This window comes from Dipodomys spectabilis, unplaced genomic scaffold (genome assembly GCF_019054845.1).
Source record: "Dipodomys spectabilis isolate Male_0828 unplaced genomic scaffold, ASM1905484v1 ptg000053l, whole genome shotgun sequence".
NCBI lineage: Eukaryota > Metazoa > Chordata > Mammalia > Rodentia > Heteromyidae > Dipodomys > Dipodomys spectabilis.
In genome coordinates, this window is record NW_024870730.1 from 16,053,630 (window position 1) to 16,197,808 (window position 144,179).

At 40.5% G+C, this 144,179-nt stretch overlaps 1 protein-coding gene, 1 long non-coding RNA gene and 1 pseudogene across 2 annotated transcripts; 2 read left to right on the forward strand and 1 right to left on the reverse strand.

Annotated features, from left to right (window-relative positions):
- Window positions 1–37,926: 37,926 nt before the first annotated feature.
- Window positions 37,927–56,363, forward strand: LOC122107757 (annotated as a pseudogene).
- Window positions 50,049–56,947, forward strand: LOC122107758. Its single transcript, XR_006147411.1, has 3 exons — window positions 50,049–50,061; window positions 54,250–54,254; window positions 56,596–56,947. It is a non-coding gene; the product is annotated as an uncharacterized LOC122107758 (long non-coding RNA).
- A 6,102-nt stretch (window positions 56,948–63,049) lies between these two features.
- LOC122107737 lies at window positions 63,050–85,297 on the reverse strand. The gene is made up of 3 exons (XM_042679540.1): window positions 85,159–85,297; window positions 69,646–69,701; window positions 63,050–63,541 (listed from the first exon to the last, which is right to left on the reverse strand). Exons 1-3 carry the CDS (start codon window positions 85,295–85,297, stop codon window positions 63,095–63,097), a joined length of 642 nt encoding a protein of 213 aa, XP_042535474.1. The 3' UTR covers window positions 63,050–63,094.
- Between the last annotated feature and the right edge of the window lie 58,882 nt (window positions 85,298–144,179).

Consider the following 144,179-nt stretch of genomic DNA (forward strand, 5'->3'; position numbering starts at 1 on the left):
TTTTTTTGAGAGGGTAAAACCTAGGGCGTCCCATGTGCTACACATATGCCCCTCAACACTAATTTTAAAAAATAAGATAAAATAAATACAATTTTGAGATTCTTTCTCATCCCAGTAAGAATGGCTATCATCAAGAATATGAACAACAAATGCTGGCAGGGATGTGGAGATAAAGGAACCCTATTACCCTGTTGGTGGGAATGTAAATGAGCAATCACTATGGAAGGCAGTTTGGAGATGCTTCAGACTAGACATAGAACTACCTTATAATCCAATGATATAAAAAAATTACAGAAGGTTCCGGGAAGATGGCGGAGGAGAAGCTGGAATCTGAACAAGCTCTCGCATAGAAAGCAGTTTTAGAGTTCCAGTGAACAGTCCTAAGCCAGAGAATCACACCAAGTGTGCCATCACAGGACAGAGAGTTAGACAAGAGAGGGGAAGCCAAGACAAGGAGACACATCTGACCGCCTGCCAGCAGCCGCGGCGGCGGCGGCAGGGTCGCAGCGGCTACCGCAGCCGCGGCCATACCTGAGCGCTCACACAGAGAGTCCGGGACGAAGGAGCCAGACGCAGAGGGCGAGAGGATTCTACTCAACACCAGCAAGAACCGACAAGGAGCGGACAACTTCATCCTGCACTTTGCAGACCAGAGACGACCCAGGATCCAAGACTCGGCGTGAGTAGCCCCACTTCCTCACTCCTTCTCAGGGAGCAGAGGAGGGAAGGCCACCCCTCCCCCCCCAGCACCGGTGATCTCCATCTTGGATACCGACAAAGCTCAGAGGAGCTGCTAGCTCCAACTCAGGCCTTGGAATAAAACGAGTCATTTAACAGGTCACAAGAACTTAACGGCGAAGTGACCTGCCAGACTCAGCTCCATCCAGGGAAAAGTCACCCAGCTCAGGCACCAGCCATTGGAGTGGCTTTCCTCACTGGGTAACCAGAGCCAGAGGCTGCCCCTCCCTCTAGCAGCCTCCACAATCAATTGAAAAACAGAAACCCTGAGAATGGCTCCAGGGTGGGCTCTGTGAATTTTTCACAAAATAGCCCCAGGGAAAAGCTACTGTTTGTTGAAAGGCCTCAACTCTACCAGAACTTAGCCTCATCACCCCTCTTTTGTGATTCTCAAAGCAGATCACCCTCCCATTAAACTAACCTGGGAGGGGGATCTCAAAATCTTGGGTAAAGCAGAGCATTTTTCTGCCTGTTCGAACAAACTGACTTAAGAAACCAATCAAGCCACGGGACCTCAAGCTGACCAGAGACTCCAACAAGAGGCTGGTAACAGACAAAAGGGAGATACAGGATTCTTCCCACCCCTCCCAAAAAAAAATCAAAAAAAAAAAATCAAAGAACTTTTTTTTTCTTCTTTTCTTTTTTCTTTTTTTTTTTTTTTTTTTTTTTGGTACCTTATATATATAAAAATTTTTTTTCCTTTTCTAAAACTTTTATTAATCTTTAATTTTTGCCTTTTTTGAAAAAATAATTGTTTTCCAGTAACTTTTTTTTCCTCTTATAATTTTTATTTTAGGAATACGTGAATGTACGTTTTCCTTTCTTTTCTTGTCTTCTCTCTTTTTATTTCTTTCTTTCTTAATTATCTTTTTTGTTTTTTGTCTAGCTCTACTGAACTTCTGATCTTTTTTTTTCTCCCTTTCTTATCCTTTTCACCTTTTCCTTTCTTTTGTTCTTCTGTATGTGCCTTAACTCTTGTCCTGCACATCCTGATAAACCCATAGTTAACTAGTAGACCCTATCCCCCATTGTGTACACACTTAATCCACAAATTTATTACTCAATCCAAAACCTCTGAGACTTAAATTCCTTAATAGCAGTACTACCTCTTTATACCTATATAATATTTTAAGCATTTTTTAAGTTTTTCACATCTCCTCTATCTCCCTCCTGTTTTCTCATTATATTCACATTCCTCTCTAAATAGATGGTCTTTCAATCTCCATAACTATATTAATTTTTACGTTTCTAATTTTTTTTCTGGTCTCTTTTCATTTCCCTTTACCTTTCTTCTTTTTCTCTCCCTCTCTACTTGCATCCTACCCAACCTATTTCCTGCATTGAGATTAGGACATAGTTAACTCTCCCTGTGCCTCCCCACACCAATCTATTCCTAATTTTTACCCACATCTCTCCCTAACCCTAAAAATTTCTGGTTTCCCAAATTCTTCTCTGCGGTTCGAAGCCCATTAACATATAGTTGTTTGATGTTGAATAGATGTATCTGTTGAACTAGATTGTATCTGTAGACTATTGACTGTATAAATGCAAACGTTGGTTGATGGTTGCCTTAAGATAGTGTTCTAGCACAAAACTGGTGCTATTTTCATCTCAAATGGGCAGAGTAAGCCGAAAAAACACAAGAAAAATGGCAAATCCAGGTATCTCAATTCCCAATCTTGATAATCAGGGGTCAGATCAGATAATGAACAATCCAGAGGAGAGTTCCCAAATAGCTCTACAAACACTGGTGGCAAATATGATAAATGAGAAGTTTGACAACTTACAAAGGACTCTGTATGAGCGTGATAGGGAGAGAGAGGAGGCATCCCAAAAGTTTATGCAGGAATATCATAAGCGTGAGGAAGCTACTCAAAAAATGATACAGGATTTGCGTGAACAACTTGAGAATACTCAAAGAGAAAGGGAGGAATGGCGTGAGCAGGCTGAGAACACTCAAAGAGAACTGCAGGAATCCCAGGAACGGGAGGAAAGAGAACTGCAGGAATCCCACAAACGGGAGGAAGATAATCAAAGAGTAATTCAGGAATTGAGAGACCAGGTAGAGAACACACAAAGATCAGTAAAGGCATTCATGGAATCCATTAACAAAGAGCTGAAGGAAGTCAGGGAGACCACAAAGGGAATGCTGAATGGAACCCAACAGAAGGAATGGGAGTCCAAAGAAATCATAACCAATCAACTAAGTGATTTGAGAACAAACACTGAACACCAAATTAAGGAAGTAAAGAAATTCATACAAGACCTAAAACAGAGCTTCAACAAAGAACTTGAAGCCATCAAAGCTGACCAATTAGAAGGAAAAGAGATAAAAAACAAAGTAGAGAGTCTTGACAGCAGGTTAGACCATGCAGAAGATCGAATCTCAGGGATTGAAGACAGCCTAGATATTATAGAGAAAGAACATACAACCATCCAAGACAAGTCCAAGAAGTATGATAGATCTATTCAACACCTAGAAGACACCATCAGAAGGCCTAATCTAAGGATAATGGGTGTAGAGGAGCACCTAGAAACAGAAGTTAATGGTCTAGGAAATTTGTTTAACAGGATCCTAGCAGAGAACTTCCCAAACATACAAAAAGATAGGCCTATTCAGATACAAGAAGCTTTTAGAACCCCAAATAGACCAGACCAGAATAGGACATCCCACCGTCACATTATAATCCACACAGGATCAACTCAGACCAAGGAAAAGATCCTTAAAGCTGTCAAGGAGAAAAGGGTAATCACCTATAAAGGGAAACCAATTAGAATCACCTCAGATTTCTCAGCAGAGACAATCAAAGCAAGAAGAGCCTGGAATGATGTATGCCATGCCCTAAAAACAAACAACTATCAACCAAGAATACTGTACCCAGCTAAACTCTCCTTCATAACTGAAGGCCAAATAAAAACCTTCCATAGCAAAGAAAAATTGAAACAATACATCTCCACCAAACCAGCCCTACAAAAGATTCTTAAAGATGTCCTACACATAGAAAACCAACAAGACCGCAACAAAGGCCAAGAAACTGCACCCAAACTGAGAATCCAAGAACCATAGGAAGAACCTAGTTTTCGCAGCCCCCAAGAAGGTGGATAACATGGCAGGAACTCCCAAATACCTCTCAGTCCTATCTCTTAATGTTAACGGACTGAACTCTCCAATTAAGCGACATAGACTGTCTAGTTGGATTAAAAAACAAGACCCTTCTATCTGCTGCCTGCAGGAGTCACATCTTGCCCGTAAAAACAAACACATTTTCAATGTTAAAGGCTGGAACAAAATCTACCAAGCAAACGGCCCCCATAAACAGGCGGGAGTTGCAATCTTAATATCAGATAAAATAGACTTCAAATTAAAATTCGTGAGAAGAGATAAAGAAGGTCGCTACATACTAATTAAAGGATCTCTCCTTCAGGAGGATATTACAATTCTAAATATCTATTCGCCAAACAATGGAGCACCCAAATTTATCAAAGAAACACTACTTTCCCTCAAATCCCATATAGATCCAAAGACATTAATTGTTGGGGATTTTAACACACCACTCTCCCCACTAGATAGATCAACTCGGCAAAAACTCAACAGAGAAACCGCAGATCTAAACAGCTGCATAGATCAACTAGACTTAACAGACATCTACCGAACATTTCACCCAGCAGCATCAGAATACACGTTTTTCTCAGCAGCACATGGAACGTTTTCTAAAATAGACCACATTTTAGGCCACAAAGCAAACTTGTCTAAATTCAGAAACATTGAAGTTATACCTTGCATTCTCTCTGACCACAAGGGAATAAAATTAGAACTCAACACCAAAAGCCACCAAAGAAAGTCCAGTATCACATGGAGGCTGAACAACACACTGCTGAATCAAGAGTGGGTCATGGAAGAGATTAGAAAGGAAATTCAAATGTTCATGCTATTCAACAAAAATGAACACACAAATTACCAGCTCCTCTGGGACACAGCAAAGGCAGTACTCAGAGGCAAGTTTATAGCTCTGAGCTCCCATATCAACAAATTGGAGAAATCTGAAACTAGCAATTTAATGACACATCTAAACCTCCTTGAAAAAGAGCAGCAAGATAAAGCCCAATCCAGTAGACGGAAAGAAATAATCAAAATTAAATCAGAATTAAATGAATTAGAATCCAAAAAAACTATAGAAAGAATCAACAAAACAAAGAGTTGGTTCTTCGAAAAACTTAACAAAATTGACAGACCCTTAGCAAATCTTATCAGAAAAAGAAGAGAACACACCCAAATTAATAAACTCAGAGATGAAAATGGAGACATCACCACGGAAACAACCAAGATTCAGAACATTATAAGGGAATACTTCTCAAAACTTTATGCTAATAAGTTTGAGAACTTGACAGAAATGGACCTTTTCCTAGCAAATATTGACATGCCAAAACTAAACCAAGATGAGTTAAACCAGCTTAACAGGCCCATATCAAGCATTGAAATAGAAACAGCAATAAGAGACCTCCCAGCTAAGAAAAGTCCAGGACCAGATGGTTTTACAGCGGAATTTTACAAGGCCTTCAAAGCAGAGCTCACACCAATACTCCTCCAACTCTTCAATGAAATTGAAAGAGAAAGCTCACTACCGAACACATTCTATGAAGCCATCATAACCCTCATCCCAAAACCAGGCAGGGACTCATCAAAGAAAGAGAACTATAGACCCATTTCTTTGATGAACATTGATGCAAAACTTCTCAACAAAATTTTGGCCAATCGACTTCAACAATTCATCCAAAAAATCATACACCACGATCAAACAGGATTCATTTCAGGAATGCAAAGCTGGTTCAATATACGCAAATCAATTAATATTATTCATCACATCAACAGGAGCAAGAATAAGAACCACATGGTTATCTCAATAGATGCAGAAAAAGCATTCGACAAGATCCAACACCCCTTTATGATGAAGGTTTTGGAAAAATTAGGAATCCATGGAACATTCCTCAATACGATAAAGGCTGTATATGACAAACCTACAGCCAGCATTATACTCAATGGTGAAAAACTAAAGCCATTTCCTCTTAACTCAGGAACAAGACAAGGATGCCCACTCTCTCCACTTCTCTTCAATCTAGTATTAGAATGCCTAGCTACAGCAATAAGACAAGATGCAGGCATAAAGGGGATCCAAATAGGGAAAGAAGAAATAAAACTCTCCCTCTTTGCAGATGACATGATCTTGTATTTAAAGAATCCCATAGACTCCACTCCCAAATTACTCAAGCTGATTCAAAACTTCGGCAAAGTAGCAGGTTATAAAATTAACCCCCAAAAATCAATGGCTTTTCTGTATGCCAACAATGAGAAAAGTGTGGCTGAAATTAGGAAAGCAACTCCATTTGTAATAGCCCCACAAAAAATAAAATACCTAGGAATTAACTTAACTAAAGAAGTGAAGGACCTCTATGATGAAAACTTTAAAATCTTGAAAAAGGAAATCAACACAGAACTTAAAAAATGGCAAAACCTCCCATGCTCCTGGATTGGAAAGATTAACATCGTGAAAATGGCAATACTTCCCAAGGCTATTTACAAATTCAACGCAATACCTATCAAAATTCCACCCTCATTCTTCAAGGAAATAGAAGAGGCAATCCAAAAATTCATATGGAACAATAAAAGACCCCGAATAGCAAAAACGCTCCTGAATGGAAAGAACACTGCTGGAGGAATATCAATACCAAACTTCAAACTCTACTATAAAGCCATAGTAATCAAAACAGCTTGGTATTGGCATAAGAACAGACCTCAGGACCAATGGAATAGAATTGAAAACCCAGAAATGAACCCACAGACCTATAGCCATCTAATCTTCGATAAGGGAGCTAAAACAATAGAATGGAAGAAGGACAACCTCTTCAGTAAATGGTGCTGGCAAAATTGGTTAACTACATGTAGAAAACTTAAGCTAGATCCTTATATATCACCCTGCACCAGAATCAACTCCAAATGGATCAAAGACCTTGAACTCAAAGCAGACACTCTGAAAACATTACAGGATGGAATAGGAGAAACCCTAGGTCTCCTTGGCTCAGGCCGAAATTTTCTGAATAGAGACCTGGAAACACAACAAATCAAAGAAAGATTGGACAAATGGGATTGCATAAAGTTGCAGAGCTTCTGCAGGGCAAATGACATAGCTAGCAAGATCAATAGAAAGCCCACGGATTGGGAGAAGATCTTTACTAGCCATACAACGGACAAGGGTCTCATATCTAAAATATACTTGGAACTCAAAAAATTAAACCCCCCAACAACAAATCCTCAAAGAAACAACTGCCCAATAAATAAGTGGGCGAAAGACTTAAAGAGAAACTTCTCTGAAGAAGAAAGAAGGATGGCCAATAGACACATGAAGAAATGTTCAACATCCCTAGCCATAAAAGAAATGCAAATCAAAACAACATTGAGATATCACCTCACTCCAGTGAGAACGGCAAAAATCAAGAACTCTAACAACAACAGATGCTGGAGGGGATGTGGACAGAAAGGAACCTTAATTCATTGTTGGTGGGAATGTAAACTTGTTCAACCACTTTGGAAAGCAGTATGGAGGTTCCTCAAAAGACTCCACATAGAGCTCCCCTATGACCCAGCAATCCCACTTTTGGGCATTTACCCTAATGTTTACAAACAAGACCACACTAAAGCTACCAGCACAACTATGTTTATTGCAGCATTATTTACCATAGCTAAGATATGGAACCAACCCAGATGCCCCTCAGTAGATGAATGGATCAAGAAAATGTGGTATATATACACAATGGAATTCTATGCCTCCATCAGAAAGAATGACATTGCCCCATTTGTTAGGAAATGGAAAAACTTGGAAAAAATTATATTAAGTGAAGTAAGCCAGGCCCAAAGAAACGTAGGTCCCATGGTTTCCCTTATTTGTAATATCTAGTATATGTATGAGTCAAGCGGAAAAGGTCAGATAATGTGATGTCAGGAAAATGAACCCTTAGATGTGTATTTTAATGTTTTTTTCTTTCATGCATGTGTTTCTAACACATTTATAAGATTATCTCTTTGTTGCTTTGTATGTCCCTCCCCCACAGTATAACCCTTGCTTTCACTATATTTGATGTCAGTATAACTTGTGGAGGAGATGGGGAAAAACCAGTTGTTTAAGGATACAGGTGGACCTGTTGCAACAATGAGAAGTACAAGTTGTCATGTCCAAAACGAACTTTACAATGTTGGTGGGGGGGGGGGGGCTGGGGGGAGGGAGGAAGGAGAAGGATTGGGATTAGGGGGGGAGGGGGGAGGCTGGGAAGGGATGTGAAGGATAAACAAAGGAGGAGGCTGCAATGCTTGGTAAGAAATGTACACATTATCCTGCCCATGTAACTGTAACTCCTCTGTACAGTATGTTCACAAATAAAATTAAATTAAATTTAAAAAAAAAAAAAATTACAAATCAGGATATGGTAAAGACATTTACACAACCATGTTCACTGCTGCACCATTCACCATATTCAAGTTACTGAAACAACCCAGGTCTACTGCAATCCCACTTTTGGGCAGTTACCCAAATGATCACAAACAAGATCATACTAGAGCTACAAGCACAACTATGTTTATTGCATCATTATTTACCATAGCTAAGATAGGAAAACAACCCAGATGCCCCTCAGTAGATGAATGGATCGAGAAAATGTGGTATATATACACAATGCAATTCTATGCCTCCATCAGAAAGAATGGACATCACTCCACATGTTAGGAAATGGAAAGACTTGAAGAAAATTATATTAAGTGAAGTAAGCCAGGCAGGCCCAAAGAAACATAGGTCCCATGGTTTTCCTTATTTGCAATAACTAGTATATGTCTGGGACAAGCAGAAAAGGTCAGATAAGATGATGTTAAGCAAAATGAGTCCCAAGATAGGGACATGAGTGGTTTTTTCTTTCTTGCTATTGTTTCTAACGTATTTATAAGGTACCCAGTGATTTTTTTGTTGCTTTGCATGTCCCTCCCCTATGGTATAACCCCTGTTTTCACTGTATTTGATGTTGGTATAATTTGGGGAGTGGAAGGGAAAAAGCAAATTGTTTAAATAAGGATACAGATTGACCCATTGCAACAATGAGATGTACAAGATGCAATGTTGAAAAAAAACTTTACAATTTAGGTGGTGGTGGGGGATGGGGGTGTAGCTGAGGAAGTGGGAGAGAAGGGATGGTAGGGAAAAAACAAAGGAGAAGGCAACAATGCTGGATAAGAAATGTACTCATTACCTTGCTCATGTAACTGTAACCCCTCTGTACAGTATTTTCACAATAAAAAACTTAATTAAAAAAGATAATGTGGTCTATCTTCATTTATATCTATCTATATCAATATATCTACTGATACAGATCGATATCAAGAAGAATAATACATCATTTATAGGGAAATGGAAGGACCTGGAAACATTATGTTATGTGAAGTAAGGCTTAGAGAGACAAATGACACATTGTTTCATATGTAGAAGGTAGATCTAAATTGTAATCATATATAAAAACACATATATGTTCATATGCATGTATACATGAACAAATAGACTCAGTAGGACTTCAATGGTATAACTCCTTTGAACAATAACATACAGTTCAGCACAAGTCTATGTTTTGCTAACATACAGGGGGTCAGATGAGTGGAGAGAGGAAGTGTCATGTGTAATTTTGGAGTTGTGGGTTAATAAAATAATTTACATAGACAATGCTGGATGTTGTTGGCTCATGTCTATAATTTTACCTACTTAGGAGGCTGGGATCTGAAGATCACAGTTGAAAGTTAGCATCAGCGGCAAATTAACTAGCCAAAAGTTAGACATGAAGCTGTGGCTCAAATTATAGAGTACCAGCCTTGAGCAAAAAAGCTGAGGGATGGAGTCTACGCTTAGGGGCTTGCCCCAAGACCAGCAAAAAAAAAAAAAACAAAACAGGAAGGAAGGAAGGAAGGAGGAAGGAAAGAAGGAAAGAAGGAAGGGAGGGAGGGAGGGAGGGAAGATAGAAGAAAAAAAAAAGAAAGAAGGAAGGAAAAAAACTAAAGGATTGAAAATAATTTATCTAGACAGGAGAAAAGGAGAAATTGAAGTAAGGAGGTCAGTTCTGGCTGGCGCCATATTGGCCACATGGTGGATGGCAGGGTCTGGCATCTTGCCTTCATGCTGGGGGAAAGAAATGCCCCTGCCTCCCAGGTGATGGGCGTGCCTGGATCCCTGGAGGCAGGGGTGAGCACTTGGCTGATAGGTTTCTGAATCTGTCAGTCCTATGCCTAGGACTGGGAATTTCCTGTGGATCTGCCCCCTGCACTGACCTATTTAGGCCAGGACCAGCACAGGGGCCAGAATGCCATGCCACGTGTGTCTCTGTGATCCTGTCCTGTGTCCTGTTTCCTGGCTCGTCTCCTGTCATCATGGCATCCCAATTCAGCTCTCCATAGAAGCTGAATTGGTTTGTTGGTATTGTTTGTGTTCTTTCTTTCCTCTCTGGTGTGTTTTCTAACCATGTTATATGTATTTGGGGGCTGCAGGCCTTTGTAACAACTTGCTGTCTGTGGCCTGTTGTATAATAAAGATTCTAATATTCCATCTTCCAAAATGTGGCTTCTGGGATAATTCACCGTACAATCCAACAAAGGTTTATTAGAAAGCTGATACAAGAGACATAGAAAGCAGCTAGGCAAAAGAGCATAGTGCTGCTGACTAATATATAGGATTGGAGAGAAGATTTTAAAACGTAGGGATGTTGCTGATTGGTGCTCTCTTTTTTTGTGGACCCTATTGATTGGCTGTCTCCATTTATTTATTTATTTATTTATTTATTTATTTATTTATTTATTTTTAGGTCTGGTCGTGGGGCCTGAATTCTGGGTCTAGGCACTGTCCTTCAGCTCTTCAGCTCAAGGCTAGCACTCTACCATTTGAGTCACAGCCACTTCTGGCTTTTTTCTTTTTGCTTATGTGGTGCTGAGGAATTGAACCCAGGGCCTCAGGCATGCAAGGCAAGCATTCTTACCACTGAGCCACCTTCCCAGCCCCTGTCTCCTTTTTTTAAGACCATAATTTGAATTTTGCATGTGTAGAAACATCTCCGGAACTCAGTTTTTACATCTGAATTTCATCTGACCCATTTTGCTCTTGACTCATTTCTGCATCCAATTTAGTCTGTTTCCAGCACTTGGCTCACCTCCACATTCCACTCAGATCATGGTATTTCTCAAGTCTGAATCCTTAATTAGTCCATCTTCCACTCAGACCTTGAGATTTCTCAAGTCTGCATTCTTAATTGGGTCCATCTCCACAAAGGGTTGGTTTGTAAATGCTTCACCTGAGGCTTCCTGGTTTGGGGGTCTGAAAATTCTGTTCTTTGGAGTTAGCTATTAACTTGTGTACAAATAGAGAATCTATAGCATTTTTTATATGGCTTTATATTTGTGAGTAATATTGATAGGCGATTATAGTTCACCATTGTCAGGCCGCTGGAGGGCAGAGGCAGCTGAGGAAAGCCACTGTCCCAATCGGGGACACTGGCTTGAAACTGCTCAAACTTGCAAAACAAGTTATGTGCTAAAAGTTCCTGCTGACACTGGCCATATAAACCCTGCTACAACCAGACTCTGTGCCACCTCTCCGATCCCGACCAGGGAGTTTGCCTGGGAGCGTACCCTAGTAAAGTTTCCTTTTATTCACCTTTACCTCCTCCTGCTGGTTCTTTCCTCACTTAAAACCTTATTTACATCTTGTACTGAACCAGGGAAGGTTGTAGTGCTTTGTTTCATTCTAGGGTGACTGACAGACACTGCTCCATTGGGAGCACAGAGCCTGCTGAGCTTCCTTTGGGCTAAACAGCCACCTGCAAAGACCTGGTGGCCTTTGCCTCCATAAGCGGTGCATATCCTGTGGATGGTCGCCCAGTGATTATTGGTTATCTGTGTAAACCCAGCAGAGACCTCCCCCTACCCCACCTCTCTCCATAAAACCAGGACCTCAGCCTGGCCTGTGCATCCACCACATTCAGATTGGCTGAGTCTCCACCCTTTGTCCCAGGGTGTCCTGGCTTGCTCTCCAGGAACTCAGTTCCTTCCGTTTCTGTCCGTAAAAGTCAGGAGCGCTTGTGTCCGAGTCTCCCTCCAGCCTTTGGCCTCTGTGCTGAGAATGATGAGGGATGCATGGTCTTCTCTGCCACCCCTGTTTTTATTTGGTAACTCTTTGGCTAAGACAGGGATGCCTTCATCAGCCTTAGTTTTACCCCGGGCTGCCTGGGCACCAAGGGAAACCAAAATTCCAAACTGGACCCACATACTCCTCTCGATTGGTTATTGGCTTAATCTCAAACCTCGAGGCCTAAGACCTGACCTTAATCTTCCTCTGGAACAGGGAATGGCCTATGCACCAGCTCCATAACCGGTGGCGCTGGCCTGAAAAATGGGACTTTCAATTTTAACACATTGACAGACCCCTGCAATTTCTTTCTTTTTTTTTTTTCAATAATGTTTTAAATCGCCGAGGTTCTGAGTGCTCTATATAGTTTTTTTTTTTTTTTGTCGGTCGTGGGGCTTGAACTCTGGGCCTGGGCGCTGTCCTTCAGCTCTTCAACTCAAGGCGAGCGCTCTACCGCTTGAGCTACAGCGCCACTTCCATATCCCTGCAATTTCTGTGGGCTGAAATTCCTTATGTCCTGGGATTCTTCTATTTATGCTCCCATCCCTCCCTCTGTTTCTCCTGCCCCCATCTCAAATCTTTTTTTTTTTTTTTTTGTCGGTCATGGTACCTGAACTCTGGCCCAGGGCGCTGTCCCTGAGTTCTTTAACTCAAGGCTAGTGCTCTACCACTCGAGCCACAGTGCCACTTTTGGCTTTTTTTCTGCTTATGTGGTGCTGAGGAATCAAATCCAGGACCTCATGTATGCGCTATACCACTGAGCCACCTTTTCATTCCCCCATCTCAAATCTTGCTCATGCAGCAAGATCTCTCCCCAAACTCTCCTCTTCTCTCTTTCTCTCCTGACCCTCTGGACTCTCAGTTATCTTCTCCACCTGTGGCACCCCGCCTTATATGCCACCTAACTGTAAGATCCGCTCCTTGAGCAGACTCCGCCTTCCTATCAGCCAAGTCTATGCCTAGTACCTGCATTACGTAGGCAACTGGCACACCTGGAAGAGGTTGCATCCACTGAGGTCACATCTGGATTGGATGTGGCCACACCTTTCTCCCACGTGATCCCACCTCCCTTTACCTGACCACACCTTCCCCCACTCCTACCCTAGATAAGGCATGGCCGGGGGTGAGACGCCCTCTTTGCCAGCCATGTGGACTGCCAACCTGGTCTGGTGCCAGCTGGTCTACTGATTAAACCTACCTACTCCTTACCTGAATACCACATGCATGGTGTTGTTCTTACTTGCCAGCCTCTTTAAAAACCTAACACTAACCCCATGTTGGGGCTTGTTCCCGATTCACAACCCCCTGCCCCTGCCCCTGTCCCAACCTCTGCCTTAGATTTCCCTTTCTATGTTGCTCGCCATACTGGTGCCCAAACTAAGCCTCCAGAACATTTGCTTCCCCTGCATGAGGTGGCTGGGGCAGAGGGCTTGGTGTGAGTCCACATTCCCTTTTGATTAGGGGACCTATCTCAGACTCACTTGGAGTCTTTCTCCATTGACCCATCCACCTTTATCAGGGAATTTTGTTATCTGACCCAGGCTTACCATCTTACCTGGCATGACCTCCATGTTACACTCTCCTCCACTCTTACTATAGAGGAGAGTGAGCGAGTCTATCAGGCTGCCCAGGCTTATGGGGAGGAGATCCAGTTTACAGATACAACCCCACCCCTCACTGGCTATATCAGACAGACATAGTTGAAGGTGGCAATGGCTGCTTGCATAGAGATAAAATAATTCAGTGCTTTTTGGGCTGGATTACAGGTGGCCTCCCATAGGTTATTAGCTTTGACAAACTGTGGGAAATGACTCAACTATGGGATAAGAACCCTGCTGCCTTTCTAGCTAGACTTACTGAGGCCCTGACTAAGTCCACCCTCTTGGACCCCACCTCTCCGGCTGGGGCAAGCTTTTTGGCCTCTGATTTTATTTCTCAGTCAGCCCCATACATAAAGAAAACACTTAAAAAATGCTGAGGATGGGCCTCAAACACCAATCTGTGACCTGGTGAACATGACCTTTAAAGTTTTCCATGCCCGGGAGGAACAGGAAAAGGCAGATAGGAAAGCCCGCTCTTACCAATAGGTGGCCTACCAAGCCCAAGCTCTGCTCACTGCTCTAAGACCCTCTACAATGTGCAGCTCTGGAGGAAAGCACCAACCACCTGTACCCTGCTTCAAGTGCAGCCAGGAGGGGCACTGGGCAAGCCATGCCCTAAACCCTGGCCTCCCCAGACACCATGTCCACTATGCAATCAAAAGGGACACTCACTGAAGACCCACTGCCCCTCTGGGCCTAGCTGCGGAGGTACAGTTCTTCCCTCCCCTGACTTGCCACTTTCAGTCCTGGGCCTGGTCCCTGAAGACTGAGGAGGTCCTGCGTCACTGACCCCGATCACCCTCCTCCAGCCTAGGGTAATAATCCAGGCAGTGGGTAAGGCCATTTCCTTTTTGGACAATACGGGGCTACCTATTCAGTGCTCCCTTCCTACTCAGGCCCCTTAATTTCTTCCCAGGTCTTGGTTATGGGGGTTGATGGACTTCCCTCCCAGCCACCAGGGATGGGCCCTCTTAGGTGCCTTATGCAATGGAAGTAGTAAGAGGAAGGAGACGCAGCCCTGCTCTTAGCCTTACAATCTAGTAAACTTCACCTAAGCAGTACCTTGAAGCAGTTCTGAGATAACCCAGTTCCACAAGACAAAGGGGAAAAAAGGGAGGTTTTAAACTCTAGCCACAAAGAAGCTCAAGAAACTGTAAAGAGGGTAGTAAAGAAAGCCTTGGGAAAGGAATTCAAGGAATTGTAAATAAGGTAGTAAAGAAAGTCTTGGGAAAGGAATTGGGAAGAAATGGTTTCCTCTAGATAAGAAAGTGTTTGAAAAGGAAGGGACTCCTGTTGTCAACTAACTCTCCTTATAATACCCCTATTTTGCCTATCGGCATCCGGATGGCTCCTGTACAGGACCTTCCTCTCATTAATGAGGCTGCAGCACCCATACATCCTGTAGTTCCCAACCCATCTACCCGCCTTTTCCTTATCTCCCCTTCTAATATCCATTTTTCTGTATTGGATCTTAAGGATGCTTTCTTTACCATTCTCTTGGACCTGGCACATTGGAATCTATTTGTCTTTATGTGGGAGGATCCAAACACTTCTCAGGCCAGTCAGCTGACCTGGCTGTTGCTTCCTAGGGTTTTGAAGACAGTCTCCATTTTATTGACAGTCTCCCAGATTTGACTCCTCAGTATTCTCCATCTGAAAAAAACTCTTCTCTATGAGAAGGGTGACACTCATGGAGAACAAGGATGGATCCTTGTGGGAAATAAGTTGGCCTTGCCTCGGGCCCAGGCTAAAACCCTCATCCAGCAGGTTCATGCCTCACTTCATATTGGGCCCAAGGCACTGTTTCAGTTTTTAAGCCCCTCTTCTATTACCTTCAGCTTTCCACCATAGTTGAGTCTGTCTCTCAGGCATGTTTTACATGCTCTACAGCCACCCCTGAAGGGGGACTTAGGCCAGCCTTTACAACCCAGCCTCTACAACCCAGGCTATTTGCTTGGCCAAGACTGGCAGGTTGATTTCACCCATATGCCTACCCTCCAAAGGATGAGGTACTTTCTCATCCTGGAAGACACCCTCACATTGTGGGCTGAGCCCTTTCCAACTCCCAAAGAGATGGAAGGAGTTGTAACTTCATTTTTACTTTCAGAAATTATTCGTCAAATTGGCCTCGCCTCCTCCTTTCAATCTGATAATGGTCCAGCCTTATTTTCCCAAGTGGTTCAACAGGTTTCTTCAGCCCTAGGACATAGCCTAGTCTCAGGTCAGGAATTATCAGATAAACTCCAGGTGGCCATGGAATCCACCTCAATATCTCTAGCCTCACTCAAGCACCAACTTTACTCCTTGGGACAGGTTGCTCTTTAAAACCACTGAGTCTTAGACCTCCTAATGGCTGAAAAAAGTGGGACCTGCCCATTCTTTCAGGAACAATGTTGTTATTATATTAATGAGTCAAGTTTGGTAGGACAAAGTATCGAGGCCCTAAATAAGCTAAAAGAGGAACTCAAACATCAACAATCCAGGGGGCCTATTCTGGACTTTTTCCATAGCCTCCTTGCTGGGTGGTTGCTGCCCTTAGTAGGCCCATTAATTTTAATTTGTCTTTTCTTTTTATTTGCCTCATGCCTCTTGAGGTTCATTCAGAGCCCCATCTAAGAAATGACCAGAGGGACGGTTAATCAGGTTCTTCTTCTCCACCCATATACTCACCTGCTGACCACCCATCTGGTGTCCTAGACAACTAGCATACAGCCCTATGAAGCCCCTATCCAGCAAGAAGTAGCCAGATGACTATCATCGCCCTGTTACCAAACCAAAAATGCGGAATGTCAGGCTGCTGGAGGGCAGAGGCAGCTGAGAAAAGCCACTTCCTTATACATCACCTGTCCCAATCATTCTTGGGGGGGGGGGGGGGCACTGGCCTGAGACCACTCAAACTTGCAAAACAAGTTACATGGTAAAAGTTCCCACTGACCCTAGCCATATAAACCCTGCTGCAACCAGACTCTCTGATCCAGACCAGGGAGTGTAGCCCAGTAAAGTTTTCTTTTATTCACCTTTACCTCCTCCTACGTGTTCTTTCCTTGCTTAAAACCTTATAACCATAATCAAGACAGAAAGAAAAAAAAAAGGAAGCAAAGAAGGAAAGGAGGGAGCAAAAAAGGAAGGAAAGAAAGAAAAGAGAAAAAGGAAGGAATAGAAAGGAAAGATAGAAAGAAGGAAGGGAGGCTTCAATCAGAAGTCATTTCAAAGGTTTAATCCTGAGCAAGTTTTTTTTTTTCTTTCTCTCAAGGCTAGTACTCTACCACTTGAGCCACAACTCCACTAATAGCTTTTTGGTGGTTAATTGCCCCACCTGGCTTCAAACCATGATCCTCAAATCTCAGCCTTCTGGGTAGTTAAGGTTACAGGTGTGAAGCACCAGCTCTCAGCCTGAACAAACTCTTTAACATTTAATTTTCCTTCAGAATATTCATTTATGAAGACTGTTGGTTTGTACTGAGCTGTGTGTTTTGATAGTATATAAAACTTTCCTAGAATTACTCACATATTTTAAAGTTTTCCCTTCCATAGCACAAGGACCTGTGCTCTGGTCAAATCTTAATGCATTCTTAAAGACTGTGAGTGAGAATCTCTGCTTTAATTTAAGGTGTTAAAGATATTGCATAACAATAGCACTGGAATTACTAAGCTTCAGCAAGCAACTCTGGATTTTGTTTATTAGTCAATTTTAGACTAATCTTATAATTATTAATATAGAAAAATGTAAATTGTAGAGTGTTATCCTACCAAGAAGTTGCTGTGTAAATTTTGTAGCCTGATTAGAAACATGGTAGGTTGGCATTGAAATTATTTTTCTCTACTTTTACCACCCATGCTGTTTGGGAAAAGTTCTTCTAGTTTTAGTCTTCCTGGTGGAGAGACAAAGAGTAGCTGTTTAGAATCAGGAGATGTTTGTTCCACACTGTGGTCCTCTTGGAGCTATGGCTATGTGGAAACATATGGTCACTGTGTTTGTGGGAAGAAAGGAAACATGGTGGAAACATGGATGGAATGATTTAGTCAGGTAGTGCAACAAGGATGTGGGCTGTTTGAGTAATCCATTCCTCATCTCTCTTCACTGGGAAAACTTGAGGAATTACAAGTTGTTTTTGCAGCCTGACAGCTGACTTAACATTTAAACTTGTACAAATTACTGTTCATTTTATAAAGAATCTGTGAGAAATAGTTCAGAAAGGCTTGGTGACAGCCATTAGTACTTGCATTCCCCATTGCCCTCTGGAACAATTCTCAAGTATTTCTAGTTTCTCAAATGTAACCAAAACATCCATGATCTCTATCCTGGAACATCTGGAACTATGGTATAGAAATAAACAGGTGTAACTTTTCATGATTTACTTTGAGATTTAGCCAGTTTTTGGTAATATTTATTTTCTGACTCATTCAATACTAACAATTGTTGCTGAACACTAATAGCAGAGAGTATGGATGCCCCATCCTTGAGTTTATGCACAGCAAAGAACTCTAGTGCACACTGGCAGCTTCCTACTCTATGTTGTCCATGGCTGTCTGTTTCTCTCCATGCAACCAAAGGGCTGGAATTGCCGGCAGCTAGTGCTTTTGGAAGAAGGGACCTTTGACCAATGAAGAGTGAGAATTAATGAATAAATACTGCAAGCTTATTCATCTCCTTGTGTGAAGTTCTGAAAGCTGCTTCTCAGAGGGCCCTCCGTGTAGGGAGGGGGGGGACTAAGTTCTGGCAATCACCTTATTGATCCACATTATTGGAATTCCTTCCCTTCCATTGGCATTTCCTGGAAACTTCATTCTGAAAGAACTACCTATTCAAGAGCTGCCTTAGGATTTCCTTAAAAAAGAAACAATCACATAAACAAACAAACAACAACAACAACAACAAAACAACCCAGAGGCAGCAGACAAGTACATATTGTGACTACAGCACCACATGGGACTAGAGCAATATAGATGGAGAGAAAGTGCGGTATAAACAGCTCACAGCAAATACAGGAGATATTCCTTTATATACTTCCCTTAAGATTAAGGGAACAAAATCATTTAGGGAACAATGTAACAGGAGAACTTAAGGAAACTGAGGCTTGCTGAAGGAATCCTTCACATCCATCCCAGGGGACCACATTATAAGGTTTATTAGAGGAACCATATTTCCCAAGAGAGGGAGCACATGATGCCTGTCCCTGTTCAGGTAGCAGGAGGGCCTGGGGGCAGGAAGTGAGGTAGGCATGTGCTCAGGTGGGTCTGGGTGGAGAGAAGGAGTGGCCAGCTTTATGGTGGGAATTCCAGGGCTGGGAGGAGCTAAGGTATGGGTGGAACTGAGGACCAAAGGTGGGCATAATGCTAATATTTCCCCACTTTGTTGTGCAATATAAATAGGGGTACCAGGCTGGGGGTATGGATGGGGGTCATTTCTATTGGAGCTACTTCCTGCTGTAAAGGGGTGAAGTAGTCAGGGGTTCCTGCTTTGTTGCTTGGTCAGGTATTGTCCAAGAAGCATCTGCTTGACAGTTTGGTTGGTAAAGGTCCCCATCTTTTCCATGACAATAGTTATCTAAAATGCAAGATACAAATAATAAGAGGCAAAAATTGCTGTTAGTAGCCCAAGAGAGGAATATGCCATGGAGGGACTGATTCCTAGAAGGGGCTATCAAAGACCTGAGGTTGACTTTTCTGTCTTGGATTGGAATCATAGCATGGAACCTGACTCCCAGCATCCTGGAGTGGGGAGGATCACAGAAACCTGAGGTGGGGGTAGCAGAGATATTTAAAGGTACCAGAGCCAACGGGTATCATGGGTTCTTTTGACTACTTCCTGCTGGCCGGGGCGGGGGCAATCAAGGAGTCCCTTGAGCTGGGGTTTTTAGGATCCAGGTCTGCACTGGGCAAAAGTAGGTGATGTCTCCAGTTGCATGTGACAGGATGACCTTGACTTGTTCCCAGGTGGTGTCCTGGGGGGGTGGGGGGAGGAGGTTAATCCAGTTATGAGACTTCTGGAATGGTCAGTTAACATGAATGACATAGGAGAACACACATTGGCTGTGGGCAGAAAAGTTCCATTTGGAGAATAAGCCCAGTTGTGGTCCATTACAGGGAAGGAGGAATAACTGGACTCGGGGCAGGAAGGGGGCGTTTAGGGTCTTTTTGGCAATTGGGTAGGGGAGAGCACAATGGACTGGTTGGGAGTAACTGGTCAGAGGCTACTATAAATACAAATAGCAAATAACAAAGAAAAGACTGTAACTTTCTGCCCAGTTAGAAGGTGGACAGGTATGGACATCAGGTGGGCAAGCAACTATTTCTCTTGATCTCCTGGCTCTGATTAATTTTGAAAGGGTGAATATAAAGTGACTTTATTTAGGATGTTACATCCTCTTACTCCTCTCCATGGTTTTCCATTGTCAGGACTGACTTGTCACGGGAGGGGGTCTCAGCGTTTGTTGCTGGGATAGCTTGTCCCTGTTGGCATTCACAGGGTATGAACGCAAGTCTTGGGCACTGTCCCTGAGCACTTATACTCGAGGTTAGTGCCTACCACTTAGGAGTTACAATGCCATTTTCAGCCTTCAGCTGGATACTTGGAGGTGAGAGTCTTGAGCCATACCTCCAGCCTGGCTTTTTGTTGATTAGCTGGGAGATGGAGTTTTAGAGGGTTATTTTGTGCCTGGGATGGTTTTGAACTGTGGCAAAAGGAGTCTTGGTCACAAAAGCGCTTTCTAATTCCAATTCAAGCAACAAGGAGATCAATGGAGATAGAGATTACCTATAACTTGTTAACAACTGACTAACAATTACTTGCCAGAGTTTTGTAATAACAAAATGCAGTAGATGTTTTTAAATTGCAACTGATGGGCACTCTAAGTAGTGCTCATTGTACAGACCTTTTCTTGGACTATAGCAGCATAGCCTGTTTAATACTCTGGTTCGTAAAAGCATTTTTCCAGCTTGCTGAGGAACCTGATCTCTAGTGACCTCAACAATGTCTACCTGTGTAGGCCTTTAGACAGATCTCAATAGGGACATAATCTCAGGTCGAACACTTCCTTTTCTTAACAGATGAATTTATGTGGCTGTGCCAGCTCAAAAGTCACTGCCAATTAGGACTTCAAGCAGATACAAGACATTTAGGATTTTAAATTATCCCTCACATTTTACAACCTTAGCTTTTACTACCCACTGTCACAGTTATGAAGTAGACAGACATGGGTATTTGGCATGCTTACAACTATCTTCCCATGACCTCCTGGCTCTGATCAATTTAAGAAGGGCCAAGCACAGGTGACTCCAGGATCTGACACCATTTTTGCCATCCAAGCAGTTGCTTGTAATTGCCTCCTTGTAAATGCAATGTTCCAACATTGCCAGCATATAGGAGTGTCTTTATGCTGGGATAAATGCATCTTTGGCATTCTCCTTGGTTGGTGGCTGGACTTGAACTCAGGGTTTGAGCATGGTCCCTCAACTCTATGGCTCAAGGCTAGCACTCTGCCACTTTGAGCTCCAAAGCAACTCTGCTTTTGAGCACTCTGCTGGCAGATTAGAGATGACAATCTCACAGGTACTTTTGTCTGCCCGGGCTGGCTTTGAACCAGTTTTCAGACCAATGAGTCTTTACTTATGGCCACTTTTACTCCAATTAAAAGCAGCAAAGATGGTCATTGGAAGTAGTTTATAAGCATGGTCTTACCTGGAATTTATTAAGGGCCAAAGTTACATACAACAAACTTGTCCTCTGTCCTTTACTGTGGGCCTGCTGGAAAATGTTACCAAAAAAACTACAAGGGCAAACTGGAATAAACAATCATTTTGGTAATCCTAATTTATCTTTTTTTCACTTTGAAATAAACATTTAGGACAATTTCACCTTTACAATTTTTCTTTCTCTGGGAGGCCAGCCACTCCCCATAACTTCCCAAATTTTTACAAAGGAGATGCCATTTGTAACCCTTTTTTTCCTAGTCACTTTAATTTGCTATTAAATGCCCCATTGAAATGCTGGGCAACACCCATCACCTCTTGGCCTAAGGTATAAACTGGCCACTTTTTTCTGCAATCTGAGTTACCTTTAGGGAATTAAGTTTTTCTTAATGTAAGAATTACAAGCACTAGCACTGTACCAAGAATCTAGACTTAGCATCTTTTGCTTTTTAAACAATACATCCAATTACAAAATAGCATAGAAGTCAAATTACATTCCTGGCTCCTATATCCCTTATGGTCTAACTTGTGGGGATTAACATTACTGAAAGGTGGAAGGAAAGGGAAACAAATATCTGAAGTGGCTTGTATTTTTTACCTTGAACTAGCAGGCTTTGGTCATATGTGATGGACCAGAGCCAGGGTCTGGGAGAGGCTGTGGCAGCTCCAATGATGTATGGATGACCACCTCCTGATGGTCATTTGCAAAAATTCTACATATACTGGTTAAAGACCTGATTCACGCTGGCTTCATTCAGGCTGGTGCCACTGGTTTAGGCAGCTGTGACAACTTTGTTCTGTTTCCTAGGCATTTCCCCTGAAGGGGAGCAAACTGCATCTTGAGTCACTTTTAGCATACATAGACATTAGGAATGACCTAAATCAGAGCCAACTTAATTACCAACTTCCTTTACTTTGCAAAGGAATTCATCTCTTCTAACCCTTTTCCTAAGGCCTTTTAAAACTGCCTGTTTTTTCCTTTAGCTTGTAGTCAGGTCTCAAAATTTTTTAAAGCAACTCAGATTAAATCACAGCTTCCATTGACAACAACTTTTTAACAAGCAGAATATTTGGCAACCTTGAAACCATGACTATTTTACACACAGACAAATAGACACATTTGTGCAAAGATCATAGAGCATGCTTAGATTTTTAAAAATTGGCTGTTTAAGGTGTTTTTTGTTTAATTTTAGTGGTATTATTTTGCCTAATTATGATGGAACCACGTGCTCAGTTGAAAACACAAAACTTTGCCAACAACAAGAAATTTTTCAGTAAACAGGAGACAAGACGCCAACACAGACAGGTGGCATGGCATAATGGTGCTTGGGCTGGTCAGATCAGGGGTGAGGGTCACAGAATCAAGTCAAGTTGGTGGGAAATTGAGTTGGCATAAAACAGCAGCTGAGCTACCAAGATGCCAAGACAGCACATCCGCCATGTGGTCAATGCTAGAAAGAACTCAAGATCTAATAGAAGTTAACAATCTCCATGCTTAACAAGAACAGAAAACCTTTCAGCTGAACTTCATCTTTAAAACAATGAACTATTTTTTTTTACACTTTGGGTAATATCCAGTCTTGCTGACTTTTCTTGGGAGTTTAAATTTAAACTCATCTATTTTTTTTCCCACATAATGATGACAGTTTTATCTTAACAAGTTTAATACATATAATATTATTGTGCATGAAGATCTTAAAGTGTGCAAATCAAATACCAGCCTACATTTTCCTGAATTTTAGTGGCAAGAGATATTTTTGCCACTCTTACTAAGACACACTTTTAAACAAATTACTCTGGCTGGCCAAAATTTTTTCCAAGGCTTGCTTGCTAGCAGATATATTATATATATTATATATTATATATATTATATACCTTTTGTTGAAGAATGTGGGAGTTAAATTCATCTCACCTAGTACCTTTAGTTGGAAGAAAGGAGAGGTTATCTGAAGCTAATTTTAGCCCTAATATGCAGGGTGGCAGAGTTTAAGGGGTGAAGGAGAGAGAGTTTTATCTGACTGAGTACTCACAGAAGTGGAGTTTTAAATTTTGGGCCAAATTTGATTGCAAAGAAAGTTAGTTGTGTCCTTTCCATGGTAAGTGATCTGGAACCAAATTCTTGCTGTGGAGCATCCTCAGCAAGGCAATTTGGCTGGTAAAAGAGGGGACCCACCAGTGGGAAATGTCTTTACCTTTCTGCACAGGGGCCCTTGGCCATGATAGGTCCGTCCTTGTAGTGAGTTTCGGGTACATGGCCAAGATTTTGCTCAGATGGAGGCTTGGTAGCCCACCAAGACCCAGGTGGCCTTATTACAGAAATACGAAATCTGGGTCCCCAGTCAACTGGTCACTTACCTGGGGGTGGGAATTAATTAGCTGGTATTGGACAGGCAGCAGGTAGAGTTCTTGGTCAGGAGAAAGTTACCTTGGTGGTCTTCTGGTGACAGGAGTATAGGATTGCAGGCTAGGTAGGGGGCAGCTGGTCGGAGCCCCATCCGAAGTGGAGAGGGGAGCTAATTCACTGGGGAACCTATCCCGGGTTTCAGCACCAAATGAAAGGAATCCTTCACATCTATCCCAGGGGACCACATGGAGGCAAGCAGGCACAGGAGAAAGATTATTATAAGGTTTATTAGAGGGGCCATATTTCCTAGGAGAGGGAGCACAGGGCACCTGTCCCTATTCAGATAGCTGGAGGGTCTGGGGGCAGGAAGTGAGGTAGGTGTGTGCTCAGGTGGGTCTGTGTGGAGAGAGGGAGTGGCCAGCTTTATGGTGGGAATTCCAGGGCTGGGAGGAGCTAAGGTATGGGTGGAGCTGAGGAGCAAAGGTGTGCATAATGCAAACACCTGCTGAAGGCAGCTTAGAAATATGGTATTTAGAAACACAGAAGCATCATCTTTGCTTCAGGGAGAACAAAGGATGCATTCCTTCCTGAGGGATGCATTCCTCACCCCAAGAATGAACACTTGTCTGACAGGCTGTATTTCTTCCTGAGAAAAATGCTTCTTTAAACTCAACTCCTGCCCCAAAATGCAGATAGCAGGCCACCTCCTTATCTCAAGGATAAGGGTCTGTTTTATGGCAGAAGGCACTTTTACCTGGAAACTCATTAAGTAAAGGGAAGCTTCACTAAACCTCATCTCTGTCTAGCGACAGTCCTATGTGTAGTTAAACTTTGTCTTCCAGTATGATCTTAGCCTAGTAGCAGAAAAGAGCAATGATGGTTATGCAATTAGAGAACAATTAGAGTAATTTCTCCACTAGGGTTGTAGTTGATCTGGTTACAAGGGATGCAATAATCCCAGCAGCTATGTGGGAGGTTGAGTTAGGAGGATCATGGGAAGCATAGATAGCAGGGCAAAACTACAAGACTATCTGGAAAATTACTAAAGAAAAAAAAAAGAGCTGGAGATGTGGCTTATGTGGTAGAACACCTGCCCAGCTAGTAAGATGCTCTGAGTTCAAATGCTCTATTATGAAGGAGAGAGGAAAGTGCTGCATATTGTTAAGTAGATCTGAATTGCTAAGCTTTTTACCATAATTCAGAAGCTACCAGGAAAAGAAAAAAATCATGAAGGAAAGAAATAAATATTAAATAAGAATAAAAGCTAGAGACCTCTCTATTGCAATTGGGAATTGTAAGCTTCATTAGGTTTTCAAATTATTTGCTTGCTTTTAAATGGGCTTAAATCCTGAGAATAATTTGTCTAGAGACGTCACAATTCAAAGAATACTACCTAATTAAAAATAAAAGATGCTAGGTGCTGGTGGCTCATGCCTGTAATCCTAGCTACTCAGGAGGCTGAGATCTGAGGATCGTGGTTCAAAATCAGCCCAGGCAGGAAGGTCTATGAGACTCTTATCTCCAAGTCACCACCTGAAAAACAGAAGTGGAGCTGTGGCTCAAAGTGGAAGAGCAAAAAATCTCAGGGACAGTGCTCAGGCCTTGAATTCAAGCCCCATGACTGATTATAAATAAAATTTAAATGACTTGAAGGAGCAAGAACCCTAAGAGGTATTCTATACTTCCAAATTTTAAAGAAACCTAGGTTGGGTTGGGTTAGGCATTAGGTAGGAGGCACATGCCACCTTCATTCAGTGCCATGTTTATTCCCAAAGACTGTTCCTGACAGTCTATAGGCATTAAACACACATTCATTGAATTTGATTAAATTGATTTCATAGCTTTTATTTTGTGCATATTTGTGAAGATGAAAGAGTAATAGAGCAAACAGAGAACAACGCATACCTCATTTGCTAATGGGTAAACCAAGCTCACTTATGATATTTCTCATATAGAAACATAACTGTCTCCAGAAGGGTGTTATTTAAGGGTCACTGTTACTCACCTACAAGTTTTATCTTCATGGAGAAATGAGGAATGACTGTAAAATGTGAAATCAGAGACAGAACAAAGTTATTGATTATTAAAAATAGAACAAAGCATTTAAGGCAGAACCTCTTTGTAGAGAGAATCTCCAGGTTAAACATCAACTTACTGAAATGTGGTAAATAACATCAGAATTCAGGAAAAGCCTGGAAATCTGGAAGGTGGTTTGGCTTTAGACTTGGCAAACAAGAAGCTTAGGATGTGTGAAATGTGTTTTAGCAAACAAGGAGTTTAGGATGTGTGAAATGTGTTTGAAATGTATTTTTTTGTAAATAGGAAGCTTGGGATGTGTTTTGGTAAATATCAGTTAAACCCCTAAAAAGGAAAAATCTGGAATGTGATCTTTGCTTCCAACTTACTGGTTTGTTTACTGGAAACTGCTGTTTGTAATTTTTGACTGTTTCTGTCATGTACAATGCCACCTATGTGTGGCTCTGTCGCATATACTGCCACCTGCATGTGGCCTCTTTCCTTTATAAGCCATGCTGTGAGAGAGCTTGGTCACTATGCTTCACTACTCAATGAGTGGGGTGTTGTCACTGAGCAGCTACTAAAGACTCCTTGCATTTTCAAAATCTGAGTTGGTGGATATATTTGCAGGAAATATATTTGTAGGAGCCGGGATTCTACAATGAGAATCCAATTGCAAAATGAAATTCAAATCAAAGCTTCTTATTCTGTTTATCAAATTTGTGCTCAAGCTGAGCACCTAGGGTCTATTATAATCCTAGTTATTCAGGAAGCTGAGATCTGATGGTTGTGATTCAAAGCCAGCCTATCCTGGAATATCTGTGAGACTCTTATCGATAATTAACCACTAAAAGTCTGGAAGTGGGGCTATGGTTCAAGTGGTAGCGTGCCAGCCTTGAGCAAAAAGCTAAGGGAGAGTGCCCAGGCCCTGAGTTCCAGCCCCAGTACTGGTACATACACTCAAAAAAGAATTTGTGCTTAGTAAGGACTTGGCTGATGCCCCACTAGTAAGATGCCTAATATATGTCACTTACTCTTTCCTAGGAGGGAAAATAACCTATAAACTTATACAATAAATTCCACATGTTCTTTACAAATGATTACTAGGTGAATTTATGCTGCCGTAAGGTGAATTATCCCAGAAGCCACATTTTGGAAGATGGAATATTGGAGTCTTTATTACACAACAGGCCACAGATAGCCAGTTGTTACAAAGGCCTGCAGCCTCCAAATACACGTAACACAGTTAGGAAACAGGCCAGAGAGGAAAGAAAGAACCAAAACAATATCAATAAACCAACTCAGCCCCGATGGAGAGCTGAATTGGGATGCCATGATGACCAGAGATGAGCCAGGAGCCAGGACACAGGACAGGATCATGGGGAACCTGTGGCATGGCACCCTGGCACCTATGCTGTTCCATGCCTAAATAAGGTCCATGCAGGGGGCAGGGTCACAGGAAACCTTCAGTTCCAGGCACTGGACTGACAGGTTCAGCAACCTATCAGCCAAGTGCCTGCCCCTGTCTCCAGGGATCCATCACCTGAGGGGGTTTGTGGGTGTCACCCTCCCCCACCACAAAAACAAGATAACACCTGCATTTCTCTGAAGCAGAGCCCTCCTAGCTCACCTTGAGCTAGGCATCTGCATTTTGTAGGATGGCTTGTCTAACCTCCAGGTCTTGGAGCTGGGTGGACAGCACCTCCAATCTCCTGCTCAGGCACAAGGATGGCTTCGAATTACTTAGGCTCAGCCACCTTTAAAGCCAAGACAAGCAAATCTATCTATCTATCTATCTATCTATCTATCTATCTATCTATCTATCTATCTATCTATCTATCTACCTAATGTTAGGTTTTTAAAGAAGCTCCTGAGTAAGAACAGCATCACATACATGATATTCAGGTAAGGGGTTGTTCTGGCTGGCACCAGGCCATGCTGGCACTTCAGGTGGCTGGGTGAGTGAATGTCTAGCCCTGGGCTAGGTCTTATCTAGGGTAGGGGCGAGGAAAGGTGTGGCCACATCAAATCTAGACGTGACCTCAGCAGATGCAGATGTGACTTCTGCCAGGTGTGCCAGTTGTCTAAGCAATGCAGGTACTGGGTGGAGACTTGGCTACTCACCATCCAGGAGTAGACCTTACATTCTAGCCTATTAATAATCATGAAATAGGGTACAGATTCTCTCTGGCTACTTCCTGCTGACAAGGGGAGTCGACGTTAGTGGTAAGAGGCCAGAATGTGGTCCTCTCCTAGCGAAGGCAGTGAGCAGCAGCTGTCCCTTGGTAGGCATGTGTCCTTAGATGAAGTCTGGAGAAAGTCTCATGAGGCATTGAAGGGCTGGAAAAAAAAATACTAGAGAGCAAATAAATGGATAAATGGCAAGAGGAAGAACTTAGGGCTGAAAATGTTGGTAGAAATGTCCCTAGCTACTTCTGACATCTGGCGACTAGGTAGAGGAGAAGTCAGGTAACAAAGGCAAGAATGTAAATTCCTGTCCACGCTTCTTACTTCTATTGACCTCTGGCTCTGGTTCATTTTGGAAGGGCAGGCACCAAGTGGCTGATGTGACATCATCTCCTCTTACTCCTCTCCATTGTCTGTTGTTCCCCAGACTGGCTGAGTCCCGGGGTCTAGGTGCTCGTTTTTGGGATGGCTCATCCCAGCTGGTATTCCCAGAGGTTTGAACTCAAGGCCTGGAAACTGTCCCTGAGTATTCCTTTTCAAGGCTATCGCTCTACCACTTTGAGTTACAGTACCACTTCCACTGTTTGGCTGGTTAATTAGAGATAAGAGTCTTGAACCATGCTTCTAGCCTGGTTCTTTGCAGGTTAGTTGGGAGATAGAGTCTCAGGGATTTTTTGCTTGGGCTGGCTTTGAACTCTAGTCTTTGCCACCAAAACCCTTTATTATTTCCAATGAAAGCAACAAGGAGATCAAATAGAATTAAGTAGAGCTTACCTGTCCTTATCAAGAATTGACCAACAAATATTCTGCAATGACAAAACTCATTAGATGTGATGAGATATAGCAGAGATATGCCCAATATTTTAGAACCACATAGTACTAGAATACACAACACCAAGCAAAAAGGCAAAACTCAAAACCTAAAATTTTTGATAACAATGTGTAGACGTCTTTGCTAACAAAGCACATCAGATGGTTGGGCCTCAGTTACCAGGGTCTGTGAAAAGAGCAACTTGTGAGCAAGGCACTTTAGAATAGATGGATGGAGGAGTAGTAAGCTTGGTGGAAATATGGGTCAGATGGGGCCAAGCCCATAACCCACCATGTGGCCAAGATGGTGAACTCAAGATGGCGAATTTCTGAAAAAATGCAAAGAAAGCCTGAACAAATAGATCCAACCTAGAGTGGCTAGCCTTTGAGAGGGAACCTAGAGGGGGGTCCCCGGGACCCAGCCCATGTCACACTCTTCAGGGCACAAGCCAAAAAGTTGTAGAAAAGAGAAAAGGAGAGATAGAGAAAGTTGGACATGATTAGCAAAGAGAGCATGAAAGTAAACAGGCTTCTGACTGTGTACCATTGCAGTGGCAAAAATTGTCTAAATCTGAGAATGGCATAAAAAATTAGGCACCCTGGCTTTCCAGGGAGCACAGGAGGCATTTCAGAGGGGTTTCACGGCACTGGAGTGACACACAGCACCCCATTAAAAAGTGTAGGAGAGAAAAATTTAGTGAGTGAAGGAGGGCTTACTGGTGGAAGCTGTGTCCTGATTTACCACCGAGCCCTCTAGGGGGGAGTGGCCAAGCAACCAGAGTCAAGCGTCCTGGCCTCCAGAGGTGACCAGCCTTTCAGTTAAAGGCCTAGCAGGTTCTCCGGCACGGTATTATGTCTGGAGAGAGACTGAGCTACAGAGAACCCTTAGAGAGTAGTTCACTCACCAAAATGTAGAAGCGTGGAGGTGGATGCAAAGGCCAGCAATGGTATTGATGCGCTGTGTCTGCAGCAGACAGGTTCACAAAAAGGCCATCAGAACTGGGAGTATTCCTCAGAGCAAAAAAAAAAAAAAAGGGCTGGGAAGTTGGCTCAGTGGTAGGGCGCTTGTCTTGCATGCCTGAGGCCCTGGGTTCGATTCCTCAGCACCATATAAGCAAAAAGAAAAAAGCTGAAAGTGGTGCTGTGGCTCAAGTGGTAGAGCGCTAGCCTTGAGCTGAAGAGCTGAGGGACAGTGCCCAGGCCCAGAGTTCAGGCCCCACAACTGGATCCCCCCCCAAAAAAGGAGAAAAAAAAACAAAATGGAGAGGAATCCCACCTATCCTGACATAAAACCTTTCCCGAGTTCACGGTACCATTTATGTTTTTTTTTTGTTTTGTTGTTGTTGTTTTTTTGGTCGGTCGTGGGGCTTGAACTCTGGGCTTGGGCGCTGTCCCTCAGCTCTTCAGCTCAAGGCGAGTGCTCTACCACTTGAGCCACAGTGCCACTTCTGGTTTTCTAGTGGTTTATTGGAGATAGGAGTCTCAAGGTCTTTCCTGCCTGGACTGGCTTTGAACCGCGATCCTCAGATCTCAGTCTCCTGAGTAGCTAGGATTACAGGCATGAGCCACCGGTGCCCGGCTATGTTAAGTTTTTAAAGCAGCTGCTGAGTAAGAACAGCACCATACACATGGTATTCAGGTAAGATGTAGGTTTATTCATTGTTCTGTCTGGTACCAGGCCATGGTGGCACTCCACGTAGCTGGGAGAGCACGCGTCTAGCCCTGGGCTAGGCCTTATCTAGGGTAGGGGATGGTGGGGGGGGGGGAGGTGTGGCCACATCGAATCCAGATATGACCTCAGCAGATGCAGATGTGACCTCTTCCAGGGGTGCCAGTTGTCTGGGTAATGCAAGTACTGAGTGGAGACTTTGCTGTGAGGCGGGCAGAGTCTGTTCGCCATCCAGGAGCAGACTTTACACTATCTATCTAATCTACCTTGTGCCAAGGGAGTTATTTATAGCAATGACTTATAGAACTTATAGAATTACAGCTGGACTCCCTTCCCTTGCACTATGACTTTGTTATCGTCTATCAATTGGTGCAGGCTTGCTACCCTTTTCCCCCTTGATCGGTAAGATACAGACAGGGAAATAGACAGGCTTGCTCCATGAGACCCAGCCTGCTAGGATGGCCACTGTCAGTGATGAAGCTTTGATTGGCTGTTAGAGTCACATGTACAACTTGGCAAGACCATTCTAATCTTTCAAATATGAAGGAGTGCTGTCTGAGAACACCCAGCTCCGGTGAGCACTTACATGCCTGCTGCAATGTAGTGTAGTGTTTCCAGGCAAGGGCAGCAGAAAGCCCTGGAGCTAAACTCGGAAACGTGAGCAAATAAAAGTTATCAAAAGAAACTAATTTTGGATGTGCTTTGTTAACAGCGTATACACTAATCTTATACAAAGATTTTTCCCTTGTATAAACTTTTAAAGTTTTATCCTGGAATCACACCAGAATCAACAACCTGGTATTTTCAACACTTGGCTTACAACCTGTAGGAGTGAATAGCTGGTAGCTGCTCTTTTGTTTTTATTTCCATGTTTATTATTTGTATCTGAACTGAAAGGAGATCTATTCTCCAGAACAGAACTGTCATAAAGCTCCCAGGGGCAGAGGATGGCATTGATCACACACAGGCACCCAGACCTACGGCAGCAGCAGCCAGGGACATCATTCAGTCAGGCACTCATTTCCCATTCAGATGGGGAGATAGAGCAACTTGCTCTAGTTTTCAGAGCTCTTAAGTGGCAATCAGGGCAAAATTAATTAATTAATTAATTAATTAATTAATTAATTAATGAATGAATGTGTGTGTGTGTGTGTGTGTGAACTCAGGGCCTCTCATTCTCACTTAAAATTTTCACTCAAGGCTGACTATCTACCACTTGAGCCATACCTCCACTTAGGCTACTTCCCAGTTAATTGGAGAGTCTCTGACCACAGTCAGGCATGAGCTACCAGTACTTGGCCAGTCTTGATCTTTTGACTACTAACATTAAATGCTTTCAATAGGTAAGCTGATGTCATAAACATGACAATTTAACTGTGAATGGCTTTTTGAGCAAGGGGAGAGGCTAATTACTTAAACGTATGATTTTTTTTTCCTATGGGGATGGGTTTCCAGAAAGGCTTTCAAAGGCAAAATATTTCTGGAACCCCTACCATTCTTTTTTTTGATATTGGGGCAGGCACAGGAATATCTACTAGGAAAAGGTGACTGAGAAGATGAGCAATCCTAACATTTCTGGTGAGTAAGATAGTTCAGAACTTTCAGTCCAGTGGGGGCCCAGTGCCTCGGGATGGCTGATATATATATTCCCACATATCCATGGCTTTGTGCTCCCACTATTGTTTACTCTCCTGAATGTCTTTTCTTCTGTTTTTTTTTTTTTTTTAATTCCTCCCAGAGAAGGTCTCACTATGTAGCCCAGGCTGACTTCAAACTAATGATCCTCCTGCCTCAGCCTCTTAAATGCTAGGATTAAGTTTGCAATGTCCTGAACATTTCTGTATATCCACTCCTGTCCCCTAGACACATCTTCTTTTGTAGATTTCTATTCAAATGTCATAACTCTAAGTTCCACAGATCAGAGATGAGCTGACCGATCCCTCTTCTGTCTTCTCACAGTATTGTCCTATCACAATAATGTTCTATCACAGTACTGTCCTATCATAATACTGTTCTATCAGTATTGTCCTATCCCAGTACTGTATTATCCTAGTACTACCTTATCACAGGACTACATTTTCACAGTACCATCCTTTCATAGTTCTGTCTTGTCCCAGCACTGTAATATCACAAAAGTCTCACAATTCCAGTGCACAGCAGATATTCAATGAATAGCCAATGGATGAAAGAATTAGGTAAGTAAATATTTTCTCCTTGCGAATGGAAGAAAATGTACATTCGAAAAAAATAGCTCTAATTCTTCTTAGGAGAAGAAATATTCCAAGTGTCAATGGCTAAGATAAATACCAACAATGTCAATCCTAGCCCCTAATTTCTTTTTTTTTAATTTTATTTTATTGTAAAGATGCTGTACAGAGGGGTTAGTTACATGAGTAAGATAATGACTACATTTCTTGTTGAACATTTTTACTCCCTCCTTTGTTTTTCTCCTACCATCCCTTCCCTTCCCTCTCCCACCAACCCAACTCCCCCACTCCAGAAGTTGTAAAGTTCATTTCCAACATAGAGCTTTGTGAGTATCATTGTTACAATGGGTCATCCTGTGTCCTTGTTTCAGCATTTTGCTATTTCCCTTCCCCTCTCCAAATTAGATGCAGGGCACCAAAATCAAATACAGTCACAACAGGGGGTATAACCATGGGGAAAGAACATACAAAAAAATCACATAGGACATTAAAAACAACAACAACAAAGAAAAACCTCTTGTGTCCATATCTTTGGGTTCATTTCACTTAGCATCATCTTATATGGTCATATGTACATAGCTTTTGACCTTTCCTGCTTGTCTGGTAAGATTATCCTAGACCTATACTAGTTATTGCAAATAAGGGAAACCATGGGACCTGTGTTTCTTTGGGCCTGGCTTACTTCACTTAATATAATTTTTTCTGAGTCTTTCCATTTCCTAACAAATGGGGCAATGTCATTCTTCCTGATGGAAGCATAGAATTCCACATTTTCTTGCTCCATTCATCTACTGAGGGGCATCTGGGTTGATTCCATATCTTAGCTATGGTGAATAATGCTGTGACAAACATAGTTGTTCTGGTAGCTTTAGTATGACCTTGTTTGTGATCCTTTGGGTAAATGCCCAGAAGTGGGATTGCTGGATCATAGGGGAGCTCTGTGTGGAGTCTTTTGAGGAACCTCCATACTGCTTTCCAAAGTGGTTGAACAAGTTTACACTCCCACCAACAACGTAGTAAGGTTCCTTTTTGTCACATCCCCTCCAGCATCTGTTGTTATTAGATTTCTTGATTATAGCCATTCTAACTGGGGTGAGGTAGTATCTCAGTGTTGTTTTGATTTGCATTTCTTTTATGGCTAGAGAGGTTGAACATTTCTTCATGTGCCTATTGGCAATTCTTATTTCCTCTTCAGAGAAGTCTCTCTTTAAGTCTTTAGTCCACTTATTAATCGGGCAGTTGTTTCTTTTAGCCCCTAGTTTCGAGTGTTTGCCTTCAAATCTTTTGTGAATGTTTAAGAATGAGATGATGTTGTGGCACAATACTATTTTTGTAAGATAAATGAGATAGAAATCCAGTCATGAGAAAACAGAGAAGCCACACTTCGAAAGATCTTTATAAGAAGGCCACTAACTGCATGGTGAACTCCAGTCTCAAACACCAGCAGCCCCAAACAACTCCCACACCAAGCTTTTTTTTTTTTTTGTCCAGTCGTGGGGCCTGAACTCTGGGCCTGGGTGCTGTCCCTCAGCTCTTCAGCTCAAGGCTAGTGCTCTACCACTTGAGCCACAGCGCCACTTCCGGCTTTTTTTCTTTTTGCTTATGTGGTGCTGAGGAATCGAACCCAGGGCCTCAGGCATGCAAGGCAAGTGCTCTACCACTGAGCCACCTTCCCAGCCCCCCACACCAAGCTTTTAAAGACAAAATCCACATGCTTGGGTTGGCCGATCTCAAGCCTTAACAAAAGCTGACCATATTTGGATATACTCAGGTACAAGCTCAGGTACCAGCAGAACTTTTTCATCTAGGGAAGATATACCTCAACTCTCCATATGAGGCTACTCAGAAGCAGGTGATTCAAGTCATTTAGGGAGGTAATCAAGGCAGAATCAGAGCATTTTCTATGCAAATCTTTCCCTAGGCTATGACATCTGTATCTCTGAAGAAAAGCCCTCCCAGCTCACCTTGAGCTAGGCATCTGCATTCAGTGAACGGATTCCTTCAGATGTAGCTGAAAAAATAAAAACATGAGCAGATCTGAGAATATTTCTTATTTATTTATTTTGGTCCGGTTGTGGGCCTGAATGAATTCTGGGCCTGGGCACTGTCCCTCAGCTCTACCACTTGAGCCACAGCACCATTTCCGGCTTTTTTTTGCTTATGTGGTGCTGAGGAATCAAACCCAGGGCCTCAAGCATGCAAGGCAAGTGCTTTACCACTGAGCCACCTTCCCAGCCCAGATCTGAGAATATTTCTATGTGTCAATAGAGCCTTTGAAAAAAATTTAACCACAGAGTGAACAGGTCTACATAACCATGGTAGAGCTCTTTAGAGCTCTTAAGAGCAATTTAAGTTGATGAACACATTGTTATAATTTTGTAGCAATGAAAGAGGCAACCAGCTCTTAGAAGATATTGCAATAGTATAATTAACTTGTTAAATACCAGGTGCTTCAATTAAGCAATTACTGCTGAAGTAATTTAAGTCTCACCCAGGCCTAGAATTCTCACCAAATGCACCAGAGTCTCTTCTTTGACTATAATTTCTTCCAGCAAGTATTGATCAAATAGGTTTTGGAGGTTTATGGACAGTAATTGGGAGGGAAGGAGGAGAGTAGAGCCCAGTTTTGGCACTCAAAGAGTAATAACGTAGTCTAGAAGTAAGCCTCAAGTATAAGAAGAAGTGAAAAGATATGCCTGCGTAGCTGACAGGAATGGGGAAAGAATACATGAGAAGCTTCAAGTTTACTGTGGTTAAGAGGCAAGTGAGTGCTTAGGGTGGATTACTATAATTAATACTATTATTATTCTTCTTTTGTGTGAGTACCGGTCTTAAACTCAGGATGTGGGTGCTGTTCTGTAGGTTTTTTTTCCCTTAAGGCTGGTGTGCTACCACTTAAGTCATGCCTCCATTTCTGCTCTTTGGTGATTCAGACTCATGGATTTTCCTACCTGGGCTGGATTCAAACCAGGATCCTCAGATCTCAGCCTCCTGTGAAGCTAGGATTACAGATGTGAGTGGCTGGTGCCCATCTATGTGAAGGATTTTTATCACCTTGGCAATCATGAAATCCTTCCTGAAATGAAGATCTTTTTCTCTTCTTGTTTGTCCCCACTGTTCACTGTCTTAATGAGACATTATTGTGTGTGTGTGTGTGTGTGTGTGTGTGTGTGTATGTACCAGTACTAGGGCTTGAACTCAGCCTTGTGCTTGATTGTAAGCTACCCCCTCAGTGTTGCCTGAAGTTTGTGAAGTGAGTCTGAGTCTAAGTATTTTCCTTTTTTGTTTCGTTTTGGTTTTGTTTTGGTTTTGTCTGTTGTGGGGCTTGAACTCTGAGCCTGGGTGCTGTCCCTCAGCTCTTCAGCTCAAGGCAAGCGCTCTACCACTTGAGCCACAGCACCACTTCCATTTTTCTGGTAGTTAATTGGAGATAAGAATCTCACAGACTTTCCTGCCCTTGCTGGCTTTGAACCGTGATCCTCAGATCTCAGTCTCCTGAGTAGCTAGTGTAGGGTTTTAGGCAAGGAAAGAACACACAGAAGGAAGTGAAGAAAGAAAAGCAGGAAGATGTATTATACTTTTCTTTCTTCACCTCTACCTCCTCTTGCGTGTTCTTTCCTTGCCTAAAACCTTACATCTGATGCCTAAACCCAGGAAGATGGTAGCGCTTCGCTTCACTGTTGAGCGACCAATGGGCATTGCCCCTTCTCAGCCCCTCTCCTCCCTTCCTCCTTTCTGGAGGCCTCCTCCATCGGGAGCACAGAGCCCACTGAGCTTACTTTGGGCTACACAGCCATCTGAGAAGACTCATGGCTTTCGCCTCCTTAAGCAGTGCATATCCCGTGAATATGCTTGGGATATTATTGGTTATCTGTGGCTTGGGATTGGTTATCTGTGTAAACCCAGCGAGGCCTCTACCTCTACCTCTCTGTTTCTCTCTGTCTCTATCTCTGTCTCTGTCTTTCTCTCCCTCTCTGTCCATCAGACCAGGACCTCAGCCCGGCCTTCTGCACATCCACCATACTTGGATTGGGTGAGTCCCCACCTACCCTCCCAGGGTGTCCTGGCTTGCTCTCCAGGAACTCAGCTCCTTCCATTCCATTTCCGTAAAATCACGAGCTCATGTCCGAGTCTCCCTCTGGCCTTTGGCCTAGGTGCTGAGAATGATCAGGGACGCCTGGTCTTCTCTGTCATCCCCCCCTCCCCCCGTTTTATTTGGTAACTCTTTGGCTAAGACAGGGACGCCTTCTTCAGCCTTAGTTTTACCCCGGGCTGCCTAGGCACCACGGGAAACCAAAATTCCAAACCAGACACACATACTCTTCTGGATTGCTTATTGGCCTAAGACCTGACTTTAATCTTCCTCTGGAACAGGGAATGGCCTAGGTACCAGCTTGATAACTAGTTGTGCTGGCCTGAAAAATGGGACTTTCAATTTCAATATACTAACCGATCTCCGTAATTTCTGTGAGTGGCTGGTAAAAGTGGGCTGAAATTCCTTATATCCAGGGATTCTTCTACTTACACTCCCATCCCTCCCTCTTAGTCTGTTGCCTATTATTAATCACCTTCAAAGTAAGGGCATGAATTCACAGGGAAAAAGACAGGCCTCCTATGATATTGTCTCCAGCCAAGGGGAGATGGTAGAAGCCCAACTCCTCCCTGAGGGAACAACATCTCAAAAGGATGAATTGATGGCCCATACAAGGGCCCTCCGTCTAGCTAGAGCCTTCTCATTGCTCTGAGTATGCCTTCCTCATTGCCCATTGTCACACAGCAATCTGGAAAGAATGGGGGTTCCTATCTACAAAAGGGAACCCTATTGTTAATGCCCACCTAGTTTTAAAACTGATTCAGGCCCTTTCCCACCCGTCTGCTGTGGCTATCATCTGCTACTGTCAACGACATCAGATGCATGATTCCCTTGCTTCCCTAGGTAACAATAAGGCTGACGCAGTGGCATGCCAGCTCACTGAACAATCAGTGGCTTTGGCCCCCATTTTATTTTTACAGGTCCCAGACTTGACCCCCCAGCCTTCCCCATCCAAAAAAACTCTTCTCTATGAGAAGGGTAACACCCGTGGAGAACAGGGATGGATCTTTGTGAGAAATAAGTTGGCCTTGCCTCAGACCTATACGAAAACCCTCATCCAGCAGGTTCATGCCTCACTTCATATTGGGCCCAAGGCACTGGTTCAGTTTTTAAGCCCCTCTTCTATCACCCTCAGCTTCCCACCATAGTTGAGTCTGCCTCCCACGCATGTTTTGCATGTTCTACCACCACCCCTGAAGGGGGACTTAGGCCAGCCTTTGCAACCCATCAAGTGTGGGGCTATTTGCCTGGCCAAGACTTGATTTCAGGTTGATTTCACCCATATGTCCACCTTCAAAAGGATCAGGTACCTTCTTGTCCTGGTAGACACCCTCACGTTGTGGGTTGAGCCCTTTCCAGCTCCCAAAGAGACGGCAGGAGTTGTAACCTCATTCTTACTTTCAGAAATGGTTCCTCATTTTGGCCTTCCTTCTTCCCTTCAATCTGATAACGGATGAGCCTTCATTTCCCAAGTAGTACAACAGGTTTCTTCAGCCCTAGGACACAGCCCAGTCTCAGCTCAGGAATTTTCAGATAAACCCCAGGTGGCCATGGAATCCACCTGGGTATCTCTGACCTCAGTCCAGTGACAGCTTACCTCCCTGGCACAGGTTGCTCTCCAAAACCACCAAACCTTGGACCTCCTAATGGCTGAAAAAGGTGGGACCTGCCTATTCTTTCAGGAACAATGTTGTTATTATATTAATGATTCAGGTTTGGTAGAACAAAACACTGAGATCCTAAACAACCTAAGGGAGGAGCTCAAACATCAGCAGTCCAGGGGGCCTATTCTAGATTGGTTCCATAGCCTCCTTGCTGGATAGTTACTACTAAGTAGGCCCATTAATTTTAATTTGTCTTTTCTTTTTATTTGCCCCATGCCTTTGAGGTTCATCCAGAGCCGCATCCAAGAAATGACCAGAGGGACGGTTAATCAGCTTCTTCTTCTCCACCTGTACACTCACCTGCCGACTACCCCTCTGGTGTTCTAGACAACTGACATAAAGACCCAAGATGCCCCTATCCAGCAGGAAGTAGCCAGATGACTATCGATGTCCTATTACCAAAAATGCCGAATATCAGGCGGCTGGAGGGCAGAGGCAGCTGGGAAAAGCCACTTCCTTATACACCACCTGTCCCAATCGTCCTGTCCTTTGGGGGCACTAGCCGGAAACTGTTCAAACTGGCAAAACATGCTGAAAGTTCCTGCTGACCCCAGCCATATAAACCCTTCTTCAACCAGACTCTGATCCTGACCAGGGAGTTCACCCGGGAGCTTACCCCAATAAACCTTTCTTTCTTCACCTTTACCTCCTCCTGTGTATTCTTTCCTCACCTAAAATCTTACAGCTAGGATTACAGGCCTGAGCCGCTGCCCAGCTTCTAAGTAATTTCTCATAGCCTTCTTGGTGCCTCTTCCTCCACCCAGTGCTAAAAAGCCTAGAAGTGAGAGAGCCCATTCACTGCATTGCAGAAGCCTGTCTCCCAGCCAGGTACCCCTAGTTATTATTATTAAACAACAAAGGGAAGAATGCTAGCATTCTCCCCACCTCAGGTCCTCAGCCACTCCTACTACATTTCTCAGACTTGAGCCCCTCCCAGCCCTAGCCCGCTCCAGGATAGCTGGCCACTCCCAATCTCCACCCAGACCTACCCCACACATGCATAGTACCTTCCCCTTTAGCCCCAGAACTACAAGCTACCACCTGCATGGGCAGACACCGTATTTCTCCCTCTCCCATGGGCAAGATGGCCCCACTAATAAACCTCGTTATGAACCTTCTTCTCCTGTTCTTGACTCTCTCTGCATGGTCCCCTGGGATGGCTGGGATGGATTCTTTCACACCATGCAGTCACTGGCCTTCTAATAAAGACACCCAATATGATTTTTTAAAATGTGGCTTCTCTGTTTTTTTCATAACTGGATTTGTATCTCGTTTACCTTACAACATTTACACCACTGGCCTTGCCTTGATTGAGAAGCATGGAAAATAAAATAAAATGACTCCAGACCCAGGAAACAAATGTAAATAGAGGAAGGTGAAGGGTAGAACTGGGTACAGAGGATGCAATGAAGAAAGCTTGTGCCAGATATGGTAGTGTATACCTGCAATCCTCTCATGAGGCCCAGGCAGGAGTATCTTGTATTTGAGGTCAGTCTGAATTACATACTGAGAACCTATCTCAATCTCCAACTATCAAAAGAAGGGAGAAAATTATTGCTCATTTGTTCAGTTTTTACCATGCAGACATATACGAGTTTAGGGCCTTTGGATTAAATTTTTAAGAGGCAATGGACGTATTGCTTTCCTGTGAACTCTACTAATTTAAAAATGTTGATTCAGATCACTTAGGACAAACATCTCTCTTTTTTTCTGTGCTATTCCTGGGGCTTGAACTTGGGGCCTGGGTGCTGTCCAAGCGTCTTTGCTCAAAGCTAGTGATCTCCCACTTCAGCCACAGCTCTACTTCTGGCTTTTTGCTAGTTAACTGGCGATAAGAGCCTCATGGACTTTCCTGCCTGGGCTGGCAAGGAACTGAGATCTTTAGATCTTAGCCTCTTATGTAGCTAGGATTAAGGCCTGAGTCACTGGCACCTGGCTATGCTTTGTTTTTCTCCTACCATCTCTTCTTTTTTCCCTTCTTACTTCCTCATTCTTTTGTAGCCCGTGGTCCCGATTTCACTGGAAGGCAGTTTTTGGTTTACCAGCATATCCAGCCATCTGAAAGCTTTTTAGGCCACCATTCCTGTCTGGCTGCTTTCTTACTAATTCTGTATCAGATTCCCCCATTGGGAGAGGTAACCCTAACTGCTGTTAGGGAAAGAGGTGACAACCAATCTTGTTACTTGCTGCTGATTTAGGGGCATCAATGGAGAAGCAGCTGGTTTTGGGATCCTCTGCCCAAGGCAGGTCTACAAAGTCTCTGTAAGCCAGGGGGCAGGCTCATGGGACCCACCCACTCTTGATCCTCTAGTAACACAACTTCCTCTACTTCAGTTCATCACACCTAATCCTCACTTGCAGAGTATCTGTCTTGAGGATGAGGTGTTTGAATTCCTGTCCATGGGACTGCAGAAGAAAGATGGATTTAAAGCTGGGTGCTGGTGGCTCACGCCTGTAATCCTAGCTACTCAGGAGGCTGAGATCTGAGGATCGCGGTTCAAAGCCAGCCTGGGCAGGAGAGACCGTGAGACTCCTATCTCCAATAAACCACCAGAAAACCGGAAGTGGCGCTGTAGCTCAAGTAGTAGAGCGCTCGCCTTGAGCTGAAGAGCTGAGGGACAGCGCCCAGGCCCAGAGTTCAAGCCCCACGACCGACAAAAAAAAAAAAAAAAAAAAAGAAAGATGGATTTAAATTAGTGTTATAGCTAGCAAGATCAATAGAAAGCCCATGGATTGAGAGAAGATCTTAACTAGCCATACAACAGACAAGAGTATCATATCTAAAATATACTGAGAACTCAAAAAATTAAATCCTCCAACAAAAAATCCTCAAAAACACAACCACCCGATTAATAAGTAGGCTAAAGACTTAAAGAGACGTCTCTGAAGAGGAAATAAAAATGACCAGTAGATATATGAAGAAATGCTCAACTTCTCTAGCCAAAAAAGAAATGCAAATCAAAATAACATTGAGATTCCACCTCACCTCAGTTAGAATGGCTATAATCAAGAACTCTAATAACAACAGATGCTGGAGGGAATGTGGACAGAAGGGAACCCTACTGCACTGTTGGTGATAGTGTAAACTTGTTAAACCACTTTGGAAAGCAGTATGGAGGTTCCTTAAAAGATTCCACATAGAGCTCCCCTATGATCCAGCAATCCCACTTCTGGGCATTTACCCAAAGGATCACAAACAAGGTCATACTAAAGCTACCAGCACAACTATGTTTATCGCAGCATTATTCACCATAGCTAAGATATGAAGCCAACCCAGATGCCCCTCAGTAGATGAATGTGGTATTTATGCACAATGGAATTCTATGCCTCCATCAGAAAGAATGACACCACCCTATTTGTTAGGAAATGGAAAGACTTGGAAAAAATTATATTAAGTGAAGTAAGCCAGGCCCAAAGAAACATAGGTTCCATGGTTTCCCTTATTTGCAATAACTAGTCTAGGATAATTTTACCAGACAAACAGAAAAGGTCAAAAGCTATGTACATATGACCATATAAGATGATGCTAAGTGAAATGAACCCCAAGATAGGGACATAAGAGGTTTTTATCTTTGTTGCTGTTGTTTTTAATGTACTATGTGATTTTTATTTCTTTTGTATGTTCTTCCCCCATGGTATACCCCTTGTTGTCATTGTATTTGATTTTGGTGCCCTGCATCTTGTATATACATTTTTCTAATTTGGGAATGGTAAGGGAAACAACAAAATGCTGAAATAAGGATACAGGTTGACCCATTGTAACAATGAGATGTACAAGACACTGTGTTGAAAACATAATGGGGGGGGGCAGTTTGGGAAGAGGGAAGGGAAGGGATGGTAGAAGAAAAACAAAGGAGGGGGTAACAATGCTGGATAGGAAATGTACTTATTACCTTACTCATGTAACTGTAACCCCTCTGTACAGTATCTTTACAATAAAAATATATAAATCAGTGTTAAGACTTTCCTTCTGGTCTGTAGGTGACTTTCCTTTAGGTGACTTCCTTTGTAAGAGCTGAAGCAGGGGGTACTTGCTTATGATGCTGGCTACAACACTGGTTTGTTTGGAGGATTTGGCCATCATCTCTCCTGATTTCTCAAAGGTCAGGTAAACTTCCTAGTTTTAGTTTGCTGATGTGGGACTTTAGCATGAGCAACTCCATTTTGGCTCCAAATCAATAGCAAATCAATAATTTTTGTTTGTAATTCATCTCCCCAGTCCTGAAAGTGCGGTTCAGACATGTCCACAGGTAGTGTGGGAAAGTGATTTCAGCAGACCAAGACTACTTTCTAGTGGTGACTCTTCCTCGAGCAGAGGAATTTGGTACAAAATGAAGAAGCTTCAGACATGTAGTCAGAGAAAGTGATTTATACGCTACTAGTAGTTTTTCTTGGCTTTTACAAAACCTTTTACCTCGTAACTTGGATACAAAGTTGTTTGGATTTGTGGGTAGGAGTGTTCAGCAAATCACCGGAAGCTACAGGACTTCTTTAGGCATAACCTCTGATAATGGGACCCTCAGGACCATCAGAGCATCTGAGTCAGGCATGAGTGCCTGTGTTGTTTCCTAATTTCCTGTAAAGTAGATCAGTATCCAAAAATTCATTGCAACATGAATATTTCTGAGGAGCCCAGACCTTCACCTCCACCTCCATTTATTGTTTGATTCTTACCGAATAATTGCTACCAGCTGGTTGATGGTCTTTGTTCCGTCATTAAAACCTAGAAACATGGCTCTGGAGACAGACTGCTGGGTTTGAATCCTGCCTCTCTCCTCTGACTGGACTACCACATTAAATTTAACATTGGCTGCTAGGTGCTGATTGCACACACCTGTAATCCGAGCTACTCAGGAGGTTGAGACCTGAGGATCTCAGTTCAAAGCTAGCCCAGGAAGAAAGGTCTTTTATTTTCAATGAATCAGCAAAAGGCTGGAAGTGGAGGTAAGGCTCAAGTGGTAGAATGCTAGCCTTGAACAACAACAACAAAAAAAACCTAAATGAGAGCTTGAGGCCCTATGTTCAAGCCCCGGTACCCTTACATAAAAAACAAAAAAGTCTGGTTTTACTGGATGTTTAGTTATATTAGAATCAAATACTATGTATCTAAATCTTTATTTCTAGAGAACATAATTGGCAAACAAGTCATTTAGTGACTTATACAAATTTCTGAATGGATTGTAAAGACCAGAAATGTAAAAGAATGTAGATGAAAAATCAATGCAAAGCTAGGCTGCCTTAACTCTGAGAAAGTTCATTTCATCTCTTCCCACATCTGTTAAAACAAAGGCCCTGGAGTCAATCACTCCTAACATTCTTTTCAGTGTTAACATTTTTAATACCCTGAGTTAATGAGAAGGCTGTGTGTGTGTTTGTGTGTGTGTGTGTGTGTGTGTGTGTGTGTGTGTGTGTGTGTAACTAGGGCTTGAACTCAGAGCCTTGTGCTCTCACTCGGCATTTTTTGCTCAAGGGTAGCACTCTAACATTTAAGTCACAGCATCACCTTTGGCTTTTTTTGCTTAAGTGGGGATAAGAGTCTCCTGAATTTTTCTGCCCAGGCTGGCTTTGAACCATGATCCTTAGATCTCAGTCTCCTGAGTCGCTAGGGTCACAAGTGTGAGCCACCAGTGCCTGACATAAGAAAGCTTTATGAAGACCATCAGTTACATGGATAAGATTCTGTTGGGGAGGAGAGACTTACAACAAGTGGAAATAATTGCTGCTCACCCACCTATGGCCCTCTAAATAAATGACATTTCTTTTTTCTTTCTGTTTTTCTTTTCTTTTGTCAGTCATGGGCATGATTCAGTGCCTGGGCGCTGTTCCTGCACTTTTTCACTCAAGGCTAGTGCTCTAACACTTTGAGCCACAGTTCCACTTCCACCAGTTTTCTGGTGGTTAATTGGAGAAGACAATCTCATGGACTTCCTGTCCTGGCTGGCTTCAAACCATGATCCTCAGATCTCAGCCTCTTGAGTAGCTAGAATTACAGGTGTGAGCCACTGGTGTCCTGTGATAACATTCCTTTTACCTCAGTTCATCACTGAATCATCACCTGCAGGATGTCTGTCGCTCTTTGGGATGATAAGATAGATATTTTCATTCTGTCCATGGGGCTGCAGAAGAAGGATGGATTTAAGCCACTGTCAGGGCTTCTGTTCGGTTCTGCAATGGGAGATGTTGAGATTCTACTCCCCAGCACCTTGATCTGTAGAAGACAGTTTTCCTGAGTTGTGAACTAGGTGTGGTTCCCAATCAGTTTCTTTCCTGTCTGGGTTGGCTGAAATCTCATGCCACGGTATTTTAATACAAGTCAAGTAGATGATAAAATGCTACTAACTAGCCACCAGCTTTCTCAGTTACAGGAATGCCTTTCTCCAGGTTAGCTCAGCTACCAGAAATGTTGATGACCTTTCCTAATATTTTCTTTTTGCAGCTGAAGGTTCATCTTCCACTGCCACCAGGGACTGTCACCTTTTCTGAAGTTCTTTAGGGAGGAACTTCTGTTGAAAACCATGTAGTTTTTCATTATTTGAGGGGAAAAAAGTACATGCATAAACCTATTATATTATCATAAACCTGTACTGCCACCTGAATATGAACGTGATTTTTTTTTGTTAAGTTCATGCTACAAAGAATGAAGTTTCTGATGGTTGGAATGTAAACTTGTTCAGCCACTCTGAAAAGCAGTACAGAGGTTCCTTAAAAGACTAAATATAGAACTTACCTATGACCCAGCAACCCCACTCCTGGGCATTTATCCAAATGACCGCAAATCAGCCTGCACTAAAGCCACCAGCACAACTATGTTCATAGCTAAGTTATGGAATCAACCCAGATACCTTTCCGTGAATGAAGGGATCAAAAAAATGTGTTATATGGACTAAAAACTTAAAGAGAAACTTCTCTGAAGAGGAAAGAAGGACAGCCAATAGACACATGAAATGTTCAACCTCCCTCACCATAAAAGAAATGCAAATCAAAACAACATTAAGATACCACCTCACCCCAGTTAGAATGGCAAAAATCAAGAACTCTAATAACAACAGATGCTGGAGGGGATGTGGACAAAAGAGAACCTTACTTCATTGTTGGTGGGAAATGTAAACTTGTTCAACCACTTTGGAAAGTTGTATGGAGGTTCCTCAAAAGACTCCACATAGAACTCCACTATGACCCAGCAATCCCACTTTTGGGCATTTACCCAAATGCTTACAAACAAGACCACACTAAAGCTACCAGCACAACTATGTTTATTGCAGCATTATTTACTATAGCTAAGATATGGAACCAACCCAGATGCCCCTCAGTAGATGAATGGATCAAGAAAATGTGGTATATATACACAATGGAATTCTATGCCTCCATCAGAAAGAATGACATTGCCCCATTTGGAAATGGAAAGGCTTGGAAAAAATTATATTAAGTGAAGTAAGCCAAGCCCAAAGAAACATAGGTCCCATTGTTTCCCTTATTTGCAATATCTAGTATATGTCTGAGTCAAGCAGAAAAGGTCAGATAAGGGAAATGAACCCTAAGATATGTATTCAAATGTTTTTTTTTCTTTCATGCGATTGTTTCTAACTCATTTATAAGATAATTTCTTTGTTGCTTTGTATGTCCCTCCCCCACAGTATAACCTGTGCTTTCACTGTATTTGACATCGGTATAATTTGTGGAGGGGAAGGGGAAAAATAAGTCGTTTAAATAGGGATACAGGTGGACCCATTGCAACAATGAGATGTATAAGTCATGTTGAAAACAAACTTTACAACTTTGGTGGGGGGGGCGGGGAGGATTGGGTGGGGGAGTGGGGGAGGATGGGAAGGGATGGGAAGGGGAAACAAAGGAGGAGGCTACAATGCTTGATAAGAAATGTACTCATTATCTTGCCCATGTAATTGTAACCCCTCTGTACAGTATTTTCACAATAAAAAAATTAAAAATTAAAAAAATGTGTAATATATACACACTGGAATTCTATGCATCCATCAGAAAGAATGACATTTTCCCATTTGTAAAGAAGTGGAAAGACTTGGAAAAAATTATATTAATTGAAAAAAGCCAGACTTAAAGAAACATTGGCTACATGGTTTCCATCATTTGTAATAACTAATGTCTATAAATCTACAAATTAATCCAATGAGTAGTAAAAGACAAATAATTGCACGTGGATGTGATTCATTAAATAGCACTCTAAGCATTTGCACAGTGAGAACAAAGGAGTATATTCTTAGGAGAGACTCACAATGGCTCAATAGCTATGTGCATATGACCATATAAAATGATGCTTATTGAAGTGAACTCCAAGAAATAGAAATAAGATTTTTATTGTACTGTTTTCAGTTATTTATTTTTTTCTTTGCTTTATTCCCTGTTGTCACTGTTTTTGATTTCTGTACCCTTGTCTTGTTTAGGAGGGGAAGGAAAATCACAGAAATGGTGGGACAAAGGGTGAACCGATTCAACTGTGATACTCACTAGACACTATGTTGGAAATGAACTTTAAAACTTGCGGGGGAATCAGGGAGTCAGGAGGGGGAAAAGTGGGAGAAAATGAGGGAGGGGATAACAGTATTCAAAAAGAAATGTACTCATTACCTGACTTATGTAATTGTAATCCCTCTGTACATCACCTTTACAATAAAATTTAAACTTAAAATAAAAAAGAATGAAGTTTCATGAGTAATTCATTTAAGTTAAACCCTTCCCACCCCTCTTGAGAGTGATCATCTCAGAGATGTGGTTGTTCAAAAATAATGTCTCCTTGGTTCAAGAATAGGTTTTCACATATAAGTGTATTAAAATCTTTTCCAGAAGATACTCTCAAGAATTTAAGACATGTGTTACAGTCAGGTGCCAGAAGCTAACATCTGAATCCTTGCTACTCAGGAAGCTGAGATCTGAAGATCTTTGTTTAAAGCCAGCTCAGGCAGATAAATGCGTGAGACTCTTGACTCCAATTAGCCAGCAAAAAGTTAGAAGTTGAACTGTGTCTCCAGTGGTAGAGTGCCAGCATTGAGAGGGAAGTCAAGTGGGAGCATGAAGCCCTGAGTATAAGCCCCAGTAGCATATGCATATGCATGCAAAGGTTCTCAGGAGCGCGCGCACACACACACACACACACACACACACACACACACACACACACACACACAAACATACATACACTACCATGGCTAGTGTTACGTGTCCAATAGCCTTTCAATTATTTGCTTTACTTTCTTTTTATAATGCTTGTGTTTCTTTTGCTTGCACAGCAATGTACTTGAGGTACATTATGGTGTGCCCAAATTTGCTCCTTTCTCTAGTGGAGGTCACCTTTACTTCCTGGCTTAAGGTGCGGCCAATAACATAGATATCATTTTGTTGGAGATTCATTACCTGAACCTTTATTTTTTTACACAAGTCAACAGGATCTATTTATATCTTTAGTTTGTTTTTTACTGGTAAAAACTGGTTTATATTATTTACTCAATGAGTCTAAATCAGGGTTGTTTGGTACCTGAGGGATCACAAGCCGTCTCATTCTCTGGCAGGCCAGTGTTTCACTGCTGTCCTCTCTGTTAATGATATGGCACATGTGGACTGCTGATATTTCTGCTTGTGTTGCTACACTCAGCGTTTTCCTCATAAATGCAGAACTGGCTCATTTTAATGGTGACATAAACACAACTTGACATTGCTATCTGGGTGCCAGTGGTTCATGCTTGTATTCTAGTTACTTGAGAGGCTTAGTGCTGAGGATCAACCTCAGCAGAAAAGTTTGAGAGAATTCTCTCTCAGCCCTGAGTAGATATGATGGCACTTGGTTGTCATACTAGCTTCATGGCAGACTGAGAATGGAGCTTGGTTCTAGACCAGCTTGAGAAGGAAAACTGAAAATATTCCATCAGTGTGATAGACATTGTGTGTCTATCACACCAGTCATAATGGGAAACCTCAAAGAGACAGGTCAGGATCATGATTCAGGCTTGAGACCTTATCTCAGAATTAACCATCAAAACCTCCATCGGGCATTGGTGGCTCACACCTGTAATGCTAGCTACTCAGGAAGCTGAGGATTGTAGTTGGAAGCCATCCTGGGCACAAAATCCATGAGACTCTTCTCTTCAATTAACCAGCAAAAAGTGAGAAGTGGAGCTGTTGCTCAAGTTGTAGGGTGCTAGCCTTGAGCAAAACAGTTAAAGAACAATCTGAGGCCTTAAGCTCAAGTCCTATTGAAGTGAGGAAACCGGGTCTAAAAAATGTCACAGCCAGCTGGGTACTGGTGGCTCACTCCTGTAATCCTAGCTACTCAGGAGGCTGAGCTCTGAGGATCATGGTTTAAAGCCAGCCTGGGCAGAAAACTCTGTGAGACTTTTATCTCCAATCAACCACCAGAAAACTGGAAGTGGTGCTATAGCTCAAGTGATAGAGCACTTGCCTTGAGCTGTATTGCTGAGGGACAGCGGCTAGGCCCAGAGTTCAAGCCCCATGACCAACCAAAAAAAAAAAAAAAAATTCACAGTCATCTAGGCACCTGGCCAGGTGATGGGAGCTATTGTTTTCATAGCTTCCTGGTACCTAGCGAAGAAATGGGCACTGTCCACCCAGCTCCAAGGCCTACAGGTGAGACAAACCATCCTTTGAATTGCAGATGCCTGGCTCAATGGGTAGAGCCCAGGAGGCTTTGCTTTGGGGAGTATGTGGCTACATTGTGTTGTTTAGCCCAGGGGACCCTGCTCCTTGTCCTTTGCTGAGGCTTGGTCTCTGCTCATACATGTAAGTGTTGTCTTTATTTTGTTTAGGGCTGCTGGGCTTTGAGACAGGAATCTTCCATGCAGTCCCCAGCCTTTTAATAAATACTCTAAAATTCAACCTCTCAAAATGTGGCTTCTCTGTTTTCCTTGTGATTGGATTTGTATCTGATTTACATACAACACCAGTACTACCCTCCACCATCCCCCACAAAATTACCAGCATAAAATGATGCATGATAGCTCAACAGTATAGCACTTGCCTAGTAAGCTAGAAGCCTGGAGTTCAAATACCAGTTACACACACACACACACACACACACACACACACACACACACACACACACACTCGTTATCTTGATGATTATTGTAGCCTTTCCCTTAGTATATCTGAATGATACTAAGATAAATTCGAAGAACATTGCTATCCTGTTAATGTTGGCGGCCCACTGCACTGTTTTGCCTCCAACATTCTCTGTCACATACCCCATCCTAGAGAGGGCATGCCTACAACTTGGGCACACTGAGCCTTGGCAGCCCACTTTCTGGCCTTATAGCTCAAAGCAACAGGGCACACTCGCTTCTACTCTTTGGTCTAGCTGCAGTTAATTCTTATTATTAATAAATTCTATATTTGCAGTTTGCCTGCTTTCAGTGATTTGTTTGTAGCCCCAAGTCAATACATGTCCCACTTGATGTGGCCTTAAAGGTGGCTGCAACCATTTCATAACCAAGAGAGCATGGTCAAGAGAACTTACACATATCAGCTTAGACACAGTTGAACTGCTGAGCTTATGTCCAAAGATATTAACTTCCCATCTTGTGGTGTGAGAAAACCAGTCCTAATGGTTAGAATCAAAGGTTAGAATCAAAGTTAGGATTCTGTTACTTGCAACCAGAGTGTTCTTAAAGGAAAAGTGGACATAGATCCAAAGAGATCAATGCAACACAACTGTACATGAGAGGCAATGCTTTCTCTGGATTTTCTCAGAAGAGCTTTAGTGTTATGGTCTTTCTTGAGGTATAGAATCTCAGCTCCTACAAATACATTTCCTGCAAATATATCCACCGACTCTGATAAAAAGAGCAAGGAATCTTTATTAGCTGTGGTGAATATGCCCCACTCATCAGGTAGTGAAGTACAGCAACCATGCTCTATCACATTGTAGCTTATATAGAAAAGAGGCCGCAGGCAGGTGGCAGTGGACAGAAAGAGCCACACGCAGGTGGCTGGTATAGGTGACAAATAGCAATCTCCAATAAAACAAAGCATTAGGTCAAAAACAAAGACCATATTCTGGGTTTTCCCTTTGTTTAACAGATGTTTACCAAAACATGCTCCAAGCTTCCTACTTGGAAAAGTATCTTTTTCACCTCTCCCAAAACATCCTATTTATATAACACCTTTCACACCTCCATCCCCCAAACACATCCTATTTACTAAGTTTAAGGCCAATGTACCTGGCAGGTTTCTGGGTTTTTCCTGAGTTCTGCTACATTTCAGTAACCTGATGTTTAACATGTTTATCTTAACTTTGGGTCGTTACCTCTGGAATTTCCCTTTAATACTTTGCCCTATTTTTTAATAATTAATAATTTTGTTCTGTCTCTGATTTCACATTTTACAGGGAGCTGTGTGAATGGTGAGCCAGGAAAAGGTTGTTTATGCTCAGTTTCAAAGAAGGCCCAACATCTTAGTACCTCAGCACAATAAAGCAGGCGACAGAAAATCTGTCCCACAGTCTGTTTTGGAGAATAATACGACCTCATCAGTGTGGAAAGCCAAGAGATTGCCAAATGCCATTAGACTACTAGTTGATATTTAATTATAATGAAACACTCCATTTCTCAGTTGGTACCCAGATTAATCACCAGTCACAATTCATGTGCTGAACAGCCATACTTGGCTTGTGGCGGCTATAATGAATAGTGTAGCTGTGGAACACTTTCATCATTATAGAAAAGTTGATCAGATCACATTGGTTTATAAAAGAGGTGGCAGCTATGTAGTATGTCTTGGGCTTTGCAGGCCAAGAGGTCAATGTGAAAGTAACATGTGTTTGGAGGAGTTACCTGACTGTTATTATAGCTTAGAAGCAGATACAGTCTGGCATGGTGGTATCCTTAAGAGGTTGAGGCAGGAGGATCAAGAGTTCAAGGTTAGCTTAACCTCCAAGGGAACTTCCAGGTCAACTTGGGCTACATAGTGAATTCTAAACCAGTCCTAGGCTTATGTAAGGAGACACTGTCTCATTGCTTTGTATTCAGCTCTTATCCCAAAGCAGAAATATACTGTGAAGTGAGGAAATCAATGATTTGATTTCATGTGCATCAAAAGCAGTGGGGAACTGAAGTGAGGAAATGGAGTCGCAGCCATCCTGGTGCCTGGCTAGGTGATGGGAGCTGTTGTTTCCACAGGCATCCTGGTGTCTAACCAGGAGATGGGGAACTGTCCACCCAGCTCTAAGGCCTAGAGATAAGACATCCTTTGAATTACAGATGCCTGGCTCAATGCATAGAGCCAGGAGGGCTTGTGCTGTGTTTATATATAATACTTTGCTGAGGTTTGGTCTTCACCCAACATGTGGCCATTGTCTTTTAAAACTTTGTATAAGCTCTGTTCCTGGCTGCAGGTCTTTGTAATTGGCCAGCTGCAGACCGCTAGTGCTCCAATAAAGATTCCAAACTTCAACTCCTCAAATGTGGCTTCTCTATTTTTTCGCAGGACTGGATTTATATCTGATTTAAGGTATAATTATTGTACAATACTGTATGAACAAGGAAAGATGGCTGGCGCTGAGCCTGCTTGTTTACACTGTTTATGCGAGTTAGCTACTGAGATGTTGGACTTTCAGTATAACTTTTAATTTGACTAATATTTCTGTTTCAATGAGCTATTTAATGGAATGTACTTTTGACACTTAGAAAAAAACATTGTCAACGTATGCTTAGAATGAATGTAAACTTAGGTCTTACCATTTTATTCAATTTGGAAGTATTCTTGCTATAGTATGATTTCTTTCTCTCTCTTTCTCTCCCTCCCTCCCTTCCTCCCTCCCTCCCTCCCTTCCTTCCTTCCTTCCTTCTTTCCTTGCTTTCTGTTATTGAGGTTTGGACTCAGGGCTTTGTGCTTGCAAGGCAGTCATCCTACCATTTGAGAAACTTCCCTAGTCTTTTGATTTTTTGCTCTGGTTACTTCTCAGAAATAGCCTCAAATTTTTGCTCAGGCCAACCTGTACTATGATCTTTCTCAGCTAGGAATACAAGTGTGAACTACCCACCTTGCCTAATTTTATACTCTTAATAAATTAAAAATTCTTTGTATCTTATTCTTTCCTCAAGATGAATACTATTCTTCATGATAACTAAAGTGCCTAGTTAAACATTTTGAGAGCTTAATATGTAAAACTATTTTATAATCTGATTTAGACCCATTTGATTCCTTAGGTTTGCTGAATCATTAGCAAGGTTGCTGAAAGATTTGTCTGGGACCATGATTAGAGGGAAGAAGTTCTAAATATTAACTAGCTTTGTGATCTTTGGCAAATAATTTACGTGAGCCATATTTCCTAATTCTGTATGTTAAAGTCAGATGACAAGTTATCCAGAGTAGTCTCCCTGGCAGTTACACTTTTTATTAGATAATATCGCCCTCTGCTGGATACTTATTGTATACACGCAAAAAGTTTTCTCCCAATGCGCCTTTCTTGCTTTGCTTAGGTTAAATAGGTTAAATTAAACCAGCTACCAGCTCAGGTCTAATCCTTTTACATCTTGTGTCATGTCATGAACAGCAGTATTTCATTCATGATCAGTGAGACACAAGTGTAAAGAAAGAGTTTAAAATTTTTCACTTTTGTTGTTTTTATTAAAGTTATTAATAAGCCATACGATATCATAGAATTTTAATTAGAAAAGGCCTTTTATATCACAGAAAACATACAACTGCATACCACACACTTTCGATATATAATTACATTGAATATAAAACACATCTGAACACACCAATTTCAGGGCAGAAGTTGCTCTTGGGAGGAGGGGAAGGTAAATGGGATTGAGCAGGAGTGGGGCTTTACTAATATTCATTGTTAATTGTATTAATTGTTCATCAAAAAGAAGGAACTAATGGCAATGTGGAAAATCAACGTTTGTGGGGGCAAATATTGTAAAATAATTGATGTTCTCAAATAACTTTATTTCACATATGCTACTTGCAAATTTCTCTTACCTATCAATTATTATTATTTTTGGCACCAGTACTGGGGTTTGAACTCAGGATCTTGTGCTTTGGCTAGGATTTTACCACTCAAGACTGGTGTTCTACTATTTGAGCCACAGCTCTACTTCTAGCTTTGGTTAACTGGAGATAACAGTCTTATGGACTTTTCTGTCCAGGCTGGCTTCAATCTTCAGATCCCAGCTTCCAGAGTAGCAGGATTACAAGCATGAGTCGCCAGCTCCTGGCTTTTGTGAATGTTTTGAGCAGATCACATAGTTTTCATACCATTTTAGGCATAATTTGCTTTAAAAGTCCTTAAAGAATCCAGTGTGATCAACACAAAAACTTTAGTGTCACATTCAGCTCAAATCAGCCTCCCAGGGCTGGTCTTCCTCTTTGCTCTTCTGTAACCTGTCTGGGGCTGTTTCCTCCAGGGTGCTGAGGTGTGGGATGTTAGGCCTTTCTCCACCTGCTCAGTCTGCAGGTTGGGTATCTCTGGCAGTAGCAGGTACGCATAGTATGTGAGTGTACATCTGGGTTCCATGACCCCATCCTCTGCCTTTGCTTCTGGTGGCACACCACACAGACCTCTGCGCTGGACTCTTACGTGGAGTGGTTTTTGGATGTGGCCAGCTTGCTACCTTTTTGGAATCTCTCCTTGTGGTAGTAAACATACTTCCTCCAAATGAGAGGGAGGGCGATCAAAGCCTCCTCTCTCTACGTGGCCTGTAGGGTAGCTCTAGGCATCCTTTTCTTCCATTAGTTGGAGTTATCCAGATTCCATGGCTTTCACTTAAAATGAATTTGTTGATGGATCTGTTACCTATGAAAAGCTGGAAGGCTCAACACTTTTAGAGGGTCTCCAAAGGGATCTTCGCTGCCATTTTTTTTTGGGGGGGGAATATTTGGTTCTCTCCATTATAGCTAGGAGATTGTTGGGTATATCATGGTAGATCATGTTTTAGGTAATGCTCAGAAAGCATTTTATTTTTATTTTGATATTATATATATAAAATATACTGGCATATATAAATATATAAAACATAGATAGAAATAAAAAAAATATATTTACCAGTATAGGTGCTTGAATTTGGGGTTTCACACTTTCACTTAGCATTTTTGCTCAGCTTCTTTGCTCAAGGCTGGCACTCTACCAATTGAGCCAAGCCTCCACTTCTGACTTTTTGCTGGTTAATTGGGGATAAGAGTCTCAGGAATTTGTCCATGCTAGCTTTGAACTGGGATCATTAGAGCAGCACCTTAGGAGATGCTAAGCGTGCATTTTTCTTGATGTCTGTATTTCTTTTCTAGAGTGGGAAGACACAGAATGTCTTTTGTGTTACTTTTTGGTCACATGTGTGTGCCCTTATAAAAATGTCATTCCACAGTGGAGATCTCTGGCTAGAATCCTGTATCTGCAATTGCCGTCATGGCCAGTATGTCCTTGATCTTCAGAGCTGACTTCAACTTGAGCTTCCTTTCAGATGTTATCCTAGTTTACAGGGCAACTAATGTATTTGCAAAGTCTGACCTTGTTTTTGGTAGTGTTCATCATGTTCTTTTCTTCTTCTGGATAGAAATATTTCTTTTTCTTTCTTTCTTTTTTAATGTGCCATGTCCTGGGGCTTGAACTCAGGGCCTAGGTGTTATACCTGAGCTTTTTTCACACAAGGCTAGTGCTCTCCCACTTGATCCATAGTTCCATTTCTGGTATAGTTCATTGGAGATAAGAATCTCACAGGCTTTGTTGACCTGACTGGCTTTGAATCATGATTCTCAGATCTCAGCTTCTTGATTAGCTAAGATGACAGGTGTAAGCCACGGATGCCTGGCTAGAAATATTTCTGAAGATAATTTAAGAAGTTATGCTAATCTACCTCAGGGCAAACCCATCTACCACATATCTGCGAGCCCAACCTCCCAGATGCTCGGGTTTAGCTCTATTGAGTTGAAATCTGTTAGGTCACCTTCCTGGGGCACAGAAGTGTGGTGTTCACTGTTCTTTTGGATTTATATGTGTGTGAAGCGAAACCTATTTTTAGCTTAATTAATAGCAATAATACTATGACATTTTGTTTATTTTTGGTGGTTTAAGACTTGAACTTGGTCATTTGAGGTCAGCCAAGAGAATGGCTTAGGGCCCCAGCAGGGGAAGTGGCCTGAGGAGAGATGAATGAGGGGCTGGCTGGGGAGAGTTAAAAGCAGCGAGTCTATGCAAGGAAGCAGAAGGGGGTCTCTGAGGAGAAGAAAGGAGACCAGGAAAGCTGAAGAAATGGCAGAAAGTCTTTTGATGACATCATCTCTGCCTTTAAGGACAAAACTACTGCATCTAATAATACCTTATTAGTATTTAATACTTTATAATACTTTTCATGGTTTCCACAAGGAAGAGGGGAAAAAGAAACTTCAGCAGTTTCCTGGTGGATCTGTTGACCTTCAGAAAGAAGAAAGTGGCGTTGGAATACTGACTCTGAATAACCCCAGTAAAATGAATGCCTTCACAGGTGTTATGATGTTACAACTTCTGGAAAAAGTGATTGAATTGGAAAATTGGACAGAAGGCAAAGGCCTCCTTGTCCATGGGTCAAAAAATACTTCTCTTTAGGATCTGACTTGAATGCTATGAAAGCCCTAGGAACTTCTGAGCATGGAGTAGCCTTGTCAACGTTCATGCAAAGTACCTCAACAAGATTTACTAGACTACCTTTAATAAGTGTTGCACTAGTCCACTGTCGGGCATTGGGTGGAGGAGCAGGATTTACTACAGCTTGTGATTTCAGGTTAATGGCTGCAGAGAGTGAGATCAGATTTGTCCACAAGGAGATAGGTATAATTCCAAGTTGGCGTAGTTCTTCCCAGCTGGTTGAAATCACTGGTAGTAAACATGCTTTCAAAGTGTTAAGTGGAGCCCTCAAACTGGATTCCAAAAAAAAATCTTTAGACATAGGAATGGTTGAAGAGTTCTTGCAATCTTCAGAGGAAACTAAATCTCCAGAAGAGGCCCAAGAGTGGCTAATGCAGTTTACCAATGGGCCACCAGAAGTCATTAGAGCTATGAAAAATCTGTTTGTTCAGCAAAGAACTATATTTAGATGAGGCATTACAGAATGAGAGGATATCTTTGGAACAGTGTGGGGTGGACCTGCAAATTCAGAGACGATTGCTAGGAAAGGAAAATTTAATAAATAGCTTTTAAAAACATGGATGTACTACAAGTAAAGCTCTAAGGTTAAAATTACTTAATATGAACAGCAAAATTATTCTCAAGTCTAGTGCTCTTAGTTCTTTATAATTTTTTGAGTAACTGAATTTATTGGTCTTAGATTCTTACCAGCTTTTGACTAACACATATTAATTCCTGTATTCCTATAATAGCTCTTAGATCACTGTGAAAAGATGTTGTTCCTACACCTATTCTCAGATCACTGTGAAAAGATGTTTTTCCTACCCCTATTTGGGGGTTGTTCTTCATAAAATATTTGTTTCTTACCTGGAAATAATTTACAAAAGTAACAATAAAACTTTCAGTTGAAGAATGAAAGTGGGAGGGAACAGGACAGGAAAATAAGAAATGATATAATTTATCATTTTCTTCTGTTTCAATCAGCTAAGTAAACTTGCTTCTTCACTCCCTTCTACAAAATAAGTCTTGTTTATTTGATATTTCCAGTGTTTTCTATTAAATTGTCTACTAAAGAATGGTAGCAATGTCATGGAACACAGGCTGACTGTATAAACTGGCTATTCATGTAACTAGAATTTCCAATCTGAAAATTAATATATATATATATGACTTGAACTCATTTGGGGCCTTGATTTGCTAGGCAAGTGTTCTACCCCTTGAGCCATGCCCATAGTCCTGAAAGTACTTTTTGTGTGTGTGAGTGTATGTCTGTGTTGAAGAGTTTTGTGGCCTTTCCTGCTTAGGCTGGTTTCAAACATATATCCTTAGATTTCAGCCTTCTGCATAACCAGAATGATAGGTGTGAGCTACTGGCACCTGGCTCTGAAAGTATTCTTAAATGGCCTTGAGTTAAGGATAACTTTCTGCAACAGTGGTAGCTGAGATTTTACCTTTCAAGGAATAGCAATATACTTACACATAGTTCCAGATCATTAGTACACACATGTACAATAACACAAAGTTGTTGTGAAACTGAAAGCAGATTGCTGTAATTAGCTAATGATTTCGGCAATTCACCATCAAGTCTACTTGGAGTCTATTAGAAACAAACATGGAAGTCACTACATAACACAGAGCTTATTATCAATTTAAACTGAAGGTTAAACTTTGGGTCTGTTCTCCTGGGATTGTTTTCATGATCCCATCCATCCATCCATCCATCCATCCATCCTTCCATCCATTAGCACTACTCAGTGTCTGGCTTGTCTATCTTCATCCTTCCTTCCTTCCTTCCCTCCTTCCCTCCTTCCTTCTTCCTTCCTTCCTTCCTTCCTTCCTTCCTTCCTTCCTTCCTTCCTTCCTTCCTTCCTTCCTTCCTTCCTTCCTTCCTTCCTTCCTTCCTTCCTTTCTTTCCTCCTTCCTTCCTTCCTCTCTGTCTCTCTCTGTCTCTGTCTTTCTGTCTCTGTCTCTGTCTCTCTCTGTCTCTCTCTGTCTCTCTGTCTCTGTCTCTGTCTCTGTCTCTCTCTCACTTTTGTCAGTTGTGGGGCCTGAACTCTGGGCCTGGGCACTGTCCCTCAGCTCTTCAGCTTAAGGATAGTGCTCTACCACTTGAGCCACAGCGCCACTTCCAGCTTTCTCTGCTTGGGTGGTGCTGAGGAATCAAATCTAGGGCCTCATTCATGCAAGGCAAGCACTCTACCACCAAGCCGCCTTTCCAGCTCAACAGTCTTTTCTTGAGGTATTTCCCACCTAGGTATCAGCTTAATCAAACTAACCATGGCCAGCAATCTGCTAGCGAGAGATGGCTTCAAGTTTCTGGGTACTGTGTTAGGTCAATGATAAGAAGGGGTCTAAGTTGAGTGATGATTGAGAATACTTGTTAAGAATATGAGGTGTACCCAAGTGTAACAGATTTTTTTTTAATTTAACAAATGGTGGTTAATTGGAGTTAAGAATGTCATGGATTTTCCTGCCTGGGCTGGCTTTGAACCATCATCCTCAGATCTCAGCCTCATGTTTAGCTAGGATTACAAGCATAAGCCACCAGTGCCTGGGTATTTTTTTAAAATTAAGTAGTGAGATGGGGTATCCATTTCGCTTGCTACTTTAGTCCTTTGATTTCTATTCTGACAGAGCATCTGTGTCTTTTTGTTTGTAAACAAGTATGCCTGGCAGTGAGGAAATGAGTGTAGTATTGCCTAAGTGCACAGTAGATACACATGCATGTGTATGAGTGTGTATGTATGTGCTCACAAGAAACCCAGAGCTGCAGCTTGCCAATGAGGCTCACACAAATGCTTCTTTTATCTTTAGTGAACATTCAAAGAGGTCAAAGTTCAGGATAGATGTACAACAAAACTAACTCCCGTATTCTTTACTTTTTTATTTTTGGTAGTCTTGGGATTAGAACTCAGGACCTTGTGCGTGCTAAATTAGGTCTTTACCACTTCAGTGCCTCCAGCCTTACACTCATATTTTCAAATATAATCTTTTAAGATTTAAATTAAGATCATTCTGTGAAGTATAATTGTGTGAAGTTTAAGTATATGAGAGCAAATAGTTCACTGATGAGAGACTTCACATTTTGAAAATCCCAATCTCTTCTTAAGAGTAAGCATGTGGAATATGTGGGCATCTTACAGGAGTGGAGGGCTATGGGGTGGTGATGGGAGGGGGAGGGATGGTGGAATCAAGGAGAGAAAACACATCTGGCGGCTTAGGGAAGCCTTCAAAAACCACTGTCCCTGTGGTCAGAACACACTGGGCCAAGACAATCCTCAAGTTTGCTTCTTATAACTGAAATTACATTATTATTGTTATGTTATTAATATTATTATTAGTGTTGGAAGTAGAGCTTGAACTCAGGGCCTGGGCACTGTCCCAGAGCCTTTTCACTCAGGGCTGGTACTTCTATTACTTAAGCCACAGATCTATTTGATAGTTAATCGGAGATAAGAATTTCGTCCACTTTGCTGTCCTGGCTGGCTTCAAATTATGAGATCCTCAAATCTCAACCTCTTGAATAGTTAGGATTACAAATGTCAGCTCCCAGCTGCCAGCTGCCAGCTGCAAATATAATGATGAGCAATTTTGGCTTAGCTAAATAATGCTAGTTATTGTATTTAGAATTCTTTTTCTTGAATACTACCAAGATTACCACAAGTTACATACAAATTTCCCTCCTCTGGTCTCCTTGAACATCATTACTTTTCTGTTGACAAAACTCTAAATGTAAATATTTAGACTCAGACAGTGTTTTTTTTTTTTTTTTGCAGAGATGTATAAGATATTCACTTGAATGGAGATGAGAAAGGCCTTTCCTTCTCATTGCAGAGATGATCTCTCTGTTATGTACAGATCTACATTTCTAACAGATGTCTCTGTAGATGACTCTTACATTTATTACGTTCATGTTTGGAGGAGGAATGGGTTATAAATAAGGTCTTCCTCAAATCTCTAGGTGGATCTCAGTATATGGCCTTGCTTGGAAATAGAGTTTTCACAGATGCAATTAACTTATTAGGAACCTTGACTTAGAGAAGGCCTGAATCAGGCCTACATCTTCACAAGGGAAAATAAGGAGATTGGGCAGGGAGGGCTCATAGAGATGGGAAGACAAGGAGAGACTTGTGTGGTGGGGCCACAAACCAAAGAACAGTAAGGATTTCTGGGAGACTCTGGAAGTGGAAAGCAGCAACGAAGGATTTCTCCTTGTAATCTTTAGGAAGACCTTGCTCATACTTCGATATGGGACTGGAGTCGTCTAGAATTGTGAGCCACCAGCACTAGGCGTGGCTTTTTAATTTTTTTAAATATTTATTTATTTATTTTTGCTCAAGGCTAGCACTGTATTACTTGAGCCACAGTTGCTCTTCCAGTTTTTTGCTAGGTGAGTTGAAATAAGAATCTCATGGACTTTTCTTCCTGGGCTAACTTTGAACTGTGATCTTCAGATCTCAGCCTCCTGAGTAGCTATGATTACAGGCATGAGCCACCAGTCTCTGGCTCCTTCGTTGGGTTTTGATATTAAGAAGAGCTTGTGTATACATCTGTAGATCTCAGCACCATTTTATTCTTCAAAGTGAGATTTTAGGCAAGAAAAACATGTTTCTTTCAAAAGAAATACTGTTTCATATCACAATTCTAGCCCTGGGGGAAAAATTACCTCTCCTTCATCTTCCCAGAGATTTATTTTTTGCCAACCATGATGTTTTTCTCATTGCTGAACTTTCTTTTTTAAAATTTCATTTGCATGCTTTCGAAAGAACTTTACTGGGTCTTAGAAAAAAGTCTCCTAAGCTCCAGTTTATAAGCAAACCCTTTGAAACTGATAGACCTGTTTTAAATCTTGACTGTGCCAGTTCCAAGCTTTGTGGTCTTGGGATAGTTCATTAGCATTCCTAGTTCTTAGTTTTGCCATTTGCAAATTTGTTGCAATTATTAATGAAAATAATGCACGTAAAAACTTATAATACAATCACTAGTAGCTAAAGAATGCAACCTAGGCTACCCTGTTATTGCTATTATGATGAATAACCAATGATATAAGCAGCTGGACATAGAACTGTGGATTCATTATTACATTATGCCCTTCATCACCAAGTGGTTACATGAATTTGTGTGTTAAATACAGCTCAATACCAATATACTTTAAGTCTATATTGCTTAAAAATTATAATTAGGGGTACATACTAATTGTTAATAAATGGTTTTTGCTGTAACAATTCCATATGTAAATATAGTGTATACATATTGTGTTGTGGTTGTATCCACCTTCAAACTACCCTCTCTACTCTCTGCTTCTCATATCTCCATCCACTTTCCCTCCCTTGTAAGTCTTCTACTGCTTTCAGGCTGACTTTTAAAGTTAGTAATTTCACATATGAGAGAAAATCTGCAAAACTTGTCTTTTTGCATCTGGCTTATTTACTTAATACCCTCTAGATCTACCTATTTTCCTGAGAATGACATAATTTTACTCTTTTTTATGGCTAAACATTGTTCCATTGGAGATATCTCCAGTGGAGCATTATATATATATATACTTGTATATGTACACACACATATATGTATAGATAATATTTTCTTTATCCATTCATCTGCTGATGGACACATTGGCTGTTTTTATCACTTTGCTATTATGAATAGAATTATAATGAACATAGGTATTAAGGTATCTCATTTTTTCCTTTCTTTTAATTTTTATTGTAAAGATACTATACAAAAGGGTTACAGTTACATGAATAAGGTAATGAGTAATTTCCTATTGGGCATTGTTACCCCTTCTTTGTTTTTCCCCTACTATCCTTTCTCTCCCCCCTCCCTAACTGCCCCTTTTCCCACAAAGTTGTAAGGTTCATTTTCAACATAATGTCATGTACAACTCATTGTTACAATGTGTCAACCTGTATCCTTGTTTCAGCATTTTGTTATTTCGTTCCCCTCCCCAAATTAGAAAAAATGTATATACAAGATGCAGGGCACTGGATTCAAATACAGTGAAAACGGAGGTTGTACCATGGGGGAAGAACATATAAAAGAAACAAAAAAAATCACACAGTACATTATAAGTACATTAAAAACAACAGCAACAAAGATAAAAACCTCTTGTATCCCTGTCTTGGGGTTCATTTCTCTTAGGATCATCTTATATGGTCATATGTACATAACTTTTGACCTTTTCTGCTTGTCCTAGACTTATACTAGTTATTGCAGATAAGGGAAACCATGGGACCAATGTTTCTTTGGGCCTGGCTTACTTCACTTAATATGATTTTTTCCAAGTTTTTCCATTTCCTAAAAAAAGGGGCAGTGTCATTCTTTCTGATGGAGGCATGGAATTCCATTGTGTATATATACCACATTTTCTTGATCCATTCATCTACTGAGGGGCATCTGGGTTGGTTCCATATCTTAGCTATGGTAAATAATGCTGCAATAAACATAGTTGTGCTGGTAGCTTTAGTGTGATCTTGTTTGTAAACATTTGGGTAAATGCCCAAAAGTGGGATTGCTGGGTCATAGGGGAGCTCTATGTGAAGTCTTTTGAGGAACCTCCATACTGCTTTCCAAAGTGGTTGAACAAGTTTACACTCCCACCAACAATGAAGTAAGGTTCCCTTCTGTCCACATCCCCTCCAGCATCTGTTGTTGTTAGAGTTCTTGATTATAGCCATTCTAACTGGGGTGAGGTGGTATCTCAATGTTGTTTTGATTTGCATTTCTTTTATGGCTCTAGAAGTTGAGCATTTCTTCATGTGTCTATTGGCCATTCTTATTTCCTTTAAGTCTTATTTTCATTTCTTATTTCCTTTAGTCTTATTTCCATTTCTTACTTCCTTTAAGTCTTATTTTCCTTTAGGTCTTTAGCCCACTTTTTTTTGGGCAGTTGTTTCTTCGAGGATTTGTTGTTGGGGGATTTAATTTTTTGAGTTCTACATATATTTTAGATATGAGGCCCTTGTCCTATAGCTGGTGAAGATCTTCTCCCAGTCCATGGGCTTTCTATTGATCATGTAGAAGCTCTGCAGTTTCATGCAGTCCCATTTGATTTGTTGTGTTTCTGGTTCTTTATTAAGAAAATTTCTGCCCAAGCCCTATAGTTCCTTCTGAATGCCTTCCTGTAATGTTTTTAGTGTGTCTGCTTTGACTTTGGGGTCTTTGATCCATTTGGGGTTGATTCTAGTGCAGGGTGAAATATAAGGATCTAGCTTTAGTTTTATACAGGTGTTTAACCAATTTTTTTTTTGTAATGGGCGAAGTAGCTTTATTACAGAAAGCCAAGATTACATAAGACTTAAGAGTTTGCATTGCGGTCCTTCTTGTTGCCAAAGGTGAGCACAACATTGACAAAGCATGGGTTGTACTGCATCCACCCCTTGGCCAGGCCAGTCTTCTTCTTCTTCTGTTTGGCCACCTTGGGAGTCTGACTTCTCACTTTTCCATCATGGGCCAAGGATCCATGGACTTTACCTCTAGGTAGGCGGCCGACTATCTGCAGGGTAGCCAGGGCCTCCACCCCACACTGGCCGAGGGTAGCATCATCCTCCAGTGGCATGCCTGCCAGGAGCAGGACCTGATCTTCCAGGACGATACCCTCCAGGGAGGGGACACGAGCCTTGATCTGAGCGATCTTCTCCTGGCCGGTCACCTCAAGGGTGCGGAGCTCCTGGGCGCGGACAAATAGCTGCGACAGAACCACGGGATCAGCGGCCGCTACCGTGAAGATGGAGTCGAGAAAGAGCTTAACAATTTTGCCAGCACCATTACTGAACAGGCTGTCTTTCTTCCATTCTATTTATTTAGCTCCCTTATCGAAGATTAGGTGGCTATAGGTCTGAGGGTTCATTTCTGTGTCTTCAGTTCTATTCCATTGGTCCTAAGGTCTGTTCTTGTGCCAGTACCAGTACCAAGCTGTTTTGATTACTATGGATGTATTTCATTTTTATACTGACTTTGCTTCCAGGGTACATACCCTGAGTGAGATAGCTAGATCATATGATGGGTCATTTTAGATGTTTATAAAACTATTTTCCACAGTGGATGAATAGTGATTCTCATTTATATTCCCACCAATCATGTAGAAATATTCCTTTTTCATAACATCCTTGCTAGCAATTACATGTTGAGAAAGCCATTCGCATAGTAGTGAGATGGAACCTTAGTGTAGTATTTATTATTTATTTATATTATGGAGGATTGAATTGGAAGTCTTGTGCTTGTTAAGCAAGCTTTCTATCATTTGAGCCATGCTTCAGTCCTTTTGCACTGAAGATTCTGATTCTTCTATCTCACCACTGTGCTTGGCTTGTTTTCAAAATAGGATCTTTCTGTTATTTGCAGTCTGGCCTAGGACCATGATCCTCCTATCTCTATCTCCCAAGAATGCTGTTTTGACTTGTATTTCTTTGATGGCTCAGTGGACAAATAGTGAGAACAAGAACAAGAAATAACTTCTGCTGCTTTGGGCTACCAAAATTTTAGAATTGTTTTATTATCTAACCAATCATGACTGTTACCTAATGCTTTTTATGGCACTTATTTGGGAAGGGAGAATGTCTTTAAAGGGCATGATTAATTGAATTAATAAATTTATGAATAATATAAATGATCTCCAGAAACCTCAGCAAATAGATATATTTTTATACACTTAACACATTGAAAGTATTATATTCCATGATCAAATTGATTACATTCCAGAATGCAAGGATGGTTCAATATATGGAAACCATAAACTTAACAGAGCTCATAAATAAAGTCAACGGTAAAAGCTACACTATTATCTCAAGAGATAGAGAAGAAACTTAGAATAGAAGAATGACTCAGAGGAAGGTGCTTAAGTTGGAATAGTTTTCACAGATGTTGATGATTCAGTTATAAACTTAATGTTTTTATTTAAAAATTTAAGAAATTACAATCAAATATCCATAGCAAAATTTTCTATCTTATCCATTGTTAATTATCCAGTTCAATGGCTTTAAATGTATTTCCATTGTTGTGCAGCCATCAGTACTATCCATCTGTACAGTTCTTTTCATTTTGAAAGGTTGGAACTCTTGTACCCATTAAAGAACTCCCTATTTCCCCAAATCTCCAGCCCCTGGCAGCTACCATGCTATACTTTTTCTCTATGGGATTTTTTTTTTATTATGGTGGATAGTATTCCATTGCCTGAAGAGACCACAAATATTGATGGACATTTGGGTTGTTTCCATTTATGAGTCAAGAGAGGTCTTCTGTTTCAGCCCACTCTCTTCCTTCCTTCCTTCCTTCCTTCTTCTCCCTCCTTCTCCCCTCTCTCTTATTTCTTAACATATACCATATACAGAATTGCTGGAAGTGAATATTGAAATCCAAGAGATCAGAGGTTCAACAGTCAGTCCATTTGAAAAGAGTGTGCAAACAGGGAAAGGAGCCAAAGCCTAGTCTAGTAAGTGAGAGGGAAGTGAGGATTGGGAACAGCAGTATGCTGTAGTTGGAAGACCAAATGGTGCAGGAACTTTGGAACAAGACTGGGGCCAGAAGAGTGGAGGGTAAGGAGGTTGGCTTTGATCCCATAGCTCTCAGGAGATTCCCTTAATGACAACTGAGCCCATGGCTTGGAAGGTCCATGGAGAGACCTTCCAAAGGAGCTTAAATAAGATTTCCTCAACCAATCCATTCCAAATAAGTTAAAAAGTCTCTAGCATATTGTTGATATATAAAACATTATCTAATAATATAAATAGCATTTAAGTAATTTAAATAAGAGAAAAGAAAATACTTATTGTCTTTACAAACTGAATTTCCTTGATGCCTCAAATAGTCTTTTTGGCTCTTTCTCCAATTAAATAAATGTAATATTAAGCAGCTCTTGTCATAAGTGTCCAAATTGCTTTATTTAAGTGGCCACTTTTATATCCTTTTCTTTTGCTGCCAGAGAGAAATTTAATACACTCAAACAGATGAAGGTAAATAAAAATTTCTAAGAGCTGTTAACTTTGGACAGCTAGTACATAACAGCCCCATGCCAGCTCTGCTCACCCAGAGCTTCTTAAAACTCATGTTGGAGAAAGTCATTAAAATACTTGCAAAGGCAAAAAATGTGCTGTGGAAATGGAAGTGTACCAGTGCTTTATTAAGAGCCAAATGTAGTGAAAAGAAAAACACTTCTTTAAAAACAAAAACAAAAAAACCCCAAATAGACCCGCTAAACGTATATTTCAGGTGCTTGTAAAATTCACTTGATTGAGAGAGAGAGAAACAGTAAGAAGGGGAGAGAGGAGAGAAAGAGAGAGAGAGAGAGCGGAGAGAGAGAGAGAGAGAGAGAGAGAGAGAGAGAGAGAGAGGCCAAGAACATTCTGGTTGTTATTCAGAAACTGTGTTGTCTTTGGACTTCTTCAAGTAGAGAATTTGTTGGATCTACTGAACCGACTCCTTTCAGGGTCTTTCAGTGTTAAAGGAAAATGTCAGAATTTTTATCAAAATAGACTTAAATAAAGAGCCTCTTCCAAGTAAACTGACAAAGGGTGTGTTTTATGATTTAACCCCCAAATGACTGCTTTGAATGAGTGTAGCAGAATCATGGAGAAAACCATGCCTTGTCTTCCCCAAACTTTCAGCACTTTAGTGGAGGTGAAATTAAGTCTCATGTGCATTAAAACAAGATGATGGAGAGAAAAAAGACACCAAGTAAGCATGGATTTATTTGGAATTTCTATTTGGATGATGGTAGTTGTGATTTAATAGGCTGGGTCGTGTGTGTGTGTGTGCGCGCGCGCGCGCGCGCGCGTGCTGGAGGGACTTCAACTCAGGGTCTGATCATTATCAAAGGATATTATTGTCAAGGTCAGTGCTCTGCCACTTGAGCCATAGCTTTACTTCTTCTTTCTTCTTCTTTCTTCTTCTTCTTCTTCTTCTTCTTCTTCTTCTTCTTCTTCTTCTTCTTCTTCTTCTTCTTCTTCTTCTTCTTCTTCTTCTTCTTCTTCTTCTTCTTCTTCTTCTTCTTCTTTCTTCCTTCTTCTTCTTCTTCTTTCTTCCTTCTTCTTCTTCTTCTTCTTCTTCTTCTTCTTCTTCTTCTTCTTCTTCTTCTTCTTCTTCTTCTTCTTCTTCTTCTTCTTCTTCTCCTTCTTTCTTCTTCTTCTTCTTCTTCTTCTTCTTCTTCTTCTTCTTCTTCTTCTTCTTCTTCTTCTTCTTCTTCTTCTTCTTCTTCTTCTTCTTCTTCTTCTTCTTCTTCTTCTTCTTCTCCTTCTCCTCCTCCTCCTTCTCCTTCTCCTTCTCCTTCTCCTTCTCCTTCTCCTTCTCCTTCTCCTTCTTCTTCTTCTTCCTCTTCTTCTTCTTCTTCTTTCTTCTTCTGGTAATTGGAGATAAGAGACTCTTGGACCTTCCTGCCCTGGGTTGGTTTTGAACAGGGTAGGAAAGTCTATGCAGATGTGGCTCAAATGGTAGAGAGACAGGGTTGAGAGAAAACTCTAAGGGACAGCACCCAGGCCCAGAGTTCAAACCCTAATGCACACAGGAGCGTATGTGTACATGTGCACACAATGCATGCATGTACACACACACACACACACACACACACACACACACACACACACACACACACGGAGACCAGCAGGTGGAAAGCGTGGGAGTGTGACAATGTGAGCCTCAAAAGGAAGTGGGTAGGGTCATTGAAGAGTCAAGTTGGAGCCAGGAATGAGGAGTGGGTTGAAGCTTTCAGAAATGAGAGAAAAAAGGCAGAGCAGGATGACCTCCCAGAGGACCCAGCGTGAGGTCCACGTTGGTCTGTAGGCAGTACCAGGACAGTGGTTATAAAGAATAAACCCCCCTACGTGGGGTAGGGTGGGGAGGAGAATGGAGAGGACGTGGAGTCTGGATTGCAGTTAGGATGCTGAGGTGCTCTGGCGCTTGGTGAGCGATGAAGGAGCTGGGCTGCTACCACAGTCAGAGAGTGCGGAGCAGGACTGGAAATGTCGTCAGAGGTAGAATTAATGGGATTTTCCTCAACAGAGACATAGACTACAGTGTATGACAAAGTGCTGCTCAGGTGACTCTAATTGTACTAAGAGAAGGCTAGGAGGATGGAGTGGTCATTTCCAGATGTTTTTGGCCTGGATGTAGCAACTAACTGGCTGAGAGATCTTAAAGTTTCCTACCTACCATCTGCCTCAGGTGCTTGATTTGTAACAAGGAGCTACCAAAGGCTTGCCATGAGAATTAAATACTTTGCAATTTGTCAAACCTTAAATGAGTGTGTTTATTTTATTTTGCTATATTGGTACTTCGTTTATTTTTCTTGTGCTGGTACTTTGGCTTGAACTTAGGCCTTGTGCCCTTTTTTATCTGCTCAAGGCTAGTGCTGTACCACTTGAGCCACAGCTCTACTTCTGGCTTTTTGGTGATTAACTAGAGATCTCACTGACTTTCTTACCTAGACTGGCTTCAAACCTCAATCCTCAGATCTCTGCCTTCTAAGTAGCTAAGGTTACAGGCGTGAGCCATCAGTGTCTAGGAAGTGTGTGATCCAATAGCAGAATAAGGGTATAATATTGCAGTTCCCATTTCTAAGATGAGGATAAAATTGTAGAGTAGAGTCACAGTTAAGCACTAGAAGGATGTTGGAGTCTAGGAAGCTGAGGAACACAGTTTAGGGGATGATGTCCATATAAAGAACTCTGATAATGAAGTTGTGCCTGCTATATAAAATTATACAAAGAAGAAGCAAGAAGCTCAGTAGATAGATGTGTGTGGACCCATTAGCAGATAACACACTTTACAAAAGGTCAGTGTGTGTGTGTGTGTGTGTGTGTGTGTGTGTGTGTGTGTGGTATGCAGGGAGTAGGGCTTGAACTCAGGACCAGGGTGCTGTCCCTTAGCTTTGTTTACTCCAGGCTAGCACTTTACCACTTGAGTCACAGCTTCACTTCCAGTGTTTTGGTGGTTAAGAGTCTCACAAAGTTTCCTGCCTGGTCTGGCTTCAATTGCAATCCACAGCTATTAGCTTCCTTAGCCAGGATTACAGGTGTGAGCCACTGGCACAAAGCCCTGTGACCTCATTTTGATGCCAGGATTTGGTCAACTGCTGGGCAACAGGTGGGTAGGAGGAGTGAGAGAATGTTGAAGAGGGTTACACCGATCAAGATTAGAAACTACTTTGTTCTATGGCACTAGATTAAGATAAAGAAAAAAAGACATAGGTATCATGGCAGGTTCACACCCAGCAATTCGATCTCTCTGCTGGGCAGTTGCTTTTCATGTGTCCATTGTTCAACCTGGCCCTCAGAAGCTCCTGCCAGCATTTGGATCTCACTCTGTGTCCCTTCCTCTGGAAAGCCCCTCATGGCACTGTATGCTGTCCCCTCATGCCTCTGTCATCATGGGGAATCATTTGTATGGTGCTTGTCTTTCTCCTTTACACAACGAGCTCTGTTAAGGACAGGTGTTTTATGTTTAACAACCTATCCTTGGTATTTCTCTGGTGTCAGAACAGCAGGGTGCTTACCACATATTTACTCAGAACAATAAAAATTTGGTTGACCTGTATGCCTAAGAAAATAAAGGGTGACTGAACCTGTAGGAATTCTTCAGCGAGTGAGCTATCAACATAGGCTGGATGGTGGTTTTCAGATCATGATTGATTTTCTATGATATGTCTGGCTGGTCATGGAGTGTCTTCTTCAGACTCAAGCCTTTGGCAGCATGCCAAGTGACACAGAATTGGGATTGTTGTCTTGGGTCCTATCCTACGGTGGTTCCAGAGGGACCGCTTCAGATTGCTAGTGTATTGGTCTTTATCTAGGAGTGGGAATATTAAAAATTGTGGAAAGGGCTGATCCTCTACTTTCACTCCTATAGTTTTTGTCTCACCCCATTAGGAGTGGAGAACAAGACTGTGGAGATGTCATCAGATCTACTGTAGCAGGCTGTATTGAATGATACACATAATAAGGGGAGAAATTGGAGACTCTCTTTGCTGCACTGTGTGTTGTTGAGGAAATGAAGAATGTTGCATTCAAAACTTCATTTCCCCTCTGAACTATAAGGGATTTCCAGCATCAAAGGACTTGAGGCTGGGATTTCCACCTCATGGAAAGATGCATCCTGCAAACTGAGCCAGCAGGAGGCGCTGCTGCCCTTCCTAAAAAATCATTTTGTTTTTCACCTGATGACAATGACATCTGGATTGTGAACCAAAGATGATCAAGTCTGATGTTTATGACACTCCAATGATGAATCTGCAAAGAGGAAGTTTTATGAGGGTATAATTTATATGCTTCCTTTGAAAGTCACATAAATCTAGTTTGTTTAAGCAATTTGTTTGCCATGTAAAATTGTGCACATTTAGTCTGGGAAAATCACCTTGCAAAGAAAGCATGACCTGAACCTTGGAACACTTGATTTAATGTGATCCAAATTCACATGGCAGTTTAGGGTCATCTGTGCTCTTAAGGGTTGTAGGAACTTGGATGGGATTTCTCAGTGAATGCAGAAACAAATATGGGAGGATGAAAGATGATTATGATAAATGAGTGAAGGAGGTTTTTTGATAATGTGTACACTGAATGTCTGAATCCGATTTTAGCTCAAGTGAGGACTTCAGGGAGAGGAGGGGAGAGAGAGAGAGAGAGAGAGAGAGAGAGAGAGAGAGAGAGACAGAGAGAGAGACAGAGACAGAGAGAGACAGAGAAAGAGAGAGACAGAGAAAGAGAGAGACAGAGAAAGAGAGAGACAGAGAAAGAGAAAGAGAGAGAGAGAGAAAAAAACATAGAGCCAGCAGGAAGTTTAGAACACAATTAGGTTGTCTAATTCTCTGGGATTCTTTCCTAGATTTGATTGGTCATATTTTTTTTGTCAGTGCTGTGGCTTGAACTAAGGGCCTGGGTACTATCCTTTAGCATTTTTGCTCCGTGCTGGTGATCTACCACTCCTAGCACTCTTGCCATACTGCCACTCTTGCTTTTTGCTGGTTAACTGGAGATAAGAGTGTTGTAGATGTCCATGCCTATGTTGGCTTTGAACCATAACCTCAGCTTTTCCAGTCGCTAGAATTACAGGCATAACCCAACTGGGCCTCAGTTTTTGAAAGTCAGCAACAGCTTTTCCTTTTCTCCCTGGGTTCTTACCCCAGGGTGCAACTACAAAGAAATGAGTCAGAGTTCAAGTTCCCCTCAAGGTGATGCCATTGTAAACTGGAGCAAATGGTCAATAGCTCCAGGCCTTTTTGCTTTTCTTACTGGAATGGAAGGACATAGCCTCCCCTAATGGGAAGCTCAAGGCTTAGCCCTAGGGTCTCTCTGGGGGAAGGCTGGAGGAAAAGTTCTCCAGCTCTTAACACCATCAATGGCCTTGATCAGCACTGCTGACAACCCTGCCTGTGTCTCTGTCACTCTCAAGACGTTTGCCCTTTCAGGGTGGCAATATGCCCATAAATGGCAGAGCTGATGGTTTATTAACCACTCTGAAGATGAATGACAGGACTGGGAGGAAAGCTATGCTGACAAAGTGTTCCTCCTTCCTGCTCCTTCCTGACTGGGCTTTCTGGCCACAAACACTTCCTGGATAACATTATTCTTAGTAACTGTCTATTCCCAGGACCACTTCTCACAACTCACATTCTTTCATATTAGTGAAGGAACAAGCAATTTACTTCTTGTTAGTCTAGCCTAATGGAAGAAGCATTTTGTTAGAAGTTAGCCCTGCAAACCTTAGGGCTCGACTGGCAGTTTGATGTGAGATCGATGGGGGTCATTGTTTAAAATAGGATGGGAAGCTAGGTGCTAGATGCTCTTGCTTATAATCCTAGCTACTCAGGAGGCTGAGATCTGAGAATTGTAGTTGAAAACCAGTCAGAGCAGACAAAGCAGAGTCTTTTTTTTTTTAAAAAATGTTTTTTTATTGTAAAAATAGTGTACAGAGGGGTTACAGTTACATGAGTAAGGTAATGAGTCCATTTCCAATCCAGCAGTTACTCCCTCCTTTGTTTCCCCCCTACCATCCCTTTCCTTCCCACCTCCCCAAATCCCCCCTCCCCCTCCAAGTCCCCCCAAGTTGTAAAGTTTGTTTTCTACATAGTGTCTTGTACATCTCATTGTTACAATGGGTCAATCTGTATCCTTGTTTCAGCATTTTGTTCAAACCAGAGTCTTTTATCTTTGATTAAGTAGCCAAAAATCTAGAAGTGGAGTCTATCTCAAATGGGAGAGCAACGGACAGTTTTGAGTGAAAAAGCCAAGTGAAAGTGTGAGGCCCTGAGTTCAAGCCCCAGTACTGGCACAAACAAAAACAAATGAGGAGGATAGAAGAGGGACAACTAGTTCATATCAGATGTCACATATAGCCTCCCTAACAGATCCGAGAATCTTTTTTCCTTGTAAAGCATGAAACATTCCAAAGCTCTTTGCAATTCCTTGCAGGAATTTGCCTCACTAGCCTCTTAGAAGCCAAAGAGCTGTGAGGAGGGTTCATCTGGGGACTGAGGGAGCCCTGGGCTTCGCGGGCCTTGCACCTGTGCTCAGCCTATTGGCTGGAGGACCAGTGCTAGGCAACACTACAATCATCAGCGGCAGGCAGATGATGAGAGACGGTGACCCTGCGAGGAGCTGGTGGGATTCATTAATGGGGCGGGGCCTATGCAAATTAACCAGGCCAAGTCGGCTGCTGGCAAAGAGCTGGCTTTGGAACACTTTGTAAGGCTTCGTGGAGGTCTTTCAAAACAGGCTGGGTCCCCATGTGTCCGGAGGGTTAGTGGGAGGTCTTCCCAGCGGCTTGGGTGTGGATTTGATGAACTCTCAAAGTCTGTTCAGCATTCTGATTCTGTGGTCAAGATTAGACAGACACATGTGGCTGCAGATGAAGCACAATGGAAATCCAGTGGAAAGCTTTGTCTTCTCTATCTTGACTTCCTGCCTGTGTCCAAATGGGAGATAAGATGTTGTTTGCAATTCGATTAATTGTTCCTGCCCTGCCTCTCTTTCACATGCTGAGTCTATCATTCCTTCTCTTCATCTTGCCCTTAGCTTTCTCCTTTCCTATAGAAACTTTATTTTGAATCTCTCTTAAAAACTTAAAGCAAGGTGGCTGGGAAGGTGGCTTAGTGGTAAAGTGCTTGCCTGGCATGCATGAAGCCCTGGGTTCGATTCCTCAGTACAACATAAACAGAAAAAGCCGGAAGTGGTGCTGTGGCTCAAGTGATAGAGTGCTAGCGTTGAACAAAAGAAGCTCAGGAACAGTGCCCAAACCCTGAATTCAAGCTCCAGGACTGGCAACCTCCTTTCTCCACTAAAAACCCCCCAAACAAAACAAAAAAGAGCCAAAGCAACAATGAAAAAAAATAAAGCAAGGGTAGTTTATACCTGTAATTTTAGCTACTCAGGAAACTGAGACCTGAGGTACCTGGTTTGAGAACAGCCTCAAGAGGAAAGTCTATGAGACTTTTGTCTCCAATTACACACACACACACACACACACACACACACACCACTATCTGGAAGAGGAGTTGTGGTTCAAGTAGTAGGGCACCAGTCTTGAGTGAAAAAGCTAAGGGACACTGCCCAGGTCCTGAGTTCAGGACCCAGTACAGACAAACAGACATATAGACAGACAGTAACACACACACACACACACACACACACACACACGACAACAAAACAAACAAAAATCTTAAAGCAAAGGGCCTGGGAGAACATACCATTACACCATTCATTTTAAAGTATTATAATTTATTCATTTAGCCTCCCTTCAATACCACCAAAATAGTTTGTTTTTTCCATGTGAGAAATAGCAACCGTTCAAATAAGTTGATGCTAAGTGAAATGAACCCCAAGATATGGACACAAGAGGTCTGTCCTTATTGTAACTGTTTTAAATGTACTATGTGATGTTATTATTTTGTTGTTGTTGTTTCCTTTGTATGTTCTTGCTTCTATGTCATATCCCTGTGGTCACTGTACTTGATTTTGATATCCTGGATCTTGTATATACATATGTCTAATTTGGGGAGGGGAAGGGGAATAACAAAATGCTGGAACAAGGACACAGGATGACCCATTGCAATGAAGATACCCACTGGACACTATATTGGAAACAAACTTTACAACTTCGGGTGGTGAGGAGGGAGGGGAGATAGGAGTGTGGGAGGTGGGGGAGGGAAGGGATAGTGGGACAGCAACAAGGAAGGGAAGGGGTAGCAATGATCGACAAGTGATGTACTCACTGCCTCACTCATGCAGCTGTGACCCTTCCCTAAAACATCGTAACAATAAAATAAAAATAAAAATAAATAAATTTAAAAAGTCCAACAAGTATTCTACAGAAAACTGTCTCTCTTTGTAGGTGCTTTTTGCTCAAAGAAAGAATCGTGTGGTTTGATAAAATATGTTGGAGAACGCAAGGAGGTTCTTTTGAAGGTTTTGTGCATCACAACCCCTCTTGAGATGTGAGTTTACTCAAGAGAAGAAAGGTGAACTATATTTGTTCCAAACAAAACACACTTTGGTATTATTCACCATTGCACCCCTCTTCCATCAGAAACAAATTCTGACCTCGTTCTTCTGATGTGAAGCCAGAGGGAATGTGAAATATAGCACGAAGAACAGTCTGACATCAATGCAGAGACAAGAACACTCCAAGCAACAGAAACACAGTGTCAAATGGAGTAGAGAAGGACCCCAAGTTGGTTTCTCTAATTTCTTCTTAAAGGCTGATCTTGGAGATAAGTAATTCAATAATTACCTCAGGCTCTTTGGAAAAATTGCCTACAATATTTCAGAGTGCCAGTTGAATTTTCCTTCCCTAGGATCTATTTCTTAGAATTCAATTTCTTTCTCTTGGCCTTAAGCACTTACTCTCTCTCTCTCTCTCTCTCTCTCTCTCTCTCTCTTTCTCTCTCCCTCCTTCCCTCCCTCCCTTTCTTTTTTGGTTGGTTGTGGGGTTTTACCTCTTGTCCTTGGGCACTGTCCCTCAGCTCTTCAGCTTAAGGTTAGTGCTCTAGCACTTGAGCCACAGCACTACTTCTGGTTTTTTCTATTTATGTGGTGCTGAGGAATAGAACCCAGGGCCTCAGGCATGCAAGGCAAGCACTGTATGACTGAACCACCTTCCCAGCCAAGAACTTATCTTGAGATGTTTTGTTGTTGATGTTTTTGGTGAACTTTTGAATTAAATACTAGAGATGAGTTTCCATGTGGATGATGAGTTCCTTTCACCAGGGCTGCAAGCTATGATTTCTTTTTTTTTAAAAACTTTATTTTATTTTATTTTTTTGTGCTGGTACTTGGGCTTGAACTCAGGGCCTGGTAATCTCCTTTTGCTTTTTCAATTATCACTTGAGTCACAACTCTACTTCCAGCTTTTTGGTAGTCAATTGGAGATAAGAGTCTCACAGACTTTCCTTCCTGGACTGGCTTTGAACCTCAATCCTTAGAATCTCAGCCTTCTGAGTAGCTAGTATTATAAGCAGGAGGCACTGGCATCTGGCTCAAAAGGCTTCAGGATGGTAGAGAAACTTTGTGGCAATGTATCAGAAGATGGGAAGGAGACACAGGCACAGTTGAAAGAGAAGTTATTTAAAGTTGTCAAGTGACAACCACACCCAGTGTTCTCTCTTGTAGACTGGACTGAGAATTAAATGAGATAAGACAGTTGTTTCTCTTACATTGTAGTGCATGTTTGCCTAGAAAAAAAATCAAGGCATTATAGAATTTCATGCAATAAAAATGATAGGGCTTATGGGAAAAATAGAATTGGGTTGAATGCTCCACACCTGTATAGTCCAGTAAGAAATGCTTTCCTAAAAACCCTATAAAAGTTTTAAACATCTTAAATCCCTAATAAACTAAACACACTCCCCTGTGATGCTTAGGTCTCCTCACCTTGCAGAGAGCATGAGGGTTGCTTGGTGGAGTCACACAATACAACGTGGGGCCTTCTAACTTATAGACATGGAAGAAAATAGTTGTGGGACAAAATATTATGATACCCAAGGTGCTGTGGCTTGTTCTGTTTTGAGTGGAATGAAAGTAGAACTCCGGTATATGTTGTTTCCCAGCTTTCTTTGTTCTGCATCTATGGCCCTAGGTGGGAAGGAAGGCCATGAGGGGCTGGATTTGTGCATGTGACCACCAGTCTGATTCCTTAAGGAGTTCATCATGATCATCATCATGATCATGATCATGAATCATTGACATTGTCTACACTGTCATGATTGGTAGTCTTTTCAGGCTTGTCTAAGCAGTTCAGTAGCCCAACAGCTTTCTATTTTTGTGGCATTGTCACTGATGGGCACAACATACATATCCTTAGGCCTCTTGTTCTTGTGGTATGACAAATGTCTGCAGGTTTGACTTAGTACAACTTTCTATTGTTTTAAGTATCTCTTCAAGATTTAGCATTTTCATAATGGTAACCCCTCTTTACATCACCTTTATAGTAATAAAAAGTAAAAATTAAAAAGTATAATATACATGTGTATACATATATGGGTATACATATATGAATCTACTTAATCCAGTATGTGTCTATGACTCTACTGTCCACATTGGAAGAATAAAGTAAATGAAAACTAACGAAAAAAGATTTAGAGTTTTCTCATTTGCTACTCTTGGGTCCATTTATTCAGAAGACTTATTCATGTGTGGGTTTTTCAGGAAATAGTTTTAGGAGAGCCAGGTGTGGTGGCATATGTCTGTAATCCCAGCACTTGGAAAGTTCAGGAAGAAAGATCTCAGTTTTGGGGCCAGCCTGGATTATACAGAGAGACTCTGTCTCAAAAAAAAAAAAAAAATCAGGAGAAAATTAAATCATTGCATGTCCTTAGATTATGGGCCCACAATCACCACAGATGAACTGGGAACCTTGAAAAGAGTTTGAAAACAATGTTTTGACACTGAATTGACACAAAGCATCGATAGAATTTCCAGAGACCCCAACCAAATTCCCCAAACCAGAGTATTAGAAGTTGGTGTCACCTCGACAGCTTCTAATGACTCCATCTTAGTATTTCCTCTGTACTTGGTGAGCATAGCCGGTCACCCGAAGGCCATTCACAGCGACACGTGGTTCTCATTAGCACGTCATTACTGAGCATCACATGGTTGATTAATTGGATGCTATCAGCAGCCTCTGAGTAGACTGACTGCGAAGGCGAGACCACTAAATGAAGCTCAAGGTGCCGTGCCTAAGGGCTCTGTTTACAATTCTTCTATTTTATGATGACTAGAGTTGAACGTGTGTACTTTCCCCCAGAGGGGTAGGTGCCTGTTTAATGATTCCCTTTGCTTAATATAATTGCAAAACACCTCCTCCATTTCAAAATTGACTTTTGGAGAATTGGTAGAGCCTATGGCCAAAGGTAAATGTTGGCTTTACTGATTTTGAGTGGGGAGTGAGGAGCTGGAAAAGACTCATATGAACTCCTGCTTTTACCACCTTCAACACTTTCGTAGTCAGTATAGATTAGGGAAAAAATAGAGTGTGGGATTCACTTTATATCAAGGAATACTTGAGAGAGCCTACGTGACTTAAAAACAGGCTATTACAAAAAGAGAAATTAGATTGTTCATTTGCAATATCTTAAAGATGTTTACCATGTATATAACCATACTAATAAGTACTTAGGGATTGCATTTCTCAGGCACCTGTGCTTTAGCAGCTAAACAAAAGGGGATTTTGTTTGGAGATCTATGCAAAGCAGCAGCCAGTTGGTTTGGGGATGTAATATATATGTGTGTGTGTGTGTGTGTGTGTGTGTGTGTGTGTGTGTGTGTGTGTGTGTGTGTGTGTGTGTGTATAATTATTGCTGGTCCTGGGGCTTGAACTCTGTGCCTAAATGCTGTCCCTGAGCTTTTGTGCTCAAGGCTAGTGCTCTACCACTTGATTCACAGCTCCACTTCCAGGTTTTTTTTTTTTTCTTTTTGTAGTTTAGTGGAGATAAGAGTCTCAGGGACTTTCCTGCCCAGGCTGGCTTTAGACCACGATCCTTAGATCTCAGCCTCCTAAGTAGCTAGGATTACAGGCATGAGCCACCAGTGCCTGGCTAAAATGTTTTTTATTATCCTGAAGTAGCTGTACAAAGGGGTTTCAATTCAACATGTCAGTTTGTGAGTACACTGTATCTTGATCAATATCACCCCTTAGATCATTCTTCCACATCTCTCCCAACTCCATCCATTATCTCAGGGACCTGGTTCGATGTTCACATATGTACATTCAATATTATGACCATATTTACCCACTCTTCTTCTCTCCATTCATCTGTCCCTGTCTCCTTGATCTTCCATTTCCCCAACAATACATATTTCAGCTTCGTGGTATTCATGTTGTTAAATTGTAAGTTGTTTAAGAATCATATATATTTTACCCCTGTGGAGTAATAATGGCAATATCACCACAATGGGGACACATATAAGTGCTTGTTGGGGAGAGAAATCAAGGTAGAAGTAAGGTTGGACTTCGTGATTGTTGGGACTATTCCACTTGAGCCAGTCTCTTCAGCCCTTTGTATTTCTAGCTATTTTTGAAATAGTGTCTTGCCTTTTTAAAAAAATGCAAGTCCATGATTATCCTATTTGTCTTTCCTGTAGAGTTAACAGGCACATGCTACCACTCTCAGCCTTTTCTTTTAAGATGGGATCTTGTGAACGTTTTGCTCAGGCTGGCCTATAACCAAGACCTTCCCAAACTCTGCCTCCTCTCTCCTAGGATTACAGGCATGAACAACTTCCCTTCCCTTCTATTCCCTTTCTCTTTCCCTTTCCTTTCCCTTTCCCTCTCCCTTCTGTAGGCTTTCTATTTATCTTGTTAGCTGTGTCTTTTGTCATGCAGAAACTCTTCAGTCTGATACAATCTCATTTATAAAGTCTTTCTTTGATGTGTTGTGATCCTGGATCTTTACTTAGGACGTTCTGTACCATGCCTAGGAGACCTAGTGTTTCCCCTACCCCTTCCTGTAATATTTTCATGGTATCTGGCCTTACATTGAGGTATTTGATCCATTTGGGCTCTGCTATTATTCATCCCACAGCTTTTGTCCTCACCTTATAGGCTTTCAGTCATGTTATATTGGGATCCACTTTAATATCCTAGTCCCAACTTCATAACGCCTATAATGCCTATAAACAATCTACTTTAAAATAAGACTATATTCGTAGGAATCGGGGATTAAGACTTGAATGCATGCTTTGTGCAGATACAAGTGAAGGTATAAAATAGAGTGCATCTACCTTACAGAAGAGGGCTTGCTTGAATCAAGAAATGAACTCTTGTGGTTGTTGCAGAAGGTGTACTGTCATCCTCAGCCATATCCAGTGTGTATTTTATGTGTCTTGTAATGCCCAAATGAGAATCCCATAAGATCTTGGTCTTTATGATGTAGTTTATTAAAATAAATATACCAAGCATGCTTAGTTACTTTCTTAAGTATGAATTTTACCTATTTTCCCAGGTTCTAGAGAAAACTGATAATAAACGTAAAGAAAAGCAGGAAGCAATTTCTGGAAAAAAATTTTCCTGAATGGTATGTACCCGTCTCTTTCTTTTGTGATTTGAATACTACTTCAATTAAAAGTTATGTTGAGGCTAATTTCCACAGCAGCGTTGGGAGGTGAACCTGTTGTCATCTGGTAGGAAGCAGTTCTGGATGAGTCAGTAGAACAGGCTAGGCTCAGGGAGCAGAGGTTTGTATAAAGCCAGTCAGCTTCTCTGACTGCTTATACTCTTTGTCTCACTACTTATCTTCCTCCCTCCCTCCCTCCCTCCCTCCCTCCCTCCTTACTTCCTTCCTTCTTTTGTTCGTTCGTTCGTTCGTTCCTTCCTTCCTTCCTTCGTTCCTTCCTTCCTTCCTTCTTTCCTTCCTTCCTTCCTCTCTCCTTCCTTCCCTCTCTCTCTCCCTCCCTCCCTTCCTCCTTTTTTGCTTTCTTGCTTTCTGTCCTGCTTTCTTGCTTACTTTTCTTTCTTCTGATGCTCACTTGCTCTTACTTCCTCCCTCCCTCCATGCCTGCCTGCTTGCTGGTATTGGGGTTTGAATTCAGGGCTTGGGCTCTGTCCTTCAGCTTTAATTTGCTCAAGGCTGGTGCTTTACTTCCAGCTTTTTGGTAGTTAATTGGAGATAAGAGTTTCATGAACTTCTCTGCCTGGACTGGCTTTGAACCATGATCCTCAGATCCCAGCCTCTCAGTAGCTAGGGTTACAAGGGTGAGCCACCAACACAGGTTCCTATCCTGATTTTCAAAAGTTGTTTGCAAGAGTAATTTATTTGCAGAGATGTACTGCAGGAACTTAAAAACAAATCTCTACTGTGGAAGACCACCCAGTTAATGGTGTAAAATTTCCTAGGATTAAAAAATGTATGGTCTTTTCACACACCATATAGCTCAAGCAGACCAAATATGCCAAGAAAATGTTCTCAACCTTGTGTTTTCTGTGGTAGACAGATCCGAATTGGCTAACTCTGTCAAGTTTATCGTTTTGCTGTTTTTATGTTCCTGCTCTATGCTGTGGGTAATGCCATTATTTTTCCACAGTAGCTAGATTTTTCCACACAGTTAGCTTTTCACTTCTAAGCTTGAATTAAGTCTAAGACATTGATAAAATAGTTCAACTCTTTTGTCAGAATTGAACTGAGTTCCAGTCTCCAGGATTCCCTTAATCTAACATATACACATTGATAGTTTGAAGTAGGATATAAGTGTTGTTCTTAGCTCAATTAAGGTAGGAAATTTCGCTTCATTTGCTATAGCAGTCTATAGCAAGACCCAGCCTGTCAAGTGTATGTCAAGTAATGACATTTCCTTTCTGGTGACTCACACCACAATCATCCAAACTATTCTTTTTTTTTTTAAATCTTCCATACTATTACTTTGGTGAAAAGTTAGCTGAAATTGACCCCACCAAGGGCCCTGTAATTGTGATCACTTAAGCAAGTAGTTTATACCTTAGAAAGTTGTAAGTATAGGCTTTCTCATTAGAGTTTGTTCTTTAGAAAGAAGTTCTCTATGTGACTTCATTAATTCATCTATCCATTTATTCACTTACAAATATTTCTTCTCTCCCTCTTCCTTCCCTCTCTTTCTTTCTCTCCTTTCCTTCTTTCCCTCTATCCTTCCCTCCTTCCCTTCTTCTCGGTGTCCTTTTTGTTTATTCATACCCTTATTCTTTCTCTCATGCTGAGGATCAAACACAGAACCTGTATGTTGAAAACTTTGCTGCTAAGCTACATCACAACTTTTTTTTTTTTTTTTTGGATCCATTTGTGGGGCCTGAACTTTGGGCCTGGGCGCTGTCCCTCAGCTCTTCAGCTCAAGGCTAGCGCTCTACCACTTGAGCCACAGTGCCACTTCCGGCTTTTTTCTTTTTGCTTATGTGGTGCTGAGGAATCGAACCCAGGGCCTCATGCATGCAAGGCAAGCACTCTACCACTTAGCCACCTTCCCAGCCCACAACTTTTTTTTTTTTTTTTTTTGAGAAATAGTCTAGATACAAAGCTCAGGCTGGCCTTAAATTCTTTTTTTTTTTTTTTTTTTTTGGTCGGTCGTGGGGCTTGAACTCTGGGCCTGGGCGCTGTCCCTCAGCTCTTCAGCTCAAGGCGAGCACTCTACCACTTGAGCTACAGCGCCACTTCCGGTTTTCTGGTGGTTTATTGGAGATAGGAGTCTCACGGTCTCTCCTACCCGGGCTGGCTTTGAACCGCGATCCTCAGATCTCAGCCTCCTGAGTAGCTAGGATTATAGGCGTGAGCCACCAGCGCCCGGCTTGGCCTTAAATTCTTGATGCTTCTACCTCAACCTTTTGAGTGCTGGAATGACAGGCATGTACCCTTGTATCAAAATAACAAATATTTTTTGAGCATCAGTTATATGCACCATGTCTCTCATATGGTGGTAATGGAATAATTATCAAATAAATGAATGCATAAGAATCTGTGGGTTTATTTTGCTGAACTTTGATTTTCCCTTTTAAATGAATTACACTTATTTAAATTCTCCCTTGAGTCTACCATATTTCAGTTAATACACTTGTATACACTTGTAAACCACCCAGTGTATTTACTTGTAAGTAAATCTAGCTTCCACATATAAAGAAAAACATGCATTGACTCTCTGGACCTGCATTACTTCACTTGACATAATTTTTTCCAGGTCTTTCCATCTCTTTATAAATGGTATATTATCATTTTTTCTAATGAATGAGTAAAATTCCACATTTTCTTGATGTAGTCCTCCACCCAGGGGCACATGGGCTGATTCCATATCTTGACTATAGTGAATAGTGCAGCAATGAACATGGCTGTGCTGGTAGTTTTTCTGTATTATGGTTTGCAATCTTTGGGGTAAACATCAGGAAGAGGGTACTCCAAAGAGGTGAGATGGGGTCAAGGGGAAAGAGACAAACAAATGAAGGGGAGAAGTGGATGAGAATGCAGTCAAGAATCTAATGTGTATCCTACAGAATTAAAAAGAATGAGGGAAAAGGTGGGTAGAGGACAGATGAGGGAAAGTGTTGAAAGGGGTGACATTAAGATATTTTGTATTCATAACCGCTCGGCTTAATGGCAACTATTTTGTATAAGTACTTAACAACAACAACAACAACAATAATAGTAGATTCAGTGGGTTTGTAGATGCCAACCATATAGCAATGACAAACTAGAGACTTCATAGAATTTACAATTTAGTGAGGAAAGAACATAACTATTTTAAAAATGACATTCAATTGTGGATTAACATTTTACATTATATATTTGATAATTACGCAACTATTACTTAGCTCTCAATAAACCATGTTGTATGCTGAGAATACATAACAGGAAGTGAGGACAGATCTCTCTAGAGTATCTGTGTTGTTGTTGTTGTTGTTATGGTACTGGGCTTGAACTCAGGGCCTGGGCACTGTCCCTTAGCTTTTTTGCTCAAGGTTCACACTCTACTACTTGAACCATACCTCTGCTTCTGGCTTTTTGCTGGTTAATTGGTGATACCAGTTTCAATAACTTTCCTAATTGGGATGGCTTCTAACTGGAATCCTCAGATCTCAACCTCCTGAATTGCTAGAATTATAGTTATGAGCTACTTGTGCCCACATAGAAATGTTTTTTTTTTTTTTTTGTCAGTTATGGGGCTTGAACTCTGGGTCTGGGTGCTGTCCCTCAGCTCTTCATCTCAAGGCTAGTGCTCTACCACTTGAACCACAGTGCTACTTTGGTATTCTGGTGGTTAATTGGAGATAAGGGACTTACAGACTTTCCTACCTGGGCTGGCTTTGAACTGTGATAATCAGATCTCAGCCTCCTGAGTAGCTAGGATTAGAGGCATGAGCCACCAGCGCCCAGCAGAAGTGGTTTACCTTTTTTAAACAAGAACTACTTAAAAATAATAAAAATATTTAGAAAAAAGAAGATATTTAAGTTCAGCTATTCCACTGATAGCTTTTCTCTTCTTTCATTCCCTTCCTTCCTTCCTTCCTTCCTTCCTTCCTTCCTTCCTTCCTTCCTTCCTTCCTTCCTTCCTTCCTTCCTTCCTTTCTTGCTTTCACCAGTCCCAGGGCTTGAACTCAGGGTCTGCGCACTGTCCTTGAGCTTCTTTTGCTCAAGGCTAGGACTTTACCACTTGAGCCACAGTACCATTTCTGGCCTTTTCTTATGTGGTACCAACGAATCAAATCCAGGGCTTCAGGCATGTTAGGCAAGCACTCTATCACTAAGCCACATTCCTAGCCCCCTATAATTCAAAAAAATATTTTTTGTTGGTTGTGGGGCTTGAACTCAAGGCCTGGGTGCTGTCCCTGTGCCTCTTTGTGCTCAAGGCTAGTGCTCTATCACTTGAGCCACAGCACCACTTTCTCCACGGATAGCTTTTTATAAATATATTCTCAAAGATGGTCCTTATGATTATGGTCCTATATTGTTGTCATGGAGTACAAGATGGATATGTTAATAAACCTACCATTCTATAATATCTTTAGATTGAATATATTGGGTAAATATATGAATTTTCATTATTTTAAACAAAAATTGCACACATTCCAAATAATGCTTTAATGTAGACTGAAATTCCTAAATAAAGATTTTGAAAAGCAAAAAACAAAACAAAAAGGGGCTGGGGGTTTAGCCCAGTGGAAGGGCGCCTGCCGGGCACGCGCAGGGCCCTGGGTTCGGTCCTCAGCCCTGGAAAGAAAAGAAAAAGAAAAAAAAAGGAAAAACAAAACAAAACAAAACAAAATCCCCAAGAAGCTGGGTGCCAGTGGCTCACACCTGTAATCTTAGCTACTTAGGAGGCTGAGAACTGAAGATCATGGTTCAAAGCCTGTCTGTGAAATTCTAATCTCACGAAAAAGAACTGTGGCTTAAGTGGTAGTGCACTAGCCTTAAGCATAAAACCATAGGGATAGCACCCAGGCCCAGAGTTCAAGCTCCAAGACAGGCATGTGCAAAGGTGCACGCATGTGCACGCACGTGCTCTCTCTCTCTCTCTCACACACACACAATAAATAAGCATAGTATAAACTTGATTTTGATGGGGAACATTTATAACTCTCCTTACATCTCTCTTTTGTTTAATTGTAAAAATACCGTACAGAGGGGTTACAATTACATGGGCAAGGTAATGAGTGCATTTATCAAGCATTGTTGCCTCCTCCTTTGTTTCCCCTTCCCATCCCTTCCCATCTCCATCCCCCCCCACCGCTCCCCCCTCCCCCGCCCCCCTGTGCCAAAGTTATAAAGTTCCTTTTTCTCGAACTTTTTGACATAACGTCTTGTCCATCTCTTTGTTGCAATGGGTCCACATGTATCCCTATTTAAACAATTTGTTTTTTCCCTTCCCCTCCACAAATTATACCAACATCAAATACAGTGAAAACAGGGGTTATACCATGGGGGAGGGACATACAAAGCAACAAGGAAATATCTTATAAATATGTTAGAAACAATAGCAAGAAAGAAAAAAACATTTGAGTCTTTATCTTGGGGTTCATTTCACCTAACATCAACTTATCTGACCTTTTCTGCTTGACTCAGACATACACTAGTTATTGCAAATAAGGGAAACCATGGGACCTATGTTTCTTTGGACCTGGCTTACTTCACTTAATATAATTTTTTCCAAGCCTTTCCATTTCCTAACAAATGGGGCAATGCCATTCTTTCTGATGGAGGCATAGAATTCCATTGTGTATATATATCACATTTTCTTGATCCATTCATCTACTGAGGGCATCTGGGTTGGTTCCATATCTTAGCTATGCTAAATAATTCCCTTACATCTCTTGAGTATCCTGAGCCACATATTTAACAAAGGGATGGAATAGAGTGGGTACTAATGCATGGTGCTGGGAGGGAAGAATTTCTCACAGCACCTTTGTCAAATGTCACTGGCTCTTCTCAGTGCCTACCTTCAAGTTTCAAGTTGTCAAGTTTCTTCTCAGCAGATGTCCTGAACTGCCTCTTCACAGACAACCCGAGACCATGGGCATGAATTTCAGGAATTTCTTCAGTTCCTCCCTCCGCATTATGAGCATCTTCCTTCTGCATCTGCCTCCCTAATCCTGCCACTGATCAGAGGAGATAAAGCACCTCTTCCCTCTCTCTAGTTTGCTTTGCCTGGAGTCCTTAAAGTGGTCCTCTTGGACCTCTTAAGGAGCAAGTTGTTATGGCCATATCTAAAGGAATCTGTAGGCCAGGTGTGGCAGCGATTCATGCCTGTAATCACAGCATTTTGGAGTCTGAGGCAGGAGGTCTGTGAGTTCTTGGATTACATAGCATGTTCCTGGCGAGCTTGAGCTACATACTGAAACTCTTTCAAAACAAACTACCCTTCTTAACAAAGCTCTTATTCCTTATTAACTTCTTATTTCTTTTGTTTTGGTGAATTCTGGAATTTACCCTGTTGACAGTATCTTTATTGTCTTCCTCCAAATGGCAAAGCTTCCATTCTCAGTCTCTTTAATGGTTCTCTCTCCCCATTTTATTTTTCTAAAATGTTGGGAGAACACTGGCTCTGCTCTCTGCTCTATTCTGTATACTCCCTCACACATCTCACCTAGTTCTGATAAAAACCACTACCCATATGCATGACACCCAAATACAGAGTTCTAGTTCAGGCTTCATTCTGGCCCTAACATGGTTTATACAATTGTTTTCTGATATATCCAATTGCTTTCTGACATTGTACTCCTTTGTCGAATTGCTTTGTATTCTGTGTTGTCTCAATCTGAGCTCCTTTGGGGGTTCCCCATTAGTTCAACCTGCTGCTCCTGTGGCATTCTCTACCTAGGCAGCATTCCAACTGGATGACAAGGCCAGTCATCTTTGACTATACTCTTCCCTCCTCTCAAACCTAATTGAAGGAGAAGTTGTGTGATCCAAGTCTTATCTTTAATCTCCTCCTATTCATCTTTTCAGGATTTCCTCACTTCTTACTGGATTATTGCAGTAGCCTTCTTACCGGAACCACTCCTCCTTTGGTCTTAGAGGACTCAACTCCATCATCAGGAACCGTTAAAAGTGAGCTTTCAAGACACATATATGATCAGATATCTCTTACTTCAAACTCTTCCATTATTCTCTATCCCTAAGAATGAACTCTATACTCTGGACAGCTTCCAAGATCTTTCATGTTTGGACTTGGTGTATTGCTCTAGTTTTATTTTTCTCTATGTTCCAATATAAGCTATAATTTCTCATATGAATCCACATTTACATACTCTGCACTTGTAATATGTGATTCTTTTGGGAAGCCGGTTTATTTTTTACTATCATGAAAGTAAACTGAGATTTTCTTAGAATTTAGTGTAAGAGCATACATGTATACATGTGAGTGTTACATTCATTCATATTATGTCCACAAAACAAACCGCCCAGCTAATGAAAAATGAAGAAGGAAATGTACCTATTAGAATATGCCTTGGAGTCCTTGGTTATGTGTATAATTTTTATTGAATCATCAGAAACAGTAACACAAATGTTATCACACTGATTGGGAATTCTTCCATAGAATGGTAGGTTCTCAGTGAAAACAGATGGCTGATCAAACACAGTAGGTTAACAGCTTTATAGCTCAGTAGTTGTGAATGTGCCCCTCCCCTCAAATTAGAACACTTCTGGTCTGGTGTTGATTTTGTTATCTAAATATCTTGGAACAGCGACAATTCCCCATAAAATGGCAAAATCCTGTCTCACCAGGGCAGAGATACGGACTGGGTCTTACTGGCTAATATGCATCTCTTATTTGGGCAAAGTGAACTCCAGGACAAAGGGCAAGTTTATTATTTTAGAGCTACCTCTTTATTTCTTAAAGTTATTTCTTTTAATGAAGATGAAAGTTAGCACAAGAAGAAAACAGATACATATCCAAATCTGAAATGTACAGGATCCTAAAACAAAGTCTATGTGGTGATTGAGAATGCCTGCTGAACCTCCTGGAAATCTACTCAGTGTTTTTTTCCTAGTTGGCAAAATTAAGGCAAATGGGTAGAGATGAAAGCCAATGTTAATAAATAGAGCAGAAGGTCTGACCCTTTCTAAATGTGGTGTGCAATTTGCTAATAAAACCATTTATTTATTTTAGCAAAGCCACAGGTTTAGCCAGACTTTAGTTTTTATAGGTTTAATATAATTTCAGCATCATTTATTGTAATCTAACTCTTAAAAGTTTTTGACCTTGAGAATCTTGAGAAGAAATAAAGTAGGAAATATATTGGGCATATAAAAGTAGAGGTGAAATTTTCAGTAGAAAGTTAACAGTAAAGAGTAAGTTGGAAGCAGATTTCAACTTTGTGTTCAAAATAATTTGAGTCTGAGAGAGTTTTTTTTTTAAACAAACCTATTTGCTTGGCTATGGAAAATGTCATGCTCTAGGCAGGCAGTCAAAGTCTCTAATCCTGTTGAGTTTCCTCCCTAGAATAGAAAAAAAGCCAGAGTACTTGGTAGTGCTGCTCTGGAGAATAATTTTAAATTAGTGTGACTTTGAAGTGGAGCTCTTGTTGATCCCAGTAAATCTCCACTGGAGGAGAACTGACACCACCAAATGCTGGGGTTTAGAGTATTATGTGCTCAGACACCATTTGCTGGACTGATTTTAATGATCTGCTCTTCCCATCAGAGCTCCTTCTTGGCAGTACCATGCTTGGATCACTCCTGGGCTCTCATCTGCACAATTGTGTGTCGGGGGTTCTTTGTAATCTCCTCAGATGGAGAATCTTGAATATATAAAGAATCTCAGGGGTCAATGGTCTATCTAACTTCTCCCTAAGCGATTCATTTATAAGTCTAGAAAAGCCAACTATTTCCTCATTTCTGAGCTAAAGCAATATAAGCCTTTCCATCATCTTTGTAGACATGAATCCACATTAATTCAATTTTATGGTTTTTAATCTCCTTAGACATAAAGCATATATGAGTTCAGTTTGAAAGGCATAAGTTAGTACCTTAGGCTGCCTCCCTATGAGACAGGTGGGCTGTCTGTGCTGAGTTTCTGATGATATCCTCATAGGTACCCTAGAAACTGCTTTGTGATTGTTTTTTTCTTGGCCAGAAATCTCCTTGGTGGAAGCAAGATACTTGAAGGCCAGCAAGAACTTTCACTCCCTGATGGTTGCTTGTTAGGCAAATAATGAAACAGAGCAAGATCATGGCATCAAGGAGTACCTGGCCCAATGAGAGTTCCTTGTTGGTTCTTAGACTCACTCTTTTGTATAAGTCACTTCTTTTGCTCTAACGGTATTGTATAAATCTTGGCAGATTCTTTTTTTTTGTTTTCTGTCACATTTTTTTTTTTATTGTGAACATACTGTACAGAGGGGTTACAATTACACGGGCAAGATAATGAGTGCATTTGTTATCAAGCATTGCAGCCTCCTCCTTTGTTTACCCTTCACATCCCTTCCCAGCCTCCCCCTGCCCCCCTCCCACCAAAGTTGTAAAGTTCGTTTTCAACATGACAATTTGTACTTCTCATTGTTGCAACGGGTCCACCTGTATCCTTAAATGAATTGTTTTTCCCCATCTCCTCCACAAATTATACCGACATCAAATATAGTGAAAGCAGGGATTATACTGTGGGGGAAGGACATACAAAGCAACAAAGAAATAATCTTATAAATGAGTTAGAAACAAATGCATGAAAGAAAAAAAACATTTAAATACACATCTAAGGGTTCATTTTCCTAACATCACCTTATCTGACCTTTTCTGCTTGACTCATACATATACTAGATATTGCAAGTAAGGGAAACCATGGGACTTATGTTTCTTTGGGCTTGGCTTACTTTACTTAATACAATTTTTTCCAAGCCTTTCCATTTCCTAACAAATGGGGCAATGTCATTCTTTCTGATGGAGGCATAGAATTCCATTGTGTATATATACCACATTTTCTTGATCCATTCCTCTACTGAGGGGCATCTGGGTTGGTTCCATATCTTAGCTATGGTAAATAATGCTGCAATAAACATAGTTGTGCTGGTAGCTTTAGTGTGGTCTTGTTTGTAAACATTTGGATAAATGCCCAAAAGTGGGATTGCTGGGTCATAGGGGAGCTCTATGTGGAGTCTTTTGAGGAACCTCCATACTGCTTTCCAAAATGTTTGAACAAGTTTACACTCCCACCAACAATGAAGTAAGGTTCCCTTTTGTCCACATCCCCTCCAGCATCTGTTTTTGTTAGAGTTCTTGATTTTTGCCATTCTAACTGGAGTGAGGTGGTATCTCAATGTTGTTTTGATTTGCATTTCTTTTATGGCTAGGGAGGTTGAGCATTTCTTCATGTGTCTATTGGCCATCCTTCTTTCTTCTTCAGAGAAGTTTCTCTTTAAGTCTTTAGCCCACTTATTTATTGGGCAGTTGTTTCTTTGAGGATTTGTTGTTGGGGGATTTAATTTTTTGAGTTCCAAGTATATTTTAGATATGAGACCCTTGTCCGTTGTATGGCTAGTGAAGATCTTCTCCCAATCCGTGGGCTTTCTATTGATCTTGCTAGCTATGTCCTTTGCCATGCAGAAGCTCTGCAACTTCATGCAATCCCATTTGTCCAACCTTTCTTTGATTTGTTGTGTTTCCAGGTCTCTAGTAAGAAAATTTCGGCCTGCGCCAAGGAGACCTAGGGTTTCTCCTGTTCCATCCTGTAATGTTTTCAGAGTGTCTGCTTTGACTCTGAGGTCTTTGATCCATTTGCAGTTGATTCTGGTGCAGGGTGATATATAAGGATCTAGCTTTAGTTTTCTACAAGTAGTTAACCAATTTTGCCAGCACCATTTACTGAAGAGGCTGCCTTTCTTCCATTCTATTATTTTAGCTCCCTTATGGAAGATTAGTTGGCTATAGGTCTGTAGGTTCAATTCTATTCCATTGGTCCTGAGGTCTGTTCTTGTGCCAGTACCAAGCTGTTTTGATTACTATGGCTTTATAGTAGAGTTTGAAATTTGGTATTGATATTCCTCCAGCAGTGTTCTTTCCGTTGAGGAGCGTTTTTGCTATTCGGGGTCTTTTATTGTTCCATATGAATTTTTGGATTGCCTCTTCTATTTCCTTGAAGAATGAGGTTGGAATTTTGATAGGTATTGCATTGAATTTGTAGATAGCCTTGGGAAGTATTGCCATTTTCACGATGTTAATCTTTCCCATCCAGGAGCATGGGAGGTTTTGCCATTTTCTAAGTTCTGTTTTGATTTACTTGGCAGATTCTTATTCTCTAATTAAAGAGTAAGTTCACAAGTAAGTTCGTACTAGATTCTATTTATATTAAGATGAAATTACTTTTTCTAGGCCTTCTCCCCACCCATCCCCTCTATCTCTGTGTTTTAATGTCAGGCCTGGGGCTTGAACTCAGGGCTTGGACACTGTCCCTGAGCTTTTTTTGCTCAAGGCTACTGCTCCTCTACCAGTTGAGTACAGCTCCACTTCTAGTATTTTGGTAGCTAATTGGAGATAAGAGTCTTATAGACTTTCTTTTCCTGGGCTGACTATGAATTGTGATCCTTAGATCTCAGCCTCCTGAGTAGTGAATTATAGGTGTGAACCTCTGGCACTTGGCAGTTTCTTTCTGTTTCTAATATGGAGATACCAGCCTTCTGCAGATTTCAGATGTTACCTGCATGTACAACCCAGCTTAACCCATGCGATTCTGGAGTTTCTGTCTCTCCCATGTACTAATGTTTGTGATTTTTTAATTAATGTGAATTAGAGTATATTTGTATTTTATTTTTGTCAATTTCACAACACATTCCATGATACTAAAACACAAAAATCAAGTTAGAAAATACCTTAGAATAATATTAAAGAATGAAAAAACAATCCTTTTCATTTAGGAAACTAAAAAGGGACATTGAAACTTGTTGAAAGATATAATAGGTGAGACTTCAGCATTTTTAATAGCAAACAGAAGTTCTGAAACTCATATGAGAGAAATTATAAACCATAAAGCACAGCAGTAGAGTTGATCAAATGGAAATGCCCAACAAATTTTTGGTAGAAAGATTAAAGATCACCAGCAGAGTAGCTCAAGAGCTAGAGCAGCTGCTGAACAAGTGTGAGACCCTATGTCCAAACCAAACACTGAGAAAACACACAGAACAGTAAACATCATCGAAGTGTCAATCCTCCATACATTGGTTAATGCAATTCCAATAAAAGTATCAAAGGACTCTGAAAAGAAAAACAAAGAAACAAGACACTCAAGGAAACAATGAAAAAGAAGAGCAATGGGTAAGAAGACTTTATTTTAAATTTAATTTTATTGTCAAGGTGAAGTACAGATATATACTCATTACATACATAATGAGTACATTTCTTGTCAAAAATTGCTATCCCCTCCCTCCCCCAACTGCCCTCCCCCCGACAAGTTGTAAAGTTCATTGCCAACATATTGTTTTGTGAGTGTCATTGTTGCATTGGTTTGCTCTTTGTCCTTTGTCTTACCATTTTACTTTTGGTTTATATTCTCTTCTTTCTTATACACAGTATAAGTCCATATTATTTAGAATAGTTATATCTATTATACTCTTTTACTTTATAATACTTCAGTATATGTGTGTGTGTGTGTGTGTGTGTGTGTGTGTGTGTGTGTGTCTGTCTGTCTGTCTGTCTGATTCCAGATCATCAGTAGAACTATAAAAGAGCAGCTTTGAAATATAACAGAAAGGAAGGAATTGGTTAAATACTTTAGGATCATGGCAAAAGACTTCAGTCAGCTTGACAGTTTGAGCATATCAATTAATAATAGGCTAATAACTAAGAGGTTGACTATATATTGGATATATATATATATATATATATATATATATATATATGATATATGCTCATGTCGATACTTAAAAATAACACACCCTTTACAAGAGGCAAAGTGTCCTTGCCAACAATATTTAACTATCTATGGAGTATTCTTATCAAAATCAAAGCCAGGCGCTGAGGGCTCATGCCTATAATCTTAGCTACTCGGTATGCTGGGTCCTGAGGACTGATGTTTGAAGTCACACTAGGCAGAAAATTCTAAAAGACGATTATTTTCAATTAATCAGTAAAATAAAAAGCCCAAAGTAGAGTGAAGCTCCAGTGGTAGAAGGCCAGCCTAGATTGAAAAAGCCAAATATGAGATCAGGGTCTTTAGTTCAAGACCCAGTATTGACAGACAAACACAAAAATCAAACCTGAGGGCAGTAAAGTCTTTAGGCTTACTAATTCATACTTTAGCAAAACAAAAACAAGCAAAAAACAGAGGAATGATACCATGGAGAAGCAACCAGAAATATCGAGAAAATGAAAGATGATTCAGAAAATAGCTTAGTTTCCTTAACAGCAATTGGTATGTGTGCGTGTGTGTGCGTGTGTGTGTGTGTGTGTGTGTGTGTGAGAGAGAGAGAGAGAGAGAGAGAGAGAGAAACAGAGAGAGAGAGAAGAGAGGAAAAAGAGAGAGAAGAGAGAAATAGAAAAATAGATTGATATGTGAATCATATCAATTTCTGTGTGGACCTTGATTCGAATAAACAATAATTCAGGAAACATAATCATAAAAGTGTGATGACTAGATATTTGATGACAATTTGGAAGTATTAAACCATTTTTATGTATATATCAAGTAAGAGAATCTATCTTTAAATATGAGTCTGGGATTTGCTGTGACAGAACCAGTGTTGGCCGAGAGGTGATGGGTGAAAGTTAAATTATATCCCTCTATTTTTTCCTGTGCTTGTTTTTCTACCAAAAAACACAAAAAGAGATATTGAGAAAGGGACAGAGGAGAGAGGTCCTGAGAGACAAGAATTTTTTTACTCATAGGGATGCTGAGATCATGGAATAAACTGACATTTTGCTGTTTTTCTTTTTCGTTTTTTCTTTGTGCCTGCTTGCTAGGCAGGGACTTTACCACTTGAGTCACACCTCAGCCCTTTATCCCATGGGTGTTTTCCAAGAAGGATCTGGTTTTATGCCTGAGCTAGCTTGAGCTTGGGCTGTGAACCTTCTTCCTGTGCTTCTTTGGGGCTGACAGGCACATAGGACTGCACCCAGCCATTGTGTTTCCCCTCTGTGCCCAGCCATTGGTTGAGATGGAGTCTTATAAACATTAATGCTTTAGCTGGCCTTGAACTTCAATCTCTAGATCTCCATCTTCTAAGTGTCTAGGATTACAAGCTTTATCCACTGTGCTTGACAACATGCTGTTTAATAAAAGGCTTAGCTAAAGGATGCCTCAGGCCTTCTTGAAGGGGTTGTATGTACTTGATGACCTCCAGTTCAGTTTTCTAAAAACTTTGCCTTCTTTGGGACACTAAGAAGAGCATTTATGGTTTCAAATCCAAGGGTCAACTCTTGCAGTTTGTTTGTGGAAGTTCAGCCACCACACAGAGATGGGGGACTTCCCTGCAAACTCAAGAGTGTAGGACACGTAGGACCTAATCTAGAAGCACTTCTGACTTCTGTGCAGTCTGTCTGTGGCTTTTCAGGTCCTGATCATCAGGTGGACCCTTTATCAGGACTATGCTAAGACCCTTATTTCACTTTGCTGAGTGAAGCTGTCAATAGGAATTGGTTTCCTGAAAGGAAAAGTATACATTGCCAGAGCCAGTGGTTCCCACGAGTGGTATTTTAATTGCATACCAAGCAGCTGTCTGCATATCTTGTTGCCCAACATGCTAAATTTGTCCCCAAATGATTCCTACTCATTTTTTTACTTGAGCAATAGAACAGGATATTTTAAAGGGGAATCTGTTTCCCAGATATCTATCAGGGTGAGGTTCCTAACTGTCTGTAACTGATAAAATGATTTTCTTATTATGACATTAAAATCAAATGACCTGAAATGGATCAGTCTTTTCTTTCACACATTTGGAAGCAACATTAAGATTACAAGAGCTATAAATCATTGCTATAGCATGGTTGAAATACTTCATCAACTTTAGACTAGTTCTATTTTGACTATATGGTCTAGAAATAAATTGGGTATGTTGGTCTTACTCCATTTTATTACCCATTCCCATGGGTAACTGAGGGCATATTCCCACATTCCCATATTCTCAAAAAGTCCTGGGCCTGACTTGACTTGAGAAATAGGCTAAAAGCTCTCAGCTCATTGCTGGGGTTTGTAGGGCAGAGAGTTAGTTTAGACCAGAATCCAGATGCTGTTTGTACTGTGTTGGTTGAAGATGTTGATGTTGGCTTGTGCTTTGCACTAACTGTCACACATTAAGAGCTTCTTAACTCTTAGCAAATGCGTCTAGAAAGCACCACCAATGACAAATGCAGCATGATGATCTAACCCAAGTGTGTGGGTGGTCCTTTCTCAACACCTTCTGTCTTGATTTGAGGTGGAAGCTGAATCTATTATACTGTCTGGCATTCCATTCTGGATCTGTAGTATTTCTGGACTTTCTGTCTTCTAGATGCAACACTTCCACTCAGAGAAGAAATAAATAGGAATAATTTTGATTTATTTTCAAACATTGTGCTCCTATGATGGAACAGCCATATCTTTGGAATACTTCAAAAATATGATGAAAATACACACACAAGAGAACTTAATAGGCCAAAGTAATTAGACTGAGAACATTGAAAGCATTTGTTTAGTTTATGAGCATAGTGCAGTCCCAGCATATTGAGTCATGTAAGGCACAAAGTGAGGAAGACTTTCTTTCTTCTGAGAGTTTTCAGCCTAAGAAGTCTGGCTGGGATGAAACTGGAGTGTTGGTGTTCATGAATTTGTTATTACAGAATCTGACTCTTCTCACAGTATCTTTTTATTATATTTATGCCAGTAGTAGGGCTTGAATTCAGGGCCTCATGATTTTGCTTTGCTTGGATTTTTTTTTGTCAGTTGTGGGGCTTGAACTTTGGGCCTGTGTGCTGTCCCTGAGCTCTTCATCTCAAGTCAAGCTCTCTACCAGTTGAGCCATGTCTGATTTTCTTGTGGTTAATTGGAGACAAGAGTCTCATGGACCTTCCTACCTGGGTTGGCTTTGAACCATGATCCTCAGATCTTAGCCTCCTGAATAGCTAGGATTATAGGCATGAGCCACCAGTGCCCAGCTTGCTTGGCTTTTTTGATTAAGGTTGGAAGTTTACTACCTTTACTTCTGGCTTTTTGCTGGTTAATTGTAGATATGAGTCTCTTCAATCTGTCTGCCTGGACTGTCTTTGAATGGTGATCCTTGTATTTCAGCCTCTTCTTGAGTAGCTAGAATTACAGGTGTAAGCCCTTGATGCCCAGCACGTTTAGAATTTTCAGAGGGATTGGTAATGGTCAGAGTAGGAAGATATGTGCCAGTGATTGTGTCTGCAAGAACCCTTTCCCCTCTCTGCATATGCAATGGTCATATGGAAACCTTTGTCAGTAGATGACAATTTCAAGGAGTCTAAGCCAAAGGCAGGACAGGAAGGGTGTTGAGAGACTGAAAAGAGGAGCACAGACCCAGCACAGATGGATTTGAGAAGGAGCTTCAGGGAAGATAAAATGCCCAAGTTGAGCCCTGGAGTGTTGGTGGAAAGGAGCCAGGGAAACACAGAGCAGCCAGTTGCTGAGCGTCTGGGATGAGGTTTACATTGTATGTAGAGGAAAGCACATTCAGAGAGCTGGAGCAGGGACAGTCCAACATTTTTGGGGGAAAATAAATATTTTGGCTATTTGACCCTAAAAAATATTGACCTTTGACAAGTATTTATTGAGCCTGTGCTACATGGTAGACTTTGATGTAGGGGCTCGGGATAGAGTGGTAATAGAAACAGAAAGCCCATAGCTTTAACAGAGTTTGGAAAGGATAGTAATAAGAAAATCAAGAAGACAATTTCAGATAGATACAATTATAGAAGATGTGCCTGAGTGTTAGGAACCAGGCTACTATATTAATTATTACTAAATATTACTAAAGGCCTAGACTTTTACATTAAAGATGGTTATTCAGGTTACTTAATAACTAGATATTTACATATATATGCATATATATGTCTGTCTGTATTGGCAGTATTAGGTTTGAACTCAGGATCTTGTGCTTGCTACATGGGTCATTTACTGCTTGATTCACATGCCTAGCCCTTTATGCTTTAGTTATTTTTAGGTAGAATTTTGTTTTTTTGCCCAGGGCCAACCTTGAATCATGAGCTTCCTTCATATAACCTCTTGCATAGTTGGGATTATGGGCATGAGTCACCATGCCTGGCCCCAATTACAATATTTTAGAGAACTTATGGTAGAAGAGTTCTATGACTGTCTCTCAATTGGCCAAATACAAGATTGGTCCAATCCAGAGAAATGAGTGAGGGCACAGCTAGGTAATAAAGGAAAAAGAGGGAGAATGTAAAGGTGCTGGAACAACAAAAAGATGGAGGAGGGCAGGAAAGAGTGAGTAGAAAGATAAAGTATGTATTACAGAGTGAATCATTAATGATAGTTGCTGACATTTTGTGTGTGTTCATTATTGGTAAGACTCTGGGTGAGTGATTTAGATATATCAACCCATTTCATCTTCACCCCACCTCTGTGAGGTAATTTTTTTGGGGGGGGGTCATGGGACTTGAACTCTGGGTCTGGGGGCTGTCCCTGAGCTCTTCAGCTCAAGGTGAGTGCTCTACCACTTGAGCCACAGGGTCATTTCCAGTTTTCTGGTGGTTAATTGGAGATAAGAGTCTCATTGATTTTCCTGCCAGGGCTGGCTTTGAGCCACGATCCTCAGATTTCAGCCTCCTGAGTAGGATTACAGGTATGAGCTACTGGTACCCAGCTCTGCGAGGTATTTTTTTTTATCACTCTCATTTTATAAGGAAAATTGAGTCAGAGACAGGTTTATTGATGTTTCCAAAAGCAGAAAGTAAAAGCTGTGACCCAACTCTATGACATTCTTATTCCACAGTTTAAACTTCTAACCACAAATCTTAACGCCGTCACCAATGGTATGGGGTGTTTCCATGGTTTTGTTACTGCACTGCGGCATTCTAGAGCTCATTCACACTCGCAGTTTTACAAAGAAAGCTTTCCTTATTTTACAACTTTGAACTCAACTTTTGGCCTATGGATGTCCACTTTAGTAGACTTTAAGGATCCTGGTAGAAAGTGACATTTAACACGAGGTATTATCAATACTTCAGTTCTTCCCAAGAGATAAGGCTTTTTCTAGGATGCAGACAGGCCCATTTATTTACTTTCCAGCCCATCCCAGGCCCACTGGGATAGGCTGTAAAATCTTGGTGGTTTGGAGTCAGGGGATGCTGGATAGAAACTCCAGGGTTCTCTCAAGTAATGTTATATTGCTGAGAATCTGGAAACAAATTCTAATGACATTCAGGAAAGGTGTATCTATCACAGTGTGACTGGCTCATTCATTCCCAGGTCTAGCACATTCTTTCCTTCCTGTCTTTTATTTATAAGATTTCATTTTAAATAAAAATATCATCCCCTTTCTTGATATACTAACACTTTCAATTATTCAGAGGTTAAATATTCTTCTTTCTATGCAGAGTTTCTTCTAGACTCTGAACAAGGATTGTATATTATTTTCAAACCTAAGCAAGAAGGCTGAGGATTATGTGATAAATTATGTATCATATTTTTCTTGTTCAATTTACAAAGTAATTTGGAAATTACGATTGGATGCTTGCAATATTAAGTAATGCAATTTTTTTCTTTTATATGGAAATAAGCATTGATTTGGATAACGAGACAACAAAAACCACAATAAAATTACTGAAAATGTTACACTGGGTGTAGGCTCAATCACTCACTGCCCTCTGGAACTCCATGGCTTAGTTTACTCAGTTGGGTTAGCTGGCTTTTAAGCTGTTTCCAACTTGAAAAGTTAAGAGCTTTTTTTGACCCTCATAAGTATTTATGATATAAACTGGTGAACTAATCAATCCAATAATCAGTACCATTTGCAAGTTCATGTATGAAATAATGTATAATGTTTTTAAAAAAATATTTTACTAGAAAAATAGAATGTAGAATAGTATTTACCAAGTCTGGGGTGGGGGCAACAAAAGGAAGTTATTTAATGAGTATCAGTGCCAGTTTGCAAGTAAAGAAAGTTCTACAGTTCTGCTTGGCAACATGCATATAGTTATTATTATCACACAGTGTTCCTAAAACAGTTAATATTACACATTTTGTGTTCTGGTATATGTAACTTCTATCATAATTAAAAAAAAGTCAAGGACTCTAGTAGCCTTCTGTTGTTTTAGTATGCCAATGATACTACTTGTTGGAAAAAACATACATTATGATTATGTTATATTTATCTTGAGGTTCACTTGAACTCCCAGTCACCTTTGGCTTCGTGTGTGTGTGTGTGTGTGTGTGTGTGTGTGTACACACATTTTCTGGGAAGTCTTCTTAGAGTTGTCCCTTTTGAATAAATTACTGCATTCCTAAAGTGAAGATTGCTTGGCTGTATTTAGTTATCTTCAAGAACTTTTCCTTCATGATGGTCTTTCCATAGTTTATCTCCAAAATGGGAAATATTATTTAACAATGGTCTTCCTCAAACCTGATCCTCAAAGGCAAGGAGTTGGCAGGGACCCAGATTTAGTTTCTGAGGAAGAGAACCCAAGTGATTGCTGCCTCTGTTGACAACATATGCTTGAAGGAGGTCTTCCATGTTGCTTTTCAACACTCGGTTGGATCCCCAGTGTGGACATGGTAACTTGCAGGAGAGCTGAGCTGCATGTGAACATCAGAGCGTCAAGATCCAATGGGGGTGGGGGGTTCTCCGAGGTGGGCTGAACTGAAAGCTATGTATGAGCAGTGGCAGATGTCGGCATCCTTTCCTGAAGTTCCCCTCTCCACTCCTTTCCCCAAAGAGTCTTCATTTACTTGATGTCAATAATATTTTGACATTGTGTATGTGGCTATAGAGTGCATTAATACTACTGCAGCTCCAGAAAGTTTTAAGAAGGAAAATATGAACATTTTGTCATTGAGCATTTAGAAAATGAGGACTACTGTCCACAACGGGACAAATGCCCATAGTAATGGTGAACTTCCTTAGGTTATTGTTCCTTTGGGAATGGTATTATTCCTACCTTATCTCTTGTAGATTCTGGACTAACTTGAGGCACAAATTGACTCCACATGTTTTCCCCATGGTCCGGCTTTCTGATCTCTTTAGGGCAGGAGCAGAGAGGCAGAGCTCAATGGGCATGTGGCTTTGTGCTAGTGGGGTGGGATGATTCTCCAGCTGAAACCAATAAAATCCACCTCTAAAGAATTCTCCCCAAAGTCAGATGAGGGGTTGACAGTCCCAAAATGATCACACAATTGCTGCAGCTGTGCAGTCCTTAAAAAATGTTTCATGAAAAATAAAAAAGACAATGGTTTTGAATTCTTCTTGCTGCTCCCACTTCATGTCTGCTCATGATCAGAAAGAGCTTATTTCTCAGTGATGCAAATTCATCAATCATCACAAGGATTCCTGTTCAATCATTTCTAAAACTTACCACAACTTCTATTTCTTTTTTTTTTTTGCATTAAGAAACATTTACAACTTCTATTTCTTGGTGCAAGCATGCTCATGTTTATCCTCATTGGATTTTGTCTGGGCAATTGGGTTTCCTGATAAGTGTATTCAGGTGACAATGTCAGACCTTGGATTTTTCAATTTGAAATGTGACTGAGAAATTAGATTCTCTCTCTCTCTCTCTCTCTCTCTTTCTCTCCCCTACTCTTTGGGGAGGTCTGAGCCATCTTCAATATTATGCTCCTGGCCACCCTGAAACATTCAGAATGATGAATGCAAACTTACCTCAATTTTCTTTTTTCCTTGCTGGTCCTAGGACATGAATTCAGGACTGAGGTACTGTTCTTGAGCTTTTTTTGTTTGAAGTTAGTGCTCTACCACTTGAATCACAGCTCCATTTCCAACTTTTTGTTGGCTAATTGGAGATAAGAGTTTCAAGGTCTTTCTTGCCCAGATCTCAGCCTCTTGAGTAACTAGGATTACAGGTATGAGTCACAGGCACCTGACCTCTTCTTTTTGAGGATCCCACCAGATAGTGTTCTTATTTGGCAGGTAATTGTACACATGAGTTCTAAAGTAGCACCAGTCATAATAGGCCAATGGAAAACACCTAAGGGTCCATTAATGAATATGTTCATATACAAAATGCAGTACACATACACAGCCATAAAAAATAATGAAGTACTAAGAAATGTACTCACTACCTTATATATGTAACTGTAACCCCTGTGTACATCACCTTGATAAAAAATTAAAGAAAAAAAAATAATGAAGTACTGATACTTGGCATAATTTGGATGAACTTTGAAAAGATGTGTTAGAAATTTATAAAAACGTGATGTGAAGAAGCCAGATGCAAAAGGTCATATATTTTGGGATAAACTGAAACGGTGAATCTGAAGATTCAGAATGTATATCAGTGATTACTAGGGTGATGTAGAGGGAATGATTACTCACAGTGCATAGGGCCTTTTTCTGAACTCTGTCACCTGATCTATATCTCCTCTTCTGGCTTATTTTTAGTGCTTAATTGGAGATAAATAGGGATACAGATTGAACCATTGCAACTATAGGATGTACAAGACACTATGTCGAAAAACGAACTTTACAATTTAGGTGGGAGGTGGGGGTGGGGGTGGTGGGAGGCATAGTTGAGGAGGAGGGAGGGAAGGGATGGTAGAGGAAAAAATAAAGGAGGAGGCAACAATGCTGGATAAGAAATGTACTCATTATCTTGCTCATGTAACTGTAACCCCTCTGTACAGTATTTTTACAATAAAAAACTTATTTAAAAAAATAAAAGAATCTCATGGACTTTCCAGCCAAGGTTAGCTTCGAACTAACAATCCTAATAATTTTTTTTTAAAAAATGTTTGGTTCATGTGTTCTTTAGCCTGTGTGTGTGTGTGTGTGTGTGTGTGTGTGTGTTCAATATAAACACTATATACATTATATATCTATATCTATATTTATATCTTTCTTCTGGTATTGGGCCTTGCTTCTCCCTTAGCTTTTGTGCTCAAGGCTGGAGCTCTACCACTTAAGCCACTCCTCCACTTCCAACTTTCTTCTGGTTAATTGTAGATAAAAGTCTGGAGAAAAAAAATGTCTGGAGGATTTGTTTGCTTGGGCTGGCATGATCCTCTTATCTCAACATTTTGATTAGCTAGGATTATAGGAGTGAGGTGCTAATGCCTAGTGAGATATTATATTTTTATTATTTAGCTCAACTTGAATTTTGCTCCAGAATTTTTTTTTTTTTACATTTGTAGCACTGCATCTCTCATCCTGTCTCTCTTTCTTAGTGACAAACACTCTTTTAAGAGTTTGTAGCCGGGCGCCCGTGGCTCATGCCTGTAATCTTAGCTATTCAGGAGTCTGAGATCTGAGGATTGTGGTTTAAAGCCAGCCTGGGCAGGAAAGTCCATGAACCTCTTATCTCCAATAAACCACCAGAAAACCGGAAGTGGCACTGTAGCTCAAGTGGTAGAGCACTAGCCTTGAGCTGAAGAGCTGAGGGACAGCGCTCAGGCCCAGAGTTCAAGCCTTACGGCCGACAAAAAAAAAAAAGAAAAAAGAGTTTGTACATCTGTGTAAGTGAGGAAACTCTAGGAAACTGGTGAAATCTTGGCACTGGCAGCTCAAGATAAATAAGGTGTTAGCTTTTGAAAACAAGGGAGATCTGAGTGCACTGGAACAACTTAAAAACAAAACTGAGGACTGGGAAGGTGGCTAATTGGTAGAGTGCTTGCCTTGCATGCATGAGGCTCTGGGTTTGATTCCTCAGCACCACATAAACAGAAAAAGCCGGTAGTGGTACTGTGGATTCAGTGGTAGAGTGCTAGCCTTGAGCTGAGGAGCTGAGGGACAACGCCCAGGCCCAGAGTTCAGGCCCCATGACCGACAAAAAAAAAAGAAAAACACAAACAAATAAACAACAAAAAAAAAACCCCAAACTGAACACTACTTTTGCTTCTACTATTTTTTTTCTTCTTTCAATTTCCTTGACCAGTTAAAACATTTTTTTTTCTGGAATGTTTTAATAAATGAAAGAGCTTTTCTCCTGTTTATTTTTTGGTTGGAATCTCAATGAGATGCTAACATCAACCTATTTGTAAAGGGAGAGCCCTATAAATCCTGGTATCATTGTTCTCATATTTTAGAGAGGGAAGACACTTGACCAAGGGTAGGAAAATGATAAAATAGGCACTTCCAGAAGTCAAGTAGGGCCTCTTAAAAGCAAAGAAACAGGAACAAGAGTGGGTTTAGAACACTAGAGACTCTTTTTTAAAATATTGCTTTTATTGTAGAGATACTGTACAGAGGGGTTACAGTTACATGAGGTAATGAGTCCATTTCTTATTGAGCATTGTTACCCCCTCCTTTGTTTTTCCCCTACCATCCCTTTTCTCCCACCTCCCCAACTCCTTCCTCTCCCCTCCAAAGTTGTAAAGCTCATTTTCAACATAGAAGAGCACTAGAGAATCTTTTGTGCAGTGTGGGGTAAGACTTACATTTACCACAGCCCCTCCTGCCTCCCATTTATTTATTTATTTGTTTGTTTGTTTATTTCCTTAAATGCCAGTACTGGGCTTGAACTCTGGTGCTGGGTGCTATACCTTAGCTTTTTTCACTCAAGGCTGGTATTCTGCCACTTAAGCCAGAGCTCTATTTCTGGCTTTCTCTTGGTGATTAATTGGAGATAAGAGTGTTATGGATTTTATTGCTTGGGCTGGCCTTGAATTATGATGGTCAGATCTCTGTCTCCTGAGTAGATAGGATTAAAGGCATGAGGCCTGATGCCCAATCCATCTTCCATGTAAGATGCTTCAAGAATCTCAACCTCAGGTTGATGAACTTTTTTCACATTTCTTGTCCACACAAAGCAAGTAAAGTAGTTTTTTCTATTTAAACTAAGAACTACTTTAGCTGATCAACATCAACTTGAGAAACTACTGAGATCATTGCTCATAGGTGGAGGGTAAAAATCAGCCTACTTGTTCAAAGAGAAAGGATTGTCTTGGCTTTTTGAAAGCTCTTTGGACTTCAGATAACTTCAGATAAGCTAAATGAAAATCAATTAGAAACACATGGTAAATTTACTTTGAGGTAGATACATTTTTTTGGCTAATAATTTTAGCTTTTCACTCAAGGCTGGTGCTCTACCATTTGAGACAGAACTCCATTTCTGTTTTTTTGCTGGTTAATGGGAAATAAGAACCTTACCAACTTTCCTGCCAGGCTGGCTTTAAACCTTGATCCTTGATCTCAGCCTCCTGAGTAGCTCTGATTACAGATGTGTCTAGCTCATATGAGTTTTTAGAAGGAGATTAATGATCAAAAAATGTTTTAGGAAGTAGAAATTCTTTAAGAACTCAGAAGATTCTGAAGCCAGTCTAGACCATTCATTGTTTACAAGTACTTCTCAGTTGCTTTCCAACAAATGGTCCTTCAGTAAGAGTTCCAACAAGAATTACAGAATATAGAATCAAGGCAAGAGAAGATTCATTTGATCTATTCTTGTGGGAGATAATAATATTGTTCCTGTTACACCATTTAAAAATGCTAAAGGCCTCTTACAGAAAAAAATAGTACCTTAGCCACGCTGATTGGATGAACTTTGAGCATGTGACTCAAGGAGGATCAATCAGATTTTATCACTTGGAGGGCTGAAGAAATGGAACATGCAGATGGTATCAGTTCATGTTTATTTTCCTCAACTACACAGATGATTAACTTGTAAAGCTGCTCTGAGGAGAGAGGAGGAAGGGAGTGGAAAAGAAGGAAGAAGGGAAAGAGGGAGAAAGGGAGGAGGAAGGGAGGCAGGGAAGGAAAAAAAGGAAGGAAGGAATAAAGGAAGGATGGAAGTAAGGAAGGAGTGAATTTTTCCTTAAGGCCTAGGTTTGGTTACTGTATTTAGCTTCTATGAGAGTCTGTGTCCTCACAGTAAACTATTTTGTTCAGGCTAACATGAATGGATTTCTGTTGCTCACAAGTCCCAAATAATTCAGTTCTTTGCTGGTTGCCTAGTGCCAACCCCTCTAGGGCAAATAGTGATATCCATTAAAAAAAAAAAAAAAAAACTTTTCAAGGATAGTGAGTCCAACTCTCATAAAGCCTATTTTGGTGTCTAGAAACCTTTAATTAGAGCTCTATTCCACACCATTTTTTATCAAAATGAGAGCTTTAATTTCCCCCAGGTTTTGTTCAATGACATAGGCAACAATTTTATTTCTTATTCAAAGTACATTTCAGATCCTTCATTAGTGTTTCTCAAACTTATTTCCTTACATGAATTACTCCGGAGTTGTCTGTTAAAAAAGTCAGATTCCTTATGTCTTTCTTTGGGTTTAATCCAGAGACCTAAAGAGAGGCTAGAAATCTATTTTTAATAAGCACCTCTGTGATCCCTATAACCAGGAAAGTTGAGGAGTATTATATTCAAGGATAGTTATTGTGAACCCATTGTGATTTACTGTCTCCAAAAACTTACCTCACTTCTAATTGCCTTCCCACCCTATATTTGCAAGTTCAAACTCTTCCTTCTCTTTATTGCTTAGAACAAATGCCAAGGTCTTCATGATCCCACATAATGAAAAGCAAAGGAAAGCCTCCTCCATTTCAAATGTAAGAAAGCAGTTACTGGAATGCCTTTTTCACCTTCTAGTTCCCGCTCACAGACGTGGTTGTTGGATAGAGATCCTCTGATTCCTTGCTCAGATCTGAGTTCTGGAGCATGAAGTGATGAAATTGCAAGCTGAGAAGAAAGGCAGAAAAGCCAGAAAATAACCATCATGGAATGAGTCCTGAATCAGTCCCCAGAGCCTCCTCCAGGCCTCTATGCTCATTTTTAAATGCATTGGTCTAAACCACAAAGGACCATCCAAGCAGCTCATTCATGTCTCTCAATCTGCTGACTCCTCCAGGGGCCTGCGTGGGCCTGTACGTCTTTAGCTTTTCTCTTTCCTTTGATACCCTGGAAGCTGGCTTTGAGGCTGTGTCCTGTCTTTACAGAGAAAGCTGGGGTATCTCTCCCCTATCCCCTCCTCCACTCAAAAAAGGAAAAAAAAAAGCAGTTACTGATTTTGAGGAAATTCTATTTGTCCAGTCTTCTTTTTGCCTTGGGGAAAAGGGATTATTTGATTTGTTCCTTCCTTTCATAAGATTAGGGTACTTAGACTACTCCTCCTCCTAGTTAGAAGAAAGTCTTTTCTCCGAAAGCTGTCATGCTCTTAAACTTGAACCCAACAGAGACTGTGCCACTAGATGAGGGAGAGTGGTAAGGAGCAGGAAAGGGATGGCAGAAATAAGAAGGATCTCCAGGGTGGGTTGGGGGAGGGAAGTTTCCATTGTTTGATGTGAGGAAGAGACTCAGGATTCCCCGAGGAAAGACACCTTCCTCTTCAGTGGGGATTGCGTTATCTTGCTAGGATCCTCCAAGAACTATGTCTGTTAGGTTGGGGTGATCTAAGCCTGAATTGAAATGGATTGGACTATGCATTTGAATGGATAAGGGCTTGGGGAAGAAGAGCAAGACAGAGCTGCTGTAGATTTTCACATGGGGGTTACTATGCAGGGAGAGATCCCTGAATGGCATGGGTAGAACAACACATGTGCCCCTGAAGACAGGAAGCCTTTGAGTGCCTGCTATGGGGAGATGACAAAATACAGACAAAGAACCAGTGGACTTTGTTACTCATGACCTCTGGCCACTGAAGCAAGAGTATGTAAGTCTCACCTAGAGCCTGGCAGGGAAGCAGATGCTGAGTGTGAAAGAGGAAGGAGCCTTAGTAGTAAGTGGGAAGGTTTGGAGGGCACACTGTTCCACAGCTCTCCAGCCCAGGCAGCTTGGACCAAAGTTCAGCTGCAAGTAAAGAAAAATTGGAAGAGCTGGCTCTAATGGCCAAACATGCCTGAAAAGATAATAAGGCCCAAATTGATATGTTTGTGAAGGGAGGGGCGCCTACGCAGAAGAAAGGAGGTTTTGAGAGGGTAAAATTTATTGGCTGTTAGAAAATCAGAATGATTTAATGTTTATATTGTTTGGTCAAGGCAATTACATATTCAATGAATAGATCTTCTGGACCCCAGGTTAACCTCTGTACTTGAATAAAGGGAAGGCTGGGATTATTATAATGGAAAGACTGCACACCAATTCTTTCAATCTCGTGTGGCCTTTTAAAATAACATGCTAGAGAATGTTATTCATTATCTGTTACAAATAACTTACTTTCTTTCTTTGTAATTCTCCCCTTAACATTTATTTTGTGTTTCTTTGTAATTTTATTATAATAAATAAACACATATTCATATATGTATATACTTATATATGCACAATTTTATAAATTTCAATAAACGTATACAACAGTAAGGTAATGAACATGATGAACATTTCCGCTACCCCCTAAAAATTTTCTTGTGCTTAGCATTCATGTTTAGCATTTTTACTTAAGGTTGGCATTCTACCAATTGTGTTATACTTCTATTCCTAGCCTTTTACTAGTTAAGTGGCAATCAGAGTCTCTAGGATTCATCTGCTCAGGCTGGCTTTGAACTTTCTCAGAGCTCAGCCTCCTGAGTAGCTAGGATTACAGGAGTGAGCCACTGGCACCTGTCTCTAATCTCTTCCTCTTGTCCCTCCCTACATCGTGACCCTAAATCCTCACATGACTTCTGGTGTGTACACTGTCATGTTTAAAAAAATATAATTTTATTGTTTTTAAGGTGTTATACAAAGAGGTTACCATTTCATAAATCAGATTATGAGCACATTTTTTTTTGGAAAATGTCACCCCTTCCTTCATTTTTCCCCAGTTTTCCCTCCTGTCCTTGCCCACAGTAGCATAGTTCATTTTCCACATAATTTATAGGAATACCATGACTACATTTGTTCACCTTTTTTCCATCCATTTCTGTGCCCAACTTTGCCCCCGCCCTAAAAAGAAAAAACAAACCCAAAGCAAAAACAAACACTACTACCACCACCACCACCACCACCACCACCATCACCAACTCCACACCCGCTCCCCGCCCTGCCCCCCCTCCCCCCCTGGCCCCCTCACCTCCCTGCCCCCCCCCTTGCCCCCCCCCACCCATTTCCTGCAATGGGACATTTTAAATATTTGGAGGAGTTAACTTTGGGTTCCTCCCCTAAGTCTATTCTCCTTTATTCTGACTGTTTGTGTGTGAATGCCTAGAGTTCTATATTCCTACATAAATTATCATGCCCAGTTGTATTGTATTTTAGGTCTAGCTTCTACATATGAGAGAAAACATGCAAAAACATGCAGTGTTTGTCTCTCTGAGCTTGGCTTACCTCACTTAGCATGATTTGTTTTAGATCTATCCATTTACCTACAAATGACATAATAATATTATTCTTTCTAATGGATGAGTAAAATTCAATTGTGTATATTAACATGTCATTTTTTTATCATTTAAAAAATGATTATCTTTATATGGAACCAATCCAGATGCCCCTCAGTAGATGAATGGATCAAGAAAATGTGGTATATTGGCCATCTTTCTTTCTTCTTCAGAGAAGTTTCTCTTTAAGTTTTTAGCCCACTTATTTATTGGGCAGTTGTTTCTTTGAGGATTTGTTGTTGGGAGATTTAAGTTTTTGAGTTCCAAGTATATTTAGATATGAGACCCTTGTCCGTTGTATGCCTAGTGAAGATCTTCTCCCAATCTATGGGCTTTCTATTGATCTTGCTGGCTATGTCGTTTGCCATGCAGAAGCTCTGCAACTTCATGCAATCCCATTTGTCCAACCTTTCTTTGATTTGTTGTGTTTCTGGGTCTCTATTAAGAAAATTTCGGCCTGTGCCAAGGAGACCTAGGGTTTCTCCTATTCCATCCTGTAATGTTTTCAGAGTGTCTGCTTTGACTCTGAGGTCTTTGATCCATTTGGAGTTGATTCTGGTGCAGGGTGATATATAAGGATCTAGCTTTAGTTTTCTACAAGTAGTTAACCAATTTTGCCAGCACCATTTACTGAAGAGGCTGTCTTTCTTCCATTCTATTTTTTTTTAGCTCCCTTCAATATCTAGTATATGTATGAGTCAAGCAGGAAAGGTCAGATAAGGTGATGTTAGGAAAATGAACCCTAAGATATGTATTTAAATTTTTTTTACTACTTCACAATTATCTATTTTCTGTGCAATTACTTTCTTTTTTTCTTTATCTTTTTATTGTGAACATACTGTACAGAGGAGTTACAATTACATGGGCAAGATAACGAGTGCATTTCTTTTTTTTAATTTTTATTTTTTATTGTGAACATACTGTACAGAGGGGTTACAATTACATGGGCAAGATAATGAGTACATTTCTTATCAAGCATTGCAGCCTCCTCCTTTGTTTACCCTTCACATCCCTTCCCAGCCTCCCCCCGTCCCTCCACCCAATCCTCCCCCCCCACCAAAGTTGTAAAGTTCGTTTTCGACATGACAACTTGTACTTCTCATTGTTGCAATGGGTCCACCTGTATCCTTAAACGACTTGTTTCCCCCTTCCCCTCCACAAATTATACCGACATCAAATATAGTGAAAGCAGGGGTTATACTGTGGGGGAGGGACATACAAACCAACAAAGAAATAACCTTATAAATGAGTTAGAAACAAATGCATGAAAGAAAAAAAACATTTAAATACATATCTAAGGGTTCATTTTCCTAACATCACATTATCTGATCTTTTCTGCTTGACTCATACATATACTAGATATTGCAAATAAGGGAAACCATGGGACCTATGTTTCTTTGGGCTTGGCTTACTTCACTTAATACAATTTTTTCCAAGCCTTTCCATTTCCTAACAAATGGGGCAATGTCATTCTTTCTGATGGAGGCATAGAATTCCATTGTGTATATATACCACATTTTCTTGATCCATTCATCTACTAAGGGGCATCTGGGTTGGTTCCATATCTTAGCTATGGTAAATAATGCTGCAATAAACATAGTTGTGCTGGTAGCTTTAGTGTGGTCTTGTTTGTAAACATTTGGGTAAATGCCCAAAAGTGGGATTGCTGGGTCATAGGGGAACTCTATGTGAAGTCTTTTGAGGAACCTCCATACTGCTTTCCAAAGTGGTTGAACAAGTTTACACTCCCACCAACAATGAAGTAAGGTTCCCTTCTGTCCACATCCACTCCAGCATCTATTGTTGTTAGAGTTCTTGATTTTATGTTTTTTTTTCTTTCATGCATTTGTTTCTAATGCATTTATAAGATTATTTCTTTGTTGCTTTGTATGTCCCTCTCCCACAGTATGACCCCTGCTTTCACTGTATTTGATGTTGATATAATTTGTGGAGGGGAAGGGGAAAAACAAGTCATTTAAATAAGGATACAGGTGGACCCGTTGCAGCAATGAGAAGTACAAGTTGTCATGTGGAAAACGAACTTTACAGCTTTGGTGGGGGGGGGGGGAGGGTTGGGTGGGGGGGCGGAGGGAGGCTGGGAATGGATGGGAAGGGGAAACAAAGGAGGAGGCTACAATGCTTGATAAGAAATGTACTCATTATCTTGCCCGTGTAATTGTAACCCCTCTGTACAGTATTTTCACAATAAAAAAATAAATAAATACATAATGTAAGGTTAAAAAAAAGAAAATGTAGTATATATACACAATGGAATTCTATGCCTCCATCAGAAAGAATGACATTGCCCCATTTGTTAGGAAATGGAAAGACTTGGAAAAAAATATATTAAGTGAAGTAAGCCAGGCCCAAAGAAACATAGGTCCCATAGTTTCCCTTATTTTCAATATCTAGTATATGTCCGAGTCAAAGAGTAAAGGTCAGATAAGGTGATGTTAGGGAAATGAACCCTAATATACTCAAAATTTTTTTCTTTAATGCGATTGTTTCTAACACATTTATAAGATTATTTCTTTGTTGCTTTGTATGTCCCTCCCCCACGGTATAATCCCTGCTTTCACTGTATTTGATGTCGGTATAATTTGTGGAGGGGAAGGGGAAAAACAAATCGTTTAAATAGGGATACAGGTGGACCCATTGCAACAATGAGATGTACAAGTCGTTATGTCGAAAACAAACTTTACAACTTTGGTGCGGGGTGGCAGGGGAGCGGAGAGGATTGGGTTGGAGGGCACGGGGGGGGGGGGGGGGGTGGATGGGAAGGGATGGGAAGGGGAAACAAAGGAAGAGGCTACAATGCTTGATAAGAAATGTACTCATTATCTTGCCCATGTAATTGTAACCCCTCTGTACAGTATTTTCACAATAAAAAAATATTATCTTTATGTAGTTATACCAAGCATTTACAAAGCCATTTAACAAAGCAGTTTATGAATACAATATATCTTGAACAATGTCACCCTTTTCAACGTTCTCACCCATCCTCCCCCTACCTATTCCTTCCTTCAGTCTTCTTAATTTTGTAGGATATACATTGGATTCTTTTTTTTTTTTTTTTTTAATTTAATTTTATTTTATTTGAGAACATACTGTACAGAGGGGTTACAATTACATGGGCAGGATAATACATACATTTCTTACCAAGCATTGCAGCCTCCTCCTTTGTTTACCCTTCACCTCCCTTCCCAGCCTCCCCCCTCCCCTCCCACCCAATCATACCCCCCCACACCCCCCCCCCCCCCACCGACATTGTAAAGCTGGTTTTGACATGACATTTTGTACTTCTCATTGTTGCAACAGGTCCACCTGAATCCTTAAACGACTTGTTTGTCCCCATCTCCTCCACATGTTATACTGACATCAAATATAGTGAAAGCGGGGGTTACACTGTGGGGGAGGGACATACAAAGCAACAAGAAATAATCTTATAAATGCGTTAGAAACACATGCATGAAAGAAACAAAAACATTAAAATACATATTTGAGGTTTCGTTTTCCTAACATCACATTATCTGACTTTTTCCGCTTGACTCATACCTATACTAGATATTGCAAATAAGGGAAACCATGGGACCTATGTTTCTTTGGGCCTGGCTTACTTCACTTAATATAATTTTTTCCAAGCCTTTCCATTTCCTAACAAATGGGGAAATGTCATTCTTTCTGATGGAGGCATAGAATTCCATTGTGTATATATACCACATCTTCTTGATCCATTCATCTACTGAGGGGCATCTGGGTTGGTTCCATGTCTTAGCTATATACATTGGATTCTTTACTGCATTTCCCTTTTTGATTCACTCATCTATTGTAGGCATCTAGGCTGTTTCCATAACTTGGCTATTATGAATACTGCAGCAATTAACATGGGTGTGCAATTTCTGACTTGTAATATTCTGGGTAGATGCCCAAGAGCAGTATGGCTGGGTCATAGGGAAGTTCTATATTCAGTTTTTTTTGAGGAACCCTCAGACCACTATCTAGAATGGTTATATTAGTTTACCTTCCCACCAGCACTGTAATAGGGTTCCTTTTTCTCCATATCCCTGCCAGTGTTTATTATTGAGCACTTTTTATGTATTTGTCACCTGTGTGTATTCTTTAGTGAAATATGTGTCACATCATTTGACAATCATTCTTTGTGCTGCTACTAGGGCTTGAGCTCAGGGCCTAGGAATGTTGCTTAGCTCTTTTGCTCAGAGCTGGTGCTCTACTACTTGAACCATTACCTCATTTTGGTGACTAATTGGACATTAGAGTGTCACAAACTTTTTTTGCTTGGTCTAGCTTTGAACTGTGATCCTCAGATCTCAGTTTCTTGAGCAGTTAGGATTACAGACATGAGTCACTGGCACCTGGCTCATTTCATAATTTTAAAATTGGATACTTTGTTTTTCTTTTGAGAGTCCCTTGCAGATGCTAAACAAAACACAACTCTGTCAGATATTATGACTCATTCATATTTTCTGTCAATTTATAGCTTGTTTTTTCATTCTTTCAACAATATTCTTGTTGCTATTTTTTTTTTTTTGGTCAGTTGTGGGGCTTGGATTCTAGATCTGGGTGCTGTCCCTCAGCTCTTCACCTCAAGGCTTAGCACTCTACCACTTGAGCCACAGCAACACTTTGCTTTTCTGAGTGGTTTATTGAGGATAAGAGTCTCATGGACTTTCCCGCCCAGGCTGGCTTTGAACAGTGATCCTCAGATCTCAGCCTCCTGAATAGCTAGGATTAGAGGCATGAGGTACCAGTGCTAAGAGATACCATATCCCTCTGTTGCGCAGGCTGACCTCAGACTCACTATGTGGATGGAGCTGATCTTGAACTCCTGCCTCAGCCTCCCAAATGTTGGAGCTATAGATATATGCCACCAAACCCAGATCTAACTGTTCTTTTTTGTGGTGTTGGTGGGGTCTGTGCATTGAAGGCAATGTCTACTGCTCAGACACATCTTAGGCCACTACATAGTATCTTTTGAAGAACAGGTCTTTATTTTTAAAAATATTTTTTATGGGCTGTTATTTTACTTATTAAAAAAATCTAAAAATCATGCATTTGAGCTGGGTGCTGGTGGTTCATTTCTGTAATCCTATCTACACAGGAGGCTGAGATCTGAGGATTGTGGTTAAAAGGCGGCCCAGGCAGAAAAGTCCCCATGAGACTCTAGTCTCCAGTTAACCACTCAAAACCTGGAAGTGGTGCTGTGGCTCAAGTGGTAGATCATTAGCCCTGAGTACAAAGAGACTCAAGAACAGTGCTCAGGCCCTGAGTTCAAGCTCTACAACTGACAAAAAATCATGCATTTAATGTCAGAGATTGATGGCTCATCCTGTCATCCTAGTCACTCTGGAGGCTGAGATCTGAGAATTGCAGTTTGAAGCCAGCTTGGTTAGGAAACTCCAGGAAACGCTTTATCTCCAATTAACCACTAAAAAGTCAGAAATGCACCGGGCGCTGGTGGCTCATGCCTGTAATCCTAGCTACTCAGGAGGCTGAGATCTGAGGATCACGGTTCAAAGCCAGCCCGGACAGTAAAGTCTGTGAGACTCTTATCTCCAATAAACCAAGAAAAGCAGAAGTGGCCCCGTGGCTCAAGCAGTAAAGCTCTTGCCTTGAGCTGAAGAGTGCAGGGACAGCGCCCAAGCCCAGAGTTCAAGCCTCACGACCGACCAAAAAAAAAAAAAAAAAAGACAGAAATGGAGTTGTGGCTCAAGAGGTAGAGTGCTAACCTTGAGCAAAACAGCTCAGTGACAGCATCCAGGAACTCAGTTCAAGCCCCAGTACCCTCCCCACTCCCCAACAAACATTATGAATTTGATATTAAATCTGTGAACTCTTTGCTTGTTCCTCCTCTGTGTTTGTTTTTGATTCATATGCATACCTAAAGAACATCATTTTGGATTATTATATGGGCTGTACTTCTATTATGGAATCCTGTTCCTAATGTTCTTAGGATTCCTTTGCTGTCCAGGTTGTTCTGAGCATTCCAGTTATATTATCCTTCATCCTATTGGCTTAGTTGGGGACAAAGCAGTGTGTCAAACCTCTCAATTATATCCCTCTGATTCGTTCTGTGTGTATAACCGAATTTTGGCTTAGTTTTCTAGTTGGTTGTATCCACCCACAAGAAGCAATATCTAGACCATATGTTCTTCATTTGTTGATAAGAATATTGGATTTAGGGGAATCAAATTCTCTTAACATATTGATCCAGCCATCCAAGAAGATTAAAATGCTCCAGTATAGTATAATCTTTCCCCTTGATTCCCAAGTACTTTATATCCACTTCTATTAGCACATCTTTATTTTTAGGTTTCACAACTGTGTTAGTCAATTTTCTGTTATTATGACAAAGTACCTGAGAAACTCAACTTAAAGAGAGAAAACATCATTTTGGCTCATGGTATCAGAGGTTCAGTCTATGGTTGTGTGGGAGAATATCATGGCAGGGAGAGGATGATGAACATAATTGCCAATATCATGGTAGCCAGGAAGGAGGGGAGGGAGAGGGAGAGGGAGGCAGAGGGTGAGACAAATAAATATCCCTTAAGCCTTTTCTAGATATTAGACAGAGTAATTACAACTTTTTATGTTTAGGTGGTGAGGTGATTGAACTCAAGGCCTGGACCCTGTCCCTGAGCTCTTTTGCTCAAGGCTAGCTAGCCTCTACCACTTTGAGCCACAGGGCTACTTCCAGTTTTCTAGTGGTTAATTGGAGATAAGAGTCTCATGGACTTTCCAGTCCAGGATGGCTTTGAACCTCGATTCTTAGATCTTAACTTCCTGAGTAGCTAGATTAATAGGCATAAGCCACCAGTGCCTGGCCTCAACTTTTTTTGGTATGTGCTGTACTTCTACCTTTTATTTTCATCTAAGGAAGTATTTCATTACTTTTTGACTTTATGGTTTTTCAGGGTTCTCTGCTGAATTCGGAACTCTTCTGTTTCTCTTGTAACTTCCTCTCACTAGGTTTACAGAGCACCCACATTCCATCATGAGAAATTCACCTCCCCCTAGCCTTATAGTTCAGGTTGTCATAAATCCCATATTTATAGTCATAATCAGTCTTCCTGGGTGTCTTGCTTCCAGTACCACACATGTCTGAGAACAAAGTTTACTCATATGATTTTCAACCACAATTTAACACACTTCCTTTATATTTCCTATTTGGCAGTTTTCCATCCAATTTCCAACTCTTATCTCTCTCTTCCCTGACATATTGTTAGAAAGGCTCGCCTTTTGACTTTGTAGAACAATCAGAGTCCTGATTCTTCTATGCATCTGTCCACCATCTTGCTACAAAGATGTTAATTGTCTTGACATGCCAATTTGTCAACATGAAATTGTAAAATATTTCATGTGAGTTCTCTCTTTGACCTCTCTTTATAATATTTGGAAATTTGAAAGTATATTCTTATATTCAACTTCAATATGATCTTGACTGTCCTGGAAAATTCTAATCAAAAAGAAAATATATCTCCCTGCTCCCAATGGGTTCTTAGAAGAAATAAATACCTTTAGCTGAGTCATGAATATTCACTGGCTTTATTCCATGGTGAATAAATGTGGTGTTTGACAAGTGTCAAGGCTGCATGCTTTGCACTCTTCTTCAACCTTTTCCTGAGGTCACTGTTAAACTAGCTTTGAAGCAAGGATTTTGGATTAATTTGAAGTTCCACATGAAAATGTAACTGAAGGCTTCTTACAATCTTCAGTGGAAATTTGTCCACATCAGAGAACTTCTGCCTGAGGGGACCATGATTTTTTTTTTCCTTGTTCCAGGGAGGCCTTGTATTTGACAAGCTGGGAATGTTTTGGATTAAAATGGAAGCACATTGGCAGAGTGGTGTGGGGGAAGCTTGCATAATGCATAGTGCCTGTCAGCACCCTGCCTTGATCCAGGCAGTGCTTACAAGTACCTCAATTTAATGAGTCCAATATACACCTATGAGTTTTTATAAGCTAACACCAAAGCAAGTTAGGGAAATGTTGAAACACATATGTTTTTTGACCAACTGTGATATTTTCAGGTACTCACCCATGAGACTTTCTAATGCCTATAAAATTTCTACTAGAAGCTGTTTCGGGAAGCAGTAGTATGGTTGGGGGTCGAAATTTACACAGTGCTCTGATGGAGCCCATCTTCCTGATCTGAAGATCTGCCTTATCACAATTTCTTCTTTGTTTTTCTGTAGTCTTGCAGTCATAGGTTTTTGGCTTGAAACTAAAGTTTTATGTAAATTTAATGGTGAATCTAATATTCCTCGACCCATACAATTATTCAAATAATAATAGTGTTAGAGCTACCAAAAAGGTTAGTAAATGGTGAGAGGAGAAAAGAGGTGCTTATAGTATTATTATCTTATTAAGTAAGGCTTGATAACAAATCCATTTTAGTTTCCTACCATAGTGATAAAAATATTGGGAATATTTTCTTAAGTGCAATAGAATTAGCATCATATAATTTTTTCTAATGATCGAGAATGTGGTTGTTTGAACACTTACTCTCATTGAAAATAGTTCCTAGAATACAAAAGGTGTAAACCTTTGCTGAACTTAAGGCATGATTTGTCTGCTCTCTCATAAGAGCATCTTCTACTCAATATTTTAAAACATATTTTTCTAAAAGTAGAATGCAGAGTTATTTAATTAACTATTACGTTTAGGTGGATTCTGATTAACTGAGTTATAACAGACAATGCCTTTCCCCTCCTTGTGTCCTTTGGAGAGGAAAACACTGAAAAAGACTGACAGTGTTAGTAAGAAACAGGTTTTCTCAGATGGAGCTTTTGACATTGTAAAGCTGTCTTGAGCATTCAAGAATGTAGTGGGTTTTGTGTGTGCCAAAATCTTTTAGCTTATACCATCCCAACTCCAAGATCAGAAAGTTCAGCAATCCAGAGTCCAAAACAGCATAGCTCCAGCCAAAAAGAGTGACAGGATGCACAGTATATGTTGTATACTGCCCTCTTTTAAGAGACGCTTTTCAAAGAAGACATGAAATGAGAATTCCCTAGCCAGACTCTCCATTCTCATCATTACAGCATAATTGGCACAATGGCTTCTCTGACATCTGTACCAAAGATGTTGCTGATTGCAAAACGCATGATACTGGCAGTGGTTGTCAGCTGTTCTGGGTTAGTGCAGCTGGTGTAATCACCAACGTTTCATTCATAACAAGCACTCGTCTTATATGGCCCCTTAACTATTTGAATATGGATTTGTGCTGCAGAGGTCAGAGTTCAACCATATATGCAGCACAAAGCAGTCCAGAATGTTCTGGTAGATATTTTATTTGCCAACAATGTTTCTTTCAGTTGTGTCTAATAAAAATAGTTTGAGTGGATGGATGGTGTGGAGAGACAAGGTTCTTATACCTATAGGTCTCTCTGATCTTTTATCCCTCCCCTCTCGAGATCCCTACTACACCTTTCATCAAAAGCACCAGAGACACACTTCTTCAGAATTGATTCTCATGCCCATTTCCCAGCGATTGATGATGTGTGTTTTCCTTGTGTAGCCATGTGGATAGTGTAACTGATCTTCCTTGTTCAGCAGTTAATGAGTGCTTTCCTTTGCCCAGTCATCTTTAAGACTTGGCTCCAGCATTCTCACTGCAAAGGTTATTTCTTAACACCCCCCCCCCCCCCACATCTCTGTTTCTACTCTTATAACATCATGCATTTATTGCCTGTCAAAGCACTCACAACACTGTATTGAAATTTTGTGCTATATATCTGTCATCCTCTTTAAAGTATAAGCTTCTCTAGGGCAGTGATGGTCTTATGCATGTGTATGTCCTATCCTCTAGTGTTGAACAGCAAAAATGTATCTTTCTCAGACTGTAGAGATTGCAGACAACTTTAACTGATGTAGGAGTTGATTTTTTTAAGGTATTACATGAACTCAACACTTACTTACATTCATACATACACACAAGAGAGGTTCCCCCCCATCATTCTTTTCTAATTCTTCTGATGATGAGGAGAAACTTATAGTTGATTCTAGCACAGTATTACTTGTCCCTGTCACTTGATACTATTGTATTTTAATTAAGAGAGATTGACTCCAGTGTACAGAGTTTTTAACAGACAACAATGCCCAAGCAGAAGTCACTACTGTTCAGTTTTCTTGGTGTTTCTTTATTTAGGTTGTCTTCTACTCATGATAAGTGACACTGTTTTATTTATTATAATGTGCAATTTCTTACTAAAAGAGAGCTTATATTAATGAAAGGTGAGGAAATGTTTTAGAGAAAAAATAAAGTGATATACCCAAAAGTCAGATCACCACCTCACTGCATTTCCTCACACCCAAGTTCTGTAGTAAAGCCTTGAGGGCTTAAGGTCTAGCATTCTGTATGAGCAATACATAGAAACCTGTACACAGCATAGCTGTCATTAACGAGAAAGTAGTCTGTATGTGAAGCCTTGGGCCCATATTTAAGTAATTACATATTTAGGTGAGGATAAACTATGTAAAAAAGAATTTAGAAGTGGAATATTCAGAATCTAGTATTTCATATGGTGAGCAGGTGAGCATGGCTTTAGTGTTCAGGGAATTGGTTAGAAATATCTAGACTCTAGGCTGCACTTCTCTTTAATTTTTATACTTCTACAAAAAGGTAGGAATTTTATGTGATCTAAAAATGACAAAGGGAGATGTTAGTTTACAGGGGCAGCAGAGCCCTTTGGTGTTTGGAACAGAGAATGGCATCAACTCTTTCTTGTGACTTCTATGAGAAGTAAGTAAAATAAATAGAAAGCCCACAGAATGGAAAAAAAAATCATTACGAGCTATGCATCAGACAAGGGCCTCATATCTAAAATATTCTTAGAGCTCAAAGAAACTCCCCCCCAAATAAACCCTTAAAGAAACAGCAATCCAATTAATAAATGGGCTAAAGACTTAAAGAGAGACTTCTCAGAAGAAGAAGTAAGAGTGGACAATAGAGTCATGAAGAAATGTTTAATATGTCTGGCCATAAAAGAAATTCAAATCAAAACAGCATTGAAATTCTACCTAACTACAGTTAGAATGGCCATTATCAAGAAAACTAACAATAACAAATGCTTCCATGGGTATGGCAAAAAGGGAACTCCATTACACTGTTGGTGGGAATGTAAGTGACCAGAAATCGCACTCTTGGGCATTTACCCAAATGACCACAAACAAGGCCACACTAAAGCACAACCATGTCCATTGCACCATTTACCATAGCCAAGATATGAAATCAGCCCAGGTGCCCCTCAGTGGACAAATGGATCAAGACTTGGAAAAATTATATTGTGAAGTAAGCCAAAAAAACATAAGTTGAATGTTTCCCCTCATTTATGGTAGCTAGTATGTGCCTATTAATCTACAAGTAAACACACTGGATGGTGAAAAATATACACAGTGACATGATAAATTATACAGGCCGTTAGGCATTCACACACAGCAAGACCAAAGGAGGATACTTGTAGGAGAAGAAGATAAAGACGCAATGCTTATGTACCTCTGATCACATAAAATAATATTTATCAAAATAAACTCCAGGAAGTGGAAATAAGGGTCCTTGTTGCTGCTTTCATTTTCTTTTCCTTTTTTCTTGTTTGTTCATTTATCTGTCTCTGATAAGGGGGGGGGACAGAAATGGTGTGACAGAGTGAACAAATGCATCAGTGATACTAAATACTATGTTGAAAATTAACTATACAACTTGTGAGTGGCGATAACAGGAAAAAACGGGGAGGGAGCGAGGGAGGGAAAAAGTAGGAGAGAGTGAGGGAAGATGTGACATTTTTAAAAAAGAAGTGTACTCTTTATCCGACTTATATAACTGTAACATCTCTGTACATCACCTTTACAATAACAATAAAATTGCATTTAGCAAACAAACAAAAAATAGAAGTAAACACCAAAGTGGTTTGAGAGAATTCACCCTCAATTCCCCCCTTCTAAGCTGAGTATTACAGTTATAGAATTAGAATCCCAGAGCTGAAAAGCACTTAAAGGGTATCTTTTTATTTTTTTATATGAAACATAGTTATAAGGTAGATAATTATAACTTCCTCATTTTTATAGTGCTGAAGAATTAGGGACTAGCCAGGCACTAATGACGCATACCTTTCATCCTAGCTACTCAGAATGTTGAAATCTGAGGATCACAGTTCAAAACCAGCCAGAAGATAAATTGAAGAATTCTTTTGTCTAATTAACCAGCAAAAAGCCAGAGGTGGAGGTATGGCTCAAGTGGTAGAGTACCATCTTTAAGTGAAGTGAGAGCAGGAGGCCCTGAGTTCAAGCCCCAATAATGGCACAAAAAAATTTAGAAGATAAATGATCAGCTCCTTTTCCAGAAAAATGTTTCGCATTCATAAAATTAAAGATAACTTAGATTGAATTGTTTCCTAAAACCCATCAATTACACCACCATTTGACACAAATATTCCCTGATGTTTACACATGCAAAATAAAAACAAAAAGTTAACCAACATTTAAGTGTAAATACCTCTGACCCATTCAAATATATATGAACTGAATTTTTCTTTCTTTCTTTTTTTTTTTTTGGTAAGTGGTGGGGCCTAAATTCTGGGGCTGGGTGCTGTCCCTCAGTTCTACCATTTGAGCCATAGCACCACTTCTGGCTTTTTCTGCTTATGTGGTGCTGAGGAATCAAACCAAGGGCCTCATGCATGCAAGGCAAGCACTCACTGCATTTGACAGTTTTCTTCTGTCTCTTCTCCCTTTGTGTCAAGCATTGGTGTCATCCTTCTGGGTCTGGTACAGGAACTATGGGACCTTCAAACCAATTGAGCAGGCATTGGAGCAAAGAAGGAAGGGATGCAGCGAGGGGGTGCTACCTATGAAGTGTTATGGTCTTCTTACTCTATGGCTGTTAAGATTTTTCTCCAGTCTCTGTTTTTTTATTGTTTTTTTTTAAAATTATATTTTATTGTAAAGATGCTGTACAGAGGGGCTACAGTTACATGAGTAAGGCAATGAGTACATTTCTTTTTTTTTTTTTGGGGGGGTCCGGTCTTGGGGCCTGAACTCTGGGCCTGGGCGCTGTCCCTCAGCTCTTCAGCTCAAGGCTAGCACTCTACCCCTTGAGCCACAGCGCCACTTCCGGCTTTTTTTTTAATGTGGTCCTGAGGAATCGAACCCAGGGCCTCAGGCATGCAAGGCAAGTGCTCAACCACTGAGCCACCTTCCCAGCCCCTGAGTACATTTCTTGTTGAGCATTGTTACCCCTTCCCTTGCTGGTCTCCCACTATCCCTTGCAGTCTCTTTATTTGTTGGAATTTTTGATGGCCTCTAAACCAACAAACTTGTCACCAATATCACTTGCTTCTTTCTGTGCTATGATTCGACTATGTGTACAATTCCCTTTTGCAGCTCAAAGCCATTCTCTCTTCTAAAATTTCAAGATTATATTTGAACCTGTAACACAGTATAGACCATTGACTATTGAGTAGGTGGGAGTTTATTTTATTATAAGCCTTTATGGCTTACATACATTTATAAGTATAATGTTCCATGTGTGAAATATTTGAGAAAACCAACCTGAACAGTAAGTTACTTCTAACAACTCGACTGTGTCAGCATGAGCTAGAGAACCCCCAGGTGCATGGGCTGGTGGCCGAGTCCCTGGGGAAGGAAGCTGGGCAAGTGATCGAGGCCACGTATTGTAAATTCTTCATCTACATCCTCCCATTCATATAAAAATCATTCAATGACTGTATATTACATTGTGCAAAGGGAATTGGGTGCTGGTGGCGCAAACTTGTAATCCTAGCTACTCAGGAGTCTAGATCTGAGGATTGTAGTCTGAAGCCGGCCCAGGAAGAAAACTTTGTGAGACTTTTATCTCCAATTAATCAGCAGAAAGCTGAATGACAGACTTGGACTAAAAACTGTAGCTTTTTGTGTGTCATGGGCTCTGAGTTTAAACCTTGAGCAAAAAATCTAAGAAAAGCACAAGGCTCTGAGTTCAGGTCCCAGTACCAGCACACACAAAATATTGTATGAAGAGGTTTAATTGTGCTATTTCCACACATGCATAAACTTTGTACTTTGTGATATTTCCACACTTGCATGTATCACTCTATTGCTCTTCCTATTCCCTTTTTTTAAAATCAATACTAATATATTTCATTATTGTATTTTCACACATGCACAGAAAGTATAAGCCAAATGGGTTACTGGTAGCTCATACCTGTAACCCTAGTATCTAGGAGGCTGAGATATGAGAATCACAGTTCCAAGCTAGCCTGGGCAAGAAAGTCTATGGGATTCTTATCTCTGATTAACCACCAAAAATCCAGAAGTGGAACTGTGGATCAAGAGGGAGAACACTATCTTTGAGCAAAAAGGCTCAGGACAGTGCTCATGCCTACAGTTCAAGTCCCAGGACCAACACAAAAAAAAAGAAAAAAAGAGAAATCCTATATTAAAAGCTTGAACCTATGTCTAGTCATTTTTTTCTCTTAATATTTCTTTTTTATTTTTATTTTGAATATTTTTATTGTAAAAATACTGTACAGAGGGTTATAGTTACTTTCTTAATATTTCTATGTCATATCCTACACAATATGGACATTTATAATTATAATCAGTCAGATGCAGGAAATGATAAATTCCTGATTTAAGTCTTTGATTGGAAAGGATATTTAAGTATAACTATTTTTGTTGTGCAAAATTTTCATCTATGTTAGTCTCTTGGGGTTTGAATTCATTTTGGGGAGTGGGTTCAGGGTGCTCCAGAATCTCAACTTCTAACTCTCAAGTCATATTTCTAGAGTTTACCAGCATTACCCTGGTCCCCAAAGGGCAGCTTCCTTGAATGCTGAGTGGTAGAGGCTCTGGTGCTGGGGTAGCTGATTTGATAGCTGGTTTTTCTCTTGCTGAGCTTCTACAGGCCTCCTCTATGCTTCAGCTTCCCTCTGCAACATGGCAACAGTAACTCTGCTTCAGAGGGTTATAGTGGGAAAAAATGAGCCAAGAAGATTCAGGTCAGGGGGTGAGATTTTAGCCTTCACACCTTGTTTTCTAGTTTAATCAAATACGTAATTGTTTTTCTCATAAAGATGATGTTGAAAGCTACGAAAGTCATTAGGCAGACTGACCTCGCAAACCTAGAAGGCAGGTGAGAACATTGGTTACATATTTCTTGTGTGGGTCAATGTCTGTTTCTATCTCTGGGCAGTTAGTGGGTATTTACTATGTGGGAAGTACTGTACTTTGGTAAGCAGCACGGATATGAAATGGCTTAACATATGGTAGGCCTCCAAGGAATTTAAGAAGCATGACAATAAAGTGGGCACATTAAAAAGCTAGCCTTCAGAGCAACATAGATCATGCAGAGGATCACTGGGAACCATAAGTCTTTGAGGGACGTGAGCCTAGGCTGACATGGGCTGGGTGCCCAGGACTTTGGGTATGGTATTCGATTTTGTGCTTTTTTTTATTTGAAAATCATCTTTGTCTTCCTCCAGGAGGCTTTCCCTAACTTTATTTGTAGTCTCCTCTGTAATTACTAGACAAAGAATAGGAGGGGGAGGGCACACTCCAAATATATGGAAGAATAAAAGCAAGGAAAGGATTTTGTGAAATGTAAAGTGTATCATAGGAAATGATGGAGATATTGCTGAGATAGGCAGGGAATCATTAGATACTCTTGGGTCAGGGATTGACATAAGCAGGCTTCAGATGCTAGGAGTAGTGCAGGAATAGCACAGAGGACTCTTGGGTCAGGGATTGACATAAGCAGGCTTCAGATGCTAGGAGTAGTGCAGTAGCAGCATAGAGGATGGAATTCTTAGGGGTAGGACCAGAGTCAGGGTAGCCATAAGGACGCTGCTGTAATAATGCAGTAAAGGATACTGTTGTCACTTATAACTCATAGTGTTAGAGAAGAGGGTGTGGATTGAAGAACCCTGTCTGCTGAAATAAGCCATTTTGGAGATCAAGGGTGATCTGACTGATTTAAACTCATGAGAAGATTTCATTGCCTTAATTGGGGGACATAGGAGAAAGAACGGGTTGGAGGTGCTTGAGAATTTTGAGTGTGAGGAGCTGGTGAGATGTATAGGAGGCAGTGACCAGGAGAAGGGTAAGAGGGCAGCTCACCTGTCTGGAGTAAGGTGGAGACTTGGGCATTACTGATGTGTCTGGCTAAGCTGGCAAGGGGAAATAGGGAAACATGTCTAGAAATAGTAGGAAAAAGAGCAATCACAAAGTGACTCCCCAGAAAGAATCAAGATGAGAGCAGGAATCAGTACAGCCAGTCCATGGGAAAACCCAGGGCAGCTTACCTTCTAAAGATTTGGCCAGAATAGTTTGGAGAACAATTATTAGAAATGAATAGGCAGAAAACTGAGTGCAGAAAATGACTAGGATTGGGAGGGAAGGGAAGGATCCTGGGGAAAGGAGGCAGGAGGGCTCTAGAGGCTAGCAGACTGGCCACAAGATGATGTCATGGCCAGCATTTTCTCAAGCTGTTTCCAGAAACAGGTGTTTCTGAGATGTTCAGGATATACAAATTACGAAATGGAATGTGATGATATTTACTTATTGACTTAACTCAGGGGCTCACACTCTTCCTTAGCTTTTTCTGCTCAAGGTTTGTTCTCTACTGCTTGAGCCATAGCTCCACTTCTGGCTTTTTGGTAGTTAATTGGGGATGAGTCTCTTGGATTTGTCTTCTTGGGCTAGCCTTGAACCTTGACCCTGAGATCTCAGCTCCTGAGTAGCTAGGATTATAGGCATGAGCCAAGAACACTTAGCCTTATTTAAATAAGGTTCTATTTGTAAATGTCAGAAATAAGTCAAAACAATGTTTGTCTTGGGCACTCACTTTTTATTCAAGTGTGCTGAGGTTGTACCTTTAAGTGGCCAGTCAGTTGGATTCCAAGTTGCATTTCTTGGTTAGAGGGGGAAGCAGTAACTGAATAATGTTCAAACATCCAAGTGACTATTTTCTGCTTGTTTTAAAACAGGTAAATCACTTACCTTCTTAGGGTGTTACAGAAAAATGATGGGAAAGCACCAAACAACACTTGGCTCTGGTTTGTTATGTGTCCGGGCCCAGAGGAGTTCCTACTTCAAACTGCCCAGACTGGCAGAAGTACACTTCTTTTATAGGATAGCACACAGGTGTTTTGAATTTTGGTTTTCCCCAACAGTTATAGTTTCTCAAAAATTACTTAAAAGTTGGTTCTAGACACCAAGACAGGGACACAAGTGGTTTTTTCTTTCTTGCTATTGTTTTTTAATGTACTTATAATGCACTATGTGGTCATTTTGTTTCTTTTGTATGTTCTTCCCCCACAGTATAACCCCTGTTTTTACTGTATCTGATTCCGATGTCCTGCCTCTTGTATATGCATTTTTATAATTTGGAGAGGGGAAGGAATATAACAAAATGCTTAAATAAGGATACAGGTTGACCCATTGTAACAGTGAGATGTACAAGACACTGCAGTTGAAAACGAACTTTACAATTTCAGGAGAAGGTAACAATACTTGATTGGAAACGTTCTCATTACCCTACTCATGTAACTGTAACCCCTCTATACAGTATTTTTATAATAAAAACATATATGGGAAAAAGTTGATGCTAGGAATATCAGTTTTAGCTAGTTCTGCTAATGGCAGTGTTGAGCTAGTTCGATAGTGGCAGATTTTCCTTTTCAAGTGCATGGTGCTGTTCGTTAGCTTTTTCTCTACAGGTTGGCACTCTACCACTTGAGCCATGCTACATTTCTGTTTTTTTGCTGGTTAATTGGGGATAAGAGTCTCATGGGCATTCCTGCCTGATTGGGCTGGCTTCAAACCTTAATTCTCAGATCTCAGCCTCCTTATTGTAAAGATGCTGTACAGAGGGGTTAAAGTTACATGAGTAAGGTAATAAGTACATTTCTTGTCATGTCTTTTCTTTTTAAAATATATTTTTATTGTAAAGATATTGTACAGAGGGGTTACAGTTACACAAGTGAAGTAATGAGCCCATTTCCTATCAAGCATTATTACCTCCTCCTTTGTTTTCCCCCTACCATCTCTTTCCTCCCTACCTCCCCAGCTCCTCCCTCCTCCCCTCCCCCCCCCCCCAGATGTAAAGTTAGTTTTCAACATAGTGTCTTGTACATCTTATTGTTACAATGGGTCAACCTGTATCCTTGTTTCAGCATTTTGTCATTTCCCTTCCCCTCTCCAAATTAGAAAAATGTATATACAAGATGCAGGATACTGGAATCAAATACAGTGAAAACAGGGGTTATACTATGGGGGAAAACATACAAAAGAAACAAAAAAAACCCCACACAGTGTCATGTCCTTTCTTAAATGTGATACTTTCTAGGACCACATTTTCTTATTGTAGGAATTTGATAAATATTATTAGCATGCATACAGTAATCAAGTGAAAATTTTATAATTATTTCTGAAATTAGCTTATTATTTCTTAAAGTTATTAGAAGAATTAATAGTGCTTACTTTAGTCATCTTATTTCATGGTTAGCTCTTACTTTGATTAATGGTGTGGTTTTCCTTTGGAATATGTAGCTGAAGATGATTTGCCTTTCTTTCCCAGAGAACAAACTCATTTGTTATGGGTAGACTTCCTTGATTTCTATTAGCCTGTGGTTACTGTAGCCATGAGGAAAAGAGTCACGTTCTCTGTTTGGGGGAGGATTTAGATTTCATATCAAGGAGAATTCATTTATCAATCTCACTTCCTCCACAAAACTCTATGAGGTTACAGCTCCATCTGAATACACACAATGTTATACATGTTTCTTTTTGAGATCTCTACAATATGAATTTCAATGGATTCTACTTCATTAATGACAGCCCTCAGAGCACCTTACCAAGTCCAAGACTGGTGGGTACTTACGGCTTTATGGCTAAAGATTAGAAGTGGTATAAACTTCAGAAGTGAATAAATTGTGGTTTTCTCAATCATTGCTTTAGCTCTTCTATTTTAAAATCTGAAAAAAGAGAACTACTTATTAAGAGCAAGAAAAGTAAGCAAAACCCCTTTGTTTTGAATTTTCATCCTCAGATCTCAGCCTCCTGAGTAGCTAGAATTAGAGGCATTAGCCAATAGTACTTATTATTGAAATAAAGTACCACCACTATTTCTGGTGGTATAATGCCTAAAATCCCAGCCCTTGGGAGGCCGAGAGAAGAGGATTACAAGTTTGAAGCCAGTCTGGGGTACATAGTGAGACTTTGTCTCAAAGAATAAAAGCAAAACCCAACTCCTGGAATACTCTTTGGACCAGATGCTTGCTTGACAAGACTTAACAAAAGAAAGAAATCCTGCATTAGATCTTGTGGCTACCAGGCTAAGGAGTTAATAAAGTGTGTTAACAGCAGTGGGCAATTAAAATGAACCAAAACATTCTTGGTATTATTTTCTTTCTTCCTTTTTGGTTGGTTGTGGGGCTTGAACTCTGGGCCTGGGTCCTATCCCTTAGCTCTTCAGCTCAAGGCTAGTGCTCTATCACTGGAGCCACAGCACCACTTGGGTTTTCTAGTGTTTTATTGGACATAAGAGACTCACAGCCTTTCCTGCCCAGGCTGGCTTTGAACCTTGATCCTCAGATCTCAGCCTCCTGAGTAGCTAGGATTACAGGCGTGAGCCACTGGCACCCGACTTTGGTATTTCTTAATCTTATTTTGGATTTCCAAGTCTGTCCTTTTCCCACACTTATTTCATGTGTTCATTAAAACTTCAAATTCTCTTAATAAATAGAAGAAAGAAAAATTTTCTCTTCCAAATGCAAGTAGGTTTTAAATGCCAAAAAAGTATACAATTTGAGTAGTTCAAAATCATACTAAAGTGCCAGTCAGTGACTAATGTCGGAGGCTTTTTTTAAGCATAATTTTTTACTTTTTATTTATTTATTTTTATTGTCAAGGTGATGTACAGAGGGGCTACTTTTTATTTATTTATTTTTATTGTCAAGGTGATGTACAGAGGGGCTACAGTTATATAAGTGAGGTAATAAGTACATTCCTTGTCAAACTTGTTACCCCTTCCCTCATTTTTCTCCTACTTTCCCCTTTCCCAATCCCACCCAGAGTTGTACAGATTATACCCAACATTCTGTCTTGTAAATATCACTGTTGCACTGGTCCCTCCCTTGTCATTCGTTACACCATTGAATTGTTCCCCTTCCCTTCCCTAATTCAGAATAAAGTATATACAATTACAGGGTACCAAAATCAAATGCAGTGACAACAGGAGATATACCATAGGGGGAAGAACATACAAAAGAAACAAAAAAATCACGGCTTTTAAACAAACTAGGCTTTATTTTCTCCTTACCTTCAGGACTTGAAATTGGTTTGTTTTATGAACAAGCATAATGAAAATTGGATCTGTTGTTCACTATTTCTTTTCTTACTGTGTGACCTGTTTATGTCTTGAATCAACAGATTGAATCTATACATCATCAATAACACATTTATCACTTCTGCATTTATCTCTTGGCTTTTGGATAATATGTGGAATATCGAAATAATTATAACTAGGGCTGTTTCATCATAAATTAAAAACATGTGATTTGAAACAAACATACTTTTTAAAAAAGACAACATTTGGAACTTGTTATCTTTGTATGCATAGGTTTTTTTTTTTGGTTTTGTTTTAAATACAATTGTATGGGATTCAAGTGCTCTGACTGACCTAAGAGACTGCAGTAAGAGGCTTAATGCTTTTCTTTCTTCACACAGTGTTCCTGGCCAAAGCTTAAGGAAAACAAATGACCTCATAGATGGAGCGGCTCCACTTTAGGAAGTGCAACCAGAGTCATGAAATGTAGTCACAGCAGGCAAACCATGTGTTTGTATTTGGATGGCAATGGTTTGTTCCTACAGGGTGCCACAGGGTAGTTCAAGCCAGCAAGTGCCTTTGCTTGGGTGCTTGGGTAAATGCTAGTCTCTTTCTCCATCCTTCTTGTGTTTAGTTGTTTTTGATCTGAATTTTTGGCAGCACTTCCAAGTCATGTGAGGCAATCAGGTGAGTATGCTTGTCTGGCCTATATTTGATTCCAGGAAGCAGAGCTTCCTGGTTCCTGGCTCTTTTTAGAAAATTCACTCTTGGATCCCCCTCTGTGATTTGTAGCCATTTGTCTGTGTCAAAGTGATGTATACTGTTCCAGCTGTGGGTATAGGAATTCAACAAGAGTTTGACTAGCACACCATTTACATCTCATCTCAAAGGTTCAGGAAGCTGTAGCTGAGTGGGAGGTGGAAAGAATGATTCTGGAGGAAGAATTGTTTGAGAGCAGACCAAAGACCAGGATGGAAGGAGAGGTCTCAGCAGTTCCTTGTTCAGAGAACATCTGGTCAACCTAGACACAGTACTTTCCCCTAACCTCCTTTGGATGCTCACTGGTGGGGCTGGCTGTCTATGGGTTCTGAAGGTTATTTTAATGGTACATTGCCCGTCTCTTAGCTGCCATCCTGCTCATCTTAGGCTAAGAAGATTATAAACAGAGAAACTTCTTCCTCTCTCTTCCTTGTTTCATCTTCAAGCTTATCCTGACCTTTTTTCCCCCTGTCTTAAGAGGGCTATAATTGTCATTATAACTTTTCTTAGTGTCTGTCCTGGGGCATGAACTCAGGGCCTGGGTGCTGTAATTGAGCTTTTTTTTTTGCTTAAGGCTAGCATTGCCCACTTGAGCCACAGCTCTACTCATGGCTTTTTGGTGGTTAATTGGAGATAAGAGTGTCACAGACTTTTCTGTCTGAGCTAACTTCAAACCATGCTCCACAGATCTCAACCTCCTGAGTAGCTAGGATTACAGATTGAGCCACTAGCACCCAGCGAGAGGCTATTATGTTATTGTTATTGTAAGGGTGATGTTCAGAGGGGTTACAGTGATATGTCTCATATGTCATTTCTTTTTGAACAGCGTCACTCTTTCCCTCCTTTTCCCTCAATTTTTCCTTCATCACCCATCCCTCCCACAGGTTGTATAGTTCATTTTCAACATGGTGTCTAGTGAGTATCACTGCTGCATTTGTGTCCCCTTGGTCCCACCATTTCTGTGCTTTCCCCTTACCCTCCCCCAAACAGATAACTTACATATAAGACAAAAGGTACAGAAAATGAAGAAAGTGACAAAGGAGAGAAAGAAACCCTAAAAACAAAAATAACAAAAAACTTCTTGTTTCCATTTCTTGGAGTTCATTTTGATAAATATCATTTTATATGATTATATGCACATAGCTATTGAGCCTTCATGATCTTCTCCTAAGAGAGAGGCAAGGCTAGGATCAGACCAATAGTACTGGAAAAACAAATAAAAATGAATGCTATTTTAGAGCTGGTTCCTAGCAGGATTGAGCAAAAGGAATGGAAATTCCCCCATTACTGTCTTTTCTCCTTAGTATTGCTTTTGCTGCTTTGTTAAATATCAACTGACTGTATTTGTGTGAGTTTATTTCTAGGCTCTCTATTCTGTTTTATTGATATACATTTGTCATTCATTCTCTTTCCATTATAAAACGTTCTCTCTCTCTTACTTGCTCTATGTATGTGTGCTGGTACCAGGGGGTCTTAAAATCAGGGTTCCATGTTCTTGCTTGACTGGTACTCTACCACTTGAGTCAGGCCTCTACTCTTGAATTTTACTAGTTAATTAGAGATGGAATCCCTCAGACTTTTCTACCCAGGCTGGCTTGTACCTGAGAAATCCCAGATCTCAACCTCTAAGTAGCTAAGATAATAGGAATGAGCCACAAGCGCCCAGCTGAAACTGTCTTGAGTACAGTAACTTGGTATATCTTGAAATAAGGATGTATCAGTCCTCGAGCTTGATTTTCTTACTTTTTTGACCAGTTGGCTACTCTGGTCCTTCTGCCAAAATAATTTGCTGAGATCTTGACTGGATTGAGGTGAATCTAAAGAGCAAGCTGGGGAGAATGGACCCTTCAACAATGTTGATTTTGACTTACTTTAAATTTTTGACTTGTTTGGCCAGACATAATATTACTATGAGATCAGCAAACTGCAGAAGCCGAGACACAGAGAAGCTGGGCACTTGGGAAGTGGTAGAGACAAGATTTTGATATTATTTGCTAGGCTCCAGTGGTGTAGTCCTCAATCAGGTTTAAGCCAGGATACTAGAGTTATTCATGGATGAGCTCTGGAGTCAACCTACAAAGTTTAATCCTGGTCTGACACTTTCTGTTGTGCAGCTGAACTTTTCTTGCTTCCATTTCTTTGTCTCTAGAATAGGAATGATAATAATCACACTTGCTTCACAGAGTTACTTTGGGGATTTACAGATTTTGCCATGTTCAGTGATAGGAATGGTGCTTGGAGCACAGATGAGCTTAATGAGCTTTTGTCTCTGTCCTATTGGTCATCATGCCCTCTGGAACATTTGGGCAATGAAATCAAAGGTCAGACAGTCTCTGACTTATGATGTTTGACTTACGAGTTTTCAGCTTTAGGATGTGAAAACAATATGCTTTTAGTAAAAATTATACTTCGAACTTTTCTCAGGCTAGCCATGTGCAAGTGGTTTGATATCCTCTTGCCATGTTGAATAGTGGCAGTGAGCAGGTCCGCCATGGATTCATGAAGATAAAGAAATGATACTCCAAAAAAAAAATAATACACCATGATTAAACAGGATTCATCAGGGATGCAAAGCTGGTTCAATATATGCAAATAAATTAATATAATTCATTACATCAGCAAGAACAGGGATAAGAACCACATGGTTAACTCAATAGATGCAGAAAAAGCATTTGGCAAGATACAACACCCCTTTATGATGAAGCCTCTGGAAAAACTAGGAATCCATGGAACATTCCTCAATACAATAAAGGTTGTATTCAACAAACCTACAGACAGCATTATACTTAATGGTGAAAAACTAAAGTCATTCCCTTTAAAGTCAGGAATGAGACAAGGATGTCCACTCTCTCCACTTCTCTTCTCTTCAATCTAGTATTAGAATGCCTAGCTACAGCAATAAGACAAGAAGCAAACATAAAGGGGATCCAAATAGGGAAAGATGCAGATAACATGATCTTGTATTAAAGAATCCCATAGACTCCACTCCCAAATTACTCAAGCTGGTTTGAAACTTTGGCAAAGTAGCAAGATATAAAATTAACCCTCAAAAATCAATGGCTTTTCTGTATGCCAACAATGAGAAGAGCACGGCTGAAATCAGGAAAGCAACTCCATTCGTAAGTCCCACAAAAAATAAAATACCTAGGAATTAACTAAAGAAGTGAAGGACCTCTTTGATGAAAACTTTCAAAACCTGAAAAAGGAAATCAGAGCAGAACTTAGGAAGTAGAAAAAACTCCCATGCTCCTGGATTGGAAGGATCAACATCATGAAAATGGCAATACTTCCCAAGGCTATCTACAAATTCAATGTGATACCTATCAATATTCCAACCTCATTCTTCAAGGAAATAGAACAGGGAATCCAAAAATTTATATGGAACAATAAAAGACTCTGAATAGCAAAAATGATCCTTAACAGAAAGAACAGTGCTGGAGGAATATCAATACCAAATTCAAACTCTACTACAAAGCCATTGTAATCAAACAGCTTGGTACTGGCACAAGAACAGACCTCAGGACCAATAGAATAGAATTGAAAACCCAGAAATGAACCCAGAGACCTATGGCCACCTAATCTTTGATAAGGGAGCTAAAAAAATAGAAGAAAGACAGCCTCTTCAGGAAATGGTGCTGGCAAAATTGGTTAATCACCTGTAAAAACATAAGCTAGCTCTTTATAGATCATTCTGCACCAGAATCAACTCCAAATGGATCAAAGACCTTGGAGTCAAAGCAGACTCCCTGAGAACATTACAGGACAGAATAGGAGAAACCCTAGGTCTCCTTGGCACAGGCCAAAATTTTCTTAATAGAGACCCAGAAACACAACAAATCAAAGAAAGGTTGGACAAATGGGATTGCATGAAGCTGCAGAACTTCTGCATGTCAAAGGACATAGCTAGCAAGATCAATAGAAAGCCCACAGATTGGGAGAAGATCTTCACTAGCTATACAATGGACAAGGATCTCATATCTAAAATATAAATAGTGCTCAAAAACTTAAATCCCCCAACAACAAATCCTCAAAGAAACAACTGCCTGATAAATAAGTGGGCTAAAGACTTAAAGAGAAACTTCTCTGAAGAGGAAATAAAAATGGTCAATAGACATATGAAGAAATGCTCAACCTTTCTAGCCATAAAAGAAATGCAAATGAAAACAACATTGAGATTCCACCTCACCCCAATTACCTCACCCCAAGTAGAATGGCTCCAATCAAGAACTCTAATAACAACAGATGATGGAGGGGATGTGGCCAGAAGGGAACCCTACTGCATTGTTGGTGGGAATGTAAACTTGTTCAACCACTTTGGAAATCAGTATGGAGGTTCCTCAAAAGACACCACCTAGAGCTCCCCTATGACCCAGCAATCCCACTTTTGGGCATTTACCCAAATGATCACAAACAAGACCATACTAAAGCTACTAGCACAACTATGTTTATTGCAGCATTATTTACCATAGCTAAGATATGGAACCAACCCAGATGCCCCTCAGTAGGTGAATGGATCAAGAAAATGTGATATATATACCCAATGGAATTCTATGCCTCCATCAGAAAGAATGACATTGCCCCATTTGTTAGGAAATGGGAAGACTTGGAAAAAATTATATTAAGTGAAGTAAGCCAGTACAGAGCCAAGTAAGCTATGTACATATGACCAGATAAGATGAAGTTAAGCGAAATGAACCCCAAGATAGGGATAGAAATGGTTTTGTTTTTCTTGCTTTTTTTCTAAGGTATTTATTATGTACCATGTGATTTTTTTTTGTTGCTTTGTATGTCCCTCCCCCACGGTATAACCCCTGTTTTCACTGTATTTGATGTTGGTATAATTTGGAGAGGGGAAGGGAAAAAACAAATTGTTTAAATAGGGATACAGGTTGACCTATTGTAACAATGAGATGTACAAGATGTTATGTTGAAAAATGAACTTTACAATTTAGGTGAGAGTCGGGTGGGGTGGGGTGGGATGGGAAGGGTGGAGGTGGGGGTATGTGATGTGTAGTTGTGGAGATGGGAGGGAAGGGATGGTAGGGGAACAACAAAGGAGGAAGCAACAATGATGGAAAAGAAATGTACTCATTACCTTACTCATGTAATGTAACCCCTCTGTACAGTATTTTCACAATAAAAACCTTATTAAAAAAAGAAAAAAAATAATACTTTGTAGTGGACTGTGTTGCTAAGGTATAATGTTTGGTAAGTTGTGTGTATTAACTACAGTGTTGACTTAGGTTATTTCATATTTGCTTTATGTTTATCAGGATGTAATCCCATTATAAGTCAGGGAGTATCTCTGTTGTGGAAAGGGCAGTGACTGTCTGGTAAATCTGAAAGAATGTCTGCTCGTTGTGAAGAGAATTTTACATCAGTGGAAGTGTTCTCGTGAGATACACTGTGATGTTGATAAATATTTACAGTGGAGCAATCTCTTTTATTCCATCATACAATAAAAGACATAATATCAACAGGCCTGTATAAGACAACACTTGTCTTGAGTTTATCGAGGATTAGGATTCTGTTTTAGTCCCTCCTCCAGATGGAGAGTTTCTGCAACTTTCTTTTACACCATTCCTTTTACTTTTGAATAAAGTATCTTTTTGTTGGACTAAAAAAATCTAGATGAAACTGGTCCTTAGTGGCTAATGTGTGTAATCCTAGCTACTTACAAGGCTGAGGTCTGAGGATTGCAGTTTGAAGACAGTCAGGGCAGGAAAGTCCATGAGACACTAATCTTCAATTAACCACCAGAAAACGGGAAGTGGTGCTGTGTTCAAAGTTGTAGACTGCTAGCCTTGAGTAAGAGAGTTCAGGGATGACAGCACCTAGGCTCTGAGTTCAAGGCCTATGACTGATAAAAAAATGTTGATGATCAAAAGTGGAAAATATCTTTCTGAGTATAACAAAAATTACTCACTTGACATTAGGACCAGGCACACCACTTCAGGAGAAAAGAAAACTGAAATTGGGAGCCAGAGATATGCACAAGGGATGGTCTTCATTACTAAATGCAAGGAGGAGGTAATAATTCTTGATAGGAAATGTACTCATTACCTTGCTTATGTAACTGTAACCTCTCTGTACAGTATTTTTACAATAAAACATATTTAAAAATAAATAAATGAAAAATCGCTAAATTTAGTATGATGCTATTTCTAGATTCAGCTCAATTTTTCCCAGCTCTTATTCATTACTGCTTCTGTAAGGAGAGAAATTACATTAAAATTCTAGGCATTATATTAGCTAACTTAATCAAATATAATTTCCAAATTTAGGAGGCTGAGATGGCTGTTTGAAGCCAGAATGTTTGAAGAATGTCTGTGAGATTCTTATCTCTAATTATCCAATAAAGCTGTAACTTAAAGTATTAGAGCACTAGCCTTGAGCACAAAAGCTCAGGAACAGTGCCCAGGCGCCGAGTTCAAGCCTCATGACTGATAAAAAAGAAAGGAAAAGAAATTAAATATGAAAGAAATTAAATACTGAAAATTAATATTTTCTTATATAGGCTGACATTTTTGGAAGGTCACAAACTATTGTAATAAATGTGAATGTTTTTACATGTACACCTTAAGAATCAATGACAAGACATTTGAAGGTGATACTGGTCCTGCTGAGAACCCATTAATCTAAACTATGCTTGACTTGTCTCCTACCAGAGTTACCCTGATACTCATAACTGCTTTTTATGCTTTAAACATTTCATTTTTTATTTAACATTTTTACATCTTTAAGAAGCTGTACAAAGAAGCTATCATTCAACAAAGTGGTATATGAATACAATGCATCTTGATCAATGCCACCCCCTTTTATCATTCTCCTCCATTCCTCCCAACTGGTCTCCTTCCCTCAATTTTCTTAATTTTGTAGAATATGCATTAAATTTTTGAATATGCATTACATTTTATGACTCCATGCCCTCTTCCGCTCCTCATTTGTCTCTCTCCCTCCCCTTGACCCCACCTTGACTTTTAAATGTCATATCCCCGGTGTTTGCTTTGTGAGACTATGAGTTAGCTTTTCTAAGGAGTTGCATCAGATTTCTCCCTTGAATCTCTCATACACTTATGTATCCTTGGATACTACCCTGCAGTGTTTACTTATATGCATAGACTAATTCTAGCTTCCATGAATGAGGGAAAACATACATCCTTTGTCTTTCTGGGCTTGACTTCCTGAACATGATTTTTCCCCCCATTTCTTTGCAAATAACACAATATCATTCTTTCTAATCAATGAGTATATATGGCATTATGTATATATATATATGTATATGTACATATACATATATATATATAAAATTTTCTTCATCCATTCACCGGTTGAGGGGCATCTGGGATGATTCCAAAACTTAGCTATGGTGCATAGTGCGGCAATGAACATGATGGTGCAGGTAAGTTTACTATATCCTAGTTTGTAATCTTTTGGATAATGCCCAAGAGTGGAATTGCTGGATCATAGGGTTTTGAGGAACCTCCATACTACTTTCCAGAGTGATTGTACTAGTTTATATTCCTACCAATAGTGATTAGGATTCCTTTATGCCACATCTACAGTGCAAGGGACTGTTGATGGAAACTTTTACTTAGGGATTGGTAGAAGAGAAAAAATGTTTTGTGCCTTTCCAGCCATTTCCTACTCCTTCACTCGTGATTAAAAATAACACTTGGATTGAATATGACAGCCATTGTTTTGCCATGAGGCTATGTCTGAATTCCAGAGAGCATCTTTAGTTCACAGTATTTCCTGGCCTGGGAGTTTTATTGGATAGATGAGTTAGCTCTTAGCAAAATGGATATCTCAGTTAAAGAGAACATTCTACTTTCTAAATCTTGCCTGTGATCTTAGGTGTTACTGTATGTTCTAGAACTATTTGAGCATTACCATTACTGTACATGATCTTTAAATAGATCCATGTCTAAACATGCTAATAAAATGTCTCTATAGCTAAACAGGAAAACTTTTAGTGGTTTTTTAAAATTGCAATGTTTGTTTAGTTGGGGGTTTCTGTTCCCATTGAAGAAAACAATTAAGAATGCTTGATATTTATTCTATCTCACTGTCAGAATCTATGAACAAGCAGCATGGCATAGTGTGAGGAGTGGACACCATAGCCAGAATAAGACACACAATCCAGCCAATCCAAGAGGCCCGCTGAGTGCTTGGGATGTCATGAGATGCACACCTAGTCGTGATGCTTCCATTGTCCCTCGAAGCCAATTGGTGGAATGTTGAGAGAGACAATTGCTTTTTCCTCCAGATTGTAAAAATGGTTGATGGGGAGGAGATTAGGGGCCCATGACTTGGAAGATGCTTTCTGTAATTTAATTTTTTTTTTTAAAAAATTATCTTTAGTTGTACAAAGAGGTTTCAGTTTAACATCAGTACATGAATACAATGCATCTCGATCAGTGTCACCTCGCAGTTTTTGAGGAAGAATACCATGCATAAGGTAGACATGGCTCTATTTCAGATCTCTAGCTGTGCCTTATAATTATTATTTACTTCTGTGACTGATCTTTCTCCTCTAAGACCAGGATGATAACAAACATATTTTTCTGGGAGAGTGAGAAGTCTTCACTGTCATTGATGTGGAGGCTGACCAAGCTATGCCCGCACCTGTGCAGCTTCAAGCTCACGCGATTTCCTCCATCCCAGTTAGCTGGAAGGAGTGCAGCATGGAAGTAGCTCCTGCCACTTACACTTACATTCTATTGGTTAGATCTCATTATAGAGCTAATGCTAACCCAAGGGGGCTTGTACAATGAGGGTCATCTGTGTGCTCAGGCAGAAGAAAAGAATAATCATGGATTTTGGTGAAAAGTGAGCAGCCTTAAAGTATTAGGCATAACAGCATGTACCAAAATGCTGTTGTTATTGTGAGCTTTCAGATTAGTGAATGCTGTGCTCTGAAAAATATTCATTTATTTACTTGTTTAGTTATATCTATATATTTCTGAAACACTATGTGCTATTTATTATGCTTTCTTTGGCAATTGAAATGGAGATGATTTTGATTTTTTTCTTTTTCTGGCAACAAAAGGAGGAAAAAAACAAATTTGAAAATAGATATGTGTTACATTGCATCATAAAATATAATTGAAAGCAGAAGTCATATGAAACCCTTATTTCTTTGGCATCAGTCTGATACATCTTCCAGATCTTTTTTTCTGACTCTGGAGTTCTGACTGAACAGAACTCTGAACAGACATATCTGCTTGCTAACAGTGTATTTATTTGATCAAGAAACAAGTGTGCCTGAAACTCATTAATAAATATGAATCATCCTTCCCAATATTTTCCCTAAAAGGAGTTGGGTTATAAAAGAATATATTTTTTGTTACGGATTTTTGGCAAAATTCATTGACCACTTCATCTAGTGCTGTGTAGACAAGACCTTTAGTTCTTGTGGTAATAGATCTTATGGGACCAATTTTGTTTCATGCAGTGAAGCAAATTTCTCTGCTCTGAATAGGATCTGATTTTCATTAGATGGACTGGGTACAAGGTTATTTGAAAGCAATGTCCAGAAGCTCTGACTTACTTTAAATTTACTTTGTCTCATCCACTTGCATCTGAATAATGCCTCAGCCTAAAAGCATGCTGGAAGTCTTTGTGAAACTTCTATAAACACAATTTGTTAGCTCTCCATAGGAAGTGAATAAAGCTGGGCACTGGTGTTTTATGCCTGTAATCAGCTGCTCAAGAGGCTGAGATCTGTTGATGATTGCTGGAAATCACCTAAGACTGGGAGACTTTTATCTCCCCTTAACCATCGAAAATGCCAGAAGTGTTTCTTTGGGCTTGGCTTTCTTCATTTAATATGATTTTTTCCAAGTCTTTCCATTTCCTAACAAATGGGGCAATGCCATTCTTTCTGATGGAGGCATAAAACTCCATAGTGTATGTATACCACATTTTCTTGATCCCTTCACCTACTGAGGGGCATCTGGGTTGGTTCCATAACTTAGCTATGGTAAATAATGCTGCAATAAACATAGTTGTGCTGGTAGCTTTAGTATGGTCTTGTTTGTGATCATTTGGGTAAATGCCCAAAAGTGGGATTGCTGAGTCATAGGGGAGTTCTATGTGGAGTCTTTTAAGGAACCTCCATACTACTTTCCAAAGTGGTTGAACAAGTTTGCACTCCCACCAACAATGCAGTAAGGTTCCCTTCTGTCCACGTCCCCTCCAACATCTGTTGTTATAAGAGTTCTTGATTATAGCCATTCTAACTAGGGTAAGGTGGTATCTCAATGTTGTTTTGATTTGCATTTCTTTTATGGCTAGAGAGGTTGAACATTTCTTCATGTGTCTATGGGCCATCCTTCTTTCCTCTTCAGAGAAGTTTCTCTTTAAGTCTTTAGCCCACTTATTTATTGGGCAGTTGTTTGAGGATTTGTTGTTGGAGGATTTAATTTTTTGAGTTCCAGGCATATTTTAGATATGAGACCCTTGTCTGTTGTATGGCTAGTGAAGATCTTCTTCCAATCCATGAGCTTTCTATTGATCTTGCGAGCTATGTCCTTTGTCATGTAGAAGCTCTGCAATTTCATGCAATCCCATTTGTTTGTTCAACCTTTCTTTTTTTTTTGGGGGGGGGGAGGTCCGGTCATGGGCCTGAACTCTGGGCCTGGGCGCTGTCCCTCAGCTCTTCAGCTTAAGGCTAGCACTCTACCACGTGAGCCATAGCGCCACTTCCGGCTTTTTTTTTCTGGTTATGTGGTGCTGAGGAATCGAACCCAGGCCTCATGCATGCAAGGCAAGTGCTCTACAACTGAGCCACCTTCCCAGCCCCTGTCCAACCTTTCTTTGATTTGTTGTGTTTCTGGGTCTCTATTAAGAAAATTTCAGCCTGTGCCAAGGAGACCTAGGGTTTTTCCTATTCCATCCTGTAATGTTTTCAGAGTGTCTGCTTTGACTCCGAGGTCTTTGATCCATTGGGAGTTGATCCTGGTGCAGGGTGAAGTAAACCAGGCCCAAAGAAACATAGGTCCCATGGTTTCCCTTATTTGCAATAACTTGTATATGTCTGAGACAAGCAGAAATGGTCAGATAAATTGAAGGTAGGTGAAATGAACCCTGAGATAAGGATTCAAATGTTTTTTCTTTCATGCAATTGTTTCTAACATATTTATGATGATTTCTTTGTTGCTTTGTATGTCCCTCCCCCATGGTATAACCCCTGCTCTCACTGTATTTTATGTTGGTATAATTTGTGGAGGAGGAGAAGGGAAAAAACAAATCATTTAACTAGGGATACAGGTGGACCCATTGCAACAATGAGATGTACAAGTTGTTATGTAGAAAAACTAACTTTACCACTCTGGCTGGGAGGGAGTGGTGGGTGGGAAGAGGGTGAGTGGGAGATGGGAAGGGATGGGAAGAGGAGATAAAGGAGAAGGCAACAATGCTTGATAAGAAATGTACTCATTATCTCGTCCACGTAATTGTAACCCCTTTGCACGGTATTTTCACAATAAAGAAAACAAAAATACAAAAACAAAAACAAAAAAAATGCCAGAAATGCAGGTATAGCTCAAGTGGTAGAGCATCAGCATTGAGTGAAAAGGGAACTCAAGAAGTCCTCGGGAAGAGGGCAGGAGTGGGTGGGGAGAGGAGAGAGAGAGAGAGAGAGAGAGACAGAGAGAGAGAGAGAGAGAGAGAGAGACAGAGACAGAGACAGAGACAGAGACAGACAGAGAGACAGAGAGAGAGAGAGACAGACAGACAGAGACAGACAGAGACAGAGAAAGAGACAGAGACAGAGAGACAGAGAGAGATGGAGAGAGACAGAGAGAGACAGAGATAGAGAGAGAGAGAGAGGGAGGGAGAGAGGGGATAAGTGAATTAGAGAAATGAGATGAAAGGTAAGAAAGACATGGATCAGCTTAGAGGAGGAAATTAAGTAGGAAAATAAGCTAAGCCACCTAATGAGTATTTTGATTAGATACAACATCATGTTTTAGGCTCATGACACCTTAAAGCAACTAGAAATATTTGGGGGATGGACAACTTTAATTTTTAATTTTTTCCCCAAAGAAAACCACCATATAACACATCTGTTGGTGGTTAACATGTCTAAAAAGATTGAAAATATTGTATATTTAAGGAATACAATTTTGGATTCTCTTATGTTTCATGAATTCAGCTGTAGAAAGGAAAACATTAAGAATGGAGCTTCCAGACTTACTTATGAGAACTTTAAGAACTATTCTAAGAAAAATAAAATTCTGACAATCTTTGTGGAGCCTGGAGAAAGCCCACCAACCTAAGGAGTATGTGGGCACATCTCTGAGCCTGAGCATTGTGTAAAGAAGAGCAGAACTTAATAAACGTGCAGTTGTTGAATTTTGACAATTCTCAATTCTGTATCATGAGCTTTCTCGTCTCGTGCAAGGTAATAGTCTTCTTAACAGAACTTACAGGGACTGGGGTTGGGAAGAAATGTGCATAGAAGGGGGATGGGAATATGTGGTGACTTGAGTGGTCTTTCCTGGAAAGATTGGCTGGTATTGTGGCAGAACAGAATCTCGAATTAGTTTCTATAACGTCTGGGCTGCTGCCTCCAATTACTGAGTAATTATCTTTGTGTTACTCTTCTCTCACTAGAGATTCTGGACATCAGAAGGTCTCTTTCAATGAACCAGATGCATGGTGGGTTTTAACTGTGGCTATTAGACTCTCCCAAATAGATGATAACTTAAAACGTAATGATGTGAAGAACCACTCTCAAGAATTTGATTTAATTAATCTGAGTTTGAGACTGTCCATGCATATTTTAAGGTTTTTTCCTTGCAATTAATGTTGTGAAGAGATGGAAACATGTCTATATTAACCAAGGCCCTAGGGAACCATCACATGAAACAATTAACTGAGATAAACCACTGCAATTAACTGAGATAAATAGCAGCTTCTCAGAGCCAGCTAACTTTTCTTCAGTGCTTTGGGTTATTTTATGGTTTCATTGGTTTACCATCAACCAGTTATTTACAAGATAAAATATGGTATATGTTTTACATAGGGTCTAATAGTGGAATCTAATATGGAGAGCTCAATGAAAATATCCAAACTGTATTTATTCCTAACCCTTTGCTAGCCCATAATCCCAGTTTGTTAAGGCAGATTGTACCTGCCCATTTAAATGATATGGTTTATACAAATACAATTTGTGAATAAAGTTGAAATGAGCTTCTGTGCACTGATAGTTTCAGTGACCTAATATTGCATCTTTATGTTAGGCTATAGTCTACTGGATCTGAAGTTGTCTTAAGTCTTAAGAAAGCTAGTATTAAAAAGCATTCATCATGGCTATAAACAAGAACTCTAAAACAACAGATGCTGGGAACCCTACTGCATTGTTGGTGGGAGTGTTAACTTGTTCACTCACTTTGGAAAGTAGTATTGTTCTAGTATTGTTGGAAAGTAGTAGTTCTCAAAAGACTCCACATAAAGCTCCCCTCTGACCCAGCAATCCCACTTTTGGGCATTTACCCAAATGATCACAAACAAGACCATACTAAAGCTACCAGCACAACTATGTTTATTTCAGCATTATTTACCATAACTAAGAGATGGAATCAATCCAGATGCCCTTCAGTAGATGAAGGGATCAAGAAAATGTGGTATATATACACTATGGAGTTTTATGCCTTCATCAGAAAGAATGGCATTGCCCCATTTATAAGGAAATGGAAAAACTTGGAAAAAAATATATTAAGTGAAGTAAGCCAGGCCCAAAGAAACATAGGTCCCATGGTTTCCCTTATTTGCAATAACTAGTATATGTCTTAGTCAAGCAGAAAAGGTCAGATAAGTTGAAGTTAGGTGAAATGAACCCCAAGATAAGGATTCAAATGGTTTTTCTTTCATGTGATTGTTTCTAACACATTTATAGGATTATTTCTTTGTTGCATTGTATGTCCCTCCCCCACAGTATAACCCCTGCTTTCATTGTATTTGATGTTGGTATAATTTGTGGAGGGGAAGGGCAAAAACAAATCATTTAACTAGGGATACAGGTGGACCCATTGCAACAATGAGATGTACAAGTCGTTATGTCGAAAAATGAACTTTACAACTTTGGCCGGGGGTTGGGGGGGATAGGAGATGGGAAGGGATGGAAAGGGGAAACAAAGGAAGAGGCAACAATGCTTGATAAGAAACGTACTCATGTGTCTATTGGCCATCCTTCTTTCCTTTTCAGAGAAGTTTCTCTTTGAGTCTTTAGCCCACTTATTTATTGGGCAGTTGTTTCTTTGAAGATTCATTGTTGGGGGATTTAATTTTTTGAGCTCCAGGTATATTTTAGATATAAGACCCTTGTCCGTTGTATGGCTAGTGAAGATCTTCTCCCAATCCGTGGGCTTTCTATTGATCTTGCTAGCTATGTCCTTTGACATGCAGAAGCTCTGCAATTTCATACAATCCCATTTGTCCAACCTTTCTTTGATTTGTCGTGTTTCTGGGTCTCTATTAAGAAAATTTCGGCCTGTGCCAACAAGACCTAGGGTTTCTCCTATTCCATCCTGTAATGTTTTCAGAGTGTCTGCTTTGACTCTGAGGTCTTTGATCCATTTGAAGTTGATTCTGGTGCAGGGTGATCTATAAGGATCTAGCTTTAGTTTTCTACAAGTAGTTAACCAATTTTGCCAGCACCATTTCCTGAAGAGGCTGTCTTTCTTCCATTCTATTTTTTTAGCTCCCTTATCGAAGATTAGATGGCTATAAGGAGGAGGCTACAATGCTTGATAAGAAATGTACTCATTATCTTGCCCATGTATTTGTAACCTCTCTGTATAGTATTTTCACAATAAAAAAAGAAATGTAATTGTAACTCCTCTGTACAGTATTTTCACAATAAAAAATGCATTCATCAGCAATAAACTGGGAGTCTATTGTTTGCTTTGTTAAAGGCATTATCATAGTTTTCTTTTCTTTTTGTCTGAGATAGGGACTCAAACTCAGTACCTGATGCTTTTACTCATTGGCTGACACTCTACCAACTGAGCTATGCCTCCAACCCCCATAGTTTTCTTTAGTTCCAACTTACTTAGGTTTTCATGGAAGATCAGATTCAGATAAATGTGATATCTTATGACTTCTATTCTATAAGGAATGGCATTCCCTAAGATTCTTAATGTCCTTTTATATAAATAATTTCACAGATAAATTTATTATCAGTGTCTGGCTGTTTTATATTCTTCTGAGGCTGGAGGCCCTAGGGAAGTTGAGCATGACAGAAAGAGTCACTAAAGAAAACAAGGAGTATCCAAGATGGCACTAGTCTGGGAATAGGGGAAACAACTTGGATATGGTTTGACTATTTTCTCCATCTGAAAAACGACCTGTTGGAAGGCAGATTATGTCTTAGATTCTCTCCCCTCCTAAAAACCTATGCTTTGTTCATTATCATATTTTACTTGTTTTTGTGTGTCAGTTGATCATCTCATGCTTAAGATCAATATTTATATAAATGCCCATAATAGGGGTGGGGAGAGGGATAGTTGGA

Excerpts from the sequence above, each read along its gene's own strand:
- LOC122107737 (XM_042679540.1), bottom strand. The coding sequence starts at position 85,297 with ATGCAGAAGGAAGATGCTCATAATGCGGAGGGAGGAACTGAAGAAATT. Across the intron at positions 69,702-85,158 it reads TGACAACTTGAAACTTGAAG|CCTGCTACAGTAGATCTGAT; the intron begins GTAGGCACTGAG and ends CATTCAATACAG. Across the intron at positions 63,542-69,645 it reads TGTTCTCCACTCCTAATGGG|CTCTTTCTCGACTCCATCTT; the intron begins GTGAGACAAAAA and ends AAAATTGTTAAG.